This window comes from Electrophorus electricus, chromosome 11 (assembly GCF_041902795.1).
Source record: "Electrophorus electricus isolate QZ-2024a chromosome 11, ASM4190279v1, whole genome shotgun sequence".
In the NCBI taxonomy this organism is placed as follows: domain Eukaryota; kingdom Metazoa; phylum Chordata; class Actinopteri; order Gymnotiformes; family Gymnotidae; genus Electrophorus; species Electrophorus electricus.
In genome coordinates, this window is record NC_137507.1 from 15830562 (window position 1) to 15974740 (window position 144179).

At 46.5% G+C, this 144179-nt stretch overlaps 3 protein-coding genes and 1 long non-coding RNA gene across 15 annotated transcripts in view; 1 reads left to right on the forward strand and 3 right to left on the reverse strand.

The window, feature by feature from the left end:
- Positions 1-7106: 7106 nt before the first annotated feature.
- Positions 7107-93886, reverse strand: tbc1d22a (TBC1 domain family, member 22a). 5 transcript variants are annotated; one of them, XM_035528306.2, is made up of 14 exons: positions 93690-93886; positions 92587-92643; positions 90911-91341; positions 88687-88866; positions 78147-78217; positions 71454-71582; positions 69745-69807; positions 68994-69059; positions 65922-66036; positions 50744-50850; positions 39703-39778; positions 29784-29911; positions 18705-18800; positions 7107-9046 (listed from the first exon to the last, which is right to left on the reverse strand). In XM_035528306.2, exons 1-14 carry the CDS (start codon positions 93776-93778, stop codon positions 8918-8920), a joined length of 1737 nt encoding a protein of 578 aa, XP_035384199.1. In that variant the 5' UTR covers positions 93779-93886; the 3' UTR covers positions 7107-8917. The 5 variants fall into 5 exon arrangements, 4 of the variants coding, with proteins under 4 accessions (XP_035384199.1, XP_035384200.1, XP_035384201.1 ...); XM_035528307.2 differs by lacking the exon at positions 69745-69807; XM_035528308.2 differs by lacking the exon at positions 68994-69059.
- On the reverse strand, positions 63685-65915 carry LOC145659709 (uncharacterized). The gene is made up of 2 exons (XR_014125816.1): positions 64459-65915; positions 63685-64370 (listed from the first exon to the last, which is right to left on the reverse strand). It is a non-coding gene; the product is annotated as an uncharacterized LOC145659709 (long non-coding RNA).
- Positions 93887-96158: 2272 nt separating the features above from the next.
- On the forward strand, positions 96159-114131 carry cerk (ceramide kinase). 5 transcript variants are annotated; one of them, XM_027014578.3, is made up of 13 exons: positions 96160-96528; positions 102316-102450; positions 102670-102792; positions 103573-103698; positions 104393-104459; positions 104745-104890; positions 106198-106272; positions 106668-106820; positions 106919-107024; positions 107262-107332; positions 109199-109404; positions 110447-110676; positions 112097-114131. In XM_027014578.3, exons 1-13 carry the CDS (start codon positions 96363-96365, stop codon positions 112182-112184), a joined length of 1692 nt encoding a protein of 563 aa, XP_026870379.2. In that variant the 5' UTR covers positions 96160-96362; the 3' UTR covers positions 112185-114131. The 5 variants fall into 5 exon arrangements, with proteins under 5 accessions (XP_035384406.1, XP_026870379.2, XP_026870380.2 ...); XM_027014579.3 differs by having other exon boundaries at positions 102319-102450; XM_027014580.3 differs by having other exon boundaries at positions 96162-96513.
- A 23696-nt stretch (positions 114132-137827) lies between these two features.
- Positions 137828-144179, reverse strand: part of gramd4a (GRAM domain containing 4a) — a 30044-nt gene continuing 23692 nt past the window's right edge. For 3 of the 4 annotated variants that reach the window (XM_027014573.3, XM_081723610.1, XM_027014575.3), the window contains 7 exons: positions 143948-144102; positions 143466-143483; positions 142621-142765; positions 142432-142525; positions 142031-142121; positions 141870-141938; positions 137828-141547 (listed from right to left, as the gene is read on the reverse strand). In XM_027014573.3, coding sequence (XP_026870374.2) covers positions 141449-141547; positions 141870-141938; positions 142031-142121; positions 142432-142525; positions 142621-142765; positions 143466-143483; positions 143948-144102 — 671 coding nt within the window. In that variant the 3' untranslated portion in view covers positions 137828-141448. The remainder of the gene's footprint in view (positions 141548-141869; positions 141939-142030; positions 142122-142431; positions 142526-142620; positions 142766-143465; positions 143484-143947; positions 144103-144179) is intronic. The other variant, XM_081723611.1, reaches the window with a different exon arrangement.

Below are 144179 nucleotides of genomic sequence, written 5' to 3' on the forward strand. Positions count from 1 at the left end.
CGATGAGACAATACAGGCAACGTACACACACTGTTGCTACAGCCAGGTCAACATATACACAGTGTATTTGCATAACAATTAAAAATTTGGCCCTATGTATCTTAGAGGGCTTTGTGTGAATGGACGTCTGCATTTCACATGAGCCCAGCTGGAAACACGAAGACTGCAAGAGTTCATTCAAAGACGATGATCTTGCCGTCTGTCAGTGAGAACTGGTTTTACACGTGTTAACCGTACAGAAGGTTGTTATTAAGTACATAGTTCACAGCATTATTGAATCTCTATAAATAAATAAATAAACAGATTAAGAAATACTCCGAAAACATGTTAATCATCGTCCAAAAATGCTAAACTTTTTTACAACATGCACTGAATTCCAAATGAGTGCGGATGAGCCCGTGCCCATCCTTGCTGTTGAAACAGCGCCTTCATCCTGCTCCGCTGATTGGAGTATTTATTAGATAAGTAGGTAACAGTCTACACAACAAACAAATCTAATTACATGGTGGCACTTAAGTCATGGCCGTGGCGGTAGCCTTACTTTTTCATACTGATTATTCAGTAAAATCACATCATTTATTTAAATCAGGGATTTTTAATCACTGGCTTTAATTTCCATTTATAATTTACTATAATCTAATTTTAGAAACACTCCGAGTCTCTGCAGTGAATCGTAATGATTTCCCAAGTCGCTGGATGCATCCTCACAATCTTCGGCCCAACACGGTATGATTACAAAATGGTTGTTTTTTGTTTTGTTTTTTTCATTTCCGTTACGTATAGAGGCGTGAGTACAAAACCGCGATCCCGCGACACTGGTCGAGACCTTTCGCTGAGCTGAAGTTCGTCGTCCCGTATCGCGCGAACATGCATACCTATAAACCTTTTTTGGTTTATCACGAGCATAGTTTATTCCAGACGTTTCGCGCAGTGATGCATTACTTATTCATCAGCCCGTTAATTGTCTGGTGAGTTATTCTTGCTGAAAACGCAGCTCGTAGGAAGGGTTATGATGTGCTGGAGTAGTTACACAACTGACTCAGCGTTCAAAGAATACCAGAGACGTGATTTGGAAGACGGACATAAAATAATAAATCAAAGACGTTGGGGCATGTCTGCTGGGGAATTCTCCAATTCTTTGCAAGTTAGAGACTAGCCCTCTTCTGTAGATGAGAGACCCTAGATATATTCATGGAGTAGCACTGCCTTATTTTGTGTTTACAAGCTCAGAAGGCTTTGAATATTGCTCTTTGCAGAGGTTCACTGAATTTTTGACTGGATTTCACACAAGGTAGCACAGTGCTATGTATCATATATTCTGTATTTTCTGAGTCACTGGAGCTGCGCTGTGCAGCATTTCTGATGTGTATATCTGCTCCTTACTGATTCCGGATGTGTGAGGTCAGGAAAGGGGGCCGTTTCCGCCAGCCGTCACCCCGAGAAGGTTAGAAGAGCATTTTCTTTGCCTTCACATGGTCGGCATAAAAATAACCACCAGGCCTTAAAACCACACCACTCGTCCATAAAATCCAATTCCCAAACTGCTTCCTTGTGATCCAGGGGAGAGCGCATCGAGACTCCACTGTCTCAAGTAGGCTATTGGATCCAACAGGGAATGGCACCTGGTATCCCTGCCATTAATACCGCCCTCCCGCCTGCTTTGGGCAGTGCCATCGGACCTCAGCTGACCGCCTTAGAGAGCTGGTACGAATTTCCAACACCATCCCAGAAGCCATCAGATCAATACGCCAGCAATCCCCATTCTTAATCTCTGCGCAAACACAGCAAGCCATCTCCTAGCAAGAAGATAAACAGTCACAGCCCTACCGAGGGCAATAGATTTGTTTTTTTCTGTTTTATTTTGGTTTAGGGGTAAAAATACTCCTATCTTACACCACACCCCCAACCCATCCCCGCCACGCCATTTCTTCTCTCCCTGCACAACGCTTCTTAAAATGCGGTGCTCCAAAATGGGATGAATATTAATCATTTGTGCTAACGAGGCAGGATGCATAATAAGGACCGAGGGGGCCATGATTCGCGCAAAGCCTCCCAGGCCAACTGCGCCCAGCCTGGCTCGCTGAGCAGCCAAGAAGGGTGCCAGTGCCACCATGAAGTCACAGCAGGCAGGGTAGGGGCACAAGGGGTAGATTCAGGGCTCAGAGCAACGAGCTGGGCAGCAGTGTGCTGACAAACCCAATCAAGCACGCCAGAAAGCCTGCTGAAATCTGGGTTGGGCCCTGCTCTGTACTGGATTTGCTGTGGGTCTCTGCCCAGTTATGGCCAGCCATCTGCCTGACCTGCCAATACCGAGCACAACACAACACTCAGACCCACGGATGTTAAACCATTCTGTTCTTACGACTTTCCTGTATGTTTAAATATGGAAGCATTCAAAATGGGAGGCCTAGTATTCCGGTTCTGCAAGTTTGATGTATGACAAGATTAAGATCATAACTTGTTCAGACATTTAGCCCACTGTAGTGGCCTACTCCACATTTTCACTCTACCTCAGCACACCACACCTGAACTAAATCATAAAGAACACTAAATTCCTAGATGCAAGTGTGTATGTGTTTGTGTGTGTGTGTGGGGGGGGGGGGGGGTTGGGATAGAGAAACATGTTTACTGTCTGTGGGTCCCAGAGGACTAGGATGAGAAACGTTGCAGAGCTTGGTGATTGTTTTGCCCTGGGTTACTTTCAGCAAGGTTGTATAGGACTAAACTTTAATCAAGGAAGTTTACAGTGACCCATGATGAAGTGTCCCTAAAATGTCTACAGTAACAGTGGAGGAAAAGCAGAGCCTGTGTCATGTACCACTTCTTGTCTACTTGGTTTTTTTTCAGCCTGTTCAAGGTTTGACAAACAGTGACTTGAATAAACATTTCAGAATAAAAATTGTATTTTTTCTATTTCATGGGAGACATTTAATCGTAAAATGTAACATCATGTCATGAGCAGGGCCAAAGAGCAGAGCCTTATATGAATAAACCAAACTCCAAGAGGCCAAACCATTAAGGTGACACTTACCTGACTTCTCTTGCATCCATTAAAATAATCTGAATACACTGTACATTGAGGATTTGAGATCTTCAGTCATGCGTCCTAGAAATCCACAGGACAGGAGAACACAGGGAGCTGTAATCATACAAAACGATATGCATGCGGCTCGAGCTGCTATGGCCGGGGGGTTGGGGTGGGTGGGGCGTCTCAACCAAGGCACCGGCCGATGCGGCACACGCCCCTACTGGTGGTGGAGGTTCGAGCACACGTGGCGTGCCACGTCTCAATCACGATGGCGCAAGACACGGCCGCAGATGCCATCTGCCAGGCCATTGATATATGGCTCCACCGCCAGCAGAGGACACGCCGGCCAAGGACAAGGAACGGGATGGGGAGGGAGCCTGGAGAAATTGATCTGGAGTGCCGATGTTGGCATTTGTCATTCCGGAGGAAGCAACCTCCGTCTGCACATGGGGACTGTACACTGTTTGCCGGACTGCGCAACCTGCCACGCCACCGCTGTCAACAGATGCCTGCTCCCGACTCTATCTCTCTCAGGAGGTGGGGCGAGGGGTGCAGGTTATAAAGGAGCCGAAGAGAAACGCCAAGGAAGACTGCATCGCCATGCGAACAGCTGAACACACGGCCCAGCGGGGTCTTGCGCTGTGTCCTCAACGAACGAGGCACAGAGGCGAGCTAACAGCCATGACTCAAATGGACCCCTGCAGAGGATAATTCCACTTGTCTGAAAAGCTGTTCTCGACGTAGTGTTTTTATCAACTAATCTGGACTGACTTTAGCACAAATTACATAAATCACACGAAGCATAATTTGCGCTAAAGGTTACAGAATGTCTCTTGTCATCAAATCATCCTCGGGTATCAATCAAATACAATCTGCTAATAATACTGGTACAAACCGTGGTCACCTCAGACACTTCTCAAACACTCTGTGTCTAACTCTGACTGACCTGGAGTAGGTATGTCTGTCTGCATCCCCAGACACCCAGCACCAGTTTCTGGCCACGGATTTCATCAGTGATCTAGAAATCACATGGTAATTCCAAAAGGAATATATTGTAACACTAAAAGCAAATAAAAATGTATAGTCAAACAAAAGGTTTTCTTTCTTGTATTTTGTTTTTTGTTAAACCAAACCCAGCAGTTATGTAAAAAAAAAAGAAAAGCTAACAGTTACATGAAGGAGTTGGAACTCAAATTCTCCTTCATACAGCATGGAAGACTAAGCTAGCTCAGTGGGTAGCTAGCAAACAACCTGTAGTTGCTGAGGCAACCTCTAACCTACTTCAGACACATTTTAATTTATCCAAGTCATTCCAACTTAAATTTATGTTAGAAGCCTTGTTATTTATAGGTAGTATTTTTCTATCATTTACCAGCTATGGCAAAAATTCAGACAAGGTACTTTGGCTTTACAGTGCATAAACGTAATAGCTTGAATCAATTATAGCACTTTTGTAGATCAAGACAGTACAAATGATGGGAATTATTAGATTCCATCAGTTTAAACCACTGACAAATTATCTTGTTCCGGTCGTTTAACCTTTTTGAAATGCTGTATGCTTGGTGGTGCTCCTAACTCGCTGGTGTTTATACAAGTGCTGTTACACTCCATGACATTAGAGGGTGCTAGACTAAAACCAGAGCGCATCCAGAATGTGCAGGCCAGAAACTGGAGATCCACAAGTGCAGATGGTCTGTGGTTCTGTTAGTCTCAGCCACAGACAATCCGTCCACCCAGAGTCCAACATCAATAGTGCATTAACCCTGCCACACTGTTAGGATTGTGCTAGTTACATTCTGATTGGCTGTCAAGCTACCAAGGTATTCAAGTCATCTGACTTTGTTGGATGTGTTCCCCTTTCTGCCAATTATGGAAGATCAAGTGAAATACCTCAAAGACAAAAGCATCGCTGTGGCTTACATGTTGAAAAATGAAGCGACTGGCATTCACATTGCATCTGGTAACCATCACACTAAAAAGTGAAGTGCTACTGAACAACATTTACCATTTACCATGAACACCTTATTGGATAGACAATCTGTGTTTTCCAAGGAACTGTTGATGTCGTGACTCTGTTTTCAAGATTGCCTCCTTACAAACGCCATGCCAAAATAATAGGCACGTGAGTGGTCATTTTGTGTCAGTCGAATTTCCTTTTCCTGTAATAATAGGCAGTTCTGGCCGAAGACACCAGACTCTCCCAAGAGCGTCGGCCAGTGCGAGACTGGTTCTGCAAAACAAAGATAGTGGCTGGGAGCAAGAGCTTGTATAAGGTTAATGCAGGATTTATCTTCAATCTTAACAGTGTCTGTTATGTCCCAGATTAGTCCACTCGGTCAGCGGCGACAGTGCTTTGGCTTAATCAGATGACAGATGTATATTTTTAAAACAAGTCCAATTTTTAGGTTGCCAAAACCTAAGAATTATTTGAACTTTTGTGCGAGTTTAGTGTTTTTGTTTATTCCCTTGTGCATTCATTACCTTCATTAGGTTACCGAACAGGACAATTTCAAGAATAGAGTAACATCAGACAGCATCAGCACCCAGAGGTGTGGGAAAGAGAGGCAGACATTGGGCTGCAAGACGCAACAACTCAGTACTCAGTGCTCTGAGATTATTAGACCACCAGAACCAAGTTCTGCTCCAGGACTACGCAAAACAAAAGTCAGTATCTGCATTTGAAATATCTTGGTGTGCACAATGCGAATGCACATCATTAACCTTCTCTGCCACTGTTGCACTGGATTTCTTATAGGAGTCTTCCCTTCTCCATCATGGTAGGCACATTCCCATCCGTGTGTAGGATAGTGCACAGGGCTGACAGGGCCCTCGCTGACACCACTGACTGTGTGAGTGATAGAAAATGGCAAAGCACCCACGCATTCAGGGCCCAGAAGAGGCCCGCACGCTGTACACAAAACACATTGATTTATTACGCAGCAAGCATGATCACAAAAGGTTAAAATTAAGCAGTTTTTACTTGAGGGGGGAAAAAAAAGAATGAATTGGCGTTGATTTGAGAAGAAATCTCACTGGTAGAAGATGTCCGCATTCCTCTATGTACCGGCTATGTACAGTGGCAATAAACAAAATAATCAGAAGGAAATTTAGTTAGCAAATACACAGAAGATTGCTATTTGCCTTTGCTTTTCTTAAACGCCACAAGCCTCCACTTCTAAGAACGTGCACCCTCTGTGCGTGTATATTTTCCTGCAGTACCAAGTGCTGCTTTCCAGAGCTCTTTGTAAAGCCATATACCATTCCTTGTGTTTTTTCACCTCTGAGGAGCTTGGAGGATCCTGGAAACCCTGGGGAGATGTTCATACTTTTAATGAATTCAAATTGTCTGGGGCCTATACTGGATGTACGGTCTTACAAAGGACACAATTGCTCACACGTACAAGAGATACATGCAGATTCAGACGCTAAATGTCACATGTTCTACATGTGTAGATATATGTGTTCTACATATCACTACACCCAGAGCCACACGACACGTGTAGTGATATGTAGAACACGTGTCGTGTGGCTGTGGGTGTAGTGATATGTAGAACACGTGTCGTGTGGCTCTGGGTGTAGTGATATGTAGAACACGTGTCGTGTGGCTCTGGGTGTAGTGATATGTAGAACACGTGTCGTGTGGCTGTGGGTGTAGTGATATGTAGAACACGTGTCGTGTGGCTCTGGGTGTAGTGATATGTAGAACACGTGTCGTGTGGCTCTGGGTGTAGTGATATGTAGAACACGTGTCATGTGTGGCTCTGGGTGTAGTGATATGTAGAACACGTGTCGTGTGGCTCTGGGTGTAGTGATATGTAGAACACGTGTCATGTGTGGCTCTGGGTGTAGTGATATGTAGAACACGTGTCATGTGTGGCTCTGGGTGTAGTGATATGTAGAACGCGTGTCATGTGTGGCTCTGGGTGTAGTGATATGTAGAACGCGTGTCATGTGGCTCTGGGTGTAGTGATATGTAGAACACGTGTCATGTGGCTCTGGGTGTAGTGATATGTAGAACACGTGCAGGCCTGTTGCATGCTATGTTCAGTGGCACAGAGCAGACATGTAGAACACAAGAATGGTTTGGTCATATATAGCATTTATTTACACATTTCTTTCTATTTACAGATCTCTGAAAAGTCATTGTTCTGTACACATTTTAATTCAAGAACATTTGAGAAAAATTCTTACTCTCCTTTTGTTACACCCTGAAAATAAGCCTAGTCCTAGGTATCCAGGATTACCTGTCAAACACGACGCTCACCAGAAAGGCTGGGGAGAGGGGAAAAAAAACAAAACCACCTCAGCACTGGCAAAAGGAAGTAAAAACGCCGACGGAGCCGGAGAGGCAGCGAGCGAGAGCAACGAGCAGCGCGGTACGTGACGTTAGTCTTGTGTCAGGAAGATCAGACAGCGAGTCAGTTAGTGTGTTTAGACCCAGCGTGAGGCTCCTTCAGCAGTGAGGGCTCTCATCACCACCCAGGGCCCAGTGACGGTGGCACGCTCACCAGTTACAAGGAGGACTCCACCAGCCAACACCCCAGTTGAAAAGCTTCTGCTCCTTTTGTTCCAAAATCACTTTAAATTATCATTAAGTAAAATAAATATCTGGGATGGTATCCTCTATATCTGGTTAGGCACAACTTAATAGGTTTGTATAAACAATATATAAAACGGCAGGGGAGGGGGGTTAAAAAATCTAATTTAGTGAATACATTTTATACAAAACAGGAAAATAGACTTTGAGTGCATTTTTTGTCCTTTTCACAGATATTAATCACTTGTTAGAACTGGCACAGAAATGTAAAAGCTTGACAAAAGGATCGTACACGGCGCAAAGTTTGAATATTGCAAACACTTGCTTGGTTGAGAGCTGACTGCCCCAAAACACACTTACTACCCACAGTGCCATGCAGCAAATGTGGACGATTGTGCCATACAGGGATTTCAAATGACAGTCCATTAGGTAACTGAAAAAGCTAATTCATCGAAGCAACACAATTCTCTGCTCCAGTCACCTCTGACGGCATATGGCTGAGACAGTTCCTAGCACGATCGAAACAGCCGAATTAAGGCAAACTATAAAAAAATAAATAAATAAACAAACACAAGTGTTCAGGGAATGAACATCGTGGCTGTTATTCTAACATGGAGGCAGATGTGTCACCCACGTAACGCATTCCATCTCGCCGCCAATCCGAGCGGACTGGCTCCTGAGGTAGACCTAGGTTTAGATAAAGTGTTCTTTGATTCTACTTCCAGGGAGCGTTCTTATGCAGCTTTTGTGGCTGTCTGGAATACGTCTGCATTCTGTCGTCATGTCTGAGCTATGTGTCGTTATTGCCTTTAATGCTGTGAATGCCTGACCAGCGACGGAGTTTTGCAATGGAGACCATTGGATGCAGGAGCACGCTTGGAGCCGTCACGTGTCGTACAGCTGCTCTCTCAGCGCACACACACAGGCACGAAGTGTCAGTACTTATAACCTTATCTGGTGCGTAGTGTTTGTTTTTTTTTCTTCTCTCTAATAAACTGCTAAAACTGCATCAGCCTTCAGGAAATACCTTCGCTTGGAAACCTGGTGGTGGAGGGCTGAGATTTAAACAGCATCGGTGGGAAAAAGTTTGAATCTGTCAGTATGTTTTGAAGTGAAGCAAGAGTCTTTTCTTTGGGTTCGATATGACAGACGGGTGACGGCTGATGTCCGGAGTGCTCACGTTAGTAAGAACAAAGAAGGGACTGCAGGGACAGTAGGCAAGAGCTGTACACGGAATTCACACGCCACCTTAGACTCTAGGTGACCGAGGGGTACCAAGAGCCTCGGGCTGAGCTGGGGGTCTCAATGCAGTAGTCGTGCTGGGGAGGGAGTAGGGGCAGGCACTCCCAGCCTCATCTCTTGTAGTGGTTGGGTGCGTCTGCAAAGGCGAACTTCAGCCTGTAGGCTTCGGCCAGGAGCACACTCACCTCCTCGTTGCCCCAGTGCATGGTGGGAAGGTTCTGCAGCAAAATCATCAAGCCCTGTGACAGAAAATAGGGGAGCAGCAGCAGCCGGTTACAGGAGAGCGTGCACACATGCATGTACACACACACGGACAATGCGCACATGCGCGCGCGCGCGCACACACACACACACACACACACACACACACACACACACACACACACACACACACACACACACCCACCCACCCACCCCTCACGAGCATCACAATGAGGATGACTACGTTGCCATGGGCAACCTCATGCCTGGCTTCCCTCTGCCGGGAGCTGGGACGCCGGTGTTTCCAGGGGCTGTTTATTTTATATTTCACCGGGGTCGAACCAGGCCATCCCAAAGCGCCCTCACCCTCCAGCCTCTTCACCCCGGCCCGCTCGCCTCCTACATTAGTTTAACTTTCAATCAGAGCCGTCTCGTCTTCCTCAATCTTGGAGCGCCGCCGCATACGTCAAGCTGCGTCCCGCATGTCTCCTTCGGGCCGCGCGGTCGGGACCCCGCCAGCAGAAGTCCATTTCTCTTAGGTATAGAGAGCCGAGCGTAATTCGGCTGCGTGCCCGACCCGGCCGGGATGCGAGCCCGCCAAAAGCCCCGAGTCAATGACTGCATTAGAGGAGCTTAGAGAGCAGGCGCTGCTTCAATCTCCCAGCCTAATTCACCTCTCCTGCCTGCTGTGATGAAGGGGAACCAGTCTGCTTAACACTCCATCAGACAGAGAGGCAGGGAGAGAAGGGGAGGGACAGGGATAAAGAGTAGATGATGGACAGACATGAGGTGGGGGGAAAAAAAAAACAAAAAAACTGCGACTGGCTAAATACTTCTGAAGCTCACGTGACACAGCGATACAATACTCTCTGTCCAATACACCAAGTATCAGCATAGCAACTATAGAGGGCATTCCTATGTAATAAATAGCTTCTCAATGAATATGGAGATTTCTAATTTAAACACACGGCAGATTTATGGTTAGACATGTCTCTTATGATGACCGATATGATGAAAAAAAAAGAACATGTTTAGACGCCGATTTCTCCGTATGGTTCTCACAATGGCCAGTGCCTGACAGACAACAACTGTAAGGTGGAGGCGGGGACATGGGGAGGTCAACACAGGCACAGTGATGGTGCTCCGAGGAGTTGGTGGGGAGGGTGGTGTCGAGGGAGTTGGGGAGGGTGATGCAGATAACCACCAAAAGAAACAAAACTAACAACCAACAACCAACACCCAACCCCCCCCATGGCCCAGCGTCTCAGAGCTCTGCGGCATGGCACAGATGAAGGCAGCGGGGTTCAGAATTCAGCCTGCATGACTCTAATCGGAATTCAGCCAGGCAGCAGAGCGGTTTTATCAGCGCTCACGCTCAAACGTGCCCTCAGACATATCGGCTCGCACAGGGAGAACAATGAGGTTTGTTCTTTAGGTTGTTTTTTTTTAAAGAAAAAAGAAAAAAAAGATAACATTAATGTTTACATTATGTAAATGTTTATTGGGATATCTAAACAGCTTTCCATTCAGTTCAGCTATTGGAAAAGAAAGCACATGCAACCAAATGACTTGGCAAATAAACAAACAATTAGAAAAACATACAAAAGAGGGGGAAATGATTCACTGCATGCTTTCCGGCAGTGTGCATGCACTGCATTATGAACAAAAAGACAAGGCCAGGGACACTCTTGGCTGTGGTCATCCCTGTCTTAACAAGTGCTCTGCACACAGAACCCTGCACATCCTCCCACATCAGTAGAGTGCACTGTATAGCCATTGTAACACTGACAGTGCGTTTAGTACGTTACACTACAGACTTCGGCAAAATAACTGCAAATACAGCACATGAAAATAGTGTGCAGATAAAATAACGGAGCGACCAGAAAAGGTTTATACTCCATACCTATAGTTTTCTATTGTAAAAACAAAAAGAAGTAATAATCAAAAATTAGTTTGGCATATTTCAAAGAAAGAAAACCTGTCTCAATAAAAGAATAAACACTGAAGTCTAGCTTCCAAGTGGGTTTTATATAATGTTCATAACTAGACTATCAATAAGGACTTCTGAATAAAAATAAACTAAACATAATGATAGTGCTCACCATTATATGCACTTTATGTAATTTTTTATTTTATATTTCCTGAACACAGAAATAGACCTCGTTAACAAAGACATGGGAGTGAAGTATACCATTATTATAATGGAGTGTGAAAGTGTTTTGTTCATTCCACATTATTTAAAGTGTAATAAACTCATATCTATAAGTCTACTGAGTTTATATACCCCATTCATTGTACATGAAATTAGCAACCTCGTTTGGATTAAATTCAATTAGTTTATCTATGGCTGGGTTACGTGGAGGTATTAAAACAGCTTAGTTAGGGCTACAACTATTGACAGACTCCATTCTCAGTATAATTAGCAGGTCCATGGAATTCAGCAGACAAACCATACAAACTGATTTTCTCTAAATCTACGTACTACAGTTTATCCAGTTAGGTTAGAGGTTTTTCTTTAGCTGCAGGCATTATTTCTATAGTGTATATTTGTGTTGTAGATATTAGTAGGTAAAGAAATGGAATTTGTTCCTAACAAAATACTTATAACTGAAGTTTGATGTTGTGCTAGAACAGATATTAAGGACTAAAGATGGTAAGAATTAAGAAGATACAAACATATATCTGTATCGAGCTTCAACATTTTCCCCAATTTTCACAGACATCCATTACTTATTATGCTTGTACACAAGAAACTCATCAACTACACATATAATGAGTCTATCCACATGATAGCCAAATCACATCACCTAATCAAGATGGTCATCATATTCCAGTTTACATCTAATAAGAAGATTAAGACATTAATTACTTGAAATGAGCCAAGCCAAATAATTGTACGAAGATGATTATATGATCTAATGATCTACATAACTCACCAGCATGACTAATAGATTGGGGACAGTTCATTTGATGTGCATTCTCAGGACATCTCTGTATAATGCAGATGAATAACAAGCTTACGGAAGCTAATGTGGTATAGTAACCCCATTAACATATGTATTCATCACACATATGTGCTGCTTTTAAATTTGTCCGGGCCCGTCCCAGAGAAAATATAGTCCATGCACGGTACATAGAAGAATGGCCATTCTTGAAAGTACACTAAATGGCAAAAAAATATATATATATTTTTTCGATGTGCTGTGAGGGCTGCCACACGCTGAGAATCTCCCCATCCCCTACCACAACGCCTCCCTACAGCTGGGTAACGAGGAGCTCTTAGAGTGCCCTAAACGATGGTGCGGCAGATGACAGCAGTCCTCTGATATCGCTCACGCTGCTCCTGCATATGTTACATAGCAGTGTGAGTACAATACACGGGGACAATACTTAATCAAGTCACGCTGTTAAAGTGAGCACCGGCTATAATTACTACAAAACACCCAAATAAGCAAAACAAGGCTCATTATCACAGTGTCAGCGTTGTGGTAATTTCCATAGTTTAATGGGGCCCGGCTGCCATCGTCGAGATCGGGGTTTTTCCACACAAGCAGGGTGGGACTGCGTGCGGAACGTTGCATACACGGCCACAACCGCGCTAGGGGTTGCCTTCAAAATCACCTTCTCTGTCACCACCATGAAGTGTGTTCTTAAAGCTCTCTTCTGTTTGTCTTATCTGGTGACTTGATTGATTTGTGTTCCCTAGCTGAAAGGTGTAGCCGGCGTGATTGGTCTGAACCGCAGTGGGTTCCCAGCTGAGCAGATAACGACCGGCTTGCAACTCAATTATGTTGCCCCTTCGTGCGGCTGCTGAACAGGGAGATGCCAGGTGATAAAGTGCCGTCGCCGAGGCCGACTCCCTAATGACTGCTAGTGTCAAGTTTCTGTGGGCAGGTTATGGTTTTTGGAAGGCCAAGAGTGATTAGCGCCGCCTCTGAGCTTCCTGAGTGAGTGCGCACACCGCCCAGGATTACCACGACGGATGACTTTTGGCCCCCTGGCTCCTTCTGGCTGGGCCCCAGTTGAATTTGCAGGAATCAATCAGCGGCTTGGGAACAGCGGCCCTTGTTCCGTCGAACGGCCCCGCCGCGGCCCTGCAGATCTGCGGCGCTCGATCCTCATGTTTTAAACACCAGCAGGACCAACGCGTGATTGATCGTGTGCTACTTCATAAACAGCTTCGCTTATAAAGGCTTTGGGGACAGACGAAGACACAGTGGGATTAGCCCAGGCTTTGGAGCGGGCCGAGATCATGGAGGTTTGTAATTACTGACAGGTTTGTGAAAGTTTGTTTGTTTCGTGCACGTATGAAGGATCTCTTCTACTGAGTGGAATTCTCCTACAACAGGAGCACTCCATCAGCAAACTGAGTTTAAGGCCGGGGGGGGGGGTGCTCACTGTGGAACAAGCACAGCTAAAGGATAATCAATCGTTAGAAACACCTAAAATGAACATCCAGTTGCAGCCCAAGTTGGGACGAAACTGCAAGTTTCCTGATGAATGATATGGGCTTTCTATTCCTCAGGAGGGATTCAACCCATCCAATCTCTCATCTCATCTAACAGAGTCAACACTATAACTCAGTAACCGGTGCTCGGGGACGATGAGAGAAGCATGGCCATCCACGTTAATCTATGAAGAGCCTTTTAAAAATATCTCTTTGTAGTTTGGTAAATGTGTAGATTTAAATGAGCAACCTAACAATCTTTGTTCACATCAGATGTAATCATGAGAAAGAAAGCGGGAGGGGTGGGGGACAACATTCAAACCATGGCTAGATGTCAAAAACTTTAAATGACCTTTCAAAAGTATAAACAGGCCACTGTCAATTACATTCTGTTTAGGGCTGTTAAATGGTCAGTTAATCAAGACGGCTGACATTTAGACTGCCCATAGCGTGTGACAGACATTTAATTAAAGCTGTGTCATAACTTCAAGAGAAACAGATATAAGACTGTCATTGTTCTATTTATCCAAAACAAATGTCTATGTCAAGTAGGCCGTTAGAGTCTCCTCAAATCAATAGGCATTTAATGACAGCACTTTGCCACTTCATTCTTACCTAAAAGATCACCTAAAGATCACAAATCTATTATTGTTGTTTAAAATGTGACTGACAGACAATTTATAATTACTCCAAAGTCCAGAAATGCTCAAATAAGCTGAGGCACTGCATTAACCCCGACAGGAAGCTGGCTTTGACGATAAGTCACGTTGTCAATTTTATGGCAGCAAGTGAAAAATGTAAATCACCAGGGTGTTATGATCCATCGTGTTGTGGGAATGAGCTTAGATAATGGCCATCTGCAGCGACCGCCTTCTTTAAAAGTTGGCGCTCTGCTGGTACGGTGCGAGCGCAGACCTACCCTTTGGTTTAACCTACCACAACGTTTTAATTTGTCTTCAGCTAATTTCTTCAAATAAAACAATGCTGTAATTTACAGAACAACGTCAGTAACCACTAGCTATGTAATGGCACAGGGTGCATTAGCTGAGCGTGCTAAGCACCAAGTCAATCAGGCGTTGTGTCTTAGCCTCTCGGTGTTTCAACAACAAATTAAGAGCGTGCTTGCTCCCAGTCCTTCACTAAGACAGGGAATCCATTTAGTTTCGGCTGTTTGAACCACCTGAGGTGGAACAAGACAAAACATTAGTAGCTGAAAGCTGCTGGTTTTTAATTTAGCAACATAATGAATGGAACAGCCATGAAGTGCTGTCCCCCTCCCCCTCTCCCCCCTGTTTTTTCCTCTTTTCTTTTGGTTTCATTTTCATTCAATGAAACCATTGAAATGCAGCTTTTTGTAATGTATAAATACATGAGGCAAAAGTAAAAGAGATGGTGGAGAGTCCTCTCCTGAGATCTGTAGAAACAGAAATGAAGCAGACGGGCCAAACTGCCTACATTTACACATGTCAGTAAACCCCTGTATCAAAAGGAACAGGAAACAATATGCAAACTTCCTGACAGGTTGAGTCACCCTGCAATGCACTGCTGAACTAATGCTGAAGCACTGTGATTACTGCAAGAACACTCAGACCTCCAGCACAGCCCCCAGTAAGCGTAACCGCAGGCTGTGAATGTCTGCTCCTTATGAAGCAGGGTGAAAGGGTGTGTCATCGTAAGGCTGTAGGAGAACACATCCTATCAACATCCCAGTCATGCATGAGGCTGCTTTAATTAAAACCTGCATTCATAGATAATAATGGGAGTGTGTAACACTTACGTTCTCTGCCTGGGGGGAGAACAGAGATCCCAGCTATCTTAAACCTGAGCTTCAAAGGCTGCTTATGTAAGAGACCAGGCACAGTTCACATGATCTTAGACATGTGCACACACACGCGCACGCACACGCTTGTGACGTAATTCGACACGTTCCAGTTCTGCTGCAGACATTTAAATCAACCCATTAAAGCGCTAAAGTGGGAGATTGATTTCTCTCCCTCTTTCTCTCCCTCCATCCGTCCTCGTGTAAATGTGTTATCCTCGCCTCTCACTCGAGGGGGTGGCTCAGTCACAGGAGGCTCCTCTCAGGATCTGTCACTACATTAAAACTCCAAGGCACAACTGTGACCCAAAAATCTCCAAAGTAATAGAACGAGCCTTAGCCGTGTGTGTGTGTGTGTGTGTGTGTGTGTGTGTGTGTGTGTGTGCACGCGCGCTCGTGTCCGCATGTCTTCCTACTGCAACAGATGAGGGTCGTGGCCCCTGCCTCCTGGAGGAGGCTGCGAAGTAACACAGCACAGTAACTGATTTCGACATGGGAGGGAAGTGCGCCCCCTGGCAGGCAGGTTAGGTTAAGGGTAGGGGGCATACGGCATGTCAGGCGGCCCCCTTGACACGTGGAGCCTCGGACCAGCGAGAGTAGATAAAGAAGCCCTTGCGGTACAGATCAGCACACAGACACACGCTCACAGGTGTGACCCCTGCACCCCGCGTGCCATCACACTGTAACCCCAAACCTGCCAAACTGCCAAACAAGACAAAAAAATAAATAAATAAAAAATACTGAAACTTGTTTATCTGCAAATCAAAACAGAAACATCCAGCAAAGGAAAAGGGCGTGGGAGAGGGGAGGGTTCTCTGGCTGTTTCATTAGCTCCTCCAAACGCTTCCTCGTTATGCCATAAACAAACCCCTAATGGGAGCTCGTTTTCTGCATATTGCCCTCGCTAAATGCCAGCAGGATTTGACATTTGCCGATGCTCGGCCGTGGGGGTGACAGGATGGGTGGGGTGTCTGCGGCACACCTGCCGTATGCCCGCATGTCCCACCTGGGGGACGCGCCGCGCTCACCGTCCGATGCTCAGAGGTGCGTCAATCTCGCGTTATTGAGCTGCGCTGGAGCGGGAACCGTCACAGCTTGGCTAAAACACAGCGCCATCGTACAGAGATGCGCGCCACCCCAGGTCCCCCCCTCAGAGGCATGATCAGTGGTGAGCGGGCAAGACAGATCGATGGGCAAAGACGCTCCTTTAATTAGGCTGACTGCACAGGTTGGGCGGGGCCGGCACAAACGACAGCATACGCGCAGCTCCACACTAAACTACTGCGCACTGACCCAGTGCGGCCACGGCGCACAGACACTCCCTCCAGAAAGATCTACTCTTGCATGCCTGTGTGTGTGTTTGTGTGTGTGTGTCCTGCCTTCTCTCTCTACTGCTCCACTGGTGCTCTTCCGTCCTCACCCGTGCTCATTAATTGGGTCAGACTTATTAGCCGACCTCCCGCTAAGAACAGAAGCCACTACAAGGGCTGGCACAAGCCCGGCTCAACGGAGCAAGAATTAACTTCAGCACCCTACAGTAATAACAGTACAGCATCGCTACATCATTAGAAAATGTTTTTACTTTCAAAGCGCGCTTGCGCCATTAAATTTTTTCTTTTATTTCCTCTACGAAGAGTAAAATCCCGTGGTTATGAAATCTCATGGCCACGGTTATGAAACACCTGGATTTAAACCATCTGCTAAATGGCTAAATGTGATGTGCGGGCTTAACGCACAAGACGCAGTGCTGATGACTGAAGGGACACACTAAGCCCACAAATCTAAAGCCTGGAAATGAAAAGTGTGTCATCCATTAACTTGTGGGGATGGAGCAGGACTCGCGCGGCCTACCGATGACAGGCATGCAGGCATACAGAGATGTATCCTATCCAAGTCGCATCCCTAGAGCCAGCGCTGCCCCCCCGGACGGCACACGTGTCTGACTTCACGCCGGGGGTGGGGGGCGCTCTGCTCAGCCCTGGCCTTTGCGGCATGTAATTACCGATACTAAAGAGGCGTCAAACTCGTAGACGTCCTCAGCCCAAAACTTCTGCATTAAGTTTTCCCAGACAGCGTGCACAGATTTATAGCCGCCCCTGAACGAGTTTCAAGAGTGCTTTAAAAAGAAAGCCCTGCTAACAATCCATTAGGGAAGCCTGAGCAAGTGAATGTAGATTAGTGAGCATCGGCAAGCAGGTCTCTTCTCCCAGGCTGCAGCGTGCTGTGTGCCACTGTACTACGCTGTGCTTTGCTGTCCTGTCCTATGGTTTGCTTTACTGTACAGTACACCGCTCACAGATCATTGTACACGAGGCCAGGAGGAGGGAAAGTGTGTGTGTGTGTGTGTGTGTGTGGGGGGGGGGGGGGTGTCTCTGGTGGAGGACATGACGTACATGGAGGGCAGAGACAGATGTCCGTGGCCCATGACTCATGGGAGGCTGACAGAATGCCAAGCAGAGGCTGGATGACTGCTGGTGTGGAGGCAGAGGGGATCATACTGAATCAGTGGGCAATGTAAACACAATCAATCAACACCGGGAGGGAGGCGCAGAGTGGCGCAACATAAACCACGCCCCACTGATTCACCGCATATTCAACAGTCCGCATGCCACGCTCACACACAAACGTGTATACGTACACGCACGGGCGCACGCGCGCCCTCACGCATGCACATAAACGGAGGTTTGAATTCAATCTACAGAGGCGCTTAAGAGACCGGAGAGGAGAGGAGAGGAAACCGGGAAGAGTGGAGAGGGAAGAGGCAAAGAAAGACGAGTGTGGAGGAGGAAAAGGGAACGCACACATTTAACACAGAGCGCATGAAAACGCTTGCGTGCTTTAAAAAAAATAATACATCCAAGAGTTAATTAGAGGTTTAGTGTTAGAGTTGTGTGTTCAAGAACGAGAGCAGAGATCGAAATCAACCTAAACTGAAGTCAGAGGCAGCGAGCAGCTTCTCTGTGGACCTGGAGCAACCCTGAGGGACCGCTTCCAGAAATACACTTGCAGTCAAAAGGCACTTCTGAGAAGTGAAGTGTCTCTGCCTTTCACCACACTGCTTTAGCTAAATCTCATAGCTTCACTGACACAGAGAAAAGATGGAGAGAAGGGGGGGGGGGGGCTGTGCTTGGAAGAGAGAGGGACAGAGAGGCGTGAGGGGACGACCACCCTAAGTGCTTGGTGCAAAGTCACCTTACAGCAGCTGCCATTGTCATCAGGCTAATGCAAGCGCAACGACCCGGCGACCCCCGGGAGCTAATGAGGATAGAGGGGCCCAAACGAGGACGCTTATTGCAGCTCTGGGACCACGGAGAGACACGGCAAAGACACCGCAGCATGCAGAACCAGACATAGAACCCGCCCTAGCCCCCACCCGCTTCCGATCCCGCGCACACACACACACACACACACACACACATCCCAATCTCACCTGGAAGTCCTTCTCCTCCAGGATCTCCTTCCTCCAGTGCACGAGGAAGGCAGCACACACGTACAGGTGGAAGTGGGAGAAGCCCTCCGGCTCGGCCTGTCGACAGAGGTGTACAATCATCAGCGTGCGAGGAAAACATTTCGCCCTTAACACGGGATTAATGACAGGATTAATGAGTGGGAGCCCTCGGAGAGGAATGAGTGCAGGGTTAGATAAACTGCCCCGCCCGCCACCACGCCCAACGCAGCACAGCTCAACCAGCTTCTACTCCCTTCAGCGTCAATGTGATTCACAGCCCTGCACAACATATCTGAAAATATGTGAGAAATAAAAATCATTTACATCCTCATATCTTAGGGCAATAACTCACTGTGTTCAGGGGAGGTCTGCCAAAGGCTTCCAGATATTATATATAGCCTATCGTGTTGCCCTTTATAATGAGAATGGCCTACAGTCTTATGCCAAGTCTTTTCCCTCATCATTTACTTATATATATATATATTTTTTTTCTTGTGTGTGTGTGTGTGTGTGTGTGTGTGTGTGTGTGTATATATATATATATATATATATATATATATATATATATATATATATATATATATATATATATATATATATATATATATATATATATATATATATATATATATATTTCCCTTATATATTTATTCATTTATTTTGAAACTGCTTCCTGTAATATATGTCTCTAAAAATCCTAGCTAAAATGTTCCCAGCCCTTCCTGATGGTTAATACACAAAACCTTAAGTACTGTACCCTTATACTTAGTTAATCTTGTATCAAAAAAATGCTGTTAATGTTTGGAAAAGACACACCAACAACACATCAACAGTTTACTCAAATAATAAGCACACAGATATATAATGCTCATGTAAGTGTGTGTGTGTGTGTGTGGGGGGGGGGTTGTTAGTTTTTTATAGACTACTATAAATTATAGCATGCCCAAGGACACTGTTGGTGTTCATCAGTGCAAGCAAAGCTATATGTAAAGTAATGAATGCACACCTCTGTGTGTGTGTGTGTGTGTGTGTGTGTGTGTGTGTGTAAGGAAACCATGTTACGGCTTCAAAAAAAATGAAGATAATCTCTTAGTGGGCATTTTGAACATGGACCTCAATGCTGTACTTTAAATGATTTTAAAATAGTTTAAAATGGAGAAAATTTGCAATAAATGTATTATAATAAGTGTCGAATTTTTTTGTTGAAACCCATCCTTAGAAATCACAAACATGCACCATATTTCAGCACAGACAGGGGCACACGGTCTTTCAGTGAACTGAGCAGGTACATGTTGCCGGTAACGGCAGAGAATAAACTCCGTAGGCAGCAATTGCTACTATAGTGCCTTTTTTTGGGGGGTAAATCAACAAATTAAGCTATTTGTGTGTTCGAGAATCCTTCCTCCACAGCAGTCCACCTTCACAGGCTGTGTGTGGGCCTGAAAGGGGGATGACAGTTCACCGTGCACAGAGATAACCCCTCCTGAACCGCACCGGGGGGAAAGATAATGCCCCTTATCTGCATATGTACATATCCCAGCACAAAAGCTTTGGCCAAAAAGGGCCACGTTTAAAAGGCACGCGCACACACACACGCACACACACACACACACAAATGCCTGCGCGCGCAAGCGTGCAGAGTTGATAACCAGCGCCGGGAGGGCATGAATGATTCAATCCAGCTCGGCAAGCAGTGCGCCGCACAAAGTTGCTCTGCTGTGCAAACGTGGGCAAACATAGGGCAGCGTGAGCAAACAGGGAACCGGCGGTGGCGACGGTGTTTAAAGCGCCCGGGGCCGGCGAGGGAGCCCCAGCAACACGGCTCCTCCAGCTGGCCGCACGGAGGAGAACCCGCCATCATCTCTCGCGCATGGCCACGGACAGGGCTTAACGAAAATCGATGGCACCGCTGTTTCCGCGCCGGTTAACGGGTGGGACGGCTCTTCCGCCTTCAAGGATAAACGTGAGGAACGGAGGCACTCCGGCGCGCAGGCCAGCGGCTTCGGAAGTGGCGCGTCGGCGTGCGTGGGTGCACGCGAGCAAGGGCAGGTAGCCAGCCTCGGCGCCGCCAGCTAAGTCCAGCACAATAACCCTGCAGCCGTCTTCCGGCGTCTTCCCCCCTCGTCAAAGTAAGCACACGGGCGTGAAATTCACTTAATTAGACACTCGACAGTCAAGTCCCGGCTGCACTGGCACCTGCACACATCCAGCTGCTGCGCCGCCACGCTCCAAACCTTTTCAAATGAAGACTACACGAGCCAGCAGTCAAATGCTTTGTTGGTGATATTATGTCCACACAGCTGACTGCAAGAGAACTCGGTTTCCAAAAACAGCCTGGCCACAGTTATCTACCACATGGTCAGGACTGGTGAGAATTCCCACTTTCAGAAGCATGGGGCAGACTTAGAATAGAATAAATAGATTGTGCATGAATAGAATGTGCACCCTAAGAACATTCTCCATCCAAACGGAAAAGGACGAGGAAGGAGGAGAAAGCTGTGAATAAACAAGATAACATGAAAGTCAAGGATGGAAACCAAGATGGGGGGGGCGAGAAGAAAAACAGAAAACCATCTCCAACAGGCCAATAGCAACGAGGCTCATAGCAACCTGCGGAGGAAAGGCGGCGCTCCATTTCTGGGAGAGAAAGAGGAGCAAGGCCTCACTGTCTCTCCTCATTGATCATGTTAATTATTTTCCCGTTTCCCCCTTGGGGGAGCCGTGCTGATTATGGGGACTTAATTAATGGAGACGGTGGAGGACGGCTGACACACTTCAGGTGGGACACAAGTAACCAGGACACACACACACACACACACACACACACACACACACACACACACACACACACACACACACACACACACACACACACACACAATCACTTCAACCACATGCAGACCTATTGACTTTTATTTGTGTCATATCATACACAGTATGATGACCCAATACTGAAAACAGCAAGAGAGAAGTCTCTTTCTATGATAACACTCTCTTCATGGGGATGCACGCACACCCACCTCACACATCATTCCATTCAGCATATCCACCGCAGACCATTACGCGGACGTGAAACGAACCGTGCGACCACGGTGCGCCTCTCCCACAGAGGTTGGCCTTCGGCATGCATTTAGAGAAGCCCTTGCCGGGAGAGCGCCGGCGGTCAACGCGTCATCCCTGTGGCATTTCCATTTACCTGTAAGCCAGGGAGCACAGCAGGGTTGGCCCACAACGGCAAACCGCTGATGGGTGTGTGAGCCTGTAATGCTCCAGTGAGCAGAGCCCCGGTGAGTAAAAGCCTGTTCCATAAATCTTTGCTTCAAAACAGAAGACTCTCTAGAACAGCGAGGGAAAATCCGGAAGCTTCTTCTCTTCTTCTCCGCCTCTCTGAACTGTGGGGGATTAATGACAGCAGTGGCAGAGGTGTGTCGTGCACGCTGGGTTGTTGGCGGAGCACCGCCGGCGCGGCCACCGGCAGCCGCGTGGAGGGCCGCGGTCACCCGCTCCTGTCCCCGAGACACGGTGGCCAGCACCGGTCACATGGGAGCCTTAGCATATCAACAGAAAACAACTGCTTGCATTTATTTCTCGTCAAACCAAAGAAGATGAGGTGGGGAGCGTGAGGCTTGCCATGCGCAGACCCACACACAGACCCTCATACGCCAACACACCGGGACTAGAGAGGCAGAGAGGAGCTGACATGGGGTGGAAAAAAAACCAAAACCTTACCTACCTGCCTACCTAGCTATCCATCACTCCAAACAGAGGCAAAAAAAAAACAACAACAGCTAGAGTGAAATGAATGAGAGAAAGAGACAGAGACAGAGGGAGAGAGAGGCTGAGCAGTTCTCTCTGAGTTATGGGCTGGGTGATGATTGCCTATTGGTGTAACCTCACGGCCTTAATCAGAGCAGCTGAGAGGATGGCTGTCTGAGGGTATCACACTGTGACACACACACGGCTGCAGAGCTTTATTACTTTATTAACTCTCTCTGCCTGGGAGATATGAGCCTCATGCTGTCACTGAGGATCGTCTTTGCTCTCCCGCTAGGACTCAGTGGCTGGGGCGCGCCTCGGTATGTCCAAGGGAGACACTATTTTATACCCGAAGTGTGTGCGTGCGTGCGTGTGTGTGTGTGTTCGGAGGATTCCAGTGCTGATTAATACGCATGATGGAGGAGAGAAGGAGTGATCCAGCGCTGACTCGGGCCTGAACTTCTCACAGTGCAGCTACCTGACGCAACCACACCTGCCCAGGCCTTCATTTCTAAAGCTCCAACTTCGACGCAGTCCGCCCGAATTTCTAGGAACTCGGAGAGCTGTGACCACTTTTGGGCAACAGGCGCAGCGCCGCGTGCAGATGGAGCTTCAGTTTAGTGAGCTGCAGGCTCACAACCCATTTGGCTTGTCTGAGACGTGGCCAGGTTTTTTTGCTTGGTACCCCTGTATGAACCACTCTGAAGGTGAGGCGAGGTGACTGCACAATGCACTTTCATGCCAGGGTGGCGCGTTCATATCTTCAAAGTGGACAGGGAAGCACACGCTGAACCTTGGGGGAGAAGCGTTTTTCCAAGAGTTCAGCACAACAGCAGAATGAACGGGTACACACATACAGGCTTTTATGGAGCGTCGTAAAAATACTTCCACATACATTCCCCGCTACACGAGGTTATCTAATAATGAGCTCGTCACATGTATAAAAAACCTGAGCCACATGCAACAGCAGTTGGAAGTAAGTGGGCAACAGCTCTGTGAATTGTGTGAAGACCAGTTTAAACCTGAGAGACAATGTATTGTTCTCGTGTGGGTATTTTGTCCAATAGCATAGCCGCCTCCCTCCGCCTCCGAGCACACATGGCAGTCTGGCTCAGGGAAATAGCTGTGGCCCCCCGCAGACGGGACACTGCTCTTCCTTATGATTCTGTTTCAGTAATCCAGCAAGGAGAGACGTGGCAGGGGACACAGAGCTACAGGGCTGGGGAGCTCCTGTGGGTTTTTTACACAGAAAGTCGGGGCGGGTAGATGAAATATTGATGTTCCAGGGCCCATGCAGCTGACCCTGACCCTGCCTGCTGGGTATTGGATTTTCTGTGTCAGAAAACACAGGCTGGTCATTGAGGAAAGGGGGAAGGGGGTTGCTCAGCAGAATGGGTTTAGGGGGTTCGGGTCACGGCACCAGATCCCAACTGGGGCATCCGTGCCCTGTGGTGAGAGTGTGGATCAGGACTGGCGGAGAGGCACAGTTCTGACTCGCTGCGCTCAGATGACTTTTGTGTACAGTGCCTAAGCCAACACACTCGCACGCAGCACACATGCGCGCAACCCAGCAGCGCACTAACCCACACCCACACACACATCCACATATGAGTATAAAAACAATATCCACCTGACTTCATTTACATTCAAAGTGAAAGCCTAGCGGAACAAACTAGTGGGAAAAGGCTGAACCCAAAGCTCCTTTCCTCTGGGAAGCGCGGTGTGCAAAAGCTCTGTCCATCTTCTGCCTCATTAAAGCGGTGAGAGGCTCGAGTTTGTGGACATCTACTGCGCCACGTGGCGCCACCTAAGCGTGGAGGACCTCCCTTCCAGGAAAGGACGATGGGGAGGCATGAGCCCCGCCTACAGCGGTGTGACCGACTGTTCCAGCTAAAGCCGGCAGTGTGCTCCCCTGCGTCCCTGCTGCTTGCCGCTTGTCGCTATGGCCAGGCCAGAACCCCTCAGGTGTCAGAGGTTTCTCCAGCCCAGGACCTTAGCCGTGCACTCTAGCCCAGCCACGTGCGAGCTGCAAGTGACTCTCACAGGCCTCGGGCAAAAACTTTAGTTGGGACTGGAAAACAGAGAATATGGAAGAATGTGCACTCTGCAGCGCAAGGGAAAAATACCAGAACTCCCCCTAGAGGCCGACATGGTTGCAGTCCGTGAGGTAATGAGAGATACTTGGGACTTTTCTATCAATCACTGTGTCTGAGATGTATAGCACTTCAGCAGGAGTTTCTGGACACATCTATACACATTCCTCAAACTCATACTGGACAAGGAGAGGCACACAACACGCACGCACGCACGCAAACTGCTGCTGCTACATGAGCAAAAAGAGCCTGTCTGAGTTAGAGTACATTTATAAACCACTTAATGAATGTAAAAATAAAAATAAAATAGTGTTGCTTATAGAAAGCTCTAACTGACAGACACACACACAGAGAGAGAGAGCACTTTACTCAACAGGCTCAGCATTGACCATTTCAGGTTATGTAGTAACCTTGCTCACTTTGAGCAACAATACACATCTCCTCAATAACTGAGGGCCGCCGTGTTGATGAATACAGAGACCACAAAGGATCTCAGGCAAAACCCCACAAATCACTGGCTGGGTTACACATGGTGTCTTGTCAACATACCAAACTGGACTTCCTACATTAATTCAACAAACACATATTGAGGGGGAAAAGTAGCCTGAGGATATACTCCAGGCAGCAGAGAAACAGTGCTATCCACCCCTCCAATACAAAAACACGTCCTGGGAGGGCTAGATGAGCTTAACGCTTGGTGAGCGGAAGGGGGGGGGGGCATAAATCCAGGATCGGATTAGCTGGCTGGAGATTGCATCGAAAGCTCAAATTAATGTGGCAAACCATTGTAATGGCACCCACGTGCACGCACGCACAGGTCATTTGCAAAACAAATAAACTGTGGAAGTGTACATAAATGAGAGGAGAGCAGGAGAGCGCACGGAGGTGCAGGGAAGCGGCGGGAGAGGCGTGTTTACACAGGGGGAGCGGGAATTAGGTACGCGTGCAAGCGTGACGGGGTGGCCTCCGTCTTTGATTAGCTGCGCCGACACGCACGCGCACTGTAGGGCTACGCGGCCGACCTCTTAGGAGATGCTGCATATGCCGCGAGTGTGCCGGTGTCGTTCAGCTCTGCCGTCCCGCCAGGCACATGCGCTCACGAAAAGCGCATCCCCTAATCACAAGCGGCAGACGGCAGAGGCGGCAGCTCCGACGGTACGGGGCGGAGGCGCCGAGCGGTTTTAGCCGTTTCCAAGTGAGGGGACGCCAAAGACGTACCTGCAGCTCTAACGAAGAGGACGCGTCAGATGCACAACCACGTCCTGCTCCTGCTGTGCTGACACAGAGCCACGGGACACCAAGGCAACGGCTCTTGGCACGTGAACCGAAATGCGGGACTCATTTTTGCATGTTTGATTAAAGAACTTCGCTCCTCCAATAAGGAAGCATTACTGAGGAGCGGAACTGGGGAAAATTTGCAGTAAACAGTTCAGGCGTCTATGAGAAAGAGAGTCATATTTAAAGAAACAAGGATGGTTTTAGGATAAATAGCCTTTGATGGACTCCTTGAAAACTAAAGCAAGGAGTTGCAAGCAGTTTGGCAAACAACGACGTGTCCTCTGCCCCCTCCCCGCTCAGTATTAAATGCATCAAGACTTCAGTTGCTATGGAGAACAGCCACGCAATTGAACTTTAAGCCTGTGTATCGATCCAATAATGGGAAGAGGCTTGGTGTTTCTAAAACCTGGGAGAGGGCATGAGCCAATGAAGTTTGGCAATATTTACGGTGCCATAGTGGGTCAAAGCCAACTACAGTATTCTGTCTTAACAAAAGCACGGAACCACACACTTACTCTCTCAATGTCAAAACAGTGGCTATAAGGGAGTTTTATATTCGTGGCCAATACTGGGCAGGAGACCAGATGCATCTTTGAATATCTCCAGGCTAAATGGCCTGGGAAAGTGCTTTAATTGGTGCAATTAAGTTGGTAATTAAATACTCTGATGGAGGAGACCCTGGAGAAGTGTACCATAATGAGCATAATTGGGCAGTACTTCCATTTTGGAGATCCTTACATGTGTACTGTGGGGTAATCAGGTGGCCTTGACCAATGAGCAGTCATGCGCAATCAACTTGACGCTCTGGAGCCAAACGAGGCTGCGGCATGATCCGAGCCAGACATGCGGAGCAGGATGGAACCACAGGGAATAATCCAAACGGTGAGCATAATCTGGCCATCGAGTTCAGACCACGATTTGCCAAGGAGGAGGACGTGCTGAATTTGTGGCGAAAACTATATATGGCGAACAGGGTTTCCATAGGCCTACGTAATCCACTATCCTAACCTTGACATTACTCTCCTCCCCATCAATGTACTTGATCTGGATTAAGAAGTTGCGAAGTGCATCAGCTGCATAAAATCCTGCTTGTGACGAAATGTGTGAAGGAGTTGTGCGACTAAAGAAATACTTCAAGAAATGTGAACAAAATGGAAAGAGCAAGTATTTGAATTTGCAGAATATAGAAGCATGGCCACCTTGTTAGAGAGTGGCCGAGCCTGCCTGTTTACAGCACAGAGCTGCACGAACTGGGCCACGGAGAGGAGCAGAACAAGCTTCAGAGAAGAACATGGAGAACACGCAGGAACACGAAGGAACACGCAGTACATGAGCAGGGCACCAACGAGCTGCACACATCCAGCTACCCAAAATGCATCTTCGGCTGCATGAAAAACTCCAGAGCCCAAGAGATACCTTCCGTGTATCCGGCGGACCATGAAATATTTAGCACAGAAACTTGCCTAATTCAGACCATCAAGATGTTTAAGGTGAGTTAGTGTGACACAGATTGTCAGAGTCGATGAGGGAGGCCAAGGCAGGGAGCAGTCACTGAATTCATATTTGGTTATGCATTAAATATGCATGGCATGAATTACATTCTATTCCTGAGCTCTGGTGAGGAATTCACAATGGGCTCCGAAAACCCAAAAGGTAATCCTTCGTGCTCAGTAAAAAGCACTGTGAAACTGTGAGAATAAGCAGCACTTTTTCCTCCATAATTCCTGGATAATAATGCTATCTGGACACAAATCTCCAGGTCTGCATTGAGAAAATATAAATTACATGCCATGGACGAGAAAATGCACAGATTCATTAACTATATATGTAAGAAAAGGAAAGAATGTACAAACTTGCAGTACAATGATAACAGATTGCTATCTGAGTCTCATAACACTCTGACCAAACCCTCTGGCGCCCTTAGCCACTATGGCCAGCCCAGAGACAGCCGGGGTGGGGTTGGCTCGCTGTGGGCAGCAGCGCCCGGCAGCAGGGCACGGAGGGCCCTTTGCCACACACAGGAAGAAGGGGGCCGGCGTGCTGGAGGAGAGTCTGATGGGGGAACGAGAGGGCTTCCAAAGACGGACTTTCAGCAGAGTTAATAGCAGGGACCAGAGCCCCCCGCGCAACCGGAGCACGATCGTTAGCGGAAAGGTCAGGCATTCCGGAGCTTTCGTCCTGATTGCCATTCTCGGGCAGAGCGGGAGAGGCTGATTTAAAGGCCGCACCATCACTCCCTCGCCAGCACAAAGCCTCCCCAGCAGTAGCTTGTTAGCTCCTCCGTGTTCTTAGGGGGCTTGTGAGAGACCTAGAGAGGAGGCTCAGAACAGAAATGTGGCACTGTGATCATTTGCTACTGGGAGGTAGTAAATTCCCCCAGAGGCTTGAATGCATGTGTTAGGTGCTTGTGCTACAGCTGTTTTCAGTACTGCTCTTAACCTGAAGTTTGACTCTAGGTTTATATAGCCAACTTCATGACTCCACCCCCCCCAATCCTAAAACAATTAAAAAATAAAACAGTGGACCACATGTCTAGCCCTTCTTACTTACCTTTCTTGTCCTGTTTGGTCAGAGTGTTTGCCCTCCAAATTTAATATGATTTTTTTTTTTTTAAATCCAAGAGCTTGGGGTTGTACACAATTACATCCCATTCCAAAATCAAGTTAAATGAGTCATCAGAAGAGAGGAGGCCAAGCTCCCTCTAAATCAGTATAATGTCTATAATCCATCATTTCTCTGCTTTTTTCGTCCTTCCCTTCTCTACTAGGGAGAACAGGGGAATCAATAGTTTGCATTAAGTAATATCCTTCCATTATTGACTTGTGCTTGGCCTAACAAGTGAAGGTGTTTCTGTGGCAACCGCAACACAAATGAAGTAAATATGTCCACGCGATCAATGGCATGGCTAACGGTGTCATCGAGGGGTCGGTGACTCAGTGCGTCAAGTAAACAACAAACAAACACATACATAAATAAAGTGGGTAAACCGGGCGCGGGTAACCGACTGAAGTCCGGCTGGCGATAAGAGAGAGTGGCAAGGTGCTCGTCACCCTCTCCCTCATTCCCACTTGGGAACGGCGGTAGGACCGCCGGCAGCTTTCACGCCACTGCCAGGCCGCCATGAGAACAGGCTGAAACGAACTGCCAGCCCCTGCATGCCGCTTCAAATGACCCTGATGTATGTTGATTATTTGTTCTTGACCACACTTGATTATATATGATGGTGAAGTAGAGCCCAAAGTGCCTTACAAAAGTGCAAAATATTCAGAAAGCACTTTTTGTGCCAAGGACCACCTAATGCAACCTCAAAATGAAAATGCCCTGCAGAAGAATTTAATACTACTCATTATAAATAGAATGTAGCAGAGGTCAAAGTGTATTCACAAGCATGAAAATATTGAGAATAAAATTTTCACTGCAGGAACTCAGGACCTCTTAACATTGGGCTCCATCAACTGAAAGACCAGCCAAGCTGAACTAAACCAATGGGACAACCACTTCACCAATTCCAACATGCAGAGACTTACATGCCTCATCACACAATCGGAGCGCCCTGTGGTTTCTTGCATGAAACTAACGGTCTGTGTGTGTGTGGTGTGTACGCATGTGTACGACAGAGGGGCACACTTCCTTGCTTCTTCTGCATTCCTGTAATCCTGAGGGTGGAGCTAACTGGTAAGGGTACTAAGGGCGGGGTTACCTGGTAGGTGTCCCACAGTGACGCTGAGGGCGGGGTTACCTGGTAGGAGTGCCACAGTGACACTGAGGGCGGGGTTACCTGGTAGGAGTGCCACAGTGACACTGAGGGCGGGGTTACCTGGTAGGAGTGCCACAGTGACACTGAGGGCGGGGTTACCTGGTAGGAGTGCCACAGTGACACTGAGGGCGGGGTTACCTGGTAGGAGTGCCACAGTGACACTGAGGGCGGGGTTACCTGGTAGGTGTCCCACAGGCGGATGGTACAGCGCAGTGGGAGCTCTCTCATCAGCAGGTTGTTCATCCAGCGGAAGGCGAACTGCAGGTACTCCACCTCATACTGCTGCATGTGTCGATGCACTGTCTCTAAACAAGGCAAAACACACACACACACACACACACACACACACATGTTAATAAAGTCCAAGGCATAAACACACTTAGCTGGCCATAGTGGCGGGGGGCTGGTCAGAGTGTTATAAGACTCAGACAGCAATCTGTTATCATTGTACTGCAAGACATCATCAGGGTGTAGCACAAACTGAGCCGACTTCACATATTCATTATTAACGAAGCACCCATCTTGGGCCTGTCAGGCATCAAGCACAGGGCTTGGAGCGAGCGCGCCCGTGAAGATGGAGACAGGTACACATGCACGTGAAGGCGTTCTTAGCCCCGCACACCTGGCAGCCTTGCGCGATTTCACACCTGTCTTCATGGCACAGTTTTCCTTCGAGCCGCTTCACACAAACAACTTATTGTCATTAACACTGAATACGCCGTGCTCGCAGATAAAAGCTGCTTACAGATTCAGTCCCACAGCAGAGCCAATGTACAGATACGCTCACCTGTCTGTTATGGCTGCTATAAATAATGAGCTAGTGTCAATGCCAATGTGTCAACACAAGACAGAGCAGGCATGGTTGGGGAAGGGTGTAAATAAGTAAATTAATAAAAAGATTACTAAATAAATGACCGCCAAAGCTTTCTGGCACACTTCGACAGCTGTGGGCTGGGAGAGAGAGCAAGAAAAAGTTGCTCACAGTGAACTCACAAGTGCAGAGGCCTGTGGCAGTAACGCCTGCCTGCGCTCACGAGCTCGTTCTCTTAGACATGTGCGGAAGAGCAAGCGCAGCCCGAGCTGGAGGAGGACAGGCCGGGGTCAGAGGTCGAGGAAAGACAAGTGAGGCGGCTGGTGCGTTTCTGCTGATCGGGGGACTTCTGCGTGACTTCTGCTCCCTCCCATCCATCCCATAATTACATCTGCACCGGTCTGCCGTTTCCAGGCCACGCGTGTCAGCCAGATACACTGGGGTGCAGGCACCCTCTCTCTCTCTCTCTCAGGGTGACCATCTTCCAGCCTGCCACCAGCACGCACCACTGGGGGTCAGCCACTGGAGAGGACACAAGCCGGCTAGCATGGCTTTGTTATGGTCTTAAAGGCAGACCAGACTTTACGGTGTGCATGATGCCACTGAATAGCTTTTTCTTATGGGACAGTTTTAGAGGGTTATTAAAACTGCAAGGTATTTTGGAGATAAAGACAGAGAGCCGTCACGCACGCGCACACACCCACACCCACACACTAATTCTGTCCACACTGACAGCTTAAGAAACACAGTCCAGCTGGTCTATACCACAGTATGTCCAGCACTTCTTCTTTGCCGCTCCAACCCCATGGCCGCGCACTCTTTCCACGTGTGTTTTTATGAGTGTACACTCTGCTAACTGCGTGCATGTGCTATGATGAATGGATTTCCGTATTAAATCTCTGGATGTGACAGTTGACAGTGCTCCTGCCTGCTTTTCTGTCTCTCTCAGGGCTGGGGGACAGACATTTGTCACTGTGGCAGGAAACTACTTTCAGCACTTGTTCAAAAGCCTTAAATCACACACCACTCCCAAACGACGCGGTCGAAGTTTAGCGCAACACAGATATTTAATACCTCCGATTTAATCTGACATCAGCTCTGTTCCATTCAAAGCACTTGGTAAACAGGCCTCTGTATCCCCACTTACTCAACAGACTCCTTCCCAGTGGTCACTTTTCCAGGTGTTTTTTTTTTTTTTTTTCCTTTGAATAACTTTGAAGAGTTCAGTTAGTGCATGCACAACACTTATCCAAATGAAATTACACACTGATAAAGTGTCAAAGCTGAGAGTGCACTGTTCTGTCCTCTTTACAGAGGCACCACTACATGTCTCGCGACACTGAGAATGTTAATGTGCGCTCTCCAAGATAACTCGAGCCCCGTACGAGTAGTGCGTGCCGCACCGTGCCTTCATTACCATAAATTTACCTTCGGCAATCTGCATGCTGATGAACACTGGTGAATTCATTCAAAGCGCGGGAGATAAGAGGAAACAAAGCGCTCTGCGGCGTGGCATTCGCCCGAGGAAGCCGCGGCGCTGTGTTCGTGAGCTATCGGAATCAGCCTCCGACTCTTGGTTGCGCTCTGCGTCCACGGTGGAGGCTGCACCTCCGGGAAGAGCTCCATCATGAAGCCCGAGGAAGAGGGGAGAAGATGGGAGGTCTACCCACAATCTATCGACGCACTCGTGAATTTGCAACAGAAAAGTAGACAGGAGCCAAAATCCTGTGAAAAGTCATCAGCCATCAGTCCCATAAACGTGGCCGAGACATTGAACCGAAGCTCTAGTCTGAATCATGCTTAAGCAAGCAGAACCAGAGCAAATGCAGTAACTAAAAGCTCATGACCAACCCACCTACCACCAAAGCACAGCCATCAAATTTAACAGCCCTGCATGCAGACTAGCTGTACAGAGGTAGATACACTAAGAGAAGCACGTGTGTGAGAAGTCTCTGCACCGCAGTAGGTGACGATGCTCTGGGAGCGCTGGCCGCGCCTGTAAGAAAATCTCATTTAACAGAAGTGAAAAAGCAAAATTAGCCCAGAGGGAGCGGAATGACTGTCTTCCGTTATCCCGCACTCAGCTTCCACTGGTGAAGGTGAGTGTGACTGCTTGTTACAGCCCCCTTCCGTATTTATTCCCGCAGCCCCTAGCCGTGCTCGCCTTAATTGGGACCGCGCTTCCATCTTCGCCACGGTTCAACACGCACGGAGATGACAGGGGCAGCTGAGGGGCGCGCCTGGTCTCACTAGGCACCTCCAGGTACCCGTGTCCCAGAACCTGACCACTGTCAGCCAATGCCAACACCCGCTTCCCAGGTGCCACCACCCGACACACCTGTCTCGCCCCAACCCTTGAAACAGATACACGGATGAATAAAATAAAAGATGCGGGCAAACGAGGCCCACGCTGCTTATGAGAGCCTGTAAAGGTGGGCAGCCACACGTTTTATTAAAGCTGAAGCCCAGAGCAGAAGGTAGGGCCAAAGACAGAGACTTGGAACAGGGAGCGCAGTTTCATTAAAGTGGCTACAGTCGGACAAGCTTATGAAAGAGCTGCAGGCACTTTCAAGAGGAGCGGAGAGATCATTAAAGCTTAAGATAGAGTCACCGGGAGGAAATTGGCAGGCGGATTAAAATGGCGCATTGGTGAGGAAAAATCAATATGGCCGTTTGAGCGGGTGATCCGGTGTGATCTCACCATCAGCCTTTCCCAGTTCCGCATGCAGGGAAGAAAGAAGGCGGAGTCGGGCAGAAGAGCAGGCCGCAGGGAGAGCTCGCCCAGGGGTGAGGGAGGGAAATCTAGATCAGTAAACAAGCCAGCAGTGGGTCACATATATCTGCAAGTTGAAACAGACTGCAGCCTGTCCACACAGAAAGAGAAAATGAGAAAGACGCAGCGTGTGTGCGTGTGTGTGAGCAAGCAATAGACCAGGTGTCCCCTCTTGGGCTGAAGATGTATACAGTACGTGGTAGCAGTACATCTGGTCAAAATGTCAAACTCATTTTGAACTGAATACATTTGTTCGGCTGGCTCACTAAGCTCTAAAGATTCACTTTGTCATCCCACTGCTCTTTCCAGACAGATTCCTTTCAGCTGAAGTACATCAGGAAGGTGCGATGCTGAACTCTTATACTGAAGCTTACGTTTCAGCCAAGGAGCCCACTGGCTCTTCACAGTTAATTATGACATATACGTTGAGCATAAGTTATGATATTCAGAACCTAGCAGAATACAGAACCTAGGCATAAAGACAACTCTATATATATATACACATACATACATACATACATACATACATACACACACACACACACACACACAGTGCAAAACCCGAAGAGGTTTTATACATACACACACACACACACACACAGTGGTATTACAAAACCTCTTCAGGGTGCCTATTCTTTTTTCTGAACACTGTTTTGTAATATATAGCAGAGCCTGTGCTCAAAGTAAGTCATCACCAGTTGTAAAGGTAAGTACATTGTCTTCAGTGTAGGCAGGCCTGGCCTGTAGGCATGACCTGACAGGCTCAGTACAGCAAAGCCACAGAAAAAACGATTATGCTTGTGTCTCACTAAGAGTAGAACAGACACCTGTATGTTTGTGCCATGGGATTGGGCAATTCAATATATTTACATTTAGATTTGTCATTTAGCACTTTGATCCTAAGGAACTTACAGTTCAACGACTTGCGGCCCAAGTACAATTTGAGCGAGTGAGAGTGAAGGGCCTTGATCGGGCTCCCACAGTGGCGACTGGGCAGTCGTGGGGTTTGAACCAGCAACCTTCTGATTACTAGTCGAGTCCCGCTTTCACCGCATCCAGAAACGAAATCAAACAAATAAAACATTTATCAACGAAATCAAATAAGTCTGAAAAAAAAGAAAAAAAAGGAAAAGATATCCTTAACAATCCGGTCTGCCTGCCCAACCAGTCTGGCACCACTAGAGTGTGGACTATCACGTCTGGGTGAGCAAATCCGTACGACCCCTCCTCCGTTCCGTGTGACCTCTCCGCCGAGCTGAGGTTATTTTGCAGGAGCAGACGCAACGGGACGGCTCTCTAACCTCAGGAGGGCATGGAATCAAACACCTGCTGGAAATTCCTCCAGAGAGCTGCTCCCCGAGGCCATTCTACCTCCGACTGGGGCAGCACAAGCAGACTTTTAATTCTCTTCTTTTCTCTTTTTCTGCTTACTGTCAGCACCGAAACATGGGTCACCAATGCTGCTTTACTAATTGCATTAGGGCAGGCAGGAATGCCAAGATCTGAAATGTAACTTCTGAATTATAGTAGTTTTAGTTTTTTGGGGCTTTTTTTTCAGGGTAGTGGGGGCGTGTTGTAAAGAAGTAGACATACACTCGGCATCACAAGCTCACTTACCACTCGCTGTGGACGAGACAGAATTCTCACAAACGTGCAGAACGTACCTTACAAAGGCAGAAATCAATCTCGAGCTGTATGGGCCCTGCTCAGAGAGACACAATTGGCTTGCATGGTAATCACTGTTATTTTGCAATAGCGAACCTGTTCAAGCATGTCAGAAACAAATTCAAACTTCACAGTTAGAAAACCACACAGCAGCACAGGGCTACTTTAATCAACTGATTATGTAGCATGATTTGTGTTTAGAATTGCATGTGAGTAGTGTGATTGGGCAATTACATATTCCTTTGCAAAGAACCAACACTGCCAAGGAACCATCACACCACACTTCTGCCAGAGCCTAACACTGGAAACCAGCCTACACTTTCAGAAGAGAAGAACGAGGATAAATGATGAATGGAAAGGAATCTCACCAAGAAGTGTAATATTTACAGAACCAAACACTACCAAATTTCAATAATAGTGGACTAGATAGTCTCATGCACGGAGCAAAAAACCGCTCCATCCTCCCCATTTTCATTCTGCTGCACTGCAAACCCTGATCGAGGTCTTCGCATGCAGGGGCAGGTGTTAGGTGGTGGGGCCGCAAAAAACTCCCTCGTCAGCATTCCAGCAGTCCATCTGTAGCCAAACAGCTGTGCGCGTGTTTGTGCATGCTCAGTATGAGAGGCGGAGCAGAGAGAGGGTCAGGGCCGGCTTGACGCCGGTCGTCACGGTGCTCAGCGAACACGCCCCCCCGTCACCTTGCTGAAGCGTGGCCATATGGTGGTGCCTGTCTAGGTCCACGGCCGGGCGCGTTCGAACATCGGGGACTTTCCAATGGCACAGGGGCCGAGACAGACGCCGGCCCCGCGACCTCGTTCCGAGCCTATGGCCCTGCGCCGCTACCAGTCCACACCCTTGTTCGAGCTGGAAGAACCGGATACAACAGGTGTTGCCGTGCTCCTGGGGAAAGGGCCCGAAGAACAAGGCTGTGGGCGTCTCTCTGGAACAGACCGGAGCAAGGAAATGGCGTGTGGGGTGGGTGCACAAGACCGACTCGCACCGAGTCCCATTACGGCACGGAGTGAGATGTGAAGTCTGATTAAAGTAGACAAGAGAGGCTGTTACAGTGCAGCAAGCTGAAAATAATGAGCAACTAATCCCTCAGTCTGATCAAGTTAAAAAGGCGGAGGAGGACTTGGCAGGCCGTCACCGCTCGATTGGTACGTAACTCGCGAAGCACATGTGGATGCTGGAAAAGACTTGCATTTCCATGCGATGGCCACAGCACGCTCCGAATTCAGAGCGTTTCATCGCTATTGCCACCCTTCTGCTGAAAAGCGTTTCAGAGCCAACAACCTCATCCTGAACGCAAGAAAGACAAGAGAGATAATGGTTGACTTCGGAAAGACGCGTGCTGCACACATTCCTCTCTGTCTGAACAATGCAGTAGTGGAAATGGTCAGCAGCTTTAAATTCCTGGGGCTGCACGTCTCTAAGCACGTCCGTCGTCACAAAAAAGGCCCGTCGGAGACGTGACTTCCTAAGGAAGCTGAAGAGAGTGGAGGCGTGCAGCGATACGCTCCGCCGTCTCCAGGCGTGCAGGAGAGGACATCCTGGCCAGCTGCGTCACAGTGTGGTACAGCAGCTGGAAGGAAGCTCCGCAGTGAATAATGGAAACTGCCCGGGGCGTCACGGATACCCATCTCACAAACACAGGGGACAGCCACGTCAAAATGTGTCCGAAGAAAGCCAGCAGCGTCACGAAGGTTCCTCTCACAGACAGGCTATGTTCCCTTCAGGAAGGAGGCTTTTTAACATTAGAACATGCACCGGCAGATCCAGGAACAGCTTTTATCCACAGACCAGCACCGCAACCTGATCCGAATACTATCACTCTGCTGTATTTGCATATTCTAAGCTGTATTTGCACATTAATTATAATATGTTTACATCTGCAATTTAAAATGCTCATCAACTCTGCACGTCACTTCGCTCAGCTACTGTTCTGAGCATCAATATCTCATTATAGTCTAACTTTAAAATCTTTGGCTTTACTTCCGTTTACTTACATTTAAATATCTGTTTTTCTTCTTTGTGACTATATTCTAGGTTCATTTGTATTCCTATTTAAATCTGCACATATGCTATGATATTATTTAATTACAGGATTCTTCTTGCACGCGTACGTAGCACCTCATGAGTCAGAGCAGATTCCTCCTCACTCTTCTGGACATTTGTTACGCTGATGAACGACAATAACGAATCTCGGCTCCAAGAGGGCGAGCTGGGAAAGGAAGCGCAGGCCAAAGGCGGTGGAGCGTAGCTAACCCACTGGGTGGACCCTGGTTGCTATGTGAGGTGGCGCGCGGTGTGCTGACCCACAGGACTGAATCAACCAGGATGATTAACTGATGTGGACCAGAAATCCCCACCCAATTTGACTCGGTCAAATTAAATCTGATTGGGGTAAATTAAATAAAGCAGATAAACCAGACAGAATAGTAAATAAAGGAGATGGAAGAAAGTGAACACCACGTTGAGAGTTCAACTTCACAAGTACGCTTCTGGAATCTGGTAGGGAGACTGACATTAGTAATAAGTGGTAAGAAGAACTTCCTTAATAAAGAAATATTTGCACTGCCAAAAAACCTAACAAGTGAAAACATCTACTTTCAATATTTTAAATGTTCTCATTTTGAGACTGTTGTGAGAATATTAGATTATTTATCTTGTTTTAATTTTTTTATTAAATAATATCATCCCACTATATAATTTTTCCAGAAAAACCATCTGTCAGTATAATAATAATAATAGTAAACCTTTAGAAATAAGTTTTGAAATCTTTTCATTTTCTTTCAGAAGTCTCAAAATGAGAAATAGTAGATATTTATACAAAATTTCAGATGTTTTCACTTGAATAAACATTAGCAAATGTGGCTGGAAAGTGACTAAGACCAGATTAAAGAAAGACACGGACAATTTCAAGGTCTAATTTAGGTGTCTTTTTGATTGTGATTTTGTCTAATAATAACTGAAGAGCAAGTGCTGACGCTGAAGTTTGCCAAGGCGACGGCGGTGGTTAGTGCTCTGCTCCCCAGGTACACGGCTCCTTCACAAGGCTCTTTGGCTCCTATGAAGCTCCTATGAGCTTCAGCCCAGCTCGTCTCATCTAGAGCTTACGCATCACCACCGATTTCCTGTTTACACACGCAGGCAATGGAGGCTCCTCTTTTAGAGCCACACACAGAAAAAGAGTGGCAAAAAAAATATTAAAATAGTACCCTTCCCCCCCCCACCCCACACACATACACACACGCAGGAGTCACCCGCCATAACACATGCAGGGTCAGGGTTCCATCATTTAACAGTGACCGGGGTGGAGGCAGCTTTTAAATTGTCTGTAGGTCAAATATCAACTGTTCCCTTTGAGTGGTTCCTTTACAAAGCCCGCGCATATCCCATTTGAATACATAATACAAGACATTAGCCACTCCTGATTAGAGATAAATACAATAAATGTGACATGAGAAAGGCGGTGGGGCCTGACAACGTGAAGGTTATTCAAGCACCAGTGCCGATTCAAACGCCTGCCCAGATAATGCCTGTTCACACACGCATTAGTCCAGAGCTAATGTGATCATTTGAATGACAAAGCCTCTAGTTAGCTGGCTACATCAAGCAGCACAGCTGAGCTGTGTGAAAGGCACCGCTTAAACCTCAAGCAGCTTTCTGTGAAGATGATGACTTCAGACAAATGCATGCAGGCGTAACTGTACACATGTAGAGATGTAGTTTTGTTTTTCCTTGCGAAACCTGACAGCAAGTTTGTTTTATTTTTTTCCCTCCAGACGAAAGGCAAGCAAAACAAACAAACAATAAATAACTAAAATAAGAGAATAAGTTGGCTGAGAAAGCACACGTGACTGCAGGTGTTGTGGTGTGCTAGGGGACACCGAGCTGAGGGGTTAAAGGACGACGTGCACTTGTGGAATATTTCCACGTGTGAAGTCCTCTGTGTCCTTTCATTAGTAGTTTGGTCTGAAATATCTATACGACTTAATAATCAATCCAGTGCAGAGAAGAAACATGAACAGGAGCAGAAGCAAAAAAAAAAAAATAATAAAAAAAATAATAATAAAAAAAAAAAAAAATCAAACCTGCACCAGAACCGGTAATTAAAATAAAGGAGCAGGAAGGAGATATGAAAGCAGCGAGCCAATAAACCGGGGGGGAAATCTCCTGCATAGATGCATATCATCACAGATGGAGAGATGAGGACAGAGGGGGAGACATTCACAGGGAGGACCAAACAAAACAGCACATAAACAAAAAACAACCAAAAAAAAGCCATCAGCAGTACTCTGCCTGCCTGCTTGGCAGAATTAAAGGCATCATTGAGCTTAATGCAGGCTGAAGACACAGGGGCTGGGTTCTGGAGCGCACAAGCGGGGCCCCCGTCTCACAGAAATGGCCATTGGATTCTGATTACGCCGGCCTAATAGAAAGTAATGAGAGGGGCTTTTGCTCTAGTGGCTCCTGCTCCTCCCCAGAGGGGCTGCCAAACTCTCCACAAAGGCCAAGCCACGCCGCCTACTGATTGGGTCCGACACTCGCTAAAGGAGGGCTGGGTAAGTGAGACAAGGACAGAGGGAGGGAAGGGGGAGGGGCTAAGAGAATGCGTCAGCGAGTGAGACCAAAAGAAAGGGAGGAGCCAGTGAATGAGTCAGCAATTGAGTGAGTGAGTCAGCGAGAGAGAGAGAGAGAGAGAGAGAGAGAATATAGAGCAGACAGAGCAGTTAAAGCAAATAAAGTGGGAGAGAAGAGTGGCTGGTCAGAAGCAGAGCAGCAGTAGCCGTATCGCTGGGAACAGCTCGGCTTAGGAGACAGACAGGGATGGAGGTGCCCACCATCGATCCGGCTGACCAGTTCCTCCAGGGCCTTCACTTTCCTCTGGATCCCCGGCTGGGCAAAAGTGTAGTTGTCCTAGGAGAGAACAGAGAGAGAAAATGCAGCTCAGGCCTGACTTGGCGGGCGGGCGCACGCACACACACACACCCACACACACACACCCACACACACACCCACACACCCCATCATCAGTGCATCTGGCTTTCTCCGTTATGCGTCATGGCGCTATTGATGGATGTGGGTTTGCTGAATGACGTGTCCCCGTGGAGAGCTCATTTACAATACATCTGTATCACCACAATTAAAAGCCATTGATCAAGCAAAATGCCATCCATTAGCCGAGCTTGCATAATATTTTTATTCCTGAGGGACTTTTAAAATGTAATGGGGAGAGGGCTAAGAGACACCCAAAAACACACCCACACACACAAACACACACCCACATACACCAAGCACCTAACTGCAGTCAACAAAAAAACCCACACATGTACACATGCCCACATGCACCCCTGCTGCGAATGGGGAGTAAGGCTGCATGCTGGGAATAGTGGTCCCCGTAATTAAGTGATAATATTCATCACGGTCCCGTGGCCCACGGCGCCTTAATTACCACATTCATTTCAGGCGGCACCGATGGCTCTCATGACCAGACAGCCACTTAGAACTCCCGGCCGCAAGACCCGCACGATGCCGGGGGGGGTTGGGGGGGGTGGGGTACGACAGCAAGTCGCAAGCTTATGGGCACGTCAGGCGGGGCTGCCGCTAACGGCATGCGCGCAGGCGCACGTGGGCACGTCTTGAGATACCTGCTGAGAAGCCACTCATCTACACTCCAGCGAGAAGTAGCACTGAGGTAGAACACACGGGAAGACCTAATAAGTGTGTGGGCAAGGGAGGAAGAGCTTGTGTGTAGTCTGCGTGTGTGTGTGTGTGTGTGTGTGTAAATAAAGTTTACTCAATAAAACAGTTCATCCGGAGGCTTTTCCATTAAGACAGACAGACATGTTTGTCTTACTCCTCTCACGCTGTCCTCTCACTCAGAGGTATTGGCATCCCAGCAGCCATGTGTCCAACAGTGTCTGACACTAAAATGACCAATGTTGCCCTCCTGAGAGAGCAAAATCGACAGGCAAATGGAAAGCCAGTAGCTTGGGAACGACTGACAGAGAGACAGGCTTCTTAATGGGAACATCTTGAGAGTAATTCCCCGGGATTAAGGCCTTTGTGAAGCAAATAACATCTACAGTGGCTTTTCCAATATAAAATATAAGTGAAAGCTTTCCAATGCATCAAGATCACATTAATACAATAATAATTTGGTCTTGGAACAAAATCACTTAAATCTATGATCAACTCAAACCCTTGCTAAGCTAGTCAAATAATTTGTTATTTGATTAACCTCAAGTGCCTTTGTGGGAGTCCTGTGGAAGATCAGGAATTTGTCTAGTAGTAATGGTTGGCAAAGGTCTTAACAGGCACTCAGAAAGATAAACTAATAATTCTGCTCACATCTGCCGCCTGAGCTACTGCAACAGGTGTTAAGAGCGCAGGCCTGACAAAGAGGCGCCCCCTCTGCTGCGTCTCAGACTTGCAAGGGCAGACAGTGCAGCTGTGTGTGTGTAGGTCCGTGTCCACATTTGACGAGGCTTCTGAAGGAAAAGGAAGCTTTAATGTGGCCTGGGAGCAGCTGAGGAGGCGAGCAGCCTGCGAGGCGAGAGAAGTCATTAACCGATAAACAATTTCAGCCGCTCGTCCTTCAGGCTCTGTTGTGCAGCCCTGCGCGCTCGTGCACGTCTGCGACGAATGCGCGAGTAGCTGGCCACCGGGCGCAGGGACGCTCCCCGGCCCCTCCCCTCCGCTGTGACCTCCAAACGGGCCTGGTAAGAGCTCTGGCGCCGGCGAGCAGAGGCAGATGGGCTGAGCTGCTGGCCGGGTGGTAGGACGAGGGCAGCGTATGTGGCCTACTTTCGCTGCTTCGCCTGGACGGCTGACCCTGGAGGACGCGTGCGCCTTGCTGAACTTTAACGCTAAAAGCCGGGCTAATCTATCTCAGCAGGAGTTGCCCACGTGCCGGTTAAAGTGCTAGGGCCATGTTGGGACAGGGAATTGAGACTCGAGTCGGTGGCACAATCAGGCCAGGTCCTGGTGTTCTGCAGTACATGCTGATCTGGGATCAGGCATTCTCCTTGTAGTGCTGCTCACCACTGCCGCGTGACGAAGATGAAAAACGGCCGGCTTTGACGCCGGAAATTCTAAACACAGTCAATGAGGCCTTGACCGTGAGGCCGTGACCTTGTCAGCGCGACTGATCATAGCCTATCGACTGGTAGATTTAAAATGTTATGGGTTAGCAGCGCAGGAAACAGCCCCCTCATTTGTGCCATGTTCTAGTTGGCCAATTACCTGTTAAGCAGAGGCTAGTGGTGGGGTCAGTCTTAAGCGTGCATTAAGTCTGCCCACAGGCTGCAGTAATTACACCTACATTATTAAAGCTTCTTAGCAGTAATGAAGTACCGCTGATCCCCGCGAGCCATAAACAAACCGAGGCTTCTGCAGCCACGCCAACTCAAGTCCGGCCCTGCGGGGGCATCCCGCGAGCCGTGACAGAGGAGTGAGGGGGGACCGGGGGCCACGTAGAGGGTCGGGGGCTCGCACCAGGCAGGCTGCTGCACGGCATTTTCTCTCTCCACGTCTTGTCGGGGATTCGTTCTAAGCCGCGGCTCAGGGACCGGGTTTCAGCTTCCCGACACCGCCCCCTCCCAGCGCCGCCTCGCTCCAGCCGAGAGGGAATCCGGGCGAGCAGGGGGGCCCTTTTCTCGCTGACGCCGCGGCCGCTCGCTAATCTCCCGCCCACTCTCAGCACAAAAGGGGCCAATTCCTTTACACCTGCGATGGAGGGGCAGAGGATGGAGGAGGACAAAAAGAGAGCTGGGCAGATCGACGGAGGACTATGACCTCTCCCGTGCACAAACGCGGACAATAAGTGAAGGAAAGGACCACTCTGATAACGACGGAGAAGTGAGGCGCACCGCAGGAGCAAACCAAAACAAGGTGATGACAAACCCGATAAAAAAACAAAAACAAACATTTTTTAAATGTGCGCACAAAAAGCTGCTCTCTGAATGACTCGGCTGGCAGAGGGGGGCTTTTATGCTGCCGCTACTGACAGCCCTCCATTGGTCCGGTCAGCCTCTCTCTCTCTCTCTCTACACCATTCTTCCAGGCAAGCCTTTTATCAGGCTTATAACCCAGAAATAACCCAGCCATTGACGGTGCGAAGAACCAGGATCATGAGCTTATCTCAGGAACATCTCAAAGTCACCGCGCACCGGGACACCGCAGTGCGCATGACTTTCATGCGTCGCTGTCTCCCCCTCCACACACACACCTTCTCTCTCTCTCTCTCTCTCTCTCTCTCTCTCTCTCTCTGATTCATTATGTGGCTTAGAGATCGAGAAAGCTTTCAGATATCTTAATGGGCTTTGAGAGATATCGGGGAGGGGAAAGGGAGTGCATGAGCATGGAACTCGAGTAGAAAGGACTTGCACCTTCAAGCCTGAAATGTATCAGCCTGAGAGACGCACGTGTGTTAGCGCGCACGTGTGTGTTTGTGTGTGTGAGAGAAAGAGAGAGAGACAGACAGACAGAGAGTAAAGGAGACTTAAGTTGCTGGGGTTTATGCAGTGGGGGGGGGGGTGTTACAGCAGCAGGCGGCTCTATCAGACACATGATGTAGGAGCTCGGTGAGCTGAGACACAGGCGTACAGCTGTCAATAAAGGAGGGAGACGAGATGTCTGCAGCCAGGCAGAAAACACAGCCCTTCCTGTGCAGCACCCGCTCCCTCAACAGCCCCTGATTGGATATAATTGGCAGGGGGGCGCAGGGGTGAGATAGCCTCCTAAACAAAGACTGGCACCGCAGTGGGCAGAACACACACACACACACACACACACAGACAGAAGGGTAACAACTCTGAGTCATATTCTCCCAAAAGTGTGCGGCTAAAATGCGAGATAATAGCAGCCTCTTGCTTCAACAGCTGCTTGGAAAACAGCCTGGCCACACTCACCGCCCTGGCAGCCCACGGGATATGAGCACAATCACACACTGATTAAAGACTTGTGCGCGCACACACACACACACACACACACACACAGGTTTAGAAAGAAAGAGAAGGTTACAGAGAGAAAGACAGAGTGAGACGGGAGCTAGCAGACAGGGTTGTGTGGGGTTAGCTGGGGCTCTGCGTCACGGAGCCGGCCTGGGCCTCCTCCCCAGCGCCCCGGGGCGAGGCACTTTCAGCAGGGACCTGCCCGTTTCCTCCCAGCCTTCAAGGGCAGGGCCATGCCTGTCCGCGCTCCAGCCCTCTATCCAGCCCGGGTGTCAGGGCTGAAACGCCAATCAATGCTAACTGGGTAATGGATGGAGGAAAAGACTCGCACGCCAGCGACTGAACGTGTGTCAAAGCGCTGAGCAGGCCCAGCCTCCGTCAATACACTGTTCCCACAGAGCAGGAGACCAATTGGCCGAATCCGATCGTTGGAGCCCGGGGCTGCGTCTGGTTCGATGTTTCCGATGAACGCATGCAAATATTTAACAGATGATCCGGGATCCTCCAGCTCCGTGAGCGGCTAATTTGTCCGTGTGCAGAGAGCTTTTCCGAAGGAGCAAAGAGAATGGCGTCACCGAACGTCTCGTTAAAACAGACGGGAAATCAAGAGACGAGACAGGCGGGTTCCCTGAAGGCCGGTCAGGCCACGGCACTGCGCTCTCAAACATCAAGCAAGGCGCTATACTCAATATGACGCAATACAGAAAACAGAGCTCTTAATGGGAAAGCAACTGCAAACAACATTTGCTCAATAATGACAATTTCACCAAACGAAAGATATATGTGCTTTTTTTCCTTTCCATTTATGTTAAATGCCACTTTTATATGTTCTGCTTCTGCCTTTGGAACAAACCCTCAGGAGCCATGAGGTAAATGGCTTCATTTCGTTTTCCCCACTTATTTAGCGCGCAGAGACGGACGGGGGGAGGGGGGTTTGGTGAGAGAGAGGCGGCGGGGTTGGGGTGGGGGGTCCGAGAAGGGGAGGGTGGGGAGGGGAAAATAGGCTAAATAAGCAAGTGGCTCATTAATATCACTGAAGGTGCATTTCCACTGACAAAGGGCCTCGAGAGGCACCTATTTATTTAGGAAATTAATAAAAGTGAGCGTTTGCCCCAGTGTAAATGCCATTTTCCGTCCACGGCGGCACATGGGCGCGCGGCTGTGCATGGAGAGGGAACACGCCGTGCTCCCTCTGACCTTGACTCTAATTGCGCGGCGGTCACCGGGGAGCGGCACGCTTCTCCCTATCGCTTTATAAACAATTTTAAAGGGGCTGCACCGCTCGCAGACCTTAATTAGTTCATGATCCTTGGGCTCACAGCCCTAAACCCCCCTCTGATCTGTGGGCTGATGGAGGAGCTGAGTACAAGAGTGTTAACCCTATGGGCAGCGCGGCGGGAGGGCAGTTCACGGGCTTCCCCCCACCCCACTGGCGTGCGCTTGTGAGGCCAGGGCCAGGACCCCCCCGAGCTTTAATTGCTGGGACCACGCAGACAGAGTGAGTGAGGTTCTCAAGCACGACGGGAACCGTCCTGGGGCGCCGCGGAGCCAACGAGCTTTGTACCAGTAATGATGGCGTGTGCGAGAAAGTATCGGATTGGTACTAGACGAGAGCTATCGACTCCGGCAGCGGAACGACACCTGGGTAATGGGAAAGCGTCCGAGCTACGGAGGCGGCCACGACGAGTCCGCCTCCACCCCTCAGGCACGTCGACGTGCGGTGAGGAGCTGCAGGCCGACAGCCAGGCGCCTCTGGGGCACGTGGGAGGGGGTGGGTGTGAACCAATAGAGTCCTACTGCAGGGCACCAGGGGGGACAGCTGATGGGAGAGCTGGAGCCGAACAGCAAGCCGTTGACAGCAGAGACGGCGCCCTTTCTGGGCCGGATTCCATGCCGGCCTGCCTGGCATTTGGATTCAGACGGGCCCGGCGCGGTCCTAGCCCAGGCAGCCAGCAGGAGGACTGGGAAGCTGGCACCACGCCGCTGAAGCCTGCTCTCGCCCAGCTCCACAGTCCCAAGCGCTAGGTCAGAGGGGCCATGTCCCTGTCAAGCGTGCGGGGCCGAACGGGGATAACGTCCCCTCCGCACCCCGCTCTAAATCCGGGTTAAGGTGACTGAGCCCCGAAGCCTCCTCCATCACAGACGCCACCCACACTCTGCAGCCACAAATCCTCCCCCCCGCATACAATTAAATGAGCACGCCTCTGCTCATACATACACGGCAGACTGGTTTCTGATTAGTTTACAATATCACAATTTCATCTTAGTCTTCAAAAGGTAATACTACGGATTCCCAGCCTCTAAACATTAGACTGCTCCACGCTTTGCCAAGGGGTGGCAGATGTCATCTGTGGAATGATTTAGTCCAGCTGTATCTAGGAATGAGAAAAGCTGTGGCGTACAGCGGTGCAGGTCAGGTGCGTCCCCTAAGCAGCTCCGCGGAGGAATAATAAAGAAGCCTGGCACAATTGGTGACAGGGTAATTTGGGGGGAAAATAAGCACTTATGTGATTGTTTTTCTAGCCAAATGAAATGAACAGGGCAACCGTGCTATCAGTTTTGATATTTATCCTTGGAAAATGGATGGCTTAAGTGGTTTTTGTGTTGCTGAGCACATTATTAATCTAGGAGGCTGCTTATGGGGAACAGCACCGCACACACCCTGAAGTCAATTATGCCCAGAAGGCGTCTACGCCTATGATGTCATCTACGCCCACGATGTCTTCTGTGACCTGTGCTCCGTGATGTCAGGCCATGTCAGCTCATTTTCTCATTTGCAGAGAAGTCTGAACCAATTCAAAACTGTTCATCTGATCCACACAAGCGTAATGCCACCGCAGTCGGCAGTGGCAAGTCAAATCTTACAAAAGTTGCCCATACGTGTGACTTCATGTTTACATTTCAGATGTACAGTAGTTAGGATTTGTACATGGAGGTCTGAGAAAGGCAGCGTGCCTCTCTCTACCGAACAGAGGTCATTTCGGTGTTATATCCTAGATGTCCGGCAAGCTACAGTTCCCTTGACGTACTCTCAGAAAAGGCACTTCACCGGACTGGTCTGCTCGCACCACTGTGTTGCTGGGTTCAAATGAAGCTATTACTGGCAGACGGTGGAGTCCTTGATAGTCCCAGGCTGAGCAACCCTGCTCTATGCATGTATATAGAACCGCTGCAATTATTCAAGGCCGGTGTCATGGGGCGTGCTGCCGCTGACCCCGCACCGAGCCAAAGACGTCAAAGCAGGTTAGTGCTGGAGAACGGCAGTCGCGTGGAGCTGACATTCGGCGCGGTAACCTGGAGCAGTGGGGCCAGGCGGGAGGGCGAGGTGCGGCAATTATGAGCCGTGTTCTCCCCTGAGCCCAGCTGTCACGAGCGGAGCTTCACCTGACATGGGAGGTGTTTAACATCACTCAGCGTTAAGCTGGTCTCCGCGGCGACGGCCAGCATGCCACGCCGGCATGCTCGGACGGACACACAGGATCAGCTCACACCAGCTCGCTTCAATGCCCTACACCCCACTCACACTGCACCCAAATGCACACCAGCAACAGGACTAAGCAATTATAAGACATTTTAAACCATTTTAAGAAGTTTAAATCTCTGCTTTAGTCAAATTTCTACAATTTACATTTTATGTAAATGTGTTATGTAAATATGTTACATTTTATGTAAATTTTAAATATGGCAAAATCTTGCTTTTGTGCCATTTATGCAGAAGTATCAGAAAGGCCTGGTAAAAGGTCTGTGAGTGTTTTGATCAATGACTGCATCCACACAAATGCAGGTCAATCTTGAAGCACTCCATTTCAAGGGTTCACCAATGTGTGTTTAATAGACTGCGGCTAATATCATAATTGCGATATAAAGCCATATAACTGCAGTATATGCTGTAATGTAACGGTACTCCAGGACATTGTACAGTTTTGAGATGACAGCTTCTGTAGAATTCACACAAAAAGTGGCTCTTCTCCAAAAAGCTATTTCACAAATTTAGGACAATGCAAAACACGGCTTTTAGTCTTATGGGAATACATTTTTTTACCTTCCATTTATTAATTTCTTGCAATAAAAGGTGTCTCAGTTATTACCTTACAAATTACAAATGATGACGACTAGCAGAATGCTACATAATTAACGTCACAAAACCCCTTACAGATCTGGCTTTTTAAGACATACCTTTTTGGATTTTGCACAAATGTACAACGAATCCATTTCTCAAATGTCTCAATATATTCTCAAGGATTCCTTGTATTATTAATGGGAAATAGCTTAAAGATATTTCACAATGAGTCATGGAGCAGTATGGTACACTGAAATATGGACCCAGCAGTGAAGAACAGGGCAGTCTCCCAGAACGTGAGAGGTTTTACAGAAGTCTCTTTCTCCGAGAGGCACGTTATCTTACTCCTTTTTCTCGCGTTTGAGAGTTCTCAAAGTAATTTGCAAAACAAAAGGACTAAGAAATATGGCAGCAATCAATCTTCCTGTCATTGCTTCAGTAACTAAGGGTGAGGACAGAATTCTACAGCTACAGAATTCTCCTACAACCGAACACTGGAGACACAGAGGAGGCCGATAACATCAACCGGCTCACGTCCACCCGCCGAACACATGTGAACGTATAGCAGACGTGAGCCGCTCTGCTTTTGGCCCTGTGCTGGGCTGTGCGAGACGTCTGCTTTGCTCCCAGCTCCTCCTCCTCCTGCTCTCGTGCACGCTGTGCTATTCAAACGCGTTTGGGCCGACGTGCGAGTGCAGGCTCTCCGCCTCAGTGGTTCTGAGAGCGGGTGCAGTGCTGTCAATCAACATTCAGCACCCCCTACCCTCCCGCCCCGCCCCGCCGAGAATCCTGGGGACAGCGGGTTAAGATCTATAAATGCTGGTGTTTACGTCCGTCCTTGAGGAAGTGGGGTTTGGGAAGAGGGGGTGGATTAAGGAGGAGAGCATCTGAGTGGTGTTCACGCGTGTCTGTGTCTGTCATGTTGATAAAGGAGGATGAAGCCTTAACAGTAAAGACCAACTAAATAGGTTCAGCTGCAAACTCCAGAATTTTCTTTTTGGGGAAATTGTGCTGTGTAGGACAAGTCGGGCGTGCTCGCAAGCCCACACACCACCCCCCTGGCACCACCCACCTACACACCCTTAAAACCATACATACAACACACATGCTTTTTCATGCTGCTCTAGCCGCAGGGGCAGACATCTCAGATAATGGCTGTTGTAGTGAGTTTCTTGGCTTAACACACATTTCTCATCTCCTCACCTAAGGGGTGAGAATACAGATGGATTGGCTCCTGCCAAACCTAATGGATCAGCCCAGCTCTGGGCAAGTCCAAAGAGTGACACACACCCAAACAGACCCACACCAACACACACATCAGCGCCAGCATGAAATAAACAACATGGTCATATTGCAGTGATATAAGGTCTTCCTAACAACAGGCTATAACCTACACACTCAGCTTGACATTAACAAACCAGTGAAGGATAGCTGCAATAAACAAACACTAAAAAACATTTCTATTCATACAAGCCACTATTCATTACGACTTTCATGATTGCGTTATGTATTAACGTAGCCAAAGACAACAATTCTGTGTATAGAATATGCCTCTGAACATTGTGAAAGTGATAAATACATTCTATTTAATTTTATGCCTTGTAATTCTTTAGCGGTTCTCATGAACTGTTGCTGTTAGGGTTACACAAAGGACTGAAATCACACTGTCAAAGAGAGAAAATGAGACCACTTATAATGAACCTTTTGCTGAAAAAGTACTGAAGTTTGCGCACAAGAAAAATGACGAGTGATTGCAGGTGTTGAAACGCACGCTCTTGCACTCACACACATGCGCGGAGAAAAGGAACAGGCAACACTAACAACTTGTGAGCAAATGCTGCGTGCTATTAGCATTGAGTGTGTGAAGGTGTGAGGAAAACAATGAGCGGAGGAAGTCATTAGCGCCTATGAGAATCCGCTTTGTACACACAAATTACTGTAGTAATTAGAGACAAAGCAGCACAAAAGGGTCCTGGGCTCCGAGTGCATTTTAATCTACTGGCAGTGGAGAGAGGTGGTTCACCGAATACAAATGACCTCCAAGTGTGGGGGATTGTCATCTGGACTGTGTGTGTTTGTGTGTGTGTGCGCGCGCGCGTGTGTGTGTACATCTGTGAAAAAGAGGGAGGGAGAAAATGAGAAAGGGAGGCAGAAAGGGAGAAGATGAGAGTGAGAGAGAGAGTCCATTTCTCTCGCGCAACACTTCAACACCCAAGCGTAATTACACACTCTTTCATCAACGGGGGGAAAAACAAAAAAAACAAAACAAAAAAAACAAAACAACAACCAGACAAAACCCTTCAAAGTTGGCCACACGGGACTCTTCCACAGCCTTCTGGGTCACGGTGCTCAAAATACCAGACAGAGCCAACAGACAGGCCTGAGCAACTAGCTACCTCAGCGCCACACTCACGCCAGACAGCGAGCGCAGGTTCACACGTCACGTGGACGCAGCCAAAACGGCGCTGGTGTTTTTCACGGCCTTGAATCAATTAGAAACAAGAGAGGCAAACATTTCGCGGCGTTTTATACACCGCCAGGCCTTGTGGGTAAGGAGGCTGCTTCTGCCTGCGGTGCAGAGTGAGAATATTCATCATCGGCTTTATTCCTGGAGCGAGGGAGGGAGGGAGAGATAGAGAGGAAGAGAGAGAAAGAGAGAAAGGGACAGAACACCTTCACGCCTGGGACTCTCAGTGCACTGCTGCTGTGAGTAGAGAGGAAACACACACACACACACACACACACACACACACAAAAAAGTGTGCGTCTCACCCAGCAGAGCGCCCTCTGTACGCACATTCACACAAACAGTGTGAATTTAAGTGGCCATCGGGGGGCGGGGGTGGGCTGTGGGGGGAATCAATTTACCTGAATGCCGTCCAGTAGCTTGCTCATGCACCAGAAGCTGTCAGCCTCGATGTTCCGCAGCACCTCCTCCTGCAAGCTGGAAACGTCGAAATTTTCCACCTCTTCCTCTGCAAAGGAGCCGAAAACAAAAGAGGTAGAGCGGAGGGAGAGAGGAAGAAAAAGAGAGAGAGAAAAATGAGTAAATGAGGGAACAAATAAGATGGGCAGAGAAACAGGGTGGGGTTTAACATAGGGTCCCACCACTGGATGGATGAAACACAGAGCCTCACGCTACATAATGTCGGGGTCGCACGTTTAATGGTGCAAAATGAAGAAGGCATCGCGCAGCATTTGAGAAGCATCTGGCCAAATCTTACCTACCACATTCTGCCAAGAAAAGAACATTTGGTCGCTTATGTTGAGCCTAAAAGGGACCCAAGCACGAGCAGTATTTATTGTCTGTTTACATCAGTTTACAGGAAAAGTAAATTAAATGTTGTCGTTACTTGTGAAGCTGTTCACACAACAGAGCGACAAGGTGTCAAGCATTAATGATTTCCTGACACACCGCTTAATTGGCTTTACCATAAAACCAAATCACAGACAGGTTACAGAGAAATAAATAAATAAGAGAGGTGTGGAACAGCATTCACACACATGACAGACAGAGGTGTTAGGAACAGCAGAAGTTGATTAATGCAATTAGCAGAGCTGTGCTCTGCATTCTCTTCTGATCTCCCGATGACGAGTAAACTGCAGCTCCAACACACAAGTCAGGTAAAACAGAGAACTGTGAGGGGCTCAGAAGTTCTCCCACACAGAGACGCACACCCATACAAGCACGTGCCCATACACACTTATTATGGCAGGGGCTGCCAGTACTGCTCTGTCTCCTTGGCAACGGCGACAGAAGCCCTAGGCTCTGACTCTGACGGGGCTGGAACGCTGGCGGGAGATGGAGATTTGGGAGCAGTGGGGGTGGGGGGGGTTTGTGGTGGGAGGAGCTGCCAGCGCTCCCGGTTCCAGAGTCGACGGTGATGCGGGTCTCGGATGCGTCACCCGGGGCCCAAGCGGCGAGGCTACAGCCTGGTGCGGGGGGTTCAGCTGAGGCTGCTCCCTGCCTCGTCTGCTGCTACGGAGGCGGCGTACGGCTGGAGCGCCTCTCCCCACGACGACGAGACGCTGACAGGCCTCCAGTTCTCGGAGAAAAGGTCATCCTCTGGGAGACACGCCTGAATCGCTTTCAAAAGTCATGTTTAGAGGAGCTCCAGGAAATCGCAGGCTGGGGAACTGACTTTTTATCACTTTTATATAAACATTTAAAAATGGAACATTTTCTTTGTTACAACAAAGGAGTAAAAGAACAGGGTGCACTGAGTTTCTCAAAGCTGCTTCCATTTGAACTCAACACTTCAGCCCAGCTAGCTGTGCCTTGTCTGGCAGCCTGGATCGCTGTGGGCCGGTAGGAAAGGATGCCAAAGACTTCCCACCTTTTAACAAATTAAAGACAATCATTTCTGCACCAACACGGAGGTGTCACTGTCAACTTACTGGAATGAACTAGGTGCTAAGACGAAACTAATTTTAGTCTACCTTGTGGGCCACTAAGCCAGAGTCTTAAACGGCCATCCTGGGAAATGTAATTAAAAATAATAGCCCTAACGGCAATAAGCACTGTTTAACGTTGACCATTCAGCAACAGCCTCTTGAGCTTGGAATCAAACCAGGCATAATAAGCTGGTGGAGATCCACGGCCCACCATGGCCCACTTCACTGGGGATGGTGGGTGGTACCCTCACTGCCTCAAAACACGGCTTTCGGCCTACTTCACCTGAACATAAATCACTAACCATACAGCTCGTCAATCTGGCAGCTAGTGCCACTGGAACTGCAGCCATACAGACTACGGCAGGACGGCTGTGCCCGCTCACTGACTTGGAGCACATTGCGATGCTGGTTCACCGGCTCCACAGTCTCTAGGTCTCCGTTACTATGCATTCAACAATCATGAAAGTGATGCTGTGAGAATCCTTCCTCTGCTGTTGCTACAGTGTGTAGTGCTGATTCTAAAAAGCCACGAGACTGCCGATTTTTCTTGTATACGTAGACACGTAATGACCAAGCGGCAGCCAGGATTTTCCCCTCACCCGCTGGACTCCTTTGACTCTTCCCCAACTCAAGTGCCCGTATCGGTTCCAGTACCTGGAGCCAACCAGGGGACTGGCTGCTCCAGCAGGCTGGGACCGTGTGTCTGGCTCACCTGTGTGTAGCTGCCCGCAAGGTCAGTTTTACAGGCAACTTCAACCTGCTCTCAAAATGCAGGAATATATTGAAGACTGATGTACTTTGACCAAACATAATTGAAATAGTTGCAACAAATCAGTCTTAAAGCGTGTCACCAGCGACAGCTACAAGCAGCAACCTTAAGGAATGAAGGAGCGTTTTGTAGGATCTTTCAACAGTGATCAATCTGATCTCACAACCTTATCCATCACCAGCCTAGACACACCACAGGTCTCCCGTTTGGGGAACTGCTGTCTAGGATTTTAATTGATTTTCACTGTTTTAATTACAGAAGGTTTTAATATTCTTACGGGTGCATCACAGATCCTACGACAACAGGTTTTGTAAGGCCAATAAAGGCCTTTGATCTCATGCTCATTAACAGTGCCATATCCTAGACCTGGTCACAGCACATGGTTAAGGCATCAAGAGCCACCAAATATTAGACAATGAAATTCTGATTCCTGTGTCTCCTCTGATATTTTAATCTGCTGTAAAAGTGGACTATTATTCCTGATTCCGCACTAACCTTTATAATTCTTGTGCACTCCATCCCTCCTTACACCCTCCTGGTGTGATAATCTGGATGAAAGCTTTAATTTTACATACATATAATGTGCTAATGCTGTTGCCACACTGGAAAGCAAGAAGAGTCAAAGCATTTTGGATGAATACAGTACAACTACTCTGAGAAAGACTGCAAAAAAAAAAAAAAAAAAAGATAAAAGCTAAATTCTTTTCGTGCACCTAAATTAACCAACTCTTTCCCCCTCACACCACACTTGTGTTCTTCTCAGCAGGAACATGAAATGAGTTTTGAAAAATATTTTAGCCTAGAAATTATTCAGACCTAATTAGAACACAGGTGAAACAGAACCAGTGAGGGAGATAGGCCGAAAGATCTGGAAATATAAGCCTTATTTTCCAGCACGTCAATTGAACTAACTGGGTGAGCCGAGACGCTGCTGCTTGCTGCCGTCAACCGCTGTTGGTGTGGGTGAAAGACGCTTTAAGATTGATGCGCTTCAGATGAGCGTCACTGAAATGCGAATGTTTGCAGCAACTCAGTCGTAAACGGATTCCTGCACTCGGAGGGCAGGGTGAAATAAAACTGATCTTGCGGGCAGCTAGGCTGACCTACACAGGCGAGCAAAACGCACAGGCCCAACCTGCTGGAGCAGCCGGACCCCTGGAGCCAGAATGGACACATGGTCTCATCACTCATCACTCTTGAGATCGTCTAACTGTACTCTTCACCTCCTACCTATTAACATTCTGAACATTCTTAATGACTTCAACATGAAATTTTCCAAAGTATGAAAAATTTTTACTCCTGTTTTATAACCACATAAAAGCTTCTCTCTTTCCATTTTCTGTTAATTGTGATCATTGATAATGTAGTGACCATCTAATGAAATGACCCGCACCTCACTGCTGTGACATTCTATAAAGTCTGTCACACTGTAGCCACTGCCAGCAGTGAGAAATATACACACACACTCATACACACACGCACGCACGCACACTCATACACACACGCACGCACACACACACGCGCACGCACACACGCACGCACACACGCACGCACACACACTCACACTCAAGCTCACTCTCACACACACACACACGCACGCACACACACACACACGCACGCGCACACACACTCACACACGCGCACACTCACACACGCGCACTCACACACGCACACACTCACACACGCACACACTCACACACGCACACACTCACACACGCACACACGCACACACTCACACACGCACACACTCACACACGCACACACGCACACACACGCTCACGCACGCTCACGCACGCACACACACTCAAGCTCACTCTCGCACACACGCACACGCGCACACGCACACACACACTTCTGTGTCAGCTAGACATGGTTACTATAATACTCTCTTATCTGGCCTTCCAAAGAGCTCCATTACAGGTTTCCAAGTTCAGAGTGCTTATGTCAGAATCCTGACATTCAGCACAATGGGGGCTCAGACCACACTCTTAAATCCTTTCACTGGTTACCTGTATCTTTTGGAATTGCTTTAAAGATTCTTGGATGAAGTGTCTTTGTGGTATTTTCCCTTCTTTACTTGAAATGCACTGAAAAAAAAACTTGCCCTTCTCAACCTACCTGTAGTGAAACAGATACAATCCTGCAAGATCCTATCGATTATTAAACAGCAGTATGCCACACCGGGCTGAATGGGGGACCGGGGGGGGGGGGGGGTGTCATCTTTTAGGTACTATGGATCCAAGTGCTGGATTGGCAACATTTTCAGAATGAGGGCTCTGAAACCCTCAGAGCTACTGACATACTTATCACTTTGTCAAAACTAGCTTTTATTAAGGATTTGTATTTTGTTAAATATTGTTTGTTCCTTACTCTACTTTCTCCCCACAATTAAACTTCTCTATGTTAACTTCTTTGTATTATTTCAGTGAATTTCAGTATTATGTAAATTATCACCATTCTTCCATCACCTTATGTTCAGGACTCAGGCCTGTGTATGCTAGTGGCATTATGGGTGTGTGTGTCTTAGGGCTGGCGTAAGGAACTACTGGCCTTTTTAAGTGGGAATGCTCAAACAGTCCAACATCTTAGCGCCTTAGCCCCTCCCTTACTCATCACAAAACATGAAGACAGAAAGGAGCTGGGCTTTCAGCACAAGCCAACAGCACCTCCTGTGGTAAGCAGGGGAATTGCAACATCATAGCATCATAACATTTTCAGGACTGGGACAAATACTCAGGGCTGGTGACAACAGCTTCAGTGGACCGCTCTGACGCCAGGTAGCACGGCCCATCCTCTCTCTCTTCTTACCACGCCCACAGAGCTGTTGTACTTCAAATGGACCACACAGACAAAGGGCTTAGACTTAGAATCAGAGAGCAAAGGCTGTTAACTGTGTCCCATAAGCACAGACCGCAGCATGAGTGGCTAGTGCACATCAACACGCGCTTCTCTGGTGTTCAACCTCCTGTCCCTGTGAGCTCACAATCACACCCTCTATCCAAATAGATCAGGACGGAAGCTGGCGGTTGCCAATGGAGACACATCAGCTGTATGAAGACAAGATGATGGAGTCGGTACATATAAAAACAGTAGAGGGGACAGCAGAGACAGAGTCTCCACACAACACGCGCACGCTCATCCACCTCTAGCCTACATCCTGCAGTCTTACTGAGACATGTGCAGGTGGACTATTATATCACAAGCACTCTAGGTATACTTCCATGTTTAAAAAATGTATAATGTAAAAAAAATTTGTATTATAAATAAATTTTTAATATATATATATATACATATATATATATATATATATATATATATATATATATATATATATTCATCCCCCCCCCCCCATTTTCCTAGGAACAGAAAAATGGAAAGACTGAAACACACACCCATCATGCCCCCAGTAAGAGCTGGCAAAATGGCCCTGGGTTCTTCTTTCACACTTTCTACACGGAATAGAGTGCTAACCACTCGCTGAGCTACACCACCACATCTGTGCTTAACAAAATCGGTGCGTGAATGTCGGAACAACTCCACACCCGCTTAGCCAGGGAGTCTTGGCAACTGCATATGACACGACTCATGCGATCCAAGCTCTCCGATGGGGTCGCATGTGACGGGTACCTCGGTCCACGCTGACTGAGAGTGGCGTTTACGGGGCTTCGCCGTCCGGACGCTTGTACTCTTTGAAGCCCGAGCGGCGAAGGGTCTTGGCTTCTTTGAGAGACGTGTGCAGTATCGACCACAAGAGCCCAGCCCTGGTGCCACACAGCGCTGGGAAGACTAGCAGCGCAGAGGACATAACGCACACGAGGTGTAGCTAATCTGGTGTCACGCAGAGGGCTCACGTGGACCCGGACAATATGACTGACAGAGCGCCGACAGTAGTCTCATTTTTCCACTGGCACTGAATCTCCCAAGCACAAATTAAAACAGGACTTTATCACAACGCTGAATAGCTCTTATGATAAGATACAAAGCGTGAGTGAAGAACAAGCGCCCCTCTGTGCCGCTCTCTTGGATGAAGGGTTGGAAAGAAATACCACTGATTAACATGTGCTGAAAGACAAGACAGGGCTTAATTGCCATTGAGGACACTGAGAAACTTCCTGTGACAGGAAAAACAGTAACAGTCGACTTTGTCGCTGGTAGCGGGACTAAGCTCAGCTATGCCTACCATAAAAATTCGGGGGTAAAAATGATGACACCTTGACTTTTTGGCAGAAATCGAGCAAGCAAACATCAGAGATCTCAAGGATCAGCATTAGATGTATGGCGCCAAAAAAAAAAAAACAAAAAAAAAAAACCTCATCTTTCAGTGACAGACATTAGAAACTGCAGCTTTATGGGACCAACCGGGAGGATAACGATCATAGTATTATGTTGTAAAAAGCCGTTAAGTTTATTTAAGTTTATCAGGTATAAGTTTATCAGGGAGAATGCATGCGAACAGCCTAAGGACTTCCGAGAGACATCATAGATCACAAATGCTGGATCCATACATTATTTTATCTTTAAATCACCTACACAGTCTTCAAGAGGTTACAGTAATCCCAGAAGATACCCAAAACTGCCCATATCTAAAAGAGACAAATCAGGTGTATTTTAAAGAGCTTAGTGCTTACTCACTATATAATTAGTCAGTGATTTCCACACCCATGTCATCTGGACACAGTTTTTTTTTTCTGTTGTGTTCTCTAGATTTATTCTTGTCATTTCAGAATGCACTCCTCAATCCCAGAAGTGAAAAGTGCTGTCTCTAGAATTGACTGCGCTTAACCTTTCATATCCCTCAGACTGAGCAAATGCATTAGAATGCAAAATTCCATACAAGGCATTTGGCTCCCCGGCACTCAATGACGATGTTCATGAGTGGTGGGAAAATCAGCATGCAGAAAGTCCCGGCCACAGCCGCAGTGCCTGTGTGTGACATCGGAGGCTCTCAGCGCTGCTGGCGGCAGCGTGTGTGCACAGTGCACCACTGCATCACACGTACAGTCGAGCACAGAACGACAAATGCAGCAGAATCAAATACGGGGCTTGATGTGGTCAGTAAAAGAGATATTTCAGTGCTGTACATTAGTTTCTTAATGAAGGCATATTATTTTCTTTTCATGAGAGGATTTGATTGCAGAAAACAGGGTGTGTTTTGGTAGCAAACAACTACCAAATCAAAGCAATATTCACATTTTTGAGAAAATATATTTAATATATTTATTGCGCATGCTTCGGTTACTGGAAAATTGCCTTGTGCATGGCAGTGTAAGATACAAGTTCTTTTGTTGTATACTGACCCCACATGGTATCATCAACCAAGCCCAAGGTTGACAACTGTACTCGACTGCAGTACAGGTCGCATGAGCGATGGAAGGTGCCAGTGTGCTGAACGCAGCATGGCCGTATGTTTGGGGAGCGGTAATTGGGGGAGCGGAGGCCACTGGTGGTTTGAGGACAGCTCGTTTGGGCCGCAGCGCCACTGGGACACCTGGCCTGACCCGGGGGACACGCCGAGGCGTGCTGCTCCTCCGCTGTGTGTTAATTAGCACGTGCCGCGGGTGTCCTGCTTCTCAGAGTGGTATGTGCACGCGGCCCTCTGTGAGCATATATGCATGGGCGGAGCACGGCGCCATTCTTACCAGCAGACACACGCTGCGGTTTCAGCGAGCGCCCGAACGTCGCGGGCCCGGCCGAGGCGCGCGCGGGAACGAAAGCTGCCATCTCCATTACTGTTCTCTCGCCGCCTCGCCTTGTTGGCAACGTTCGAGAGTACGTCAAAGATAGGGAGTTAAGGAAAAAGACTGAAGATGTCCATACGGTGCAGATCCCTCCATCTGGAGCCAGGCTCCCAGCTCACTCCCACCACTTCTTCCTGCCGGCCTGCGGCCGCTTCCTGCATGCAGGGGCTTGTGGACAAGCTCACCGTGGCACGTGGGCGCGGCCAGCTGTGAGGACCTGGCACTGCTTTTGATGTCCAGCGCCACGCGGCCCCGCCGTATGCACTCTGTTGGCCAGGCCGCGGGGTGGAAAGGGGGGGGGGGGGTGTGCAGGAAGGATGGGCCTCCTCGCCTTGCAGCACCCCAGAGAAGGATGCTGATGCACCCGGGTTCCTCCGGCAGCACCTTGCGCTCTTCCTCATGACGGACGCGAGTGACCGCCACAGTGGCTAACGAGTGGCGCGCCGGTTGTACAGAGGTGCAACTGGAAGTATGGATAATTAACACGGGAGGCGACTTACGCGGCAGAACAGCGAGAGCTACACGCGTAATTATAATGCAAGTGTGGAATCGCGTGAGACGGAAGGTACTGATCTGTCTTATAGAGATCATCGTGTGGAAGTAACGAATAAAGTGCCTCTGGCAGGGGTAGGAACGAACGGCTCCAGCGCTCTGAGAGTCAGACGCTCCGATCATTCAGGAAGAGCCCGCAAGGACTCCAATAAACGACACTTCCCGAGGAGGGGGTGATCATCAATTAAGGCAAGCTTACAGATTTTAATACACTTATGCCAGACATAATAGGCCTGGGTTTTCCAATGGGTAAAATAGAAATGAAATAAATGAATAAAATATTATTTTTGCACTGAACAACTGTTCTTGTGCGGTTTTACCACTGCGCCACACCAGTCGCCGGGCTTCAAATAGGAATGTGCTTTGCTTTTCGAACACATGGTCAACATCCAAAACCCAATCCTGCCTAGTTTTCTAATGCTCTAAACTTAATGTCAGCATGCATTAAACTGTACACAACTTAAGCAATTTATCAGGCAATGCAAACATGTTGAACATAATACCGGTGTTGGCATGGATAAGCCATGGATAATCGCCAAATTGGTGGCATGCTGTTCACAATTCAGCTATAGTCCAAGAAGTGGTAGAACTGGATGGGGGATGAAGTTCTGTTATGGCAACATAGTTTTCCATAATTTTTATGGCAACATAATTTTCCTTTAGGCCTCCACCCCAATTTAATTTAAATAATTTCAATTCATTTGTGTAATATTAAGTATCAAGCCTTTAATAATTATGAATGCTTTAAAACATATGGCCAGGCATTTTACACAAATCTCTTAATTAGGACGCTACTGATCATGATTAATACCAATAAATCACAAAGACCACAAACTAATCAATGCTGATTTATTATTTTTTTTAAACAAAAACATTTAATTTTGTGTTTTTGGCTTTTCAAACCCGCCTGCAGCTCCCACACTCACTCACACGGGGATAGCCGACAGTCCGGCAGTTCTTACACGCATCCAGATCATACCAGCATTGAGTCTTGAGCACTCAGACATCCACCACCAGACATGTGGAACAGGGAACTGGGGTACATAGAGGCAAGCTTTTAGGCCAGCCGGACACGCGAGCGTGACTACGTGCGTGCACACTCTGCCACTTCAGCAGTGGGTGAAAAGTCCATTCGGACCTCTCTCTGCCTCCGAGGACAGCCGCACTAATGGCCAGAGAGGAGACAAGAAAGTTTCCCAGACTGTGAAATATGAGCCTGGATCAGTCCATTAAGGAATTAATTTGCAGTTCTCAGCAGTTTGAGGGAAATCATTAGACTTACAGTAATGAGACATTAAGGGCACGGTCGCACAATTTAATTGCACTTTGCACCCTTGTAAATTGATAAATAATGTACAGAATATTTGGTACCGTAACGAATACATTTATGTGGGGCCGAGTACATGGCACGCCCTCGAACGTAATGAGCTCTACAATAAACAGACAAACTTTTTATTGCAGCAAACGGTGCTAAGACGAGCACGACACAACTCACTAGTGAAGATGAGCAGAGAGCAATTTCTCAAAGCAGAGATCTATGCAGAAATTCAATTTATAGCTTTTTATAGCTGAGTAATTAAACCAGATCCAAAAATATTCAATATTCTGCGATTACTCAGAGAAAACGAATGGCTTGGTGACAGCACAATTTCTATGAATTATTCTCTGCTCGAATGCATTTTACATTCAAAGACGAGGAAATGTATGCGTCATTTCGGATCGTGCATTCATCACGGGTCAGTGCAAAGATTTCAAACCATATTGCACATTTAGCCAGGATAATCATAATCATGAATAAGACGCAGGCAGGAACCTCATCAACAAAGCCTGAATAAAGCTAGAACAGGACTGGTAGGGAGGGGGGAGGGAGCTATAATCTATAGTCTTACTTCCAGGACATTTTTTGACTTTTAATGGCTGTTATTAAATTAGCCATTTTTTTTCCCCCTGACAGGCTGATAAGAGATAAAACACTTTGTCGGGTTTTCAACATCTTTACAGGCGCTGGGCGGCTCGCGCCTCTGCTAATCACACCTTTCAGCTGCGCGCGTCTCTGGCTCTTCAGGCGAGGCTGGGAGAGCGCAGGGCAGACGGCGCCGTTCGATGGGCAGCTCATGCAAAGAGGAGCGGGGGAGAAAAGGGAAAAAGGGAAAGCGCGCAAAAAAAAAAAAAAAAAAAAAAAAAAAAAGCAAGCCGCCACACAATGCCGGGAGACCTGCCGAGGCAATCACTTAACAACTCGTTAGAGCAAATCAGGAGCGCTCATCAGAGCGGCAGTGAGACTGGCACCCGGCTCGCCTCTCCGGTCCGAAGGAATCCGAACAAACCCGTACTCATTAAAGGCTCGCCGATGTGTCACACACCACTAAGCATTCGATTCCCTGGTTGGGGGAGCCTGTGGCTCTTGGTCAGGGCACACTTCAGAGCGAAGAGTGCCGCCGATGAGGCGAGGCGAGGCGAGTCAGGACTGGGGGGGGGGGGTCAAAGGGCAGGTTAGATTGGGTGTGGACTGCTGGCGGGGATGGAGGAGAGTGCGGGCAAACAGACGCTCATCCACTCCCGCGTCACCAGCTGTCTGTCGGTCTGCTGCTGCTCTGAGGGTGAGTGTGACAGAACTCCACGGGGCCTCTCATGCGGAGTGAGGAAGACATTCCAACAGATCTCAGTGAGGCTCCACTTCCTGCCTCCCCTCCCCTCATATCCCCCCTCTCCCTCCCCCCACCATCAATGATGCCTGATCACACTGACACAATTCCATATTCATGGATTTCAACTGGGTACATTATCTCAACACTTTCACATTAAGGGTGATTAGTGCATTTAGTCGGAGACGTTCAGTGCCAGGCTGAATAAAGCATTTCTTTCCCTGCTTGTGTACTCACTTCCTCGGCGCACGCTCGGCGTTGAGAACGTTCAACGAAGACACCGCCGCTTTAACGCTGTAATCTGTGTCCAGAAACTGGGACGTGGCTGGGTGGAACATGCGAAGCTAATCCCTTAACCGGTCATAAATCGCGCGGCCGTGCGCACTGAAATAAGAATTTCCGCACGCTGGGCAATAGCAATGCCGGACGTTTCTCGCATTTCCATCACCGTTTTAAACGCCGTCTGTCTCTTCCGCTGATCGGGTGTAGAAGACACGCTTAGGCAACCGGCACTACTTTAAAATGCTCAGTCAGCATAAGGGGACAAGCACTTGGATGACGAAGCGCGAGGCTCAGTGGTGCTGGCCGGGGAGCGAAGGCAAACGGTGTTGCGCTATAACTGGTGCCTGGAGAAGAAAGAGCTTCTCAGCCTTGCAAAAGCCGCGAGCGCGGGAGTTGTCAGGGCAACAAAGAAAGGTCTTGCACAAGCGGAGACGCTGAAAATAGCAGGCAGGCCTACAATGTGGCTACTCAACCCTGACTGACACCACAATTACTGGTCATCTTAACAACCAGCAGTTTTGGCCATTTGTCAGGACAAGTCCTGAGTCATCCATACAGCACTGGCGGCGCTGAAAGTAACAGCAACCGAGAAACATTTCGTTAATTATCCGTGCAAACCAGTGCTGATGACCAGTGACAGGCAGCGCCAAGCAACCGCGGCTCTCCTCTAGAGCTTCACACTGGGGGCATCCATACATCTGGACAGAGCAAATTACAATATAGATCTCCTCCCTGTTCAATACAGCGCCGCATTAAAAGGCAGCCCATATCGCTCCCTCAAACTCATCCCCTTTAATTATCAAGCTTTAATGTTGCCTAATGGGAAAATTGTTTTGGCCTGAATAATTGAAACAGGTTAAGGAAGATAGTAGAAAGCCTCTAAAATAAATAAATAAACCGCACAACCTATCGCAGGCGGAGGTGTGCGTGTGTGAATCGAAGGCCGCTTTTAATACAGGCCAACGCCGCAGATTAAGAATATCGACAAGAATAGACAAGAGATGCAGTTCAGTCTGGGCTCAGATTAAAGGAGGAATGAGCGATGACGCACGGCTGCGACTCGGAGGCAACGTCTGATGGTAGTGTCTGGTTTTAAGCAGGTCAGCCATAAATAACTCTTATTTGCATATGCAGCAGGAAGAGCCAATGCCAGGAAAGCTAGCCTCATCGGAATGGAAGAATAGAACAAATGGAAGGACCGTCCACAGGTGGATAAGAGCACGTCCCTCCACATCAGGACCGGGCTCAAAACCCACCCGCCACAAAGTCGGCAGAGGTGCGGTGCCGACAGACGTCGCGCTGTGCTGCCGCTTTGCTCAGGGCTGAGGAGAAACCAAGCGGCAAGCACGTGGTGTTCCGAAACCCCGCCGCCTCTGTTCAATTAAACTGGCAGTGGGCCTGCTGCGTACATATGCACACACACATAATCAGTGCACAAATTCTTAAGATTTATTATTCAAATATATTCCTAAAAGCACACTAATTAGCATACCTTTTTCTAATATTTGCCCAGTCTGCCACTGCTGTTGATAATGCACGGAAACTTTGTTTGTGAAGGCTTGAGTCAGCTGGCTTCTTTGAAAATCGTTCATTCCATATTTGGTGGAATACAAATATTGCTCATGTGGGTACTATGAGGAGGCACTGGAAGCTTTAGAAAGACTGAAAGGGCCTATAACAAAAATAATATGGAAATATTTTAATTTAATAATCTGCCACAGATTTAAGTTTACCTAAACATAAAAAACTATAAAAAAAAATCTCCGTGTACTTGTGACTTTCACAACAGGCCTCTACTGGGAGCGTGCAATCTGCATTCTTATCCTGCAGCCTTACAGCAGTGTGCAAACAGCAGGCCTAACTGGGCGGAAATTACATCCTGTCACCGTGCATTTTTCAAAACAGGGATTTTGAAGACGAGGCTCCGAGGACCGGTGGGAGCAGCACGGCAGCAGGAGTGCGCCGCTCCGCGGGCCTCTTCCTCCCTCTCTTCCTCGGCCCCAACTGAAGCATCCTGGAAGTGGAAGGCAGCCTTCGGCGTGCAGCTTGCTAGCCAACGTGCCGCGAGGCGCATGTCAGCGGGAAGGCGGGTGAGCGAGCAGTGCGCGACGTCCCTGGACGGGCACGGAACGAGCGTTTCGGTCAGAAAAAGAAAAACCAGGGAAATAAGAATGTACAAATTAAATAAATCAAAACACCAACTTCCACTGCACGAGAGGATGAGCGAGCCGCTCCCTTCACATCAGGAGGACTCTTTAGCCTTCAGTGGCTGGTGGGCTGTTCCCACCACTGGTGGAGGTGTGGCAGACATATTCTCCTCACAGTGAGAGTGCAGTGCAGGGGCTCGCTGGGCTTCCCGACTTTAACGGGGCCTCCAGGAGCCTCCAGTCTGCGTCAGAGCCGCCGTGGGACGGTGGGGCCGTGGCTTACGGAGCCCCGCGGAATTTCAAAGTTAGGACTTGTCAAGCGGAGTTGGGGTTCAGACCACCATATCCACTCTAATAGAACCTGTCTGTAGCAGACAGACAGACAGAAAAGGAGAGGAGTCACACCTCCCTGAGAGCATCCTTCATATTCAGACCTCTTTGGTCTCACACACACACACACACACACACACACACACACACACACACACACACACACACACACACACACACACACACACACACACACACACGACAGATGAGGATCAGCTTTCAACCAAAGTCGTAATTAGATGTCTCATTCCACCACTCAGCGAACCTGTAGCACACAAGTGAGAGAGGGAGGAAAAGAAAATAGAAAACCCCGAAAACAAGCAGTACTTCAAAACCAACACGGAAGGTGTGGCGGCGGCGCGTTTGAAGGTTCCAGCCGCCTGGAGCTCTTTTGACGCTCATCAGTGCTCGAAGGCCTTGGAGAAAGCCGGCGCCGTGATCCTTTGATGATCAGACCAGCGTCTGAGAGAGCGGAGTCGGCAGCGCCAAGACACTACAGCGCACAAACAGCTGCTGCCCGTAGTGTCGCCCACGTCCGCCACATCCTGTCCCTCCAGCAAGTCGGACCCCTGGGATGGGGCACCTGCGGACCGGCTTATGGGCCTCACGTAAGCAGGGAGAACAGATCAAAAGACGCAAGTAGTGTGCACCTGCCCTGGTTAGCAGAGTGCTACCCTGCCCCAGTGCTACCCTGCCCCAGCACATCCGCTGCTACGGCGGGGGTTAGCTCATTAGTCTGTGCCCACTGCTGACCCCTGACTGTTATGCTACGCAGCTCTGGCACTGCGAAAGGCATGGATGAGTGAAGTCGTCCTCGGAGCGTTTTAGAACACAAACACTGGCATAAATTATATGCCGATTACCTTGATGGCATTATTCATCTTACTAACCCTGGGCGTGTGTTATACGTTGTGGCGGGAAGTTGTGGAGATTTACGGGTTACATCTTAGGTGCCTTTAAACGCTTTGCTTTCACTTCAGCCGCGTGACAGATCACACGCGCCCGCACTCTTTGAGCAGACTACTCACGGCTTGCTGCTTTTAAATCCAGCAAATCGATGAACTCCATGTGAGTTTACACACCAGTGGTACTGTAGGGGTCTGTCAAGTCCAACAACCATTACTAAAAGGCTTTTATGTGTCTAGAACTGTAAAACAGGAGGGGAAAAAAAAGGGACTGATGACTTACCAATGTACTCAAAGACGTATACCACGAAGAAGGGTGTGACGAGGTCATTGATGCCCTGCACGTAGCCGCTGGCTGGGTGCCGGATCGCCCAGATGAAGAGAATCCGCTCAAAAATCTGCGGAACAAGCAGGGGCCAATCAGAGCACTCGCTAACAAAGCGGTAGAGCCACAACGAACGAGTACACAATGCGTGACGGGGCTCCCGTGCGGCAAGGTCACCCGTTTGGCTGCTTTTAATTAAACGCATGGAGAGAATCGCACATAGCCAGCAATCAATTAAGAGAATCAATTAAGCTTTCAAGAGTAATTAGCATCATAACATTCCACGGAGCAGGCGGTGAAGGTGCGAGTGGGACGGAGCAGTGGGAACGCGGTACTGGAAGTTTGCATGCAGCGATTAGGAACGGTGGAGCTTGGCTACGAGGTCGAGAGTTGTCTGGAACGTCCGCCTTTGAAGCAAAGTTATCTTGTTTTTAATAAAGTGGAAGACATTAGGCAAAGTTTCCTCTATTTTTATCAGTATTTTACCACTTTTCTGTTTTATATTTTGTGAACATTCTCCCATCTGATGGATAAAAAGGTTTTTTTGCTTCTTGTTTTTGTGCAAATACCTCCATCTTCATTACAGTCAACATAGTAGGTGCTTTTTTTGTTGTTGTTTTACTGCACATGCTCAGATTTAAAAGGGGTTTGAAAGGCAAACGAAATCTCACTTAGTAAGGACCCCCTCTCATGTCTGAGACACCGAAGTGATGTGTGGTGCGAGTGGGAATCGTCAGACGTCCCCATACACGTCAACTCCCGCGTGAACATGCCACTCACGGCTGGCTGAGAAGGCCAGGGGATCAAGGCTGCGCGGTACCACAGCACAGCTCACTGTCTTATTCTGCTGCCTGTCATGTTCAAAGCTCTGTTTGTCAAAGGAGGGGGGGGTGTTAAAGAGGGAGGGGGAAGCGTGTTAACGCAAGTTGTTCCACAAGTCTGATGTCTCCTCTTCTCCTCCCTTTTCTCTCCATCTCTCCCTCCCTCCCTCTCTCCCTCGTTCTCACCCCCTCTTCCCCTCTGGGATTCATGGCCAGCTCTCACTCTCTTCCAGAAGCCCATCACAGACTGGAAATTAGACACTAAACCAGGCAGCAGAAATCAATGGCCAGCCAGAGTGTATTGAGGAGCCGAGATCGAATACATTATCCGTTTATTTGCTTAGCTGAGCGCCTCCTGCGGTGTGGAGCCCTTGGCCTTACGTGCCCGGTTTGCTTATCCCCACCGATGCTTTTTCTGCAACTTAGATTAAGCACTAATTCCTGTAAAGGGCAGGAAAGGAGAGGCGAGGCAGAGAGAAACTCGCTCGTGGCCATAACACATCGACCAAGCTCGGCGGGGCAAGCTCCAACGCAGAGGACGGCACCACCTGATGGCCAAGGTCACACGGCAGAGGGTGAGAACCTGCTTTGCGTCTCATTAGCTGGCCCGCCTTCTGTGCCGGAGTGGCAGGTCGCTCCGGACGCTAATGGAGAGTCTGGAGGGGCATCACGGTTGGAGCGCTGACTAGACAGGTGAAGAGGTCTCTTTAGCATGCCGGCCAGAGCGATGGTGTGGAAGAAAGGGAGCAGGTGTGAGCATGCAGGCTGCGGCCTCGACCCAATGGAGAGGTCACGGAGCAGTCCCATCACGGGCATCTGTGATGTTAGGAGTTAGTCCAATATAGGTGGGTAGTCACATGGGAGCTACCCACACGGTTTCCGGAAGAAAAACCTTCTGTCGCATGACGGAGTAGGAATAAAGAAACCTTTTCCTAACCAGCTGTTGGCCTACGTGAACGTGTGGAAATGTTCACAGATTCTATTTTCATGAACTGGGACAACAGAGGAAGTTGTTGCTTATCTAAGTTGATGCTTATCCATCTCTTGCCAAGAGGCCTAATGGCAGCACAGGGCCCCCAGAGTACAATAATCTTAAAACGGCTTTAAAAGGAGGCATTGATTCAAATACCTGTTCTGAGACATAAGCACTCATATTTAGTCCAGCAGACAAGTGCCGCTTGACAAAAAGTTATGCCAAAATGACATTTTTTGTGGCTATCAGAAGGATCTTTTCACCAATCTGAAGAGCCACAGGCATTAGTCCTGTCACTTAGTCTGACTGAATGATAGGAGCAATCAATACTGCTGAACTTTTCCACTTTGTTGCTATGGCTGCAGCCTCTTCTGTCACTAATGTTTTCTAGCATTGCGGCTAGGCTAACATTAATATTTAAATTATTCACTTGAGATGCATATGAGTTACCTCAGAGCATACGCGCTCTGTTCTGAGACTGCTGTTGGCAGCGCAGTACTAATTCCCAAAGGCACTCCCCATCTGCTGACCCTTTCAAACGCTGGCGACACTTGTCTGCTGGACGACGCACGAGCCTTAAGCAGCTCCTGTGTCTAAATAACACAGATCAGCTTATGTCGTCTATAAATTTTTCATGGTGGGTTACTTTTGCTGCATGGTAATGATGAGCTAGAGGCAGGCCTGGAGAGAGAAAAAAAAAAAGAGAGAGAGAGAGAATAAAGAAGACCGAGATGCAACGGAGCCAAAAACCAGGCAGCAAACCGAAAGAAGGTGGGAGAAAGATGGAGGAACGATGAGGAGAAGCAAGACGAGGAATCCGAAGAACCCGAGGCTGCCCGTGGTACTGGTTCAGCCGTCCTGCCACCAGATCCCGCCCACGGCGGCCACGCAGGGCGAGGTTCCCCCCCAAGCGGTGATGACGAGGGACGTGGAGTGCCGGCTCCGGTCTGACGCGCGTGAGAGCGAAACAGCCCACCTTCAGCTAGCTCCTTGGAAACACATCCCACGCGACAGCATGAAACGTGTGTACAGCACATTTAGTTTGAGCACTCTCCCTCATTAATGCAACGTGGCTCGCGACGGCTCGAGCGTGGCAGGGTGCGTGGACGCGCGTGGGCGAGTGCATGGCTGTGCCGGTAACGGAGAGGCCGGTTTAGCAGCAGGTCTGGCACTACAGGCGAGCGGGCGTAGGAGAGCGCGTAAAGGTGAGTGGACTGGGCTGTGTTGATGTCTCACCTCTTGTACAGAAGCTTGTTGGAAAAGAGGAATAAGGGGATTAGTTCTTGGTATGTCAATGTGAATCTGCAGGAAAGAGAGAAAAAAAGACAAAAAGGAGCACAAGCAGGTTAGGACGGATTCAGAACAGCCATTAAATAGAGAGAGAGAGAGAGAGAGAGAGAGGGAGGGAGGGAGTGAGGCTGGGAGCTGGTGGGAGACAGCAAGTCCAAGGCACTGGGCTCTCCGCAACTAACCACAGTGCAGAGTGGCTCCACCAGCTCTGTTCAACAGCTCACTGCTTGTGCACAACACGTCGGTACATAAGCAGGCTTATTGTACACTTATTTATTTTGAATTTATTCATTACTGGAATCTGAATTCCTCAAAATGGTAAATATGTATTTATGTATGTGGGTAAATATATATATATATATATTTTTTTTAAATATTACAAAAAATAAAAACAGCAAAACTCTGCTGAATATTCCAGAACAGCCAGCCCTGACCATTTCATACTGCTTTGACACGTGAACAAGCAGAAGAGACACTGTGTCCCCAACCTTTAGTTCCAGCCTGAGACTCAGAACCAGCCACAAGACCAGACAGACAGGCGAGACAGAGCGAGAGGAAGAGAGAGACAGCCACGAAAGACAGATGGCACTGAGCAGGTGATGACTGAGTGACATGCCGCAGGCTGACTGACGGGCGAGCTTGGGGCGAGGGGGCGGGCGGCTCTGCGCTGGTGTTGCCCCTCCATCCTGCCTCTTACCTCGGTCACTTTGGGCTGCAGCACTAAACTCTCCGGACTCATCCGGGGAATGTCAATGTGAATCTGACGACGCAGAAAGAGAAACACAGACCGCATGCATATACACAGAGATATGGGCACACTCGCTGGGAGACAAGGAGACAGGGGTGATGGGAGAAGAAATTCAAACACAGAGATGCAAACCTGCACAGCCAAATAAACAAACGCTCACAAACATGTATACAAGCACACATGTAAACTCACTCTCACACACAGACACAAATGGAAATTCACCATTCAATACTGCAATTGATAAAATACACCAGAGAAAACTGTCAGAAAAGTTCTGTAAATAAATAAATAAATAGATTTCACATATACATTTTCAATCTGAGTGTAATAACCAGGGAAGGCATGCTGGAGTCTGCCTTTTCTGCATATATAATTGATCTGGCACTACCAAAATTCAGAAACTACTACAGGGGATTTTCAGAGAAAGTTCAACACCAATTTTAGGGTTCGTTACTGAAACTTCTACGGCCATACTGCTTCTGTTATCAAGAGCATGGATGTCTGTGGCACTGATTCATGAATACTCCTGTGTTACTGTGTTACTGCGTTAACTGCGTTACTGTGTTTACTGCGTTACTGTGTTACTGGGAACACAGCCAAATGGACTAGCCTGCCACCACTCCCACCTGGCGAGAGAGCAGCCAATTGGCTTCCAGCAGCAGCACTCCTTGCCTCGCCCCCGTCACTAGGGCACCCTGGTGCAGAAAAATTAGCATACCAGGACATGGGGTGTTTGGGGGGGCTGGACTCCAATGCACAGTTTTGCTCCCATGTCTCTAACAAACACTTAAAAAAAAAAAAAAAAAAAAAGAAAGAAAAAATGCTCACAAAACTGTGTAAATGTTTTTAGTTTGGTTGCCTAAATTTGATCTACTTTCCCCCTGATGTTGGGAAAGAGGAGGGCTTTAACTTCAAGTGGCCCGTGAACTCCCCTGCAGGGCGGAGTCCTGCCGTGACCCCGCCCACTGCAGGGTGAGCCCGCCCTTGTGTGCAGCGCACTCCCCGTGTGTCCATGCGGCGCGCGGAGGAGGCTTGGGTTTGGATCTCCAGCGCTGAGATGCGCGAGGGGTTCGATCCCGGCGTGTGTGGGTGAGGGTGGAACAGCGGAGATACGGAGGCGCGCCGCTGTTCTGCTGTCGGTATTAGGGTGATTTTCGGTTCATTGTGAAAGGCTGTGATTTTCCCGGGGAAGCAGCAGCAGCCTGTTCTAGAGTGTGAGAGTGTGTGCGTGCGCGCGTTTGTGTGTGTATGTGGAAGGAAGCAACTGAAAACATCACACTATAAAGTGAATGAATTTTCAGTTCAATAAAAAGGGGGACAAAAAAAAAATTAAATAAACAGATCGCTTACCAATAATAATGACACTCACAGAAGCTAAAATATGTTTAAGGTGAATTATTCTAAGGTGGCATATAGTTTAGGATCCTTATTTCACTACAGCACAACCAGTGAACCCCTAAACCAAGCAGCTTGCCTGTGTTAATCTATACACCGAGTACATGTAGGCGTGTTACAAAATCCTCAGAACCTGATTGTGCTTATAGGGGGAGTTTGGGATGCCTTCAGCCACCTGGCAACTCCTGTAGTAAAGGCTGGATGAGAGGCTGTGTGTGTGTGTGTGTGTGTACATATAACTAAGAGTGCAGGTGCAGCGTTACCTGTCTGTAGGTGTCCTGGTGATGTTCATCATTGCGGGAGTCGTAGTACTGCTCGATGAAGCCAAAGTACTCTTGCCTTTTCCTCTGCAGTGTGCTGGCTCTACGCTCTGCGTTGGCAGGCAGGTAGCCCTGAGCACAGCGACACACACACACACACACACACACACACACACACACACACACACTTTATAAGGTGAGCCAAAACGCCCTTCCTAATCAATCCACGATCGGACCACATTAGCCTCTGAAGTGTGTGCCGGCTACGTACTGCACCCATATTTGACTTGGGTCAACCACCCCCACGCCCACCCCATTTCCCACCCCTGCCCCCTCCTCCTACTCCAACTCCCAGCTCACTAAAGCATGCTCGGCTCGAGTGAGACAGCCAGCAAGAGGTGCGTGGCTCACACCTGGCTCAACACGCCTTAAAGAATCAGACTGAAGTAATGCAGAGCCTAGTACAGCTTTTTAAAACCAAGCATGGATTCAACTGAACCGCCCAAAACACAGACAACAGTGTCAACAAAACTGGTACATTACCAAAAAGGAACAAGTCATTAAGCAATTTTAGTTTATTTTGGGAATCAAATTATAACTACAACAATAACATTACCCTAGTGTGGCTAATATCTATAAAAAGACAGATTACATAGTAGAGAGAAAACAGAGTCCAAATAATGTAACAGTAAAATATACAAAATATTCTGAAGAGTTCACTGTAAAACTAACATAAAAATAAAGGATGTCATATGGATCTCTTTTACTGACCTCATATGGCTTTTTCTTAAGCTAAAACTACTGTAAGAATTAAACTGCTGTGCAATGCTATTAGCTTGGTGCTAGAAAACACTGAAAATACTAACCAATATAAGATAAAGCAAATTAGTTGCTCAGCCATAAAGGGAATTCCAGATTTCAAGGATAAACATGGCTGTATAATGACACATACAATGGCCCTGTTGTAGGCTGCACTTATAGGCCTTGAGGGACATTAGGGTCAACACTATAAGTCTGCCCAAGAGGGATAACCACTAATGGGCACCACGGCAGTAATACTCACACCCAGATCAACACCACTGCTGAAGAATGACTGTAAAACACCAGAAAGCTCTGCTGCCCCAATACTGTTGTGTCCTCTCCATTCACAAATAGGGACGTGAACAGATTCATTGGCTAAACTATATAATGTAAATAACAAAATGAACAAAATAATGTGTCACTAATACCTTAGGATTAACTCACACCCCCCCAATGGAACATCCTAAATGATGGTTATTTATACCAGTTACACGTAATACTAGTCTCAAGAGTAACAGTCCCACATTTTGGTGCGGAGTGGGAGAAAGTTCCCTCTGTTCACTGTGCTGGTATCCATCAGCGATAAAAAAGCAAAACTCCCTTCCCACCCCCCATTCCTTTCTAACTGCATGGTAAGAGAGAGCACAGCAGATGTCTGCGCCCGAAAAAGAAAGTCTCTTGATAAAGTAATTGATTGCATGGAAATCCAGAGCCGTGGAAATCCATTTATCACGGGAGACGCTATCCTGCGTACCCATTTTTTAACTCCCCACACGCAGACAAGTTCTGCAACAAGATGTATGTGTGCCAAGCAGCAGCATTCATGGCAGGGGCATGGGTCATTAGCATATGTACATGTAATTAAGCCCAACTGAAAATGTATTATGTTGCGGTCTCAGATCTTTCAGGGTGCTCCCACAGTAGGAAAGAGCTACTGATTAACACTGGTGGCAGGGCTCTGAGGATGGGGGGGGGGGGGATTTAAGGTGAGTGCAGAACAATGGCTTTAATTGTATTTGCTCAAAGAGAAGGTGTGTGTGTGGGCAGAGCTGAGGCATGACTCCACCATCGTCCATCTCCAATTCTGCTAACAGATCCAACCTCCATCTACCACACCACGTTGTAGGAATCCCATGCGCCACACCGCGTTGATTATTTAGATGAGGAGTTTTAGATTTGCACTGGATCTAAAATGCAGGAGTGCAATGACTAAGGGGAGGGCCTAATACAGCTGGTGTATCCAATACAGCCGCAAAGTAATAAGGGACTTCATCGAGGGGACTGTTGTCTGGAGAGAGAAAACTACTCGGGGGGGGGGGGGGGGGCAAGCTTCCTGTCTGGAAGAAACAAACATTCATCTTGCATAACGTGTAAGGTAATAAGTGGATTTTTGACAGAGACGTTCACACATTTACATCAGGCTATTGTTAGACGCACTGAATTAAAATGTCAATCAGGTGCTCGGTGCTCACATGAGAACATGTTAGAAAAAGCACATACATGTAGGTGCACCCACTCACATCCATACACATCCCATATGTTCCACCATGTCTTCCTCATTCATATTCTTAGAATGAACATGCACCCAGTCCAACAGATGGTGACTTGTACAATATCTGTTGTTAAAAAAAACAAAAAAAACAATAGCTTTTAATATTTTTTTTTTATGTTTTTTTTTTTGTGTAGGAGCAGTCAAAAGCTTAAATGGCATACACGCACACACTGGTCTGAGATACAGTAAGGCAGGCCTTGGCTTTTCTGCTGCCTTGGAGTGTGAGGGAGCTGCCCTGCGCGGTCCTGCCCAGGTGCGAGGCTGCACGCAACAACAGGCGGGTAATAAATGTGCCATGTCTATGGCGAGACAGAGCCAGGACGCCGTGCACATTTCCCAGCAGGCCCGGCGGGCACCAGGAGGCCTGGGCGGCGGGCCCGCGTCCCAACAAGAGCCATGCCTGGGCCGCGGCTCTGCGCACGGCTCCTCTCGCAGCTGCTCCCGGACCGCGGGCCATTAGTCAAAGGCGTCAGCGCCATATTAGCGAAATGGAAAACAGTATTTAATCACCTGCACAGGACTGTCCTTTTATTTATTAAAGAGCGGCAGGCGCAGCGCAGAGTCTGGGTGGGAGAGGGTGAAGACCAGCTGAAGCCAGCACTGCAGTAAAATAACTGTGGAAGCCATTTGTGAACTATATGCCAAGAGAGCATTAAATCACACAAGGTCATTTTTTGATGCATTACTTGGTAACTTAGACCATTTGTATACAAATTTGTATACTTGTTTAGAAGTCGCATGCTTTAAAAAAAAAAAAAAAAAAAAAAAAAAAAAAAAAGGCTTTGGTGAAATAAAATGGGCATTAAAACTACAGGTTTTTTACAGGATTTTTTTTGCCCTGATTATAGAGACAATTCACAATCAGAGTCTTGTCTCCTTGATCTAGTTTAATGTCACTCCCAGTACATCAAAAAGGAATGGACTGAGCAAAAATCACAGTGTCACAAAATCTGACTCAAGCCTGAAAGGTCTTGAAAAGTAAATGAAAACTGCAAGCATGAAAATTCAGCTCAGGAAGTGAACAAAGGAAAACAGCTAACAGGTGAGATGCATCTGTGAATTTAATCCTTTCGGTGTTGTTGGTACCACACCACGCCCACAGTGCCAGGAAACAGGTATCCTGATCACCCGCAACACAGCACATTTTTACATTAGTGTTTAATTAAATAAAAAAAATTAATCCAGCAGCCCATATTACCCATGTGAGAAAAGAATCGTCCCCTTAAAACTTAATAACCGGTTGATCTGACTTTAGCATTACCCAGCATCAAAAACAAACACTTTCTGTAAGTCTATCAGACTTTTACACTGTGAGACACTTTAGCAGCACACATCAACCAACTGCTTTCTGTAAGTCGATCACAGGTTTTCACACTGTGAGAGACTTGAGGCTGTTCATCTTTGCAGACCTGCTTGATTAGGTTCTACAGCATGAATGACACATTTCAGGTCCGGTCACAGCAGCTTTGCTGGGTTCAAGTCTGGAGTCCATCTTCACCACTCCAAAGCTTTCATTTCTATCTTGCCACTAGAATGTTCACTTGCTTTTGGGTTCTGGATCTTTGCATGGTTGCATAACTCAACTAAGGTTCAGTTTCAGCCCATGGACAGATGACCTCATGTTCACCCCAAGAATTCTGTGGTATAAAGCAGAATTCATTTTTCGTTCACAAATGGCAAGTCATCTAGGCCCTGACGCAGAAAAGCATTCCCATATCATCACATAACTACCACCATGTATGGTACTGTGGTACGTGGGCTGGTACAATGTTCTTTCTTTACTTACTAGCAGACAGAGCCAGCCAGCCAGCCAGCCAAGCAAACAGACCAGCAGATGGACTGATGTTATCATCTGCCTCAAACCAAACCGTTCCACACACACACACACACACAAACACACACACAAACACACACAAACACACACAAACACACACGTACAGGTATATATAATCTGCCTGTACATATTATGGATTGTTTGGTGCCATGTAGGCTTGGTTTTGTTGGGTTGTGTTTTATCTGACTGATTCATTTCACAGATTCATTCTGCTGTCACTGTGGTTTACCAGTATTTGAGAATAGCACAAAAACAAGTACTGAAGTCCATCCCCAAATGTAAAAACACAATTTTAAAATGGTACGAGTCAACGTCGTCGCAACTCTGGACACATCCTTAACCCGATACCTGAAGGGGAGTGTAATCTGTGGGAATCTGAGGATGTGTGGTAAATGTTGAGGATGTTGAGGCTATGGAAAGAGTGAGGCTTTCTCCCTGTTCTGGCTATAATGGCTGTATTTTTGCATACTGAAGGAGAGAGATCCTCTCCCCAGTCAAGGTTAATGGAACGTTTATGACAGGTCAACTCTGGCGGGGTGTGCAACTTCATCAGAGTCTTTTATTAGGTTCGAACCATCTTGTACTAAACAACCGAGCCAGCAGGTGCTCTTTGAAAAGTGCTCTGATCCAGCACACACCCTTGATAAAAGCCTCCAGAACCATGAGTGATTCACACTGCCAACACTAATCTCTCAGCAAAATTCTGCCAACTGCTAAATGCTGAACTACAGTAAACAGCCAATCCCATCCCCCGAGTCCCCAAGCCCCCCACCCTACCCCACCCACCACCCCCCATTCATTGCCCCTTCTGAAAATAGGCTTAAGGAATCAATTTCGGGAGTAAATGAAATCTTTATTTTCGAGCTGAACTGACAAAACAAAAATGATTTCTACTTAGGGGAGCGTTTGAGCGGGTTCCTGTGGGAGATGCGAGGGGGGAGTTTGTGTGCAGTCAGCAGGATGGGGAGAATTGATTGTGCATTAAAAGAACCGTTCAAACGGTGACGCCAACCTGAGCCGTTGTCACCTCACCCGAGCCCCTTGCGCCAACCATCGCTCTTGTTAAAGGACGATTTCCCGGGGTTTGAATTTGCTCCTTCACACACACACACACCCACACACACACACACACACACACACACACACCCACCCCTTCAGGTGGAGACATATAAATGAAGTCACATCATAAATGAACCGCACACTTTACCAAAGGTCCAATTGCGGCGATCGATGTGATTTGATTGAGTGGGACTACAGCCTTGGGTTTGAGTCAAAATGACAGATGAGCTAGCCATAGGCAAATGAAGGTCAGACAGGTGAATTGGATGTGTGTGTGTGTGTGTGTGTGTGTGTGTGTGTGTGTGTGTGTGTGTGTGTGTGGTCCACAGACCGCACATTGGCACGAGGGGAGGGCCAGAATATCAAATCTCTGCTTGGCTGTAGCTGCAAGCTGGCATCCCATCCATCAGCATGCCCATCACAGCGTGGTGCAGGGCACAGTGCCGCCCGACGGCCTGCCATGGGAGAGCCCCCTGGCATGAACCCGATTCCTCGCGCAGCCTTCATCAAGTTAGTGCTGTCCTGCGGGAGCCTTCATACCAATTACTGCCCAGCCACCCTACAGGAAGCAGCCTGGCCCCTCCTCCCGGCCTCCTTCAACACTTCACACAAACATTTGCTTCTACATCTCCTCGAGAGGCATTCAGCAAGAAGACTACATTCTCCCTTTTCTTACTGCCAACCAGAGCAGAGCTGTAACCGCTGACCAAGTCCTGAGACATAAGCCATGTGAGAGCGAAGTCTGCAGCCTGTGAAGGACATCTCAGTCATGCCACCCTTGCTGCCCCGTCTCTCATTCTGGCATCACTGAATGCACCACCTCAGACAGTGAGGTATAACTGACTGCTCGTCACACTTCTTCTGTCTGGCAGCGTGTCTTAAAGGTGATCGTTGACGCCGCACCTCAGATACCCCAACCAGGCTAAGCAACCACTGGACAGAGGAATCGGACATCTGCCCAGCTCTTTCAGAGATGCTGGGGTCGTGGCGGAAAGCAGGCGTTACGTAGCACCTTGGTCAGAGAGAGAAGAGGAACGAGCTTTTTGCTTGTTTGTTTTTAAGGCAGCTATCAAAGCAGCATGAACGTCACCGAGCAGAAAGAGCGATGGCTCTTTGGCAGCAGAGAGAGAAGCCGCTCTACTCCCAGTGTTCCACCCATTCAGGTACATCAGACGGCAGCGCCTGATCGGATCACTAACAGCATCTGAGAGACTGTAAACGAGGCCACAGCGCTAGTGGGCACGTGCGCATGGTCTCAGGATGCGCCTCTAAATCCATATGCCAAGGTGGGTTGTGTGGCTTGAATATCATGCTGTGGCCCAACAGAAACCTGGCCCCAGGCTGCAGACGCAGCACGTGGTAGAGGGAGATACTAGCAATCAGGAGGGAGTTGTTGGTTTGAGTGGAAGGAGAGAGAGGACCATTGGAAACAGTGAACTGGTCTACTTACTGACAGAAGCTTCCATGTGATGGGACGCACTTGCCGTGGAATTCCAGACCAGCTCAACTTCCGAAGCTCCTCTAAAGAGAAGAGGGGAAAAAAGAAAAACAAACACACGTGTATCATATCATATCCAAAGTTGCCAAGAAAGTTCATGGTGTCAAGCACATTTTGAACCCTTTCAAAACTAAAGTCCTCTAAGGGTGTGTTCATACTTGTAGTTCAGTTCCCGTGGTCTGAACCAAACAAGAAAATTATACATTGTTACATTTTAGTCACTTTAAAAAGTGATGTATGATACAGTCTATGGGCTTAATGCAATTATTATGGTTGTGTACACCTGGTGGTATTATTACTGCAAAAACAACAAGAAGTAGTAAAATGGATAAAATAGTAAAAACAGTGCCAGAAATTCCTCCGCTGCACATACCAGAGACGGTACACTGCAAAGATAAGACAACGTACATTTCTGATGCCTGTATCAAACCACAAGGGATAATGGGTTTTTTTTGGTTTCGATGCACGCTGTACTGTCATGGCACGTTTAGCTTTGCATACTGTGAAACGTTCTGTATTTGGTTTGTTTATATACCTTTGGTTCATATAGTGTTTATACTTCAAACAAACAGCACCAAAATTCATTTAGAAATGGACCGAGACCCACCTTCTCAGGCTGTCTGGGGCTGCTTATTCGGAGCATACCAGAGTTTGAAAGGAAGCGTTCACATTTACTCTAACTGAGCAATCGCACCAGGAGTTTTAATCGAACCAAAGCTACCAAGTCTGAACACAACCAAAATCTGAGCCAAAACACTGAATCGAGTATACCAGTTTTTAACAACTTAAAATTTTGGAAGAATAAGGAAGGTCCTTCACATCTATTTTTTTAACATCATAGGACAAGATTTGTCTTCTATGGAAGATGTGGAAACAAGCGACAGAAAAAAAAATCACCCGTGGAAAAATAAAACAGTGGCCATAACGAGGTCTCTAATGCTTGGCTGAATCTGTTAAAGGGCAGGGGGTTATAATTGCTGAAGATGTAAGGTCAAATGTTTCTGACCCACATCATCCCCCTGACCCAAGTCGTGGACAGAAGACATAAACCCTGTTTTGAGACACCTGGAGAATGAGAATGTGCATTTCAGCTTAATATCTGTAAAATAGCCAAGGTGCTGTAACACTGCACCAATAATTAAGGAAGATGGGGCAATTAATTACATTAACATTACTTCACCAAAACAAATTACTCCAATAGAGATGTATGGAGTAATGGAAATAAAAGGACTTTCATATCGGAGATAGTCGATCTTCACTCGGGGTGCCCGACAGGATGTTTCGGGGAGGAGCGTGCACAGCTGCGTTTTAGGTTCTAAAATGCAAATACTGGTTGCGAAAAATGCAAACATGGTCTCCTTCATTCACGCCTCATTCATTACTGCCAGTGGCAATTTATTTGCCAGGCCAACCAAAGGTCGACACTATTAACAGTCTTTCTGCTCTGCCCGAAAAAATCCTCGCAAACACGGCCTTGACTGCATCACTTGGATTTGTTTATTGCATTGTCTCACTCGTGCTCCCACAGCGAGACAACTCATTTGGGCTCAAATAAAAGAGCAGGGACAAATAGTTCTCTTTTGTTTACAAAAAAATATAACACGCATTTCTGACTTCATTTTCCCGCCCTGCTATTCAGCAAGGCTAACTGAAGATTGGTAGGCGAGTGTGGCACCTTGTTTAGCAGTAGAACACTTTACACTCTGAGCCATAACCAGATTCTGGAATTCTCCATCAATAACACAAGAAATATTTGGATATTGAAATTTGAGTACAGAGTGCATTTGCTGAAGAATGCAGCAGAAGATTAATTATCTTATAGCAGATGTAAACTCTGAACCACACAAATACAGTTTTTAATATATTTTAAATGGCATATAACTGATTATGCAAGCAAAAATCACAGAAATTGGCAATCAGTGAACAACAGATTTGGTCAGATTATATATGTATTGCAGACGTTTAGGAATTAAAATGAATCTTGATGAGCCAGAACAAAACTCGAGTTAGCATCCCCTGAGCCCAATCCATCACCAAAACAACAACAACAACAACAACAACAACAGAACTGTAGTATACCCTGAATAAAAGCTGGATCATTTAGAAACACATTATGAACTCGTTATACTGACCTGGTCTACAATATGGATATTCAATAATTTATAGAGAAAGCAGCCACTTCACATTAAATGTATTACTGTTGTCATTTTGGAGACATTAAAAAAGCATTTTTATACAAAATAGTTTTCCCCAAAAAGACAGTGAAGGCTCAGTATGAATGGCATGGCGTACTGAGCCAAGCTTTGTGTTACACTTTTAATGACGAGAGAACAATGGTTGCGTCAAGCATGCTGAAAATGTATTCCATTTCTTGCATTACAAGCACTAATCACCTCACCCTGCGCAGGTCTTTTGTGACCACAGAAATGGTCTGAATGAAAAAAGCTGCCATGCACAAGGCCCGCCGTTCAAAGCAGGCGGTTTAGATAAAAGATCTGTATCTGGAAGCGTCTCTTTTGGGGCCTGTGCAACAGCCTGCTTCGCTAAAGGACATGATGACAACAGCTCCAGTGACGCACAGTAAGCTAACAACTTTTCCTTTGCCACCGCTGACGCTCGGCATGGGAAATAAAACAGAGAGTCGCCGTGACGACGATCAGAAGCATGCCGCTGACTGCGAGCACAGCTGTAAGCGATATGAAGGCGCTATTCCCAGCCTAATGAGTACATCCCTGGTAATCCCAGCGTTGCGGAGGCAGGATGTCGGACAGCGACACTGGGCGGCCCCCTTAGAAGGGGAGGAACATGGCGGCGGTGGCCGTGGTCTCGCCGGGCGTCCTTTCGTCCCCTTGCCGTGACAGCAGCAGGGTGAACTGACACAGCGATGGGTGCCTTTAATGAGCAGCACGGCGGCGGAACTTCAGAGGGAAGGAGCTCGATTCATTAAACGCGGAGCCACTCAGGGGTGCCTCTCCTCGGCTCGCACCTTTGAGCCCTCATTTGCGCTGTCAGCCGCAGAAATTAGCCAATGAATCTTCTGCCCTGGCGCTTAATTAAACTATCTGTTATATTGCCTCCACGTGGCATTAATCTCGCTGTGGGGGAGGGTGGCACGAAAAAACCCGCGCGTTGGCTCTCTGTCCCTCACTCGCCTTCGTCTCTCCCCCAGGAGACGGCGACCTCGAAAGCAGCCTCTGCTGCCCGGCCGGACGGACATGGCTGACAGGCATCTGTGGCAGCGCCGGGCCCCCGTGTGCAGGCCCCGGGACTGCCTGCGAGGGAAGCTACGCGCCAACTGCAGCCCGTCAACATGCTCGCTGGTGTTCCTTTCCCTCCAGAGACATGCGACATGCAGCTTTTTTTTTTTTTTTAAAGCTGTCGTTGGAAAGTATTCAAGTGCACATTTGTGTTCGTTCAAATCTGACAAATGTAATACCATGAATAAAGCATACGATAAATGGGACAAATCCCCAGTGATTATCCACGGCGTGATCCATTTGGTTTAATTTGTTTCTCGTAATTATCATATCTTAAAATTACCATACATTACCATCATGAGGTCAAGATTCCAGAAAGCACATATACTATAACCATAACATGAAATTGAGCCTCTGTTTGTTTGTATATAATAATAATTATAAAACAATGAAAATAATGTGGATGGTAGCAAAGAACTGCATTTTGCACAGGTGTTCTTACCAAAATTACCCACTGTCTCATTTTCAAGAATGCCTGATGATCCCACATATGAATTGTCTCTCAGACTAGAAATAAGTGAGCTGGTACTATTGTGTGCAAGAGAAGACTGGCAGATGGAAACGCAGGGAGAAGTGGGGGGGTCATTATTCTGTGGAAATAGAATAAGCAAAAGGCTAGACTGAGACAGTAATAACACCTGTTATTACCCCATTTGGGAGGCTTTCTGGCCCCTACATTAAATCTCACAGCAGCTCTCTTACATGTTGGAGGTGCTGTGCTTGACATGCGAAGCCCCATAAGGCACAGCTCAATGCAGAACTTCATGTATTCTTTATAAAGGGCAGTTGTGCGGGGGAAAAATTGCCTTCGGTGGATGAGACACAGCAGGCAGACTGGGATGCACCCCAGCGTCTGTGTTGGCATTATGCATTAGCTGTGGAGAGGTCCTCCGTGTTCACACCGTGCCTCTTCGGGGTGAGTGAACTACAGGGGCTTATCTGAGCGGAACCACGCAGGACGAGCGGGAGAGTGTGACGCGCCAGGTCCCTGGAAAATTGAGCGCGACTACAAAGGGACTGCAAAATCTCGCCATCTCCACACGACTTCCCAGAGAATGTCGATGCCAAGAACATTTAGATAAAAATCCAGAATGAGAAGTAGCATCTGATTCAAGGCTCTGGAGGCATGGGAAGAGACTAAAAGTGGGGGGAGGCATGAGCGCGCGCAAGAGAGAGAGGGGAGTAAAAGACAGACCTCATTTGTCAGGAGATCGGAGAGCTGTCAATCAAAGGCACTGTAGTGCTGCCGCGCTTCAACTAGAAAGGAAACAGTTGGCAGGGCAGAGCCGTGCAGTACTCAGACACTACTGAAACGCTAGAGAGAACTGAGGCGACTAGCTGATTCAGAGAGGAAGAGAGGAAAAAAAACAAAACATCAATAACCCAACAGGCAACCCCCATCTGTTAGCTAGCATACCAGAAGAAAACGGGACATTTGGGGACAGAGTCAGTTTTGTCCTCATAAAATAAACACATGGGCACAAACTGACTCCACAACCACAAAGTAATATTTTAATGACATGCAACCAGTCAATTCTTCAATAATGCGCTACTCTGTTATGTCACACTGCCAAGCATGGCATCCTATGAATGTAGGTACACGTGATCTCTGGCTGGGTAAAGGAACGTCATGGCTCTGAGGGAGAATAAGCCAACCCAACATTCAGCCCATCCCAAAGGAAACGTGCCGCTCACATTAATCAACACAGCCTTGCGGAGCAGTGAAGTTTGGGTTGGGCTCTAACCCTGGTGAAATGTAGTACTCAAGTCAAATAAAATAATGGGAGTCTTGTAAGAAGATACTTCTCTGTATTAGCTGATGCTGCTCGGGACGATGAAATATAGTCCAGGTGGCTGGGGAGAACATAGAAAGACCCTGTCACTTGCTCACAGCTTACACAGACTAACTGCCCTGCCTCGTTTAAGTGATTACATTATAAATTTGCCTATTTTTCCACACGGCTTGCGTCATTATCCCGATACGATCAAGCCATGTGACACTTTCATACAACTAAACAAAATATAAGTCTGGGTGTGGATAAACTTAGCTCTAAAAAACTTTTCCTCCATTTAGGGCCCAGAGGAGGATAGCTACAGAGTGAAATTTGTGACCGGAGGAGCACTGTGATGAAATTTAACGTGTTCCTGCACTGGTTTATGTGCTTATGCGTTGCTGTTGGTAGGATATCCTAGGATATAAGGAACGAAATCTGACAGGGATTAAAGTCTCTTCCTATAGGCACACCCACAGCTTACCACATTTATTTGGAAGTGTCTCAGTTACTGGGCCATGACTACTGTTCATAAGGAACAGGTCTAGCACAAGGCACTTTGCCAAAGGCATGAAGACTCTTATTAATACATACATGGGTAGGATTTGGGAGGCCTGACTAGCATTATAAGGTTGTAAAAAAATTAATAGAAAATCATAACTTTGCTACTTTTGCAGCCTCTGTTGAAAGAGGAAAAAAAAACTGGCTTTAAAAAGACAAACCACCCACTTCTTGTCAAACTCTTAAAAATATGACAAAAAGAAAAGGCAGAGTTACTGAAACAGACAGAGTGCGATTCAGAGAAGAGCGTTTGTAAACGCCAACTCAGTACGGACCATTTGGCTACGGTGGGCAACTTTCCTATTGCTAAAGCATCTCTCCATCTTCAGGGACATCATTCTCATTCTCAGTGTCTGTGGACCATCTGCAAAACCCCAAAAGAATGAACTTCTTCACTACTCAAATGGACATGTAAAGAAAAATGTTTTGATGAAATACTTCCAAGTGTGATTTAATATCATGCTACTTTTGACATCAAAGATAGTTCATAAAAATGACCAATAAAATTGCATCATTTTTCTTAAAACAACCAAAAGATGATTAGGATTAGATGAGGACATTAATACTGGGCCTCTGACTATGTCGTATTCAACTCAGCATCATAAATAACAGAGGACAAACACTTAAAGTTGCTTTCAAGATGTGCAGTATTAAACACCGCAGCTGCATGCCCTACTGTCCTTAGAGTAAGGGGATCAGCAAGTGCCCCTTGTCACTACCCAGCGAGGTCACAGGGGACCTGGCTCCGGCGACTCTCCGTCTGTGGGTTTGCGCCCCACGCTGCGCGGGGGACAGAGTAATTCGGTGCGCCAGGGCCCTCGCTGACCCTCCGCTTCATGCATATGCAATCCCATTAAGCACCAAACCACCCCAGCCACGCCAAGCAGCAGCAGGCTCCCCGGAGCAGCGCGCTCTGAGGTCCATGCGGCATTTTCACCATATACTTCCAGCAAGGCAAAGGAACCGATTTCCCTGCCCTGCTGTTATGCTGCGCGTGTTCCTCTATGATAGATAGAATGACAGTTTTATTGCCCGTTTCCAGATATTTGCCTTTGGTTTCATAATGGCCAAAGGTAACAAAAACCCACAAAACACCAGCAACAACAACAACAACAAAAAAAAATCATAAAACCCAAATGATCAATTACAATGAACTTTCATGTCTCAGTTTTGAGGCAGGAAAATGATGAGGCGACCCGGTGAGTGGATTTATGGAGCCTGAGTGAGTCGTAGGCAGCCAGCCGGGGCTCTTTCCAGGGAAATGCTGTTTGCTGGTATCTCTCAATTGGGCACACTCATTCGTTCCACTCCACACAAGACAAAGGAGGCCTTACAAACGCTGCCTTGACAATCCGTCAGATGTGGCCGAACTGCATCAAATTTAATCAGACCTTCGTTCACGACGCCTTGATGCTGTCTATTAACAGCACCATCGCAGGCATGGTAAGCCGATGCGACACTGGACTACTGCGTAACAGGATTGCCAGAAGTGCATAAGAAGCAGCAGGGAAAAGACTGGAGCAAAGCTACAGCTCCTGCCTGAAAGAGCCGGAGAGCAGGAGGGAGAGAAAAGGAAAGGAGACTAAAAGAATGAGAGAGTGAGAATATAATGGCAGTTATGTGGGGGGGGGGGGGGATAAAAACCCCCAGCAAAGGACACTGCATCGCCATGGCAACAGCCAACACCATGGCGAAGTAATTGCTTCATGTGATTCTGAATCTCACTCCCTCGAAGTACCCCAAAAAAAAAAAAAAGGGGGGTGGAAGCTGACCTTCTGGCTGGATCTGCTCCGAATCTGAGCACTGCCAGCGCCACGGCTACGCGATACTCTCATTAAAACCAGCGCAGGGGCAGAGTACAAAAACAAAAACGACCAGCCCGCTGCTGGGAGCAGGTCAAACGCATCAGCAGCGTGTGCTTCCCCGTGAAGAGCACCAGGCCCCATTCGCTTCGGAGTAAGACCACAGACGACAAGCGGCCTTTTCTCTGGGTGCGCCTGTGAACGTTTCCGAAAGGTCAAAAGAGTATCAGATTAAAAGTTGATAAAACACATACACACTAATAAAATATATACACGCATGTAAGTACAGTCATTCTATGACCGAAGGTTCAATACAAAGCTCAAAGGAGCCTGAATGAGATTTTAATCTATGCAAGCTTCCTGGTATTTTGCAGTCCTTTTTAAAATAAAGTCTAATAAAGTACACCACCGCTGAAGTTAGACAGCCATTTTTTTTTAAATGAGAACACCGATATAAATCAATCCTCCATAGTCTTATTTAAAAGTGCCATTAAATTATAATTTATTCATAACAGTAATTTATTCATAGGAAGTCCAACAAAGCCTTCTACTGATTCTCCCCCCACCCCACAAAACCTCTGAAGAGGTTCTCATGTTCCCTACTGTTTCCCACCACATATCACTGTTCTCTAGTGCACTCCATACTGCACAGCAGAGGGCAATGTCTCCCCCTGTTGAGCGACTGAGGAAACGCCAGCATTTCTCAAAGACCAGGGGATGGGGGGGGGGGGGTGTTGGCGTGTGATCAGTGTGCTGCTCAGATGCAGATTCCATGTCATGGAGAGGAGAACAGGACATCGACCTCCCTGAAAGGACAACAGGCTGATTTATCTTTGTCACTCCCCCCCCCACACACACACACACACACACACACCTCTCGTGGTAATTATGTGCACGGGAATTAAGTTCATATTTCATCCTGGCTCCCCGCAACCAGCTCGTCAGTTTGACTATCTAATAATGCAACAACAACCAGATTAAGAAGGGGGCCCTGACAGCGGGGCAGGCCAAACGAGAGCTGGCAGCTGAATGGCCCGGAGGCCACCACTCATAAAGGCCCTCTACCCCTCCCGGCTCTGCCCTGCCCAGTCGTCGCTCCGCAGGGCCTGTCTGCTGATGGATGCGGGCAGCACGGTCCTTGACATGACGTCAGAATGCGGTTCCTTCCCATACAAATTGTCAAGCCGGAGCGCACAGGTTCTGCTCATGGTTACCTGTCGCCGTGGAAGCGCAGGCTAAGCCTAGCCATCCGCCAAGCTGCAAGAAACCAAGCACCCAACATTCTCCCATTCCCCAAGCCCGAGGCTTCCGAGATCAGAGGAAGGCTCCGGGGAGCTGGATAAAGGCGGCCGGCTCGGGTCACTCCTGCACAGGAACATCAGTTTGTCCTACCTCACCGATTACTGCTGCTGGAGATCTTCTACCAGGCCATGGGGAAAAGACAACTGCCAGAGGATGGCCTGGAAAAGCACAACCTCTTACCAACATGAGAGAACAGTTGGAAAAATTCCAGCACCAAGGATGTGTTTAATAATAAAAAGGTTTAAAAAAATTAAATAAATAAAAAAAATTTAAAAAAGCATAGGAACTCAAGAGATTATGTGCAAGCTATTCAAAATGCAAGTGTCATGCATTTTCACCTGAAACTCCATTCATTATCAATCTGTCTAAGAGTTTTATCCCCCAAAAATCTGACAGCTACAGCGGGAGAGGGGGGCGGAACAAAGCAGGAGTCCTTGAAACGTTCATGAAGTGGAAAAAGCTTCTGATGAGGGACGAAACCCGGGGTGACGGCACGCCGAGCTCCACAGAGCTACGGACACGTGCGCGCACACCTGAGGCTCGGCGACACCTCTCTGGGTGTGGTCACGGCAGGCCTTGGTGACACCACTGTTGTGGTGATTCCACTGATGATGGGAGGACCACATTGTTTGTCATCTGTGGCAAGCTCACTGTTTAAGTTACACATCATGAAACGCACCTCACGCGGCACTCCAACCCAAAGCTAAAAAGTGATCAAGCTTGCTTTTAGCCCGTTCAGAGTAGGCGAAATATAAGAGCATTGAATTATTAATGCAGAATTATGTTTGCATGCAGTCACTCAAATAATGATACTTTTTGCATTCTTGGTGTTATGTGACAATTCTGCATTCCAAGCAGGTCAAGCACTTTCAAATGTGTCCAAATCCTCCACTCAAGTCTAATATGTATTCTTGGGTACTTCTCTTAACCATTTCCTGTCATGATTAGAATATCCTTAAAAGCAGTCATGTGTAATCATGTCCAATCTATAGCTCCAACCCAGTAATGCCATACAATGAGGAACAAAGAAGAGGAAATTGGTTCCTGAAGCATACTGAAATTAGGGTTCAGGAGCATGTGTCAGACCGGTGTTACCACATTACTAATGCACAGATTTTGCATGAACTAACACGCGCTCTTTTTTGGTGTGTGTGTGTGTGTGTGTGTGTGTGTGTGTGTGTGTGTGTGTGTGTGTGATGTGCAAACATTAGCCTCGAGCAAAGCTCTCTTCTCAGTTCATACATGAGAGCAGCAATACTGCTTGTTTTAATCAAGGGTCACGAAAACGGATGACGTCAATCAAGTCACTTGTTTCCAAACAAAATAGAGTGGCACCAACTTAGGAAGTTTCCATTTTGTCTTGGACAACAATGTAGCCAGGACATCTTTACATAGCAGACTTTAACTGTGGAAGTGCCTGCATGGCTCGTTTTACAAGCGAGCAGTGTTTTCCTGGGAGAGTGAGTCAGACTGCTTTTAGTGCATCGCGCCTTACTCTGAAAAGCCTGATTCATAGCACTTGTCCTGGCTCATCAGCACTCTGTGGTTACTTGATTCAGTGGAACAAAAATGACTGACTTATTATGAACGCACCAGTCACACTCGGCAGCGCAGTTTTTAATCCAGACCAACTGCAGCTGGACCACGGTGCCACTGAGTCACGTCTGCAGGTGCCTGTGCTCGTCTAGACAGCATCACTTATCGATGTGTTACCAACATGGTACAAACATGTCGCTGAGTGTTATGTTCATAAGAAATAACGAGCTGCCCTTCAGCCGAAACCGAATAACCAGCTTACCGAGGTCGGTGTTCGGCCCTGCCAGCAGCTGCCTGAACTTGTCCAGTCTGAAAGCTTCCCTCTCCGTCATGGCCGGGGTTCCTGATGTGTTCTGGTCAGCCATGCGTGCCACAAGCGGGATGACGGGCCGGTGTGGGAGCGACTGCTGCCTCTGGAGGGCTGCCCTCTCCTCCGCCAGGACTGCAGAGGGGGCAGGAAAAGAGAGCCCCAGCGGTAGCGAGCGTTAACCACCACGCAGCACACGGCACACACACACGATGACAGAGGCAGCGGCAGCTCTCAGCACGCAGCACGTCCTGGGACGCTGCGTGCCGCTGGCAGCTACAGCATGGGGGGGGGGGGGGGTTACATTAACATCACCTTGGAGAGAAAAAATAATAATAATAATCTCTGGGTCACTTTGCAGGATCTTAAGTGAGGGTATGACCACATTTAAAATCTTCATATATTCCACAAGGTCACAACCACTGCTACCTTCGTGGAGGAGGGAGCAGGAGTGTCACAAACCTTATTACTGCTGTGGTTAGCACCACCAGAATATCATAAAAGGCATGAATCTCCCAGTCAAGCACATTCCATTCATGCACTGAAATTATTTAATCTGATGTACAGTTAAACTGGCCCACTTAAAAAGGGTAAGGTCAGACACGACCTGCTCTCAATCTCCTTCACCAGGAGGCGTCGTAGCCAGGAGGCATTCTATACCGCTCTCTTTTAAGTGCTATGCACTGCCAGCTCCATTTTATCATATTTCAGATGAACACATAAGATGGCAACAGATTAGACATGGTGCTTCTAAGACAGCCATTTCTGAAGACTGCTTTTAAATCTTGGTGAAGACAAAAAGTACATCGGCCATCTTTCTATCGCTTCAGATGCAGACGCAGATGCAATGATTCCATTCCATTGATTTGCTCATAAATTACAAAACCCGACTGCTCAAATACTCTTTCAGTGCAACTGTGCGTGTGGCTTAGATAACATTTGATCATATCATCTTGAATTAATACACCTGGCAGCCTATGCTGACGAACCTGAAATGCTCTGAACAAGAGCCAGAGGTGAAAAGCCACTTTATAATGAACATGAGCAACATCGTAGAGAAGCATTTAGTCTAGAACTCTCAATAAACAGCTTCAAGGCATCAGATACTATGAATGATGATTATTTAACATTAAGTATTATAGTATAAACACTGAACCAATGCAGACAGACACCCTCAGTAAACACCTGCAGTGAGGACACACACTGCTACACTGCTCTCACAAATGGAACACAATAGGCTCCCGCAAGGTCATTAAATGTGCACAAGTACCGCTGGATAACAAATCTCATGACGAAACCCTGAATCGCTGACGATGACAAGAACATCAACATGGTTTCATGAGATCATCATCGGCGGCCTGGTGAGAACAGACCAAACACACAGGAAGTCTGCTCCTGCAGCTATCTGTCACCAGACAAACACAGCTGTCGTGAACTACGGGCGTGAGCATGCAGATTAAAGCAGTTGGAGAGGGAGAGGTGGTTCTCTGCCATGGTGTGCACGTGTGTGTTTTTGTGTGTATGACAGACAGCACAACAAACGCAAGCAACAGACTGCCCTGAACTTCACTGCAAGTGGATAAGTGTCTGAGCCGTAGAGTGTGTCTCTATTACAATAACAGAGCAGCAGGTGTTCTTTCATGCGTTTAGCAGGCCTGGGGTTCTTCCTGCTGCCACACACACTAGCTGAACATGCCTCAATGAGGACTCTGAGATAGCGCTCTGGGCTAAAACATTCACAGTCCATTAGATTTAAATAACCACTTGAAATATGCTCCGACACAATATGGGTAAAACATAACCTAAAAAACAAGGATAATTCAAGAAATACACTCCTCTACCCCTTCCAGCAGTTTCACCTGAACCACAGTAAATGCAAATTATCTAGAAAGTCATTAGAACTACTGCTGAGAAGAAAACAATCAGAGGATTTCAATTCTTTTTATATTAAGATGAAGACAAATTCTAAGCTTGGATAAAGAACATTTTAGTGTGTTGTTACTCCATAAGAACAAATACGGTAGCTATATTAATTTTAATTTACATGTATAGAAAATCAGTGAAATGAAATCTAATAAAACTACATGCAGGTTATTGAACTTAGAAAAACTGCACATAAAACTGTAGAAGCATGTTAAGAGAGATAAAAGATGATGAAGTGCTGGTGATGGTTACTGACCCTTTGGGGAGCCAATAGGCGCTTCGCTGTGGGACTTTACCAGCCGACTGTCACTGTGGGGGAGGCGCTCAAAGCTGAAGGACAGCTCCGCAGTCGTCTCCGCCGCCTCCTCTTCTTCTTCTTCTTCCCCCCGCTCATCTACATCCTCCTCACGTGCCTCCTCTTCCTCCTTCTCTTCGGGCTTGAGCATGTCATCCTGCCGCTGCTGCCTCTGCTCCTGGAGCTTGCTGTGGTTCTCTATGACCTTATTGGCCGTCTCCATGACGACCTCAATGTTCAGGTTCTGGGCAGCCATGGCCAGGAGCTCGTCATCATCGTCACCCACGTCCCAGGCGTCGCTGGTGATGCTCTCGAACTCCTGGAAGGTCGTGGCTTTCTTCGGCTTGCCTGGCGTGCTCATTGAGGGAGGCTTGTTTCCAGCTTTGATCAAACTGTGTGAGAGGGATTGGGAGACTGTCATGTTTCCACTTACACAAAAAAAGCAAAAATAAATTGCTGAGGTCGGGGGGTATGGTGTGGCTCATAAGCTAGAAGTATATCAAAGCTAAATCAAAAACATTCACGCAAACTCTAAACTAACAGTCTGCAAGTTTTCAGGCTTTGGTCTTTCATATATGAGTATTTTTCATCAGTCTGACTCATGCTTGTCAACAACTAGTTTTTCATGGTAAACTGACTGCTGACCTGTTAATAACTAATCACAAGACAAAAAAAAACTCAAGTCATTTATTCATGAAAAGTACCATTTACAAATTTAATCAACATATTCACATGTTCCTTTACCAGTACACAACATGCTTGTTTCACAGTAGTATAACATTCAAAAATTTATGACATCAGCTGAAGAAACCGTATTTCAACTCAACGCCTTCAGGCCAAGACTAACCAAATTAATACTAATCAGACAGTTCATGTCACAGCACCTCAGGGTCTACTGATGTTTAATGTCTGAAAACAAAGACCTTTTTAAATGTAAACCACTGTGGGTCCTGCAATAATTAACCTATTACTGAACTGCTTAAAATCACATATAACAATCTTAGTTTAAACAAGTTCTTTTGTGAAATAGTGGTGAACAATAATGTACCACGTCCACAGGATGTACAATATCACTCAAGTACTTGTTGGACAGTCAAACTACACAAACCAGTTTCTCAGGATAACCCATGGTAGCCAATATGATTTCCAGCACCATCAACAAAACATCAAGTAAGATTACACTAGCATGTGGTTTGCATTCATTTCATGCTCAACAAATCATCCAGTGTCCAATCTTGTCCTGTGAATGGAAGGGGTGGGGTGAATGTACAGTCAACCTACAAGACACCACTCCCCTTAACTGTAATGCTTCAGAATGTTTATTCATGGTACCAGCATTTACATATATTGGGTTTGCGTGTACTGTATCTTTGTATGGCATGAGGGAATGACTCCCTAAAATTACTAAAGGACACTGCATAGTTTCTTAATAAATATTCCTTGCCCAAATTAAGATCAAGAGGTAATGGGACTTTTGTTTGTCTTAGATTCAAATTTTTTTCCTTCAAGTTAAATGAATTATTTAGGGATTCAGCCAGAGACTATGCAATAGCCTAGTGTCATCCACTGCTCAGTCCATCTTTCATCCAAGAGACAACAAAACGTCTTTCAAGAGCTTCAAATGCATGTGCACTTACTTAGCATGTAGGAGAGGATCAAAAGGAGGATGCTGGGCTCCATAAACATGTTGTATACTGCAAATGCAAGAGAATTAACACAGCCAATATTAGAATATTCGGCATAAACTTCAACCGGTTGTAAAATGAATCATTTGAAAATGTTACACGTATTAAACAGGCCTATGCATTAACCAAAAGAAATGAAGAAAAACACTGTACATAACATTTGGAATATTTGAGGCCAATTCTAGTTACAAAAACTTACTTTTTAATCACTTTATTCCTTGATTTGCAAAACCCTGCACTTACTACCATGCAAATGAGACTATTAAAAGATAATGACGTATGTCTGACATGATATAAGTAAACAGATAATTTTCCACAATAATAACATTTTATAATATGAACATATACAGATGATTTGGAGCAGCTGAGGTGACAAAACAGCTAGTTAGCCAAGCAGCTACTTCCTCCTCTAGCTAAAGTTGGCTGCTTAGCCATCTAGTTTCCACATTCTACGTAACTATATGATTGTCCCCAATCTACTATTCCGAAGCCTGGGAATCAACACAGAAAAAAAGGATTTGAGGTTTCTTGTTAATGAAGTGTAATGTACATGCGTGTACCAGAACCAACGGCCTTCCAGGTAGCCAGACCTACACCAACTAATACCGATACTAGCGAAACACACTACACTTTGACATGCCGAAGACAGCTTTGGAGCCTTAAGTGCCTGCAGCACTGCAGACAAATACACATTACTAAGTTGTTTAGCCAACTAAGGGGTATAAGTGTACCCTGAAAAAGAAACAAACAAACAGTCATTTGACAAGTTAGTTGGGCTAGCTGCTCAGCTAGCTTCAGTATGTGTTTGGGCTAGCAGGCCAACTGAACAGGAGTTAAGCGTTTATGGTAAAAGAAGGGACTTACAAAAACTCCAGTCTAACAGCTAGCTAACCTTGCCCTTCACACGATTCATCTTAACGAACAAAACCAGCATTATCTCCCCAGCAGCGAGGACAAGCTCGCCAGCGAGGGGCTGGAGCATCTTAGCTAAGATAAGCTACGATATGCTACGCTAGCTGACTCGAGCAGCTAGTTCACGTTAACACGTCACTTACCTGCCGGGAACCTTCGCCGTGTTCCTTTTCCAGAATTGTTTTTTACCGCCGTCGCTCGACATTTTTTTGTCCTCTGTACAGTAGGTCATCAATAACGTGCAGGTTGCAGGTAATGTGTCGTCAGAATAATGTACAGTGTGTTTATTTACACCTCAGTTTGTCTTCGCAAACTCAGAAAGCCGCCATGTTTGACGCTGCCCACGCTAAGCAAGCAATGGTCTGATTGGTTAGACCGAGAGATGCCAGTGATTGTCCAATCAGAAGTGAGTATTGCTGTGTGTCCTTTGCTGCGCTGCCAGTATAAACTGCAGTTTCATTAAAGATTTCGCCAGACATAAGTCATGACCAAACTTGTTATTTTACATTTTAGTAGTTTTTTTAAGATAATATCAGATACAAAAGATCTAACACTACTGACACCCATCTTGACCTGCATTGCCATGAAAGTAACTCACTGATAAGCTGCTGTCAGATGGCGTGCGTGTTTAAACATGATAAAGAGTTACGACATGACAGTATATGACTATATGAGTATTAACCATTGTGGTGTGATTCCAACAACGTTTGAAGTCTATAATTACATATCCTGTTTTTTTATTCACATTTGTTAATGTATTTTTGTGCAGTTATGTGGGCAGGCTCATCAATGTTCAATATGAATGTTGATGTCCCATATGCATTCATTAGGTCTGACATATAAATATACCTCTACCCAAAGTCATTTCAAGCATATATGAATTATATAAAAAGTGGTCATCGATGTTGTCTGACAAGTGAACATATATTAAAATAGGACATTTCCCTTAATTATGCATCCTTACAAGTAAGCCCTCTCAAGCAAGACTTTATGTCTTTATTTATTAAGTCTTTATTTGAACAAAATGTATTTATATCAGCTGTGACTAGGACCCCTGCATTGTACATTCAAGATAGAGAAGATCATTTTAATTTTAAGTGTAGGCCTAATTTTAAATTACTGTAAATAAATAGATAAACTAATTAAATCCTGGCTATTTGATGTCTGGAACATTTTTATAACATTTGTTGACTGACACTTATATTTTTTCTTACATTTTCATTTGTCTATGTTTGCCAAGGCAATTTGTGATACCTACAGTGCAAGCCAAGTGTTCAGTCCATTTACACAACCTATCAAATGGAACTACAAATGGTAAATGCACATGCATACATCTCCATTATGTCATTATGTCTCTGCAGTTTCTTCTTGGGTTATAGATGTATGTTTTTATGTATACATCACAGTTACAGTATACTTTTGTAAAGATCTGTTGTATTTGTAGTATTAAATTGTTTTGTGTATTGCACAAACATAGCGCAGTGTTATGAAACATTACTGCACATATTGAATCTAGGAATCTAAAGACCTAGTCAGAAATGTCAGTGTTTAATTCTCTAATCTCTACCAACTACATCAAATCAATCACAAGACAGTTTTCTCACATCTCAGGAAATATAGCTAGAATCAAAGGTGTAATGCTCCAACAAGACCTAGAGAAACATGCTTTTACCTCCAGCAGAGTTGACTATTGTAATGATCTTTGGACTTCCATTCAGCATCTACATATTATTCAGAACGTTGCTGTGAGAGTTTTAACCAGGAAAGAGAGATCAGAGCATATTACACCAGTTCTAAAGGTTCTACACATGGCTTCCAGGTAGCAGCAGAATTTACTTTAAAGCACTACTACAAGCCTATAAATTACTGAATGATTTGCGTTATAAACCCAGTAGGCCTATAAACCCAGGTATAACTCTTAGATACATGAACACAGGTCAGCTCGTAGAGTCTAGAATTCAAACCAAACACGGTGAAGCAACATTTAGTTCTTAACCTACACGTAATTGGAACCAAATCCCAAACGCAGCAATTTTTAAATCCAGGTTAAAATATTGTGGCAGCACTTTATTATTTTATTATTACACGTTAGACTTTTTCATTCATCTTATTATTTCATTTTTATATTTTCCATCCTAAGGTAAAAAAAATCTCCGGATTCACTCTTTATGTTTGTATAACGCACTTTGAGTTCTCACTGTATATGACAAATTTGCATCGCCTTTTTTTGGTGGAGGATGGTCCAAACGTGTAACTGGCGATCTCAAACACCTTGGTCCAATTCCACATATTTGGAGCACAAGTAGCCTCAATACTCCATTTACACACTTAATCCCAAATATTCTTAACACTGCATTTGCTCTGGACGACATGGTAGGACATTCCGACAAGGGGAAATCGTGAGCACGTAACCCACGTTAACTGTAACTATGATAAATTGCAACATACATGCTTCGAATTTATCGGCACTAATAGTGGATAAAACGTCAAAAAAAAAAAAAAAAAAAAAAAAAAAAAAAAAAGAAAAAAAGAAGAAGAAGTGTAAAATTGTCCTTCTCACTTATTCATGGAGTCGCCGCGCTCGGCGACCACGTCGCTCCTCCCGTAATAGGCTTACGTGATGACGCAATTTCTCTCGAGCTCACCCTCCTTTATTTTTTACTTCAGGGAAGAAGAAACCGCTATGCAAACTGAACAAGGGGAAAGTCGAGCACTGGGACGCGGCGTCTTTACAAATCCGGAGGACGGCAGTTTGAGTATGCCACGCGAATAACTGCTCTCTAACTGGGTCGCGGCTGACACGTTCTCGCGCGGACATGGAGACGCAGCCGCGAGCGTTGTGCTCGCAGCTCACTTCCCAACACGGGCTCTGCGACGTTACCCTGACCGGCGCTTTTCTCTCGTGGAAGGAGGCAGAGACCTGCAGAAGACGAGCCGCGGGCCACGCTTACGACCCCCGGAAGGCTGGTGCGTTTAAAAAAGGTGTGAGGTTGGGTGGCGAAGTTGCTCGCGCGGTGGTGAACCTAGACACGGCGCCTTTGTTACAGGCTCGCGTCTAGGACGCGGGGGGCCGGGGGCCTTCTCGTTGGGGGCTACTCTAAGGGCGATGTCGGACGTGTGCTTTTATGAGCTTGGTCTTATTGACATGAGCTTTGAGGGAAAAGAGCATACGTGCTGTTTCTTTTGATACTGGCCGATTTGAACGTGTGGGTGCCATGCAAAAGCTAAAGGAAAGGCCGCGTGCGCACGCAGCCTATTGATGTGCCGGGGAGAGTATCAGCCACAACTGTCTGAATAAAATCTAACAAAACCAGCTGAATAATGCACACCAGCGAGAAAAGAACTTGGAATTATAGCGTTCAACAGGTTTTGACAGTTGAATGTCAAAAACTATAGCAGGCTTACATAAGAATGTGATGACTGTTATCAGATTGTAAAAGGGTTTGGAGGTGAACATGCTGACTTCATAGCAAAGAGAGTAGCTCAGAGACAAAGGCATTCATTAGAGATTCATTTGCATACCCGTGATCAGTGTTCTTGATGGACTGTGCACCTTAGTCATGTGTTATTTCATTTACTGACTGCTCTAAAAATTAAGCTAGGTGTGATCGGGGATCTTTAACTTTTACCCTCCAGAGTTTCCAGAATTACCTGCCTTTTACTTTGAGTTGTTAATCAGTTATACAGAAGGCCAGTAGACAACACGCATTCCTCTGTAGCCCCGCCACGGCTGGGGGGGACCTCAGTATTCAGTTCTGTTTGGGACCTACATTGCTATTAAGGATTTCCCATTCGAAGTGTACACAGTTAATTACTTTGAAGTTAAACAATATCTCAACCCTGTTTCACATGATGCACCACAAGGACAAGAATTTACTTTGGAAGAGGTCAGTGTCTGTGTATGGTGTGTTTGTTTGTGTGTGTGTACTGGAGAAGCACCAACAGACCCCTCATATGCTTCCAACACTACAGCTTGATCTTAAGTGCATATGATGCACAAGATACTGTAGATCTGCTTCAGCGGTATGAGGTTAAATTCCAAAAGAAAAAAATATATAACTCGGTTAATTAAATCAGTCAGTTAGAGAGTCTATTTGTGTAATTGATTTAAAAACAGAAAAGAGAAAATGTCACCATGTTGTGGCTTCTGTGTAGTCTCTTGTAAAAAGACACAAAGCCCAGATGCAGTATCAAAAAATGAATATTTTGTAACCATCAATAATGGGATGCCCTTTATATGAATTGGCAGCATAGTTTTGTATAACTTTGCTACTTGTGGTTGTTTGGACCCACACCACTGCTGTTTAGCTTGCATTTTCATGAAGACTTCATTTGTAAGACAACATTGTTCACATTTCTATGTCTGCAATGTGAACTTTAGCATATAGTCACAGGACCAGACTGCATTTGAATCCATTTGCCTTTTGTTTTTGGTCTTAGTCATGACTCACTATGAGAATAAAAGGAATTGTTGGAATGTGTGCATGTGAAAGTTTGTTTCCAGTTAAACGTGGTTTCATTAAAGAAATCTAATAACACATTCCAGTTGGTGTCCAACAGCTGGTGTAGAACAGAGTGGCCTTTAATAGCAGACTACACTCTTGAACACTGGTCTTTATCTAGCAGTCTAAACAGATCTTTTCGCAAGGGCTGTGGTACTTTTTGGTTTTAAGTTTCCTTCCTGAGCTGGATACTGTAGAAGTCCAGCCCTTTGCAAAATTACTTAGAAACTCGCATGCTCTGTCTGCTCAGAAGTCGCAGAGTGGTGTAAAACGAACAATTTCTGATGTGCCGTATTTTTGAGAAATATTCTGTGGAAATGAATAGTGATATCAGGCTGATACAGTGTAGCCTTTATAGATAGTAGATATCGGAGGTACTTTTTGTGACCTTCCTTCTGTAGGGGCAGTGGGACCCTTTGCCACGCTTCTTGCGCTCGGGTAACGTTTATGAGGAGAAACTGTGCCGTCATGAATAGTTGATCATTCTGTATTGTACTCCTCTAGTAACCAGAGCCTTTTGTGTTCACATGGACATATGGACATCAAGCTTTCCCATTATGGCAGGCAGCTTTTTGCATAGACTGTAGAGGGGATTCCAGTCCCTGTGTTCCCTTGGCTTCATTTCCATTTTCACACAGACAACATGGTAGGAAAGACGCCCCTCCTAAGCCATGGAGGGTTTTTTTTGTTGTTGTTTGTTTGTTTGTTTGTTTGTTTGAGCTTAATTTAATCCCTCTGCCTGCCTTGAACTAGCCAATGCCATTCTGAGTCATGTCTGTGTTGACAACCCGGTGCTGTGTTCGCGTGGCCTGACCACTATGGAATCTATCTGTGCGTCTCGTGCATTGAGCTCCTTTACACGTTAAGCAGGGAGAGTTACACAAAAGATAGTATTTATGAAGGGTCACTTCACGCTAATCCCCTGTTTGGGGAAGGCTAAAGCTGTGGGACAAACAGAGAGCATGTGGTTGGGAGGGAAGGTCACTGTGTTATGTAAGCATCAGCGGTGGGCCCGCCCCTTCTGTGCGCAACTGTGTGCCTCTGAGGCACCTGCTCGAGCCTGTGTTTCCCCGGTGACGGCTGTCCAGAAAGCCCGGGCTTCTGTTTCGCCACGAAACCGCAGCCTCCGGCTGTAGCCGCCAAGGGAGCCGCCGTGTTTTCAAACCACCATCGCAGACGAAGGGCTCCTGTTGCTGAATCTGTTAGATGTCTTGTGGTGTCCAGTTTCTGGATACCAGGAGCTGCTGTGAAAATATCCAGTAACGCAGTGTCCGTTGCCATCTGTCATGATGCTGTCAACATGGCATTAAAGTCGTAGCTCATATTCTGTAAAAGGAAAAAGTGTAAAATGGACAAGAAGTTGGACTTAAATTGCTGATGGTGATTGAACCCCTCAGTTTATTCGGCACTACCTGGAAAGCGATGCAGAGTTTACTTCCCCTGATCAGAGATGGGTGATGGGCACTTTGGGCACCAGTGCCAAATTGCTCCCGTTACTCCACATGCCCTACAGCTAAAGCTAAGGATGATGTAATCTCACAAGTCATCAGACATTACTAGTTTTTATACATAATGTTTCTAACCTTATTTCTACTTTTTACACAAGTATGACTGTAACAGTGCTGATCATTAGTCACTCCTACATGTAGGTACTTTAACTAGAATGAAAAAAAATAAGTGAGCAGGACTGCTGACCATGAGAGACCATGGGGGTTACTGTGGCCTTGTTCCAAAGGGCACGAGTGGCCCAAATACTTTTAATTTGTTATAGCCTTTTCATTAAATTTGCCATCACTACTAAAGCTATTAACAAAATGTCCATGTCTCTTTGTCTTTAAACTAGCGTTGCTCCAGAGTAACTTTTGAAAAACTTTTAGAAAAGTTTTACAAGGTTCTTTATTTCTTGGCTAATCATTTCTCTAAAGTAGATGCTGCCTCAACATACGATTTGCTTTTGTCTTAAAGGCTATTTTTGGGCACTGGGAAGTTTGTTGATGCCGCGAGGCTGACGACAGCAGCGTACACGGCTAATTGCGAGGCAATTAAAACAAACAGGTTCTGCATCTTCCTCCACGCCCGCATGGCAGGGAGCGAAATGTTTTGTTTGGGGCGACTTTGGACGCCAGTGAGCTATTTTTCTTAACCTCTCCCAATCAGTGGAGGCAGGGAGGAGGCGGGTGAGTGAGCCGGAGGCGGCACACGTCTTAGGCGCTTACGGCACAGCACACCTCTGTAGCCATTAAAGGCAATTCAAAGCCATATGCTGGACGTTCTATATGAGTCATTTTAATATTCTTTACCATAAAGTGAAGAATCTGCAAACCACAAAAAAGTCTCCCCTCATTAAAAAGCACTTAACAGTATATAAAAATGGATGTTTCCTGCTGGCGATTGTCTTAAGTTACATCTCCAAATTTGGGTAAAACCATTTTACGGTCAAGCGCCCCTGACAGGGTCGTCCAGCTGGAGTTGACTTTACACGCAGACCGCACTGATGGGCAGCAGTCAGAGTAATGGAATAGCCAAGGTCCCTTGGAATGTCGACTATTGTTTTGTGACATTTCCGTCAACCTAGTTTAATGGCCTTGTTTGTGATGATCCTGTTTCATTGACTCAAGTAGCCCTAACTTCAAACTAGCACTCATAGAAAAAAGAACAAAGAAATGATCAACAATAATCTTTCAGGTTTATGAAAGCAGTTCTAAATTTGAATTTATTTCTTAAATGAAGCCTGTATGCTAGTACTAGCAAACTGAATTAAAAGGCAGGGTGAAGAGGATTCAAAAAGATACTTCTCTATGACTATATTTATAAAGCTACATAAATGTATGTGTTTATGTATTGGTCTACTGCTCCTTGCTCTTTGCCATTAGACCCCTGCAACTCCTCTAGAATGCAGCTGCAACACTTGTTTGTCTCCCTCTAGCTACATTCCCTTCACTGACTGTAGTGGCTCACATAAGATATAACACAGTGACACTGGCCTACAAAGCCAAACTGGACCAGCTCCCAAGTACCTAAAGGCACATATCAAACTTGGCTCAGCTCCACGTTCCTGTCGAGCCTCTAGTATAGCTAACCTCGAACCTCCTTCCCTCGAGACACAGCAGAGACGAGCATCTCTTCTCTGTCCTGGCACCCAGGTGCTAGAAAGAGCTTTCCCTGGCTGTCCATGCAGCTGGGATACTGGCCGTGTTCAATGAAAGGCTGAAGACTCGCCTCTTGACCGATTCGCTGAGTGCTGAACAAAAAGAAACTCGAGAGCAAATAGAATCCCTTTACTGACACTTTTTTTTCCTGCTTTGCCCAGGGCATTGGACTCGGTTTTCTTAAAAGTAACCCATTACGCCAGCATGAGGAAGCATTTTTGATAAAGACTACATCATTGTTCTGTAAGTAACTGGACAAGGCTGTCTGCCCAGTGCTGTTATAGTTTGTATTTTCTGACTGAAATGGTAGAACCACTGCTTCCCCCCCCCACAGGCTTAAAAAAAAGATGCTTTTCATGTAGACATTTCAGTATAGCATCATGTTCCAGTCACTAGATATGATGCTGAATACAGTGGACAAACTGAAAAGAATAGGTCAGAGCTTAAAAACATCTGCAGTGGCGAGGCAAAAAACACCAAAAACCTTGTCTTGTTCTTATGTTTGTTCAGCAGTAAAACAAGACGCTTAAACTTGCGGCACCTGCACGAGCTCAGACCCACGTTTTGGTTTGTTTTGTCATACCATGATGGTTGCTTTAGCACACTAACATGACACACTATTCTTGAGATTATAGATGGGGGAGGGGTGAGAGTCATCTTAGCATAAGTTCTTCTTCCTTATTTCTGTTCTCTTTAAGCTGGCTAAGCTCATTGGCTCTCGCAGTAAGAGCCTCTGTGTAAGAACCCTGCCTGATGTATAGCTCGGGGCCTCAGGGTGACATTCAAGAGACCTCCAAGAGGGATAGCCGCTTGAATGAGACGTAGACGGTAATTAATATTGTGCAGTGTCACAGCGCAAGAGGCAATAAGAGAGGAGCCCATTTCAGCAAGCATGGGCCAATCTACAGGAAAGGAAGACTAATATTTGTGACTTTCGTTTCCATTTGAGAGAACAGCGCTCATCGTTCAGGAACTTGCCCAAGCCTTGCCCAATGCCTGCCACCTTATCTCTCCCTTTATGGTCATCATATCATTAAAGTTCACAAACAACTCTTGCTCTTCCGTTGTGAAATGTCAATGTTACTGCAGGTTAATAACCGCCGGATGCTTTATTTCAGCAGGCGGCCGATGCGTGCCCCTGTGCGAGATCGTAGCCGTCCAGGAGACGGAGGGGGAGGACCCCGGCGCAGACACGGGGGAACGGCGGAGTGCTCCTCGGAGCCCAGCTGAATGTAACCAGCATGCCTTCACAGGTACGCAAGCGTCCTAGAAAGCCAGCAGTCACGCTCACGCTCTCATTTCATCAGGGGGTTAAAGCCCTAACTGGTAAGGGAGCTGCCTAGCTTGAGTTTCATCGGCCCGGGTAGAGCAAGCTCGGGTGACGCGGGCCATGCGAGTTGCCTTTCCCTGGGTTCTCCAGTAGGCACGTTTCCAGCATAATTGCATTACCTTCTCTGCCCTTCTGACTGCAGTGTCCTACGTGGAGAGGGGCAGGAAGCACCGCTGGCAGTGCAGTGAAGTCACCTTCCGTTGCACAGAGAGCAGACTGTGTCTGCAGTGGCTCCAAGCCATCAAGGAGCAGCTCGCACTCCTGAGTATGTCCTTAAATGCACTTCTGGAACCGTCCTTGCATGTTTATTAAAAGTATCACTATTAGGGAAGCCGTGTGTGTATATGTATGTGTGTGTGTGTGTGTGTGTGTGTGTGTGTGTGTGTGTGTGTGCTTTTCATTTAATTACTCTGTCCTAATAATGCAGCTTTAAATACGTTTGTTGTATTAAGTGTTGCACTGGTTCATTGATGCCTTCAAGGATAATTTAATGGCTGTCTTAGTCTGGGTTACACTAAAAATCTTCATTAATACATAAGTCATACATTCATTAACACTTGTTGACATATTTCTCCAGTTACAATGTCCTAGGCTAAGATTTGAGAATGAATTACCTGTTTACAACAACGGCACACAAGAATGCCTGTAATATGTGTGAATTGAATGCAGAAGGAATATTGGGTTTGAGAAATGGGGAATTAAAGGGTAAAGTGAGGGTCAACCTCTGAGGAGAACTGACGTTTGGATAAACAATGTCATTTTCTCTTGCACACTATTTGTAAAGTAGAGACTAAGCAATAAAGCTCTTTCTAGTCTTCATTAATTCAGAATTAAGGTGCAGTTTAGTCAGGTTTCATTTGCAAAGGTGGCCCTCAGTGTCTTGGTTCCTGCTGCAGTTTTTAGAGCTTTATTCAAACTTGTCAAATGCGATAAGGTTTGTTTGCCCGTGAAAACTCCGCGAGGTTGTAGGCGATCAGAAAATGCAATGGTTGCATAAATTAAAAAGCTGTTGTTTCATAACGACCCCTCATCTCTCTGCCTGCAGCTACTCGCCCCAAGCGCTTGCTGGTCTACATAAATCCCTATGGAGGAAAACAGCGCGGGAAAAGGATTTATGAGCAGAAAGTGGCTCCAATCTTCTGCCGCGCCTCCATTTCCACCGACGTGATCGGTGAGCACCCATCAGCCGCCCACGTTAACATTTAAATAACAAATGCACCGCAAACAAACCTTTACTGGCAAATAGCCGCATTTTAGTTACAGGTCGATCCGTCACCCAAGGTCGTGATAAGACCTCTATTAGTTAATAAACAGGGGGCAATTCTTCATCAGGTTTTTTTTCTGCGATGGCCGAGGGCTGGACCCAGGCGGGGGGTGGAACATTGGCAGCACATGGTCATATTTAACTGCACAAGAGCCAGTGCCTGTCCAGCACTAACTTAAAGGTATTTGTTTCTGCTTGGCTCCATCGCGATGCCTGGACGAAAGCCACTCAAACGGCTTCATTAGGGAAGACGAGCGAGCTGCCTGACGGACTCTTTAATAAGCTCCACATATCTCCTTTGCCATATGGCGTCGTCGTCACCGTCCGCGAGAAGCCCTCCGCCGGCCATCCGTTTCAAGGGCATCCCCACGTGTTGCCGTCTGCTGTCAGCCCCGACAGGCTGAGCCTTGTAATGAAAGGCGCTCCAGAAATGTTTGCTCCGTGGCTGCGGCTTATCGTCTCGTGCGGTGTGATCGATCGTCTCCGTCAGGCCTCTGGCAGAACAGCGTTTTTACTAGCAGATGGAGATAATCATGTGCCCCCAACCCCCACCCTCTCCACCCCAGGAGCACTCACCGTGGCTTTGTCTGTATTTCCATAGTGACTGAGCGCGCAAATCACGCCAGGGACCACTTGAAGACGGAGGCCGACCTACAGAAGTATGATGGGTGAGTGGGAGCTAGCGGGGACCATGGCGGGCACACCACTCCTAATTCACGCGGCGAGGCGCTCACCCTCCCCACAGCAAAGGCTAGATGAGCTTTGACAGCGTAGAATGGCCATCAAGGCCCGGCTAGGGGGGGCCACGCACCTCAGGCTGGAGTCTTCCGGCACCAGCTTTTGTTTCGGTGCGTCATGGCGTAGCAGCTTCCGCGAGAGTAAGCGCAGTCCCAGAGCAGCTCTCCTTCCGCCCAGAGAGGAGCACTCACACTCCGTTTCTGTCTAATCGCCAGGATTGTCTGCGTCGGAGGAGACGGCATGTTCAGTGAGGTCATGCACGGCCTGATCTCCCGGACGCAGCGCGACACCGGCGCGGACCAGAACTGCTCTGGCGAGACTCTAGTGGAGTGCAGCTTGCGTGTCGGGATCATTCCTGCAGGTGAGCGCAGCCCACCCCTCACACATCTGCTTCCAGAAGTGGGGAAGCATGTCTGCAGACTCCAGCTCTGTCTCTCACACACCCCTGGCTCTGACAGCGTGTCCAGGGGGCCTGAAGTATCCATCACTTGCCCCGTTCCGCTGAGTGGCCACACGGTGCATGACATTTGCCACGTCATCATACAGTCCACAGCTGTGACATGCATTACCCCGCCAGGGTCTCATGCAAGCGACTGATCACAGTTCTGCTGGCGGGATGAGGAACAGCCTCTTGTCTACACACTGCACACGGAAGCACTTGCGGTCCTTCTTGTATACATTACATATATTAGTAATATATTGGTGAGCCTAGTCAAGTTTTGGTAAAGATTCAATGAACGAAACCAGAAATGTAACATTATGAACTGGGAAACTGGAAATCAGTGAAGCCACAAACTTCGTTAATGGCTCACAGCTTCTCATAATGTATATAAGTATATTCCAGGTTACATCGATGAGATGAGAGCAAAAAGCTCCTTACTGGGGGTGTAAAGTTCTTGCTCTAGATCAGAATTCTGCCTACGGAGCACCACATCTCAACGTGAACTACCAGTCTAGAGAGCACTTATTGTCACGCTGCTTTCTGTTCCCATTGGATTCAGTTAATTGGGTGGATCTTTAACAAAGGGGTTCCTATAATAATCTCAGTGAGGTAAATGGGTAGTTAAGAGGAATTCAAACAAATGAAATGGCATGAAATTCAGGAATTTATTGTTTAGATGGGTTTATCTGTTCAGGTCATTGTGTCTGCTAGAACTGTGCATTTTGTCCCTTAAGGAACAAAAAGTGGAAGGCTGAAACAACCAGCTAGGTGTTCATACAGATGGTGCTAGCTGTGTGCTTACCTCTACTCTCACTGGGTTATTTCTATTGTGAGGCAGGAGAATTTTATTACAAAGCAAGGCACAGCAAGGGGGTGGGGTGGGGGGGGCAGAGTCATCTGAAATCTCATCTCTGGAAACAGCAGTGCCTCGCTGCTAAAGGTGCTTTCCTTCACGCCTCTGTGAGTCAGTTAAAAATGTGTGCAGCATGGAGACAGGAAAATGACCACCCATGCTGCTTCCGCTAATATTTGGTTAAAAAAAAACTTTCCCAACAGCTCAGTTTTTCCAGCTTCACAGCAGTGCAAAGCAGAATTACAAGAGACAAGGAACGCGAGTCAGATTTTCCTAGTTTGACCCTCAAACGGAGCTCGTTCAGTGAGATGGTTATTTTAGAGTTGCTGTAATGCACTGATACCCTGACCCATGACGTGCGTGTGCGCTACAGGTTCTACCGACTGCGTATGCTATGCTACGGTAGGCTCCAATGACCCCGTGACCTCCGCTCTGCATATCGTTGTGGGTGAGTAGGCACACGAGCCCAAAACACCCTGATACTTTTAAAAAATATTTGTTTGCTTTTTTCCGTTTAAACCACATTACGTTACCCCAAGCTCTATTAATAGATGATTAGGGCCTAACTGAGTATAAATGAGCTGTATGCTAGAGGACTGGGCCACAGACCATACATATACCCCCATATTCAGTACAGCCGTAGGATGGAGGACTCTGTGTACTTGTCAAGGGATGTCATTCATGTTTTGCTGCCCAACAACAAATGCTCTAGGAAACCACAACACTCATTGGTACAAAAACAAGGGAACGCCTGCCACCCAACAGAGCCGGCAGGCGTGCTCTTATAAAACGCGTAATGGCTCGAAGGACACTTCCGAGGCCTACGGGCTGTGATTTCCACAGGTGATTCCCAGCCGATGGATGTCTGCTCCATTCGCGCCGATGACACCTTCCTCCGCTATTCCGTCTCGCTGCTTGGGTATGGTTTCTATGGCGACATGCTGACGGACAGCGAGAGGAAGCGCTGGATGGGACCGGCTCGCTATGACCTCTCCGGTCAGTAAAACCCCCACCAGCAAGTCCACGTATTGGGACAGAAATGGAAACGAAGGGGAGACCCGCATTTAAACGTAGTTTTCGTGTTTTGTGACCAGGTGTTAAAACGTTTCTGTCGCATCGCTACTATGAGGGGACCGTCTCCTTTCTTCTTGCTGACAGCAACGTCGGAACTCCCAGAGACAAACTGCAGTGCCGATCTGGGTGAGAACCCGCACCTCTTCTCATTTACGCACAGTTAATTTTCCAGTGTTTATCAGTCACGGCGAGACCCATCTAACGATCACCGTTTTACGGCCGTTGTCTCAGTCGAACAAATCCACCGCGTGGGGTATCCCCTGTGTTTGCTTTAGCAGCGAGGCAAGTAAGCTGTGAAGCTCCAGGTTGTTTTCCTGTGTGCCTCCGAGACGAGGCCTGATGGGTAATGTCTTCTGTCATTAGGTGTAATATCTGCCAGCAGCCCTCGGCGGACAAGAGGCTGTGCGGGAAGGAGGACCGCGCCTTGGATGGCGGTGAGGAGCCGTGGCCCGCAGACACACGCCGCACACTAACACGTATCTGAGCCTGTAGGGCAGGGTTCCTGAGCGGTCCCGCGCATCCGCCCGCAGCGGGGAGACTAAGTGGGTTCTCCAGTCCTAACGTTTTCCCCGTCTTGCCGAGAAGTGCTGTTTACAGAGTCGGGCACAGACCTCCCTCTTTCTAATTGCCACTTCCTGGGCATTTTCTCAAGGTTGAGCAGACTCTCTAGCAGGACCAAATGACTGGGAGGTAGGAGTTTTGTATGTATGTATGTTTTGGGGAAAGTTAAGTGTCCTTAATCAGTAATATGCCACCACAGCCATGCAGGGCGAGCACGTTCCAATTTACTACCCTTTACTGCACCTCCTTCTTTCTGTTTGCTTTGGGTTTGGAGTGGAGCTCTGCAGTTGCCACTTTGGCACAGGGGAGAGTGCTAATGAGCTTCCTAGAAGGGAAGTGTGCCATTTGAAAGGCTGCAAATGAACACAAGCCAAAGGTCTCTTTTGTCATTTTGTGTATTTAAGTGTCTAATCAGTGATTTCCAATTAAAATGTATTGGCTTTTCGTATCTCCAGAGACACGCTAACATTGGCAGATCTCTCCCGTGCACAATGTTTATGACTCAGAACAACGGGAGACCTCATTTTGCATTTTATCACTGCAGATCACACAGCAGTCTATTTGAATGGCGTTCATTAAAAAGATATTTCCTGTTTGGTCACGTACAATGAATCCATTTGGCTCAATGTGTATGTCTCTTGGTGGTAAATAGTTAGTCAAACTGGAGGGCAGGTTACCCAGACTAAGACTAGTCCTCAATCTAAATTGAAGCAGTAAACCACAGTCTGGAATCCAGCCCATAAAGCTAGTTGAATAAAATAGGTTCTACTGTTGAATCATTTGAAATGGATTCTGTGGTCTAGGTATATCCCTTTTGATGGACTTCTACATCATTAAAATATCTTGGCACCCACATCCCTTTGGACCCTTAATAAATTCTATAAACTTAATAATTTCCCTGTTCTTAAAACCACTTCAGACAACCTTGATAAGTTGATAGAATGAATTACCACCCTGAACCAGGCCGTACATCTACCACTTTGATCTCTATTCCGCCGAGTCTTCTTCCTCTTTGCCCTGATTCCAGTTATCCTCGAAAGCACTTACTGTTTGACCGTTTTGACAAACTCTTGAGTAAATTCACCTTGAAAACCAAACCTTCATGATATAAACTGCAGTCGCTGCAGAGGCTAAACAAGCAGGCAGCCTTAATGCCTCATATTTCTTTTTTTACTGCACATCTTTTCAACTGCAACACTGGATGGATATGGATCCCAGGATAACAGCAGTTATTGAACAAACGTCATGCCTCCCCTTAGACTTAGCAGATCATCTCTCTGTTAAAAATAGAAAATCACTTCAGGGCTAACAGAACCCATATATTAGTGGTATTGAGACATGGAGGCACGCTAATAAATTATTCTATACAATCCCTCTCTGGTTTGACAGACACTAGTTTTGGAAATCCATCTTCTAGAGTCCCTGGCATGAAAACAAAAACTCATTTAAAATATATATTTCACAATTTGCCATTAGTGCTATTAATGCAATTGCAGATTAAATGAGTTTTCTTTTACGCAATATTACAGCGGTAATGAAGGGAATTATTTCGAATAAGCGCATCTCCGTTTAGTTCTGAACTCCCATCACTGCCCAGAGAAAGCTCAACATCCCTGTTAAAAACCTCGACTCCTCTTGGGTGTGTTTTGAGGAAGGGTAGATAATTCACGCCACTCGTCAGGAAGAAACAAAGACGCATCAAGAAGCTGAGCACACAACTCCCCTGTTGTGTGTTTCAGAGGCAAAAGGGGCGTGGCAGGTGATCCGGGGCAAGTTCCTGGCCATCAACGCGGCGTGCATGAGCTGTGCGTGCCCCCGCAGTCCCAAAGGCCTGTCGCCCTCCGCCCACCTGGCCAACGGCACCGTCGACCTCATCCTGGTGCACAAGTGCTCGCGCCTGGACTTCTTCCGCCACCTGCTGCGCCACACCAACAAGGACGACCAGGTGACGTAACTCTGTGGCTCGGCTCGCAGCGCGCCTGCCGAAAAGCAAAGGGCTCCCTGCCACCAGCATGCCAAATCATAGGTTACTTGATTTATTCAAGTAAGCAGCAGAATGGGAGCCTTCTACCGTTTATATTACTGTTATCCAGTAAAACCAGGAGCCCTTATCACCAAGCCATGGTCTCTAAGAAGACCAAATGACCGCAAGCATCTGATGTATACACCACAAATCCGGCAAGGTAGAAATAGTAGATGTATCTTTGGGGTAATGGAGTGGAGCTGTCTGTCCGCTTGCCTCATGGGGAGGCCGGTGGCTCATCGTGGTTCTGTTTCGTCAGGGAGCTCTCTCTCCTGGGTGCTTTGCATCATGGATGATTCACCGCACCCAGAGAGGGCGAGAGATCTCGCTGGATGACCCAGCTGCTTTTGGGCAGGCTTCACCGTTACGCTAGGCAAAAGCTCCCTGCCTCGTTAGCTACGTTTTTAGCGTCCAAACTCACCACAAAGGACCCGACAATCGGAGACAGGTGTTGGTGGAGCAATGAACTCCGCAGAGTGTGTGGAAAAAGCCACCCTCCAAATACTTGTCATGTCAAAGTCGTGCCTCTCGTCCAACCTTTCATTTTATAAACACATGCTTTAGAAAATACATGCTTTAATGTTCTAGTGCTCCAGCGGGGCCGATTAACTCTGACGGTTGAATCGCGCCTTTGGACTGCTTTAGCTCCGAATCCGTGGATATCAGCCCAGGCAAAGGCAAGATGTAGCACTCTTCAGAGGCCATTAAAGCAATATCAATATTAAGAGACTACTAAATATATTCATTGTGCATTGCGCCTTGCTTAAATACAAAGTTGGCAGGTCTTTAAAGCTTCATAAAGCAGTATGGTAGAGCTCATAAAGCACAATCTGGACGAAATTGCTGCCACTTGCTTCAGCTGAATGAAAAGCCCTGGAGTAGAACTGGGCACAGAGAAGTGATGAGTGTGTCTCCTCCCTCCAACTCTCCTCCCTCCTCCCTTGTGCCCTTCTCCGTACTGCAGTTCGACCACCCCTTTGTGGAGGTGTACCGAGTGCGGCAGTTCCGCTTCACACCCCGGTGCCAGGAGACGGCGTCGGAGCTGGAGCTGGAGCTGAGGGAAGGCGACGGCGTCGGGCGCGCTCGCTTCTTCAGCCAGATTTGCAGGAAACACCCAGCATGTGGCTGCATGCCCACCCACAGCTGCTGGAACTGCGACGGCGAGATCCTGCCACACGCCGGCATTGAAGTCAGGTACGGCGCGGCCCACCGAGACCGCAGCCGGTGGCGGGTTTAGCATTGCGCGGTCACCGAGCAGCCCTGCGCTCATGCATATTTCATGGACCCCATACATCACCATATACAGTGGGACATGTTTTTCAGCAACGAGGAACAAAATTGTACCCTTGTCGGTATAATCGGATCCGGTATATATTGATCCGCAGGAAAGAAAAAGGCGTTTCCGTCGCGAAAATGGACCAGTGACCGGGTCCGTTTCCAGACGGGCTACACAGCCACAGTGCTGTGAAAAATCCCCATTGTATTCCCAGAGAGTGGGACTGCATTTGCTTATCACAGGGAAATCTTTATGTAGCATGATGGCTCTCCTGAATGCACCATTTATTTCATGCTCCATTTTTCCTGTTCCAGTGATGCATAGCTGTCTAATGTCCTCTAATTTAATGGCCTTTCCACGGTTAAGAGCTTACTCCCTTTTAATTAAAATAGCAGGCCATTCATTTACTGCATTTTCCTCTCCAGTAATTGTTCTTCAAGCGAGTCAGCAAATGAACTGTGGAGATGGATGGTGGTACAGCAGCCAAAAGGGAGCAGGGGGTTGGATTAGGTCTCACCTGAGTGCTAGGAACACCTCAGGAACATCCAGTGGCATTACAGCAAATTAAACTCTAAATCCTCACCCACAACGTGGAGTGTCTACATGCAAGGTTTGCTGTGCCCGACCCTGCCGGACTATTCCCACGAATTGCCAATAAGTGCTCTGGCGACTCCAAAATATGTTCATAGGAAATCTTTCACTTTTCTGCGGCAGCTTGTTTTACCTCCTCGCTCTGCTGAAGAGATTTCAGATCTGGTTAGTGTGATATGAATTGAAAACAAGCTCCATATAGGCTGTAATTTATCTTGGCCACAGAGCTGCAGCAATCCCAGATCAATTATGCAGAACTCCCCACTTGCAAGAGAAACAATGTCAGACATTTGCCTGTAGTTAAAACCAGCCTAATAAATTATTCTTTGTTGAGCATATGAAATTGGGCTTTTAAAGAACTATGCATACACAGTGTGAATGGAAGACCACTACAGGTAGTTTATATCTACATTTTTAGTTGGCATGTTCTCAATTGACTAACGGTGATTCAGCAGTGCAGAGCCAGTTTGACTTCAATATTCAGTATCCTTTCAGCAGTCTGAACAACTTCATTCCTTTCATTAACAATTTCTTGTTGCCAGAATGATTTCAGGGTTGTAAATAACTTTTTGTGGACACCACAAGGCCAACTTGGTCCCCTCCAGTGATGCGCACTACAGCCGTCTCTAGCATTTCTCATTTAAAAAAATTTTCTTCTTCTCGTTTATTCACTTATCAGTGTACTTAAATGTAATGTACTGATGCCCACCATATGATCTGACAGTTCTCTGCTCTCTGTCTTTCTAGAGTGCACTGCCAGTTGATCAAGCTGTTTGCAAGAGGAATCGAAGAGCAGACAGTCTTTGACGACCCGTACACACTTTGTGCAATATAGATTCCCCTGTCAATCGCTAAAAGAAAGGGGGAGGGCCCACACTCTTACAGGACCATGATGTCACATATGGGAGTTTGGATTAAGTAGATAATGTACCACATGCTGTTAGATCTGTCTACAGTCTTCATACAGCGAATCCTTTACTTAATGAAATACATTTCCATTACTAGTAACTAGCTTTCACTGGCAGCTCCGTTTTACAGTCGCCGAGGCACGAATGTGTCGACTCTGGATCATGCTTCCACCCAATTTTGACTTTGCTGTTTTGGTTAGGTATCAGTGTTGTTGTACTTAAGAGTTTTCTTAAGCGATTTCTCATCTACAGGGGTGACCAGGTTGTTGGTGACTTTTTTTTTTTTTTTTCTCCTCTTGCTTTGTCCAACATCTTCCAGAAAGGCCATTGACATTCGAGACTCTCTCACTTTGTCTTCCTCCAAAGTCAAGCTGGTCTTGATGCCTTTGATGGTAGCATTCATTTTATTCCATATTTTGAAAATGACTCTGAAGTTCTAATTAGGATTTTTTTTGTGGTTGCTTTTCTTGAAATGAAGGACACGAGTACCCAATCATAGCATTATTATACTCGACATTTAGTTATGATATTTTTGGCTGAATTTATGTTTTGGCTTTCATAAGCATGAAGTGTTGAGCTGCAGTCTCACTGGCACAGTGTAGCCTATAAAGATCTATAACTATTCTTTAATGGTCAGTATAGCCTGTAACTTGAAATCCCATTCACATTATGCCCTGGAACTTCATTACTTATGAACTCCAGTTCCACTCCAAATATCAGCTGACTTGCCATGTCCTCATCGTGGTTGGCATAGTTGTTGGGCCCTTAATCATCTGCAGTGTTCTGGGCTAAACCACAAGGGTGGAGTGTCCCTGTACAAGCCGCCGTGACCCAGCAGAGCGCCAGTGTCTTTGGAGCTGTCTGAGGAGACCTTAACTGAATGTAGAAGAAAAAACGTCCTCGACGTGGTCCTGCTGTGCGCCAACCGTTCAGGAGCTGCGCTTTTGTATTTCTTGTGTGAGGGTCGTCTTCCTCTCTCATTGTACACCTGGTATGATGAAGCAGCCTCGGGCCCTCTTGTTCTCGCCGCTTCAGCTGAAGGTTTAATGTGTGTGATCGGAGGCTGTGGTGTTCCTTCAGTGCCAGGGGACTTTCAAGCAGGCCATGACTTAGTGAAATTCCCCTCCTGTCTAAAGTGCATCTGCTGCTGTTTGTGGCTTTCCGAGAATCCGAGGCAGAGCTGCGACCGTATTGGCAGCCTCCTCTGAGGCACACCCTCAGTCTCTTGAGGAAGAGCTTCGAAATCATCCTCCTCCTCATCCCCAACCCCACCCCTCATGCATTTCAAGTGAGGAGGTGCTGCTGTGCTGTATGATGACACTGGCAGTCAATGATGGTCCATGAATTGCCCAAAGGGTGTTTGTCTGTGTGGAATTACCTTCATCTCAACCCCACGAACAGCAGCCATCTGACAGCCGCTGTGTTTGGCACCTCCGGTTCAGGGCCAGTCAAACACTTACATGGCCATATGCATCATCCGCTGTGACAACAGTCCACACGCTCCAGTGCTACAGACGCCTGCGGCACCATGCGGTCCTGCCCCCGGCCCAGCCCCGCTCTGTCCACACCTGAGGCGGAATTCAAATTCCTCCTCAGCCCCCTCGTAAATATCACTGCCGCCGCCTCTTCACTGCCCCACAGCTGGTAGCAGCTACGTGCAGACAGCAACTGCAGGCAGGCAGGCAAGATAACCCTCCCCCAGATATGCTGTTTAGATCAATTTAGCTGGCAGTTGTTATTGAGAACAGTGCATTCATCTTGCAGGCTTCAAGATGATATGGAATGATGTATGACCTGAGATGTTACAAAGTTGATGTGTACTGGTTCAAAAAATTTTTTTTATTTTAAGTCCTAAATAAAGTTTAAGAAACAATGATGTGCTGTGGTGACTCTTTTTGTGATTTCGAGCCATAGCTGTGTCAAGCTTAGGCAAATAAAAGAAGTGCATAAGGTACATCAGTGGGAAGAGCCTTGGTGGTGTTTTTCTCTAGTAAAAACCGGTCAGTCTTACCTGAAGTGCTGATAATGGGTGTCTCCTTGAGACTCGACAAGATTGATGGAGCAAGAGGCAGCTGGAGAAAAAGGTTTAAAGTAGCACCGCTGGGAAAGTTCAAAAGATATTCTAGGAAATTCCGTTTCAAGCTTCACTAATATAAAGGTTCCTGCTTTAGTACTCCATGCTTGGAGCCAAGGTCATTTGTCTGGGAGGAATGAGCAACAGTTCACCCGTAGCTCAGCAGGGCTGTTGGCACACAGCCAGAGGTTCTGCTGCCCCTGGCAACCTTCCCTCAGAGAAGGTCTGCCCCCGCACAAGGCACTTAACCCCAAGGTGTTTCAGGGGAGCAGAGACATCTCATCTACCCCTGAACCCAGCAATGCAGTCTTGGGGAAGGCAGGAATTTGAGAACAGCCTACCGTGATGAAATAAAGGTTAAATGAGATTTTTATGATCTTTTATATACCGGGCCTACTGGTACATTCTTCTGGGAGCAATTAACTGGTGTTAGGGCCTTTCTAATCTTACCCATCTGTCAAATTTTCATTTGTATTCCTGGAGTCAAGCACGATTAAGAGCTAAAAACAAGATAACGGCTTGTATCTGTGGTTCTGTCTCCATGGGGTACTTATCTGAACCACCAGTTTTTAATCACCGCAACACAGATCGGTAGATATCACAAGGGCCATGTTTTCTTTTCTATTTAAGAACATTGTAGTGCGTATCGCGAGCTATCGGTGTGATCTCCTCCCCCTTTGTAGTGGGCATGCAACACAGCGCGGTCCTCGCGTTGGTGGGGAATGCAGTCTTCAATTTCACTGAGCTTTACATGGGATGCTGTTACGAATTTGCTCCTTGAAAGCACTCCATGTTTCTGTGTTATCTTTAAGAGCCTTCAATAATACTGAATGCTCCTCAAAGCCCATTCTCCTGATAAATGTGGGCTGCCGCAAAATGGACGAATGAGGCAACTCCTGGTTTAATGGGCTTATTACAAAAAAATGACTGCAGGGGAGAAATAAATTCCTCCCTCCACCACGCTGCTCCCCAACTCCTGAGACGGGGGCGATCTTCTGCTTCTTATCCTCCATCTCGCTTTCTGTTTCCATACGAGCCATACGTTAGGCCTGCTATCTGGGCAGGCACGGCAGTGAAGTCAGGTCATTTTCCCATCCACCGTCCGCCGAGTAAATTCCATTTCCTCCCCTCCTCGCCACGTACTTATTGATTCATTCGGCAGCTTGTGTGTGGCGTCCCGCTGAGGCCGGTCCTCTCATTCCCGGGCCTCTTTTTCCCTACCAAGAGATTACAGAGACGGAGCAAACAAACAAACTGTCGTTGAGCGCTCGAGTAAACCGTTCGGAGGCGACTCGTGAATGTGAGTACAGCAATGTCTTCACCCTGCACTGTAAACCAGCTGACTAAGATTGCATTCTCTCTCTCTCTCTCTGTCTCTCTCTCTCCACCTGGCCACACATCCTGAGCTCCAGGTGCTCTCCTCATCCCTCCAGCCGCTGCTGCAGTTCTAGCACTGGGACAGGCTATGAACAGCCAAGGCTCCATGGGTGACTTAAGTCTCCATTTCAAATTAATACCAGTGAAAAGGGGGACATTTAAAGCCATGTACTGAAAAATGCCATCAATCAGGGACTTGAGATGCCAACAGTCATCAAAACAAAAAGGACGAAACAACGAAAAGGTGTGACGAACCGGAATGAACCCCGGCCCAGAGGAGCGGTCGTTGCACTCCGCACCCTGCAGTATTGATTGGTAAGTTTACCAACTTTTCAGAAGTACAATTTACAACTCGGCACTGTCATATCAAGGCTAATGTTTTCTGGCCCAACTATGCTGGGGCATAACAAAGCAAGAGAGAAGAGAGGTGCAGTCCATTCCTGCCAAGCGCTATTGACTGCACTCAGCTTATTTTCCTCTCCTTTTGCCTGCCATTCCTTGCTCTCACGGGCCTGCCGCAGCAGATCTTGTGACGGCTTCATCTTCGCACGACGCGCGACCCGTCGGCTCCGCTGGCTTCTGAGCGAAACCCGGTGCTTAATCGTGCCCCTGCTACAGCAATCAATAGACCGGATGCTACTGGGAACATAAAAGACAAATGGGGTAAAACGGAAGCAGCATTACAAGAGAACACGCGTTAATGACCCGTGACCTGAACCGGCACGTACATTTTTAGTCCAATTCAGTGTTTTTCTCTCAAGGCTTTGCCCATTAAATATCTATGTATCCAATGCGCATACAAGAACTAGTCATAGGTGACCCGTCAATACTCTGACATTTTGAAAATGAGTCGTTTGCCTTTCACCAAACCGCTGTTCAGTTGCTGGTCTTTGGACGCAGGGACCCGTTCAATACAAAAGACCCATATGATTACTACCAGCCTAACGGAGTCGTGTTACCAAAGCCATGGCTGTCCACCACGCCGGCCCTTTTGGAGGTTGAACGTGAAGGATTAAAGGCGCCGATTTTTATCCCCGCTTGCTCAATCCGAAAGAGACAGAGATAAAAAGGACTATTACTTTTTCCGTGTCCAATTCTAGCGGCGTGACAAAGCCGGCCTCCAAGTTATTGCATCTCTAATGGTGCTTAAAGTAATTACACTTTGCAATGTTTCTCTTTCTCTCCCCTTTAGTGAGCCCTTCAGAAGCGCTCTCGCGTCCAGTGCCCACGCTGCCATTCCCTGCTAAATGATGCCATTAACCATATTGCGTTTGCTAACTCTCCTGCTACCCAAATGAGATTCGGTTCACTGGGAGTTTAATTGACTGAAAACAAGGTTTGTTTAAAAATGGCACATCTGGAGTAAACTTCGTCAGCAACGCGTGGCGCACATTGGACACGCACAGAACGGTCGCGCAAGTAATGCGTTTGTTTGGCCATGTGATTACAGATTAATAGATATGTAAATAAATTTTTAATCCATTTTTACTTTTCAAATAATATCCATAATAATATTTATGGAATGAGTTATCAAATGCAGCCATACTTCATATCTAATGAAACTGTCTGATACAGAGAAGTAGAAAAGTATATAGAATGTTACTAACATGTTACTGTTAGTATATAGAATGTTAATAAAATGTTACTAAATGTAGTTTTGTGTGGTAATCAAATATATTTTCAAGTAGCGATGGTGCCTGAGTCTCTTACATGTCAAGCCTACAACTGAACTCATCTACCCAGGAAACTAATAACTACCTCTATATGCATTTTGTAAAGTCAAAACCAACCACATTTTATTGCCAGGCGAACAGAACACATGCTCAGTATGGAGATCGTGATCAGTTCCCTGGCTGGCTAAGCTCCCACTGAGAGCTCCACATCTTCATACCGCAGAGTTGCGTTTGCTCGCCAGTCCTGTACCGCTCTCTCTCTCCCACTTCAAAGAGCAACCACTGCTACTGCTCTCTTATTAAAGCGCAGCTCAGTCTCTCATCTTCACAGTGGGCCCAGAATGACGGAGGGAGTGTAAGGCCTTGAGCATGGAGCCAGGTCCACACCCTGCTCCTTTTTGCTGCGCAGTAGACTAGCACTGTCTCCCTTTCCTAGAGATGGGGGGGGGGGGCATGAACGTGTCCATGAATCTATTGTTCCAATCTGTTAAACCTGTTTGCCGCGGAAGAGACACCGTAAACCGGTCCTACGGCTCCCCCATGTGGTGATTCGCTATTTCTTCACGGTCTGCACAGTTTACTCCCACCCCCACCTCCCTCCCCAGTTCTACAAGCCTGGAGCCTTTCCATTTGCCGAACCTATTAAAACAAGCAAACACTCAATCAAGTCTCCAAATACTGCGCAGGCAGAGGAGAGGAAATGTAACTATGGGTCCGACTGTCAGATGAGCTGGTGAAAGGCAGCAGCCTCCGCACAGCCAGGTTTCTGTTGGTTCCGCTCCAGCCGTGGAACTTGTTTAACACTCGTCTTTACGTATCTCTAGGCATCAAGCCACCGAGCTACGGTAGCCAGTGGCTGTCCATTCCCATGTAAGCTTTTCCTGGGGAAGTCCACTGCAGGGTACAGCTGTTGAATGTATCCTTTTGTCTTTTAACTGCCATTGGAGGGAAAGATCTTTCTGATGCCAGGATCCACTGCCATTTTGGCACTTGGCAGTCCTGGCTGCCCTCCGTGCTCTTGTTATTTCAGCCAGCACACTTGGTGCCTGACGCAGCCAGTGGACTGAGTAATGGATAAAGCCTGCTGGTATATTTCATTCAATAGATTTACATTTGCTACTGGTGTGACCTGCTCTCGCTTTATAGTCCATTTCCTTCTAATTTATTCTATACATCCAAGCTAAAGCAGTGGGCCAGTCAAGCCAGAGAGGGGTGGTAATGACCACATTGATCATGACAGACTCCAGTGGGATGGCCCACTTCAAGGCCAGCTAAGAGAGGAACATGCATGCCCCCTCGTCCAATCAAAAATCCATCTTGCCTTTCCTCCTTTGCCCCTCAGCCAATCAAAAGCACATCATCTTTGCTTTCTCACAGTAAAGACACAATCAAAAGCGCATCTCCTTCCTGTCTGTCAGGTGCACTGCCTAATCTGTCCCCACAACCTTGGCTCAGCCAATGAGGAGTTTGTGCAATAAGGCACATTTGTCATCATCCGCCTGGCAACAGACAGGAGACTACACACCACCCCTGGATAGCAGTGCAAAGGTCATCCTCCCATTCTCTCGGCCTTGGCTGGAGAAATTACAGTGCATATGTTACGGACTTATGACAGAGCATTGTTCTATTAAAATGCCCTCAAATTTATGGAACAAACAGCTGTGTCTCTCACTAAAAGCACTGCAATAATTCACGCCATCGGCCTGTGTGTGTGGGGGGGGGGGGAGGAGTCTGATGGTTTCCAGCCACTGACAGTTGAATTCACACATTTAGTGGCTGCGAAGTCAAACATGGCCCTGTGTCGAGATCTGTCACTGGAAAGGTTGCAAAAGGTGTCAGGCAAACAAGGAGAACACAATTTTCTGCTCAGTGTGTGTATGTTCGTTTGTGCATGTGTATGTGTGTGTGTGTGTATGTAAGAGGCTCAAACCACTAAGCAATCAGAATCGCTACAGACCCCAGAGAGGCCCTTGTGACTACCATTACCACAAGCATATATATGATTACAGGCTCCAACTTCTTTTTTTTTTAAAAAAAAGCTTTTATTGGCTTTCAGACATACTGGTCGCAGCAAGCCTCTCCCAACAGGAAGGAAATGGTGCATGCGCCAGTGCATTTACTGTTGTTCCCTCTGGAGCCCAGCAGATGATCCCCCCATGAACTGCAACAGCAGGCAGGCAGCGTAGGCCCTGGGTCCAATAGCCTACACAAGCTCACTGCAAGCTTACAAACAGAAGCTGACACCATCATTTACTAACCGCAGTATTAAGGATTCATGGCCAGTGTGGCTGCAGTCGACTAATGCATTTGTTTTTGTTTGTTTGTTTGCTGTCAAAGTTGGCTGCTAGTACTATCCAATCAGATGGGCCACTAAAGTACACATGGCTGGTCACCTATGATGGCACCATTAGGGTTTGTAGTAACAGAATACATGTAACACCATTACATAGGGTATAAAACTATACCGTTGCAGTTACAGAAAACATGAAGTGCATTCTGGAGTATTTACATAATTCCCACATATTGGGATGTATTGTATCTGTGACTGGATGTATTGTATTGTATTTGTGACTGGATGTATTGCATCTGTGACTGGATGTATTGTATTGTATTGTATTGTATTGTATTTGTGACTGGATGTATTGTATCTGTGACTGGATGCATTGTATTTGTGATTGGATGTATTGTATTTGTGAGATCTTTCTGGTGCACTGCATGCCCAGGAGTTAGCACAGTTCTTAGGCCTTGTGAGTGACAGGGACCCTACAAAAGGCTGTACTGTTGGGATCCAATGTGACATCTTTTCACAGGGCCCAAAATCCCTGGCAGCTCACCTGTCCTCAGCAAATCTTTAAAACAGACGTGTCCATGATCTGTCACAGAAGTGGGTTTAGGCAGCATATCCCAACAAAGTGGCACAGGTTCAGTATGAAGAACTTTGTTCTCACTGATGCCAAAACTAACTATAGGCCTGTCTGGGATGTTTACAGTCATGGGCCTGCCTATTTGACAGGAGTGTAGGGACAGGACTTCCTGCATCAAAGGGCTTTCTCAGCCACGCTGGACTGCTGGGGACGAGACGTGTTTATACAGACCAATCGTACATGTCCTGACTTGTTCATGAGCCTGCAGAGAGAAATTATAAGAACTTGTGGGACAGTCCATGTCAACTGCTGGTGTCTTATTTATAAGATGGTGTCTTATTTATAACCTTAATTTCTACAGTTGTAATGTTGGCGGCCATGCTCTTTAGAAGGAAATGTGTTAAAAAAAAGTAATACAAAGATAACAGAAAGTAATCAGATTACATTATTTTAGTATAACAATCCTTTGGATTAGGTTACAGTTACATTTTAACTGGTAATCAGTAATATATAACGAAATACACTTTTAAAATAAACCTCCCTGCCCAGCTTCTCCAGTGTCAGGTATGTGATGCACTCTCCAGTCTCCAGAGACAGAGTGCATTACACTCAAAGGGCAAGAGTGACACGATGACACACGGCACGGCCTGCGTCCACGCTAATCACTTCGCAAAGCCGGTGATTAGCACATCACTCACAGTGTGCAGCCATGACATGACACCGTGGTGCGCACTGAATCCTGTAAGGTGTGATGATAAGTCTAACACAGGGGCCAGTGGTCTCTGAGTCATTGCCTCTGTGTGTCCGTCCATCATCATTAACCACGCCGAAAAAGAGCATCCTGGATTCATGCTCATTAAAAAAGAACAGAAAAGAAAGAAACACTGTAGACTAAATGGTTATTGATTGCAAACACTAAAAGTTGCCATGATCAATAATTGGAGATCGTTTCTGCTTTTTTTTTTTTTTTGTAACGAGGAGCTGTTCACATCGATCCACCCAACCTAGAACAATTAACTACCATATTTGTGCTTTCTGATACTATAGTCACATGAGTATCAAAAAAATAAAAACCAAGCTAAAAAATATTTCCTAATGTATTTAGTTTTGAATAAGCATTTTAGCCATATTGAGTGTTAAGCAAAATGAATGCAAAAGAAGCGTAGGCTACAGCAGGTGCAGGTACAGTCGACCAACTCTCTGGGAAAGAAGAGAATAAAGGAACGAAGGTGTGGATAATGGAGTAAAGGAGTAACATATCCAGGAACTATCTTAAAATTAGTCAGAGCCCAAATCCAGCTCAGAGCGGGAATGATTTCACAACAAAGTTATCAACACAGAAATCACTGGTTGTAGGAACTAAGCTCATAACACTTCCCTCCTTTTTTCTCCTTCATTACGTTTAAAATGACTCTCTAACTCTCATCTAGGATTTTTCAAAATCCCTTTATGTTTATTTGTTTTTCTTTGCTTCTTGTTTATCATCTAGAGCCGCGTATGTGTCTTTCTTTAGCCCTCCGCTCCCCTGTCCCCTTGTGAAGGTGCGAAACACAAAAGGATGCATCTGCTATTTGCGGCACAAACAACACTCCTCGCGTGTTCGCACGTCGCTGCTTTGGCCCTCACCACAGATATGCGAGTCACAGCAAATATGTTCACAAGGGCGGGTTCGAGTCCATTAAACCCCATTCTAGCCTGCGGTACCAAGCCTCGTGAGCGCACTCACATCAAGGCAAAATGTGACGTGGAATGCAGAAGCCTACCCATCTTTATTTGTACAAACTTACAAAGGCTGCTTCTCTCTCTTCTTATGCGTCAAGTGCCTGGCACAATAAACCGACACTAAATGAGATTTGTACCTTTGTGATTTTCAAGTACTTCCATGGCGCACAAAAGGTTCCCCCTATCAGCGTGCCACAGTCAGTCTATTGAGGCTGAAATGGCTCCTCTGTCTTGCGAACACACACAAGACTGACTAGAAGCAGACAGAGCTCTATTCAGACACAGGGGGTCTGTAGTGAGCTGATCTCATTCTGCCCGGTGTCAAGGGGCAGGACTACTAAGAGCAGCGCAGAATAAATGAAAGCAGAGTCAAAGCAGCTGTTAATTACTGATGTGACTGCTCCATAGAGTTCTGTCTCACTCCCCCCCCCCCATCCCTTTATGTGTCACTTACTCCCGTCGTTCCTAACTGCAGATTCCCAAGGTGAAGGCTCCCGTAATGAAGGGGCAACGATGAAAAGCAGGTGGGCGAGCTCGGGGGCCAAAGAGATGAGATGAGATGAGATGAAACGAGACGAGACTCGCGCAAATTCAATGGCAGACTTGTCAATGCATCGATGCCGAGCACATGGAGGTGGACAGCTTGACCCGTCCACGTCCCACGGGGTCAGTTGTCAATGATCTGAAGTGGAAGCCTCTGTTATTTTCTTCCTTGAAGGTGGGGGTCTTCTCAAAACAACCTAAACATGAAGGTAATTACAGGTTACTCCCACCGTGACGCCCGTTTCTTGTGTACGGGAGTCTGAACTTTAATGCACAGGGCAGCGCCATTCAAACTCCTTAATGATATTCCACAGCTAATGCACAGCACACTCAAGAAGCCGGGGGAGAGGCCAGATTCTGGGGATACCATCTCCTTAACAGCTGACAGCACAAGCTAAACTGGCCCCAGATAAGACCCTCACTGGTCAGTAGGATGTGGCTGGGTCTCCTTCACCGGATGGCATTGCTTTTGTTCCAGGGCTCCTGCAGCTGCTCAATGGAGGCCTGGAACACTGCCTGCTGGGAAGCAAGCAGCATGGTGTCTTCATGCTTAGTAGCTTAGAGGCTGAGGTGCTTGACTAGTAATCAGAATGTTGCCAGTTCAAGCCCCACTGCTACCACTGTTGGGCCCCTGAGCAAGGCCCTTAACCCTCAGTTGTATTTGTGATTGGCTTGTAGTGGGGAAGGAGCTCCAGTCCAGACTTGGGAAATCTCAGAAAACTGGTCATTAGAATAATGAAACAATGTGGTGAGGGTGTGACGTGCACTGTGAAACCTGGTGCAACTGCTTGAACACAGCCTTTCACAAGGTAATGAGTATTGTTTGCATCATTTAATTCTGAATCTGCAGTGGACAGACTTGATTTGTGGAGTGCTGTGAATGTCAGCATTAAGCTTGCCTTTACTATTGTTATATGTTCATAAAATGACTATCATGAGCATTAAGTCAAGCAGGCTGCAGTAGTAACGTTTTTCTTTGGCTTGTTTCATTCGTAATAAGTATTGCTGAAGAATTCAGATCTCTTGTTTCGAATGCAGTTGGAAAGTAAGGAATAGCACTCAGATGGAAGGCTCCTCAAAGACATGTCTTCCAGCTGGTCTGTGGAAAGCAAAAGCAAATCTCCATAGTTGCTCCCGGTCCACGGGCAGCTGAATGGAGGCTGGGAACTAGGTGTGTTTACAGTGCCGTGTGAAGGCTCATGTGGGCAGACTGGGCAGCAGATGTCTCCTCTCTGCTCCCGTGGCTCCAGGCGGAGGGACAAGCAGGTCGTAACTGAACGACGGCTTGTGGAATGGCGCAGCAGCGTTGAAACAAGAATCCGACATGACGTACGGACGCGAAGCTTCGGAGCGTGGCGGGTGAGCGGCCGTGGCGCATGGGCAGCCTGCCCCGGGCTTGTTTTGGCTCCATGGTTACCAACAAAGTAACCATGATTTCCTCGAAGACAAAATCATTAGGCTGTTAGCCTAGAATCCATCTTGATTTTGGTCCTCTCTTTGTAATGGAAAGAAAAGAAGGAAAGAAAGCCCGTGTAAATAAGCCCCAGGGCGGGCTGCAGGCGACCCAGGTCTGCTCAGGGCCGGGCGCTGCCGGGCTGAGCCTGCACTCTCAGGACCATGGTGGGAATGGGAGCTGACTGGTGGCCAATTGTGATTTATGTCGGCCGTACTTTGCGGCGCAGAGCCTGGGCACAAGATGGATACGGGCCGCAAGCACAGGAGACAATCGGATTATGGCACGCGCCTCCTTTTCATCTTCATTCCACTGCACCGTGGCAACGGTGAAAACGACCCCCTCACGTTGTCAAGAGACAGCAATGGCAGAGGCCCCATAACCGGCCTCTCGTCAGGGTATTCTCGTCAGGGTAATTCCTCAGGACTAGCAGTTACTCCCTCTTACTGCTGGATAAAAACACTCCAGCTATCTTGATTAGCTCGCTGAGGTCTGGGCTTTGATCATGGCTGAGTGGCAAACATTTGTCTGCCGATGCCACAAACATTCTCCCTCTCCACCGTGCTTTTATCCACAGTTGCTTTCATTGCGGGCTGAGAGTTAAGTAAACAAAGGCTGCTCAGAGAAAAGACAAGCCCTTAACCCATTCTAAATATTACACACTCCACACTGCCTTGGTTTCCACTTCAAGCGCATGTAAGAGAAACTATAATTAAAATGCAGAACCGGATGTCGCTCCGTCACACGGCTGCGTGGCTGAATTAGACCGTACCAATCTGATTTCACTCCATTCTCTTCCTGCTCAAAATCGGTTCCTGGCTTTCCCATGCCGTATCTTAGCTCATGCTGGCAACACTGGAAATGTCATGGGGCAGCTGTAGCCACACGTGCACACACCGCCGGCATACTCCTGGCACCTCCGTATTCTGCCCCAGCACTTTGCCGATGTTGTTGTGGTTGTTTTTGTTTGTTGGTCCCAATGAACAATGATGGTCACTTCTTTCCATTACATTAATTCCCAGCTCCATGTAGCAGCCTTGGCTCTACCAGGCCCTGGTCGCATGGCTCCATACACTCTGTTGGACACACCACATTTGCTTCCAGTACATTAATCTCCCAAAAGCCTTTAGAATAGCGATACCACTGCCAGCCATGCGATACCTGTGCCAGGGAGGTGAGCTGCAGTACATTGCACGTGGAGGAACGACAGTTCAGCTCACAATCAATGTCTGTGTGTTCGTGCATGTGTGTGTGTGTGTGTGTGTGAGAGTGTTTTTGGATCTCTAAAGGACCACAGTGCGATAGTCGTAAGAGGAGAGCGCGAATGGAAAAGAGAAATAAATTAATATAATTGGTGCTATTTGAGAGGACAAGGGTACTATAGGCTATAATCATCATCCCGGAAAACTGCCTTTTTATAACCCGGCTTAACAAAGGAGATTGCTCCTAATTGACGATAATATTCTTCCCACTTAAGGCCTCCAATTACTTGGAAGTGCCTGAAAGCTTAAACTATAGTGTTATGACATGATTATGCTTCACATGGGCTGGCAGCCTGGCCTGTGGGGCTATCCTGGAGGATCACAGAATGATTACTTTAAACAAGCAGGACAAATGAAACCCGAGTCTTATTTTTTAGAAATTGAAGGTGGGAGAAGATCTCAACATGCGTGTTCTCTAGGAGTCACACACGGGTACACGGAGTAGTGTCACACCTTCAATGGCCTGTTTCCTGGACGTGGATGAAGATTACCTTGAACTACCTTGAACCTCCATCAAAAAACATTTTTATTATTTTTAGTCTAGGATCAGGCTTAACTTGGGTCTAGAAAACTCACCCTAAATATGACTCAGCAACTCTTTATCCCTGAATGGTGGCATGTATTTGAACCAGACAGGATATCTGAATCAAACTGTCCTTTTCCTGTTCCTGCTATTCTGAATAGCCATTACTGTCAGGCAGCACCTTGTCATCATCTCCTCCACCTGGACACTAATGACTATGAATACCAATGACTGGAACAAATCTCCAATATCGATAAGAAGGCAACAGGTCTATCCAGAGGGCAAGTTTACAAGCGCAGAAGGAAAAGTGAAAGTGGCAGTTTGAAAGCGAGGGACAGCATCGGTGCCCTCCTCCTACTGGCACAGTCAGGGCACTGGGAGAGATGAGAGATGTTCTGTCAGGTTTACAACGCGCAGCACTCGAGAGTGCAGTGCTGGACTGTGGAATAAAGCAGCGTCACCATATGGCCTGAGTGCCTCACTCTCTCTTCCTGGCACCCGGGGAGATGCATGTCAGCCGAGCGGGAGGCCTGCGGTGAGAGATAAAGTTCAACAGCAGTTGGAGCAGCGATCTAGCGACTCCGGCCAAGTCCGTCAGCCCTCTGGAAAGCCACAAGGCCATGCTCCTTCTCTGCCTTTCCCGCTTCCTGAGTGTCAGCCTAGCCGCTACACCGACCTTCCTAATAAGCCTTCGCCAGTTGACGTGGAGATTCATGAGCAGACAGCACGCAAACGGAGAGAGAACGAACGAACAAACAAGAGCCTGCATCTGGCTTGCCAGACGCTCGCCAGCCTCCGACCACACTCCCGATGACAGGCGCTCTCAGTGGGCCTTTTCCAGCTCTGGCTCCCTCCACCCAGGATGTGTGTGTGCCTGCTGCCGAGCCAGAGAGCCGCGTCCGCTCCGGCTCCTGCTGGGCCGCAGAAGCAGGGAGCTGCCGCACAGGCCTGGACGCAGAGGCCTAATGAGCCAGGCAAGCCTGCCCCTTAACAGTGGTGCTTGCACAGCATGGGAGGCGTGAGACGCGCCACTCCCTCACTCACGTGACTTGGCATGGCAGCGAAAGCACAGTCCGTCGTGCCGGAGCCTTGCGGGCCGGGAACACGCAGCTCTGTACGGCTGCTGTTCGGCGGTCCAAGAGTGCCGCACGGTGGCCACCTGAAAAACTGCAGGAGCCGATACCGGTCTCGGCTTATTTACGGAAGCTGCAGGGCGACCCCACCTTGACGTGGAACCAATGGAGGTTGGACGATGCAGGACTGTGATGGTTGGTGCGTTACATGATGCATTACTGTTTAGGTTATGGACAGTATAGAATAAAAGTCTCAGTCCAAAGTCCGAATAGACATAACCCTATCAAAGATATTATCCCGAAATGTACTAGCACACAAAATTTTCCTTTCTAAACTTTCTTCGCAGCCTCAGTGCACCTTTTTCGTAATATTTAAATATTTAAAATTGTGCTGAATTGTTTTTATTTTATTTATGTAGATAACATCTTTTTTGCTTTGCTGGTAGTGTGCTTGACTCCCCAACAACTCGGCTATAAATATCATCTCAGCATTCAGCTGTAAAAACATGGGCGCCAGACAACTGCGTTCCCATCTCCGGAAAATTATCAAGCTATTTTACGGATGATCTGCAACGTCATTGCATATGCTTTATTTAAGCCTGAGTCGACTACAAACAGGCTTAAACGTCCCCATGATAATACAACAACAAACACCGGAATTACTTAATACCGGCATTACTTAAAAATGTATTCGACCGTGAGTTAGTGTAATTAAGTTTATTTACGGCCACTAACACAATGCCATTACCGCCCAGCGAATAACCGGTGATGGGTGAAACATATCTGATGCAGTTTCAGCATGGTCTCCAATTCCCGAGCTGTAGCTCTGTTGTAACCCGCTGCTGGCGATAGCAATCACACCCAGAGAGAGGAATCTCAGCCCTGGTCCTCTCCTGCGCGTCTTTTAAACCGTGATTTTAAAAAAGCTATCCTTTTCCGAAGGCTGCGGAGCAGCAGGGAGGCATCCACGCTAGTGGAACTAAACGAGCGTTACGCTGGCCAGGGAGCGGCGTTGCACTGGAGGGGGGAAAGTAAGCAGACGGTGTGACGCCTCCAGATGGCAGGAGCCCGGTGAACCAGAGCGGGGGAAAACTGTTCAATCAAGACCAACAACGGTTGCGGTCCCACACCTCCCAAACACAAATGAACTTAGGCTGAAGAGCAACGCGCCATACGTGTCTTGCACCCACGCACACAAAACAGAAATATACTTAGACAGCAGCCCTCTGTTACATTTTTGAAAAATTGCTCAACATGTGCATATACAGGCATGTGTGATAGCTATGTACATGCTATCATATTCATTGTAATGCTACCTGCACATAATGCCCCGGCCTTCAGTTCACTCTGATTATATTCTAATCATGGTTATACACTGCCTGGCCAAAAAAAAAAAGAGGTCACACACGCTAATATTTCATTGGACCGTCTTTAGCTTTGATTACGGCACGCATTCGCTGTGGCATCGTTTCCACAAGCTTCTGCAATGTCACAACATTTATTTCTGTCCAGAGTTGCATTCATTTTTCCTCAAGATCTTGTATTGATGATGGAAGATTTGGACCACTGCACAAAATCTTCTCTAGCACATCCCAAAGATTCTCAATGGGGTTCAGGTCTGGACTCTGTGGTGGCCAATCCGTGTGTGAAAATGATGCCCGATGAATCCTGGCATTGTCATCTTGGAATATGCCATCAGGGAAGAAAAAATCCATTAATGGAATAACCTAGTCATTCCGTATATTCAGGTAGTCAGCTGACCTCATTCTTTGGGCACATAACATTGTTGAACCTAGACCTGACCAACTGCAGCAACCCCAGATCATAGCACTGCCCCCACAAGCTTGTATGGTTTTCACTAGGCATGATGGGTGCATCACTTCAGCCACGTCTCTTCTTACCCTGATGCAGCCCTCACTCTGGAACAGGGTAAATCTGGACTCATCAGATCACATGACCTTCTTCCATTGCTCCAGAGTCCAATCTTTATGCTCCCTAGCAAACTAAAGCCATTTTTGCCAGTTAGTCTCACTGACAAGTGGGTTTCTTAAAGCTACACAGCTGTTTAGTCCCAATCCTTTGAGTTCCCTTCACATTGTGCGTGTGGAAATGCTCTTACTTTCACTATTAAACATATCCGAGTTCTACTGTTGTTTTTCTACAATTTGATTTCACGACGTTTAAGTGATCGCCGATCATTCAAGATTTTTTTCCAACCACATTCCTTCCTCGAAGATGCTTCCCCACTGTCCTTCAACTTTTTAATAATGCGTTGGACAGTTCTTAACCCAATTTTAGTAGTTCCAGCAATCTCCTAAGATGTTTTTTCTGCTTGATGCATGCCAATAATTTGACCATTCTGAAACAGATTAACATCTTTTCCACGACCACAGGATGTGTCTTTCAACATGGTTGTTTAGCAAATGAGAAGCTACTCACTGCATCAGTTATGGTTAAATAACTTATTGCCAGCTGAAACATAATCACCCATGCAGTAATTATCCAATGGGAGACTCTTGTCTATTTGCTTAGGTAAATCCAGGTGGTGACCTTTATCTTTGGCCAGGTAGTGTATGTTGTCTGGAGTCTAGAAAGAACATCAAATGAGGCCTAAAATTAAAGAATTAAAATGTTCTTTCATTGACATTTGCAGCATTCACACAAATCAAAGTCACTCAGTTAACACTATTTCCCAAGGTAAGATCTGTTGCTTTACGTGCAACATTGTTAGGCTGTGGTATTTTGATGAATTCCTCCCAATTAATCTTGTTCCCTTCGTCTGTACTGTACCCTGGCCAAAAATTATAACTAGTTTCTCTGCAGTGCTGAGGAGCCACTAAAGCCACCGAGTCAATGAATCCGTTAAGCAAAGTTTAACAGCCATTTACTCCAAGGAGTCTGAATTCTGATCTTTGATGAACTGTTTCCACTGTATAAACGAATGCACACGAACGCTAGAGACTGAATACAAGCCCGCTTCATTATTCAAAAGCAAAGAGACCTCCGGGCACCCAAAAAAATCCAGCGAGTCCAGTGGCAAACATTGGCGGAGAAAGCGGGTCTCCTCCCCGGGGGGGACTGTACTAAGCTCAGACATGGGCCGAGTCTGACAAAAATGATTTTAAAAATCAAGGAGAAGAGGCGAAAGCGCGTCGCATCGCCCGCGGACGCTATTAGACCCTAGACGCCTCGCTTGCAGCCCGGGGCAGAGGCGACGGGCCTCCGGTGGAGAGCGGACACCCGAGGCTCTGAATGACACTGTCTTCACTTAGCCAGGAGCGGCGAGAGCACACCTTATTTCACCCGACACCATTTAAAAAGGTTGCTCATTAGCATGGCGTAAGTGGAGAGCACCTTCATGGTGTTACAATTACATTTACCTTGGCCCCGCGAGCACAACTGAGGCAAGAGAATCATCCGAACGAAATTAAGCTCCTTTCATGGGCCTCTTATTAATATATGACAATGCACAACAACCTTACACCACAGAATACGGCTGGGTAATTAAATTAGCGTCGTACGGACACGGTAAATCTAGCCGGGGTGCAGAAACCGCAGAGGGAGGAAATCAAGTCGAGCAGCTATTGGAAGAGCGTGCGTCTGTCTGTCTCTGTCTCTGTCTCTCTCTCTCTCTCTCTCTCTCTCTCTCTCTCTCTCTCTCTCTCTCTCTCTCTCTCTCTCTCTTTTAATAAGAGAAGAAGCGTGAACAGTAAAATGATTAAAACATCTCACAATCATCTCTCACAGGAATAAATCTGAGTGACACGGGTGTCGCCTACAAGCACAAAGAAGCGGCACGACGGCGCGAAAGTTACAATACAGAGGCTGCAAGGGCATTCTTATATGCGGACTTTTACACTTAACCAGTTAGTCACGGAAAGCACTCCAACCGTAGGGCTTGTAGTCTTATCTAAAGGCATCACTGGACACCTGGCCAAAAAACTTTTAAAAATAAATAAATAAAAAACAATTCCATTGTCCCTTTGACCCATCACTTAATTCCTGCATTCCCCTGCCTGTCAGATGCTGACACAAACCTGCCTCCAAAAAGAATTCATTTATAAACTCTTCCAGCCTGCTCTGACATGCCTTCCTAAACCACAAACATATAATAAAGGCCTTCTCTGTCTGGGTGACAGTGGGAATTAAAAGCAATGGCAGTCCACAAGGCCTTGTCCAGATCAAACGTGTCTCACTGGTGACAGCAGATAACAGTATACCTTTTTTATTATCAAGCCAAAAAATCTCAGAACAAAGACAATGACATCACAGAAGCAGCAGTACAAGAAAGTCTGTAAATGATCTTCAGGTGCAAAGAAAAACAATCAGAACTCCACAGAACAGGAATGCATGAATTTAGATTAGCTATGCTTACATCTCCAGTGAACATCCTATCTGGACCAAAGTAAGCTACCTTTTAGATTAGATAAGGGTCGGTCAGCCAAAGTACTCTATGATGCAGCACACAAGTTCCAGCTAACTGCTAAGCAGATTGTTCAATAACGTGTAAAGATTTCTCTGATTACACTCCATTTAATGAGAACTTTATCATTTTTTTTACTGTTTTTGTTAAGCAAGCTTTCATTTTGTCTTGTTACTATGTTCTACATTGCTTGACATGAAGAATACTTGTTTAAATACAAATCATTGTATAACATCAGTAAACCCAACATTATTATTATTATTATTATTATTATTATTATTGCAAGGGGTGGGGGCAAAATAAATATTAAGTAGCAAGTGGTCTTCAGCCAAGAAGAAACAAATAGCTGAAGGACATGAGGTGTCCAACTGGTGCTGTGGTGGTTTTACCAGACAGGGGCTCTATTAAACACAAGAATGAAAATCTCAGATGGAGTAAGTGAGTGTAACAATACAGCGGGAGATTATACAGTTAATAACTGCATTGTAATTAAATGATCTGACAGCCAACGTATCCGTACTTGTTGAGCGAGGGTAGTAGCTCCGGCTGGCTATCCGAGAGGAAATTAGGAGCTATCTGAGCGCTCCTTTATTTAAACTCAAACATCTGTCGATTAGAGCCGAATGCTCCCTCTTCCCGAAAGCGCGGGCACAACATCATTAAAACCGCGCAGCCGTCACCCCCGCGCGCGCCGGTGCGCCAGGCATGGCGGGTAAACAGAGCTCGCGCTCATTAGCGGTTGACAATCAGACAGGCTCAGTTTAACGCCAACATCAAAACAAACAAACAAACAACAACAAAAAAAACCCGTGAAAGCCATAGAATGTATTCCCCCGGAGGGACGGCTGAAATCATTTTGAAAGCTTTTGGGGGACGAACTGACGGCGAGGAAAAAAAGGAGGAAGAAATTCTGTTATTCGTGAGGAGACGAGGAAGATTTGGGCTGGGCAGCCATCATAATGTTGAGTGAGAGTAAGACTGTTATCATAAAACCATGGCAGATGTGTTGTACTTTATAACCACTGTCGGTTTCTGTATTCGAAACTGTGGGGCGTTTCTTCCCCTTGGAGATGAGTGGAATACTAATGGGCGCCCGGATCAGGCTGGAGGCCAGTTGTGCATACGAAGGTGGGGCAGTGTTCTGATCTACACGGCACACCAGTCATCTACACCAGAGGACATGCTGGGACACGGGGCTTGCTCAGGTCCAAGCCAAGCCATCCCCACCCTCGGGTGAATGCAGTACACTGTGTGTGTGTGTGTGTGTAGAGGGGATGGGGGTGTTTGTCGTTTACAGTGAGAGGCTCCAAGGATGGGGGAAACTAAACTGTTCACTGTGGAAATGTACACAGCAACCCATAGGGGAAAACACAAAAGGGAGTCTTCGTCAGATATTCAGGACCAATCGTGCAGGTCCTCGTCTTCTTGCTGTCTGACGGTTGTGACATTTCTCTCCGATGGCATCTCTCAGTGGAATACACTCTGGATCTGTGGATCTGTTACCTAGCAATAACATAGCGAGTTCCAGGGATTTTAATTTTTTCATGTTGCTATTAGTACATTATGCTGCATTCTTTAAAGGACACACTACACCTATATGAAGGTAGCTTGTTCTTACATACATAAGAAGTATGAGTGGTGAAACAAACTATAGCATCCATGTTGGATGCCATTAGCTTAAAATGGAAATCCTGGAACAAATAATAGCTTTCTTTTTTTGGGGTGTGTGTGTGTGTGTGTGTGAGTGTGTGGTGGGAAGTAGTTGGGGGGATGGATTAAACACAACTGCCATTTCTTAAATGGAATAAACTAAATGACATGCATTTTTAAGTATCACAGACGTGACAGTAGATGACTGAACTAGACTTTTTGAATATATTACCATTCAATTAACAGGAGGCTGGGGACCCTGTTTTAATTGGTCTTAATTGGGCTCCTGAATGTCAGCTGTTAACTGCATGAAGTTCCTACTGCCAGTCACCATTCTAAAATCATCCCCCCTCTGGGAAACCCACAGAAATGTACATTACTCTGTTTCTGTTTCAGTCTTGGTGAAAGGCATAGAGATGATCTTACTACTCATTCATAAAAACCTACAAATTCAGTATGCACATCATCTAATAAATACGTACATCACTCTGGATAAGATTGTCTGCCAAATGCTGATAATTTCTTTTTTTTTTTGGGGGGGGGGGGGGGGGGGCACCATTTGAAAATACAAGCTGCCCTTCACATTATGAGAGCATTTCATGACAAGTGGGCCAATAGAAATGGTCCAAAATTACTTGGAGTAAAATACTGTGGGTCCACTGGCAAATGGTAAGTTAAGAATGTTTCTTTCTCTGTATAGTTCCATTTTAAGAAATGCAAGATTTCCTTATAACAATGGCAATCTGTAACTTACCCTATGGAATTTTTTTGACCTCTCTTCAGCACAGACACCTGGGAAAGCCAGGTGGGCTTAGATACACTGAATAAAACATTTACAGTCAAACCTTTCAGAATAGAAACTTGGGGGTGGGGGCATGCATGTTTGGTGTTGATAAATGTAAAGCCTACTAGTTTGAAGGTAATGGTTGGCAAGCTGTGCGGAACACGCTTATGCTAATGACAGATAGCATTCGTGCTCCGAGGTCAACTTACATAAGGCAATAGTTGATTTGTATGTTGGTGGGTGTACTCCCCCTGATAAATATTCTCTTCAGCACAGAGGCAGCAGTCAATGTTGAGAGAGTGATGAGTCTGGGTCACGTCCCTTTGCGGCCACTCTGCTCCCAACATTTTGCCCATAAAATATGGGCACTTCATGAAGTGTCAAGTGTGTGACGTGGCTGGCTAACGGCGAAGCTGGGTCACCCTGGCACACACCGCGGTCCTCATTGCTCAGCGTCCCGGCATTAATATGGGCTTCCGTAGAAGCTGCCCTGGACTGTAGGCCCAAGCCATGAGTTCTCTCTCTCTCCCCACCATATCGGCTCTTACCCTCTCTTGCCTCCAGCTCTTGCCCCTACCTTCCTCTCTTTCTTCCCCGTCACTCTCCCGTGTTGGACAATGACACACACCCCTGAACATTTACAAACTGCCCTGTCAAAAGAGGCAGAGGAGGGGGGCTCCTCCCATCCCATCCCACCAATGTCTATCAGCGTGACTAAAAATACCCTACTCTTCATCACTCTCCATCTGATTGTGTTAATTACAAAGTCCAACATCTGCTCATCCCCAGAGGATCAGGTCAGCAGTGTTTGGAGAACCGTGCTTGTAGTACAGAGAACTGCAGCTGTAGTGCAGAGACCCGTGGTTTTAGTATGGAGAACTGCAGCCATAGTGTGGACTCTCAGCACAGTTCCTGTCTACAGGGTGCCATTAACTTAGCCACACGCCCCAGCTCTGTTGATGTCGGAACCATCTAGGTTGAAGCCTAGGAGGGATAGCAGTGTCCAATGGCATCACCGGATCTGTCGTACAGTGCAGTATGTAATTGGACATGACAAGATTTTGATGGGCTTCAGATAAATCTGGGACAATGAGGCTAGCATGCTGTCAGCACTAGTTTGAGAGTATTTACAGCTGTGGCTCATAAAGGAATAAGCTTTTAAGATATGCCCATTTCAGGAGTTTATTTTGTGGACTGGTATGACCCTAGAAAAAAGGATCAGTGTGCTACTGCTATTGGGGATATGACCTCCCCCCACCGTCCATTTTTTTGACTAACAATGAACATTTTTTCCCAGTTAGCGGACCTCCTCAGACGACACAAACAGCCACCAAATTTACACTATTATGTTCCTCTTACTTGCCAGTACTGCCCGTTTGTCCTGGCCCATGTAACTGGCACTGTCCCTTGTGCATAATGTTCTGTATTGTATTTCTTGTATTTCCTGCTTGTTCTGCACTCTTCGCTCTGCTGGGTTGTGCATTCATACTTTGTAATCCTGTGCACTGTGCTGCTGTAGTTGAGTTGCACCATGGACCAGAAGGAACAACCAAAGATGAAAAAGGCAATGATCCCTATATAGTTTAAACTCGAAGGCAAGATGTTTTTACAATTTCAAATCCAAAATGGTGAGGTACAGAGACAAAAACAACAAAAACACTCACTCTGCCCAGCTCTGTTTTAAACTGTCTTTTTGTGATGGAACTCTCCATTTCCTGCATCCCATAGAGTGATGTTTATTTAAATTTCAAAATAGTTTCATCTTGACATTTACATTCCATATGTACAAGACAAAAGCATAAGCAAGTACTGCATATAAGCAAGTACTAAGCAAAATCCAACTTCCAGCGAGTAATTACCATCTTTCATTTTGAGACAAATGAGGAGAGAACCTCAATTCTGAATGGGGGGAGACATTTAGTCTTTTCCTGCTTTAATTGGATTTTTTTTTCTTCTCAAAACAGACATTTTTGTCATTTTCTTCATGTTAAGTATTCCTTGTTGAATTTTGGTTTGGAACAAAGGTTAGCTGGTTAAAACAGACCATTTTAATTAAGTTTTGGTGTTGAGGATTAAACAGGAGAAATACTAAGAGCTGTATGTTTCAGGATCCAGTCTTGTGCTCTCTGCTAAGGGGCAAGCTCTATATGCGCGTGTGTGCATGTGTGTGTGTGTGTGTGTGTGTGTAATAGTGTCATGGTAAAATCTTATATGGGACTTATTACCTTACACTGTGGGCAACTGACCACTCTGAGTTCTCATCATAGATGTAGGCTCATCTTTAAGACACTGTCATACCTGCTTGCTACTGCATCATGTAGCACTCGTCATGTATTTAATCAGAGTTCCACATTTCCAGCAGCGATATTGCTTTACCAACGCGCTGGCAAGCTCACCGAGGTATTTCATCATCCTGTCACACTGTCCAACTGAAACACGTCAAAATTCACTTATGAGCTATGGGATTGTACACAAGCCATACTTTTTTTTTTTTTTTTTGCCGGTGCTGAACACACTTGTGGTATAAGATGACTGAAGTGTTGCGGTGTGACCCAGGCCGAAGACACATGCGAGGGTTTACTAAATTGCAATGACTGAGAAGAGGGGGGTGTTATATTTGCAACAAACTAAGCAGCGCTCTGTGAAGGATATAAAGTAAGCAGACTTTCATAATGTGCACTAAAAGCTTTTGAGGTTGGAAGGCACTTGACCTGTGCCCTTGGTCTAAATAAAAGCATGATTATACACACCACAGAGCCTTTTAAAATGCTGACAGTGTTGGGAAATATAATAAAACAACTTAGCCCTATGCAGGGCCAATTTTCCCTTAGTGTTCCCTGTTTGAGACTGGCTCTGTTTTTTTCATGACACACCAGTGCCCCCTAATGGTAGCACAGTGGACTAGAGATGACTGAGCATTTCTTAAAGGCCACAGGTATGTACAGAATTAGCAGAGCAGACTTCAGGTTGCTTCATATGAAGACTTTGCTATAGTAACTTTGCTTCAGCACCAACGTGAGCATTACAAAGATTATATAGTGGTTAAAGTCTATATTTCACAGAGTATTGATTGCATAATGTCTATATTTTAAGAACATTGGAGTGACAGAGTGAAGAATTTGAATAATCAAGGTTATAGCCGTTGTTTAAATATGGCTGTATATAAGTTATAACATAATTATTAAGAAAAATAATTAAGAAAAAGGCCTCTTGCACTCACTGTCAAGCGAGGGTTTTGGGAGGACCTCTAGCGTTCATATCTTGAATTGAAGCTGGGAGTACTTCATGTGCAATAGCACAAGGAAAAAAAACTGGGAAGTTTGCTAGCTTACATAATGGCAATTGGCTACAAATGATCTAAACCAAATGAGACAGGATTGACCTTCACATGTGGTTTCCTTCACATAGCCAATTCAATTGTTTGATCGGTTCCACTGAAGACTAGGACTTGTTTGTACTACTGTAATAATTAAACTGAATGATAATAGGGGCATGTGACCCTGCGTTTACATGTTCAGTTTGACAAAAGTGGTTGGGCCTCTAGAAGTATTAACGAAGAAAACTGGACTTAAATAACTTAAATAACTTTGTATTATTACATTTTTCCAAAAGTACAAAGTTTCCAAATGGTTTCTCTTTAATTACTTAATTTACTTTTTAAATATTAATAAATTTACTTGATTGCAATATTGCATGTCAAAACATTAATTCTATTTTTATACATTGGAAGAGTACAAAAGAAGTGAAAAAAAATCCATTATGCTGTGCTGTTTGACAGTGGATCATTAGCAATAATTAAATTACTTCTGTCTTTATTAGCATTCTTATTTATGATTAAAAGAGCATCATAATTTTTTAGAACAATAAGGCTTTTCCATCCCTTATGTGTAACAGTACCCTCATGGCATTTTTTGTTTTACCTAAATAGAATAAATGTAATAGAATAAAATGTACTTTTTTCAATGTATATAATTAAAAAAGAAAGATTATGTTTTGCTGCCAGAGAGATGTATTGGCTTTTCTATGAGAGGGGTCAAAAGAGCCAGTAAGTAAATATGGGTGATGTGAGGGAAAGACTGAAATCATGAAAATATAACTTAAATGTAATATTTCCTACATAAATGTAAAAGAACGTCAAAAATACTTTAAATTTCATTTATTCTAGTTTTAAAAAATGTACATCATATGATTTTACATTAGACAATGGTCTCTTTGAAAACAACACTCTGATTCTAATATTACAGCGTTAAATTTAATATAAATTCCATTTTAGTAATTTGTTTTCATACACCAGCAACATGTGACAATAACAATAATAATAATAATAATAATAATAATAATAATAACAACAACAACAACACAAATTAACATCTGATGTAATTGTCTGTAAATGTCACTTTTTGCTTCAGAACATGGTGTAAGAAAAGTATGAAAAATAGTTAGTGAACATTTACACACGGTTAGAACAAATACATCAGTTAACATCTATATTCAAATACTATACCAGAGCTAGGCAGACAGTTGAAGAGACGCGACAGTCAATGCTCATCCAATAATAAGACCTACAGCTCAACATGACTTTTAGAAGTAACTATTGATTTTCAAAATACATAATACAGTCACTTTCTGAAATTAATTTTGTGTCAAATTGAGAGTTTTGTCTTTGACTCCACAAGGTGGAAAGGAGCATGTGTTATGTGACCTCTCCAAGCTGCCCTGGAAAATGACAATCACACTGAAAAGATATCAACCCAGTTTTCATTCCCCCAGCAAGTGCTCTGGGATCAAACTGGTCCACCCAAACCAAGCCTTTCTATAAACATTACAGTTTTAGACAGACTGTGGCCAATAGGAGAAGAAGGAAAAAAACAACAAAAAAAAGCCCCAACAATTTGGCAAAACTAGTGGTCACAATACATTCTGTGCCTCTTTAGTGCAGCTGTAAGATACCTCAAATGCCCTATTACAACTGACCACAAGGGGTCACCTCAAAAACACAGGAAGGAGGCGCTCAACTGGCCCTGTTGTGTTTAGTTCCAACCATAATCTACTAGACCTGATCTGAATAATCAAAGCCTTTAGCAGTGTCTGAATATTCAAAACTACTGTGCTGGAGCCACACTCTGCAGGCTGGTAGATCTCCAGGTTCAGAAGTTGGAAGCAACTATCTTGGGACAACCTTCAGTCGTATTCATACAGTATTCATCTTCTGTATGCAATGCAAAAGGTATTAACGTATTTGGGAGTCACAATATTTAATGCCTATGTCAAAACAGCTATCTGATGTTCAATCAGCTGGCTGATGGTTAATCCTGCTGTCTGAATGGCAGCAGGCTGGCTAGGACATTTAGAGCAAATTACCCATTTCACTTTACAATGAGGATAAAAAAGAGCTAAGGGAGTTACCCTGTAACATCACCTGTAACCCTATAATCTTTGGAATATCTTTATTACCATCATTAACACCTTACTTGTTTACTTACTATGGATAATTGAATCAACAACTGAATCCAGGTTTTACTATATTTATACATTTCATAGAGTTTTATACAACTTTAATACAATGTGAACCATTATGACAGATCCAGAGAAAATAGCATTTTTAGTATAAAACATCATTTTCCACTGAAGAAGAATTTTAAATGCGGGACAATATTTGATTTGACAATCTGGTCCGACATTTGCCCAGATGGTCATGTTCCTTCGTATTTCCCATCCCAAGGCTCTCCAAATTCAAACCAAGTCACTTAGTTACAGTCTGGCACGTTTGATTCTTAATCAGTTCAGCCATATGAATTGTGTGAGTGAGCACTGGATGAACATCTAAATGGTTTGTCGACTCTTTTTTCCAACTCGTCAGACACTGCAGCTGAACTGGTTTTGGAAGAAAACAGTCATTGTACCGGGGACGTCCAAGGGCAAGTGCATGGAGCAGTGTCAGAAGAAGCCTGTGTATTTCATACTTCCCTGCATCTTTTCTCTGAAATAGCTATTAGAATAGTAACACAAACTGATTTGTAGACTGACGAGACCTGGCAGATGTAGAGCAGAGATTTTAATGTTAAATCCCCCCCAAGACCTAAAGACCAGCTTTCAATCAGTGACGGTGCTATTCCAACCAGAAAACGTGTGCATATGCTTCTGCAGAAGGTGCAGCTAAATTCAGGAACACAAAGTGCTTATTCTCAACAACGCAGACTCTTGTGTAACCTCGTCAGATGTGCAGTGGCAGGCGTTTCCCCATAGAAGTGTGTTGTAAATGCAAAGCTCGGTCAAGCCAGACGGAGATGAGACCTCCCACAATCATGTGACATAACGCAGTCTGCAGCGTGAAGGATCCACATCACAGTGACAGAGTAACATGTAATGCAGGTAGAGCAGTATTTAGACTGAACATGGGAAGCTTCTTTCCAAAGCATCTCTAGAATACTCCAGGTGTTTCCCCACAAGGCAAGTGCCTCTCCCATCTAGGCTAACTGAATATGGTCACTGTCGAAGGGTGTAAACATTCTAAACACGGTTATTCTTGCCCAAGGTCCCCAATATACTTTATTCATAGAGTAACTGCAAATGGAGGACCAGCTGACAATTTAATTAGAAACATTAGTCAACTTTGGAGAGACCATCAGTCTTAGAATTAGGCTAATCTAAAGTAAATTTTAAGTTCTTAGTTACAAACGTCCTTTCCCCTAGTAAAAGAGCAGTCCCACAAACAACTGGTACTTTGCATAGCGTGTCATACTTTTGTAATGGCATACTGTAGGCTTACATGCATCATACTTCTTTGACATTAGAACAAATTATATTGCAATTAAAGAGGTACAACTAGTTCCCATTGTTCTTCAACAAATGAATGGAAACAAAGTAATCTCACAAAAACAGTGCAATGTGTTGTACCTTGATACTTCCTCAAACTACTTTATGTTGGAATTACACACCCCTACAACTAAGTAAAATGATTATGAAACCACTTTTAGTTTTGTAATGTTAGCTCAGTTAGCGTACTTAAGATTTAAAATCTGGGATAAAGACCTTATAAATTGTGGTTTAGTCTTTAGAACAGATTCACTTGGTATACAATTCCACCTAAGATTCAATCAAGAGATCAACTGATCAATCAATCATTCATTCAATCGAATATCAATCATTCCACTGGCTGTTATAAAAATATATTTAAAATAAAGGCATTTAAAACATTTCACATGTGAAACTACAGAGTTTCTCCAACTACAATGCTGTGTAGCAGGAGGAATCAAATTTTGATGCAAAAAAGACATCTCAAGCACACTGTTGGTCAAATTTGAACTGAATGAGTTGGTGTGCATTTGTGTGCGCATGTGTGTATGTCCGTAGGAGTGTGCAGCAATGTAAACAAATGCAAAAAAAAAGGCTTCACGTCATCATTAATATGCATTTGCGGTACTCTAGATTAGCCCTGCCTCAACAGAGAAGGAGAAGGGGGAAAAAAAATAATAATCAGAATTCCAGAGGGGAAAAAAGTTGAGTTTGGAAACTCCCTAGAATACAACACTGCGCAGTCAAGCGGGCCAGGAGATCCAGCCCCCAAGCCCTCAGCCACGAAGCGTCAGTTAAAAACCATTGGTGTCCCATCCCACCCGCCCACCCGCCGGAATGTGCAAACATCTTCGCCAATCATTGGTGCAAGTTTTCTGCCCGTCAAATGAGATTTTCTAACCAGCCAACGTGAAAAAAAGGTGCGTTTCTGCCACGCCCATGATCCCTGCCTACCCCCGTGCAGCTTGGCAGGGCTTAAGTCTCAGGGCTGCCTGTGGTCACAATCTTCATGTACTGCGTGAAGATTGCCTCGAAGGCTTCGTCTCTGTGGATCATAGCACCGAAGACCAAGGGCTGGTAGATCAGACAGAAAGACACGTGGAAATCAAACAGGTGATGAAGGAGGTGAATAATTTCAAATCATTCACTGAATCATTTGAGAGCAAATCTTTGGTACAGGTTCAGTCCTGGGAGGTTCACAACACTATAAGGTTCAGTGCTTTTTCGCAAAACAAGGTTCAACTTGTCCCAGCTAATTCAGCCTGTTAATGAGCAAGCCCTACCGTTAGCTGAGGCAGACGTGTTAGTGCTTGGAAAACACAAGGCTGTAGTGCTGAGCTGTGGAGCTGACCTGATGCAGGCTAATATTACCTTCATGGGAGGAACTATAACTTACCTTCTGTGTTGAGGGTGTGGCAATGGAGATTCCCATCCCAGACCCAGGCAAAACTGATAACACTTTATACTGTGGAAAACAAAAATTTAACACAAAATTAAGCTCTGCTTTGGCCTCTAAAAGGATCTGAACTGAGAAAGCAAATAAATGTCCTCAGCTACCTTCTGGATATCTGTGATGTCTACTAGTTTAATGACTTTGTTCTTCTTGGAGGAGCTCGATCTGGAACTGGAGCTCTCAAAACACAAGTGGCTGAGAAACACACAAACTTGAACTTAAAGAACATTAAGGCAAGAGTATGAAGGCATGTAACTAATTGCTGAATTTAATATTAATTTGATATCAGCTGTAGGAGCACTAAGACCCAAAATAAAGTTTAAAAGTTTTATGTAAAAATTAATGACTGCAAAAGAAATAGTTAAGAAAAATCCTAGTTTTCAAATGATTAATTAATTCAAAGCTCAAGGAAGCTATGTGGCTGGTTAAGGGTGTGTTCTGTTTGTATTTGTGTGTGTGTGTGTGTGTGTGTGTGTGTGCTTGTGTGTGTGGAGAAGCTTCTTACTTCTCAGTAACATAGAGGACACCGTTGCGAATGTAATCAGTGGGCATCTTCCGGTCCCGATTTATCAAGCAGCACCTCCATCCATTTTCACACACTGCAGAGACGCAAAACACCCACATTTCACCACAGATGGAACCTACTGGGGGGCATGCACATAACTAACATATGGGCACGGTGGGTGGGGCGCACCAGCCAGGGGCCTCTCTGTTTCTGGCAGGCTGAAGATCTCGTGGAAGACGCCTCTCTTGGGGTTGTGCGAACGGCTGCTCTCCTCCTCCCTGCCTGCGCCAGAGGGTATAGCTGCCAGGCTGCCCCGCGATACCACCGGCTGGATCTGTTCACAAAGTGGAAGGGCTTTCAGCTACCAACCCACCCCTCGTCCCCTCGCTGGGGCCGCCGCGCCTGCAATGCCCTCTGCTCTCCGGTGAGAGCTTTAAAAATAAAATAAAAAAATTTTCAAAAATCAACCCCACCCAAACCGGCATCTTCCACAGGCTCCTAATTCAGCTGGGTACCTGAGACGACATGGCCGCATCCCAAATGTTAGTGTGTTTAGTAACGGTGTGAATTCATGCGGGAGAGTCTAGGTCATGCAGTACAGCATTGGTCCGCTGGCACACTCATTATGACCGTTAGGCTGGGTCCTGATGACAGAACAGCCCTGGGTGTGGGCGAGTGGCCCTTCACTACAACAGACAACAGGCTCATCTCCCTGCAACATCTAAAAGGGACATTAACTACTCGAAAGCAGGGAGGCACTAAAGGGACAGCAGATCACCGCCAAGGCCGACACATTAGTGGCTAAAAGTCACAGCAGACGCTTCTGCGGCTCTACAGGAAACTACTCACTTCACCTGCTAAATAATGGGCTTGTGAATTAGCTTCCTGTGCCTTAAAGCACATATACCCATAAGTGCACAGGCACCAGTCATTCTCTCCATACACACACACACGTGGACATAGAGAATAAGGTGAGTTGGTGGCATGACTGACACACACACAGCCAGGGGAGGGGGGCACACCAGAGTCCATACCTTTGCACACCAAGACAGCTAAGAGAGAAAGACGGAGAAAGAGAAAGAAAAGAGCAGGCGTGACAAGCAAGCGGCACCCATTCACAGGACATCGTCATCTCGGACGCACACACGGTGTTGTATACACACTCATGGATGCGTGCATACACTTATTATATAATGCACAGACACAGACACACATTGTATATGGACAGACGCATACAGAAACAGTCAAATACACACTAATGCATGCAAATGTAGATGCACATTACATACAGAGAAACAGACCCAAGCATTCATTATAAAAAGAGATATACTAATTTGAATTCTCTCACACAGAAACACACAGTCAAATGCGTCACACCTTAAAACGCATTCACAGTCACGAACTTGCTAACTGCACAACTATGTAAAGTAAACACCGCCGAACTAACGCCAACATTCCACTTCCGAACTTCCTCCGCTGGCCTGTGAGCACGTGCATGCGTTCAGATGGGCCGTACCCGTCTGGACACGGCGGTGCTGGTGCGCTCCTTCAGCTGAGGGTCCGTGGGCAGGCTCTTCCACACCATGTATGGCGTGTCATACTTGTCTCGCAGCTTGGGGCAGCTCTTGAACAGGAAGTCGATGATGAAGAACTTGATGCCGGCATACAGCCCTGGAGCATGAGGGAGAGAAACGTAACGCAACGTGCAAAACGGGCATCATCGTAGCAAACACTTTACGTGGTGGCTC

What these genes read in the sequence shown, in the direction of transcription:
- tbc1d22a (XM_035528306.2), bottom strand. Translation starts at nt 93,778, where the DNA reads ATGACCTACTGTACAGAGGACAAAAAAATGTCGAGCGACGGCGGTAAA. An exon ending in ACGGCGAAGGTTCCCGGCAG is followed by an intron (nt 92,644 to 93,689) that starts GTAAGTGACGTG and finishes TTGCATTTGCAG; the next exon opens with TATACAACATGTTTATGGAG. An exon ending in GATCCTCTCCTACATGCTAA is followed by an intron (nt 91,342 to 92,586) that starts GTAAGTGCACAT and finishes CCTCTCACACAG; the next exon opens with TTTGATCAAAGCTGGAAACA.
- cerk (XM_027014578.3), top strand. Translation starts at nt 96,363, where the DNA reads ATGGAGACGCAGCCGCGAGCGTTGTGCTCGCAGCTCACTTCCCAACAC. An exon ending in GGAGCAGCTCGCACTCCTGA is followed by an intron (nt 102,793 to 103,572) that starts GTATGTCCTTAA and finishes CTCTGCCTGCAG; the next exon opens with CTACTCGCCCCAAGCGCTTG. An exon ending in AAACTGCAGTGCCGATCTGG is followed by an intron (nt 107,025 to 107,261) that starts GTGAGAACCCGC and finishes TTCTGTCATTAG; the next exon opens with GTGTAATATCTGCCAGCAGC.